Genomic DNA, 144,179 nt, shown 5'->3' with positions numbered 1-144,179 from the left:
TTCTGAGTGACATAGTAACATGAGCCCAGAGGCCAGACCTGGATAGAGATGTCATCCTGTAAGATTGCTTAATCCCAATACTCCTTGGGAAAATATCGAACCTGAACGATGGACATGAACCAGCTGTGATACAATCTTTCTCTCGAAATGTTACAAATTTCCTTGTCAGGGAGTGCAGTTGTGGGTGCAGAGTCTGATTGGGGTGTGAGGAGTTGGTTGCAATGGCAATGATGTTGGTTCCACTCCCCTCCAATTGATTTCTGCCATTTCCCATTAGCACTGTGAAGCTTTTGATGAGAGGACAGCATTTTGTGCCCAAAGCAAAAACTAATCTTCTTATGGATTAGCTGTGAATATAAATCTCAAGTTAGTGAAGGAAACTTGTTTTCTAGGAAATAAGGTAGCTCCTGAAAATTTGCACTGATTCTCTAATTAATCTTACAAAGAAAGTAAAAAATACATATATGTGGGTAGCACACTACACTACACATGCATTGGTCAGAAAGTTTCTGTGCATTGGGCTACAAGGAAAACAGGTAACAATCTACTATTTCTATCAAGGAGTCAAAGGAGACACCAGATTAGCTGTTACATGCAAATGGGACCAGCTTCTAGTTGTCCTGAGCTGTGGCCTGGTTCATTCCTTGAACAGCCTGGCACTTAGACTTCTGTGACTCAGATTTAAGTATCCCAGATGTCCTTGGGAAATGAGATTCAGACTCAGTAACACTAGACTAAGACTTGATGGGTTTTTTTTTGTTCTTGTTTTTTGCATGCCCAATGAGGTTCTGGAAATCACACGATGATGATGCCAAGGACTCAGATTATGAATCAAAATAATAACAATAACATTTTCTGGTATGCACTATCGCCAATGTGATCAGCTCCAGTGGGTGAGTATTAGTCAAATGCAAGGCCTACATACATGTAGAAATATTGTCTACTATTTAATATGGTCCTTGCCACAGTTCCTTCAAGTTAGTTTTATGATATGTATTTGAAGTTTAGAGAGTGGGTCAAAGACAGGTGAGGCAATTTACCCAAAGTTAAACAACTAATGTGGGAAGGTTGGAATTATAACAGAGAGCCATTAAGAAAATAGTGGCACACAGAGAAATAAATTAAATTAGCTGTCATAAGTGTCATTCATCAGTTAGCAACCACTGGGAGCAACACACACACACATCTACTGTATGTATTTACTTCTGACAGGCTTGATGCATTCCAAGTTTTGGGATTATAGTACAGAAGCCATCATGCCAGGTTTATTGTAATACCATGGAGGGAATCCAGGGCCTTGTACTGGGCAAGCATTCTACCAACTGAGCTACATACAGACTTAGCTGTAACAAATGTATTCTTTTAAAGTGCCAAGTAATAACTGCCTTAGGCTGCGTGAGTGTCAGTTACAACTACTCACCTTGGCTGCTCACTGCAACTTCATCCTTAGGTAGAAACAGGTAACTGGAAGCTATATCTGGACCAACCTTTATACAGAGAACAGGTTTATGAGCCCAGACACAGTCTGTGACTCTTCTGCTGTTCAGTGACTGTCACCATTATAGTGTTCATGCCACTTTGTCCTGTATTGGTTTTGTCCATAGAACTATAGAGTGCTGAAATGGATGAGTGTGAAAACATAGGTAGAAAAATATACTCAAAGTGTATCATGCATATTATTATATCATATGAATAATTTCAGCACTAAATACATCAGCATGTTAAATCTATTACATGTACATTTGCAGTTTATCACAGAAGTTTTCCCTCAGCAGGTGTAAAATCTGTGGGAGCATGAGGAATGTTGTAAATCACATATTTTCCACAATTATTTTCTAAACTTTCTATTTATTCACTTTTGTCAATAAATATGTTCATTTATCTCAAAGCTTATAGTATAAATCACCTCTGTAGCCAACACAGTCCTAGGATCTTGTAGTAGGCTTTTTAATCCAAGGCACGAGACTCCAATGCTACCTCTCCTATGAGCCTTTGGAGGTCTCCAGACAAAGGCTAGGGAACTGCCAAGGTCACAAGGTTGAGACTTTTACAAAGGTTTGGCTTCTTTGTCTTCTGTCTGTGGCAATATACATTTAGAGTGGGTGTTTTAAACTACTAGGGAGTTTATATTGGGGCTAGAATGAAAAGGGCGGCAGAAAGAGGGGGCTACAGAGAGATCGGATCACATGAGTGCAGCCTGCACATACACACACATGAGCATTGATGAATACAAGTGGTTTTCCCCGTTTTCCTTCCCTTGGCCTCTAAGGGCCATTCCTTCCACTACTACAAAGTACTGAATGTTTTCCATTTTGTTAACAATTCTTTAAAGACTGTTTAATAATCATGTAATTTTGTCCCTTTAGATCCACAGGTAAGGTGGTACCCCCTTCTCTCTTCTGCATCACCTCACATCCATCAAGTTTCCATCCCAGGAGTCTATCAGAAAGTTCAGACTGTGGCACTTTGCACTGTTCTTTTGAGAATCGAGGGGAATAATCTACACCAAGCACTTAGCTCAAAGAGAAGCTTAATTCAAGCCTTTTGTCCACTTCTTTCTAGACGGGTCTTTATCCTTAGACTGTCTGTTTTTCCACAGCCTCTGAACACATTAGGTGAGATGCAATGTCCGCTGAGATTTGGGCAACCTGCTTGTACTCATTGTAGAGCAGCGTGTTCAGAAGCCACTATACACATAAGTACACTGTACACATAAGTACACTGTGTGGCACTGGGGGCTAAGTCTGTCCCTGGGGAGATGCTTAGAGCACCTAAGTGTTCTCTCATTCAACTGTCAGTGACATCTCTGTTTAGTCATTTGACCTGATCCTTAGAAGAAATGGATCATGAGCACACTGTAGATATTTCAGAGACTGGAGGTAAACTGCATGAATGATTAGTGTACTATGACATGCTATATTGTTAACTTCGTCGGTATAAAAATATTCTACAGGGAGAATTTTTCCTCACTAGAGTTTAGAAAGGTGGACCCTAAATTTTTATGTTTTTACATTTAACGTTTTGTCCCAGCATCCATCGTTTAAATGTTCCCAATCGTCCAAATAGAAATGAGAAAATAAACACATAAAATAGTCGTCAATATTTTTTTTTTGCTTTTCCAACTCATGAGTGATAGTTACTATCTCTGTTGGTGCAAAGAGCAGGTGCTATTTTTCTTTTCAAGTCACTGAAGTTCTTATGTGGGGTTTTCATTCTTTGATTTTATAGAACTCTCCAGTACTGACTTAAAGTGCTTTCCCAGAGCAGATCGTGTTGGTCCCAGCTTTGTCCTGGGTGGCACTTTGCTGCATCCCACATGCAGGATTCTGTTTTGCTGTCATATCAGGAAGGAGAAGATTGCCTCTTATAGCCATTTTTTCCTAGAAAGATCTTAGGATACTAATAATAGGCATCAAAAATTTTAATTTGCCAGACTTTCCAACCTCTGAAAGTTCCTGATGGTCATGAATAAAATTCATTATCTCTGAAATAGTTAAACCCCTTTTTTGACACATAACTCTATCTTGTCTTCCTTATAAACTTAGGTATGGGTAACTTCTGTACAGTTAAAAAAGAACCCAATCTTGCAGTGCGGCTGCCATCCCGTGTTGAACTCATCCCCGATGTTCTCATTCAGCAGGAAACAGTGCCAAGCCAGCCTTCGATGACAATAGAGTCCCTGAGGCTTCACTTGGCTAGAAGAAGCCACATCGTTGCATGGAAAACGCTGTGAGTGTTGTAAGGAGTGATTCAGGCTGTCCCAGGCTCAGGTGGTATCCCCAGCTGAACAGCAGCTGGCTGCCCGTGCTGAGAAGGATGTGGGCTGGAACACCAGCTCGGGGGATGGTTCTTGTGGAGGCTATTCTGGAAGCTCAAATGCCGTGCTTTAGCCGTAGGAACAGTAGTAGAAAGCTTCGTCTTCTTCCTCCAAGGAATATATTGTCAATATCGATGTAGAAGCACTAGAATTTTTACTTGCCTTCATTTTTTTGTACTTCTTATTTAAGAAAGTCTCAGTAGGAGTTGCGAGGACATATAATAGAAACTCTAAACCTTGGTTTGTTTTCTGCCGGTACCAGTGTATGGCTACACTTTGAAAGCTTTCAACAAAAACCTTACAAGATATTTCAGCAGACTCATCTCTGGCTCTGGATATTGATATTTCAGGTTGCTCCAACTTCCCACGTCCAACTGCAAGCAAAAGAGAAACATACCCATGAATTATTAGCAGGGGAAGAAACACCAGTCTGGTCTGACTTCCTTCTCTGCTGCACATGGACCTGACAGGGGCAACTCACAGGTCAAGAGGCATGAAAATATGACTACTTTCAGGAGTGGATTCCCATCTGCCAGGCTGGCTTTCCAGGAAAGATGTAAAGGAAAGAGGTCTTGTGACCCAGGGTTCTTCATGGTCTGCTGTAGTTATGAGCGGTTCTGAGTTTCCTGGCCAACACAAGTTGGTCAGATCAGTGCGTAAGTTGTGGCTGTTCTTCTCGGGTGGGGCAGCATGAGTACAGTCCCCTCATCTTTTCCTCTTCCATTGCTCACTGCAGAGAGGCTGTTCTGAGTATGCTATGAAAACACACTTACTATACTCTTTCCACGTCTAAACTTCCATGATTTGCTGTTCCTTTAGGTCTGAGGAAACAAACAAACAAACAACTGATCTTAATGACAAATTGGTCTTTGAAATGGTTTGCTGACATAAGCACTAGATACTTTGTATATTTTTTTAATCAGTTGGGTATCACTAAGTAAATTGTTCTTGGGGGGATCAACTCATTTATACATCTAGTCTCTTTAAAAATGAATCAGATGACAGTTACTGGGGGATGTCAGATAGACCAGCTGTGGAAGTTAGATTTTTTTTCTCTGAGTAATAGAACTTTCCATGAGCAAACATCAGGGCAGTAGTATGTTTGATGAAATATGTAATGAGAGCCTTAGGGTTAGCTTAGTATATTATATTATTTACGTAAGCTTTTTCTATAGTCTTTCAGGGTAGGTCTTGTGAGCATATCTGTTTGACAAATAATATCATTAAAATAGTTTGATTTTTTGTACTTATTTGTATTCATTAATAGAAATAAGGCTGTTAGGTATCATTTATACTTGTGGATGTATACACATAACTTTAAGTAAGATACACATAATTGACTTTAAATTTTATTCTGATTTTCCAATTGTGTTTATATCTATATGAAATCATTTTTAAGAACCAGTGGCAATCAAATGTCCTCCTATAGATCACAATCTTGTAGAACACAGTCTGAGGTAATTAATCTTTTTCTTGTTTGATTTCTACATGTGTACCTTTCCTCTCTCTATTTTTTGGAAATGTTAGGAGATTTATAATGCTGTGTTAAACAAACGCATTGCATTAAATGCTCAGATATGTCGGCCCTATACATCGTAAGTGTGCAATGGTGTCATTAATTCTTATCAAACAACAGAAGATAATATTACTGACCATTTTTGGCAAAACTACAATATTTCATTTAAGAACAAGTACAATTTTAAAATGTATATAAAAGAAATTAAAATACCTATATCTTTAGAAATAATTACTTTTTAAATAGAGATGGGGGGAAATGGATGAGTCATATGTCCATGTTTATTTCATATGTTTAATCACATGTTATATGTTTCTGAAACGTTCTTCTTGTGTTTGCCTACCTTGCAAATTCTTCAAATAAACCAACAAATGGCTGACCCTTGACACAAGGAAGAACAAGAATGAATATATTGATGCAAATTTGAAGATTAATTAGGATGAAAAGTAGGTACAGAAAACAAAGTCATGTTACTTCTTAAAGACAACTATGAACACTGTTGTTAAAAATAAAAAAGACAAGGATTCTGAGTTGTTTTATATGAAAAATTTTAATTTAGGATTTGTTGGCAATTATTTATTCTATAAAACACATAATTATTCAAATCCTGAGCATTGCTTTGATAGTGATAAATAAAATAAAAGTATCAATAAAATAAAATAAATACAGCATCAATAAATGTTACACTATGGTATGTCTCTTCTATGGAATAGAAGCAATTATTTGATTCCTTTATGCCCCCCCACAGAAATGAAACTGTTTATAATAATAGCCCAAAAGAGCCACACTAGATGAATCTCTACCCTGATCTATCATGGATCCTTGCCTGGACAAATGCCTGGACTGATTAGTAATTCACTCATTTTCTGAGTCTGATACATTTGACTAGAAAAGAAGAATAGATATTTAGGAACTGATGTATACAAAGGATTGAGAACACCCGTAGAGAACCTACACATAGGATTAGCTATCCTCTCACAAGTTCTCTCTTGTCTTTGACAAGCATGCAAGAATGTGCATTCACCAATGGCTGAAGTGGTCTCAGTTATCTTTTGATGATAGCATCCTAAAAGATTCCCCTACTCCATCCAATGCCTTTTAAAGAGTCTTCTTCCATTGTAATATGCTGCAAATATCCTAGCATTCACTTCCAGAATTTTTATGTGTGGCCTTATGGTTTAGTTCAGAAAACAGGGATTTTTATCATTGCTTGTTTGCTTCAATTGTCCAAACTTTAATTTCATCAAACAGATCAAAAGTAGTTATGCTCTTGTCAGATGTCTGACTATATTGATCTATTGAACAAGTTAGATTCTAGGCAAATAGAAAATGCATTGTATAATATGAGAGCTGATGGAAGCTGAAAATCACCTATGTTTCTTCTCAGTGCCTCTACCAAGAGTCAGTGTTGTTGGAAACCCATGGGAACTGAAACACTGGATCTTGCTTTTTTTCACTGAGATCGTCAGACAATACTTAATACATTTAATGTCTAAACAAAGTCAGCAGGAAATTATGCTGACCCAGAAAGTTGGAAGCCCAGTTCCTGGACTCTGTGGGGCACAGTCGATTGCCATCAGACCCCCTTTCTGGTTTCCTTGTTAGAAGTGCTGCAGGTGGGGATTGAGGCTGAGCAGGGCTCAGGGCTGGACTAGGCTGCTCTCGGTCAGGAAGGAAGTGGTTGTAGACACACTGAGGGTGTATGTGCTCATTAGTATAACTCTAATCAAGGAGGCTCCTGGGACCAGCATGTCATCACATCTTGCTATTCCATGAAATTTGTATTAAGGATCAAAGAAGGGGGAGAGGGTTTTACATGCCTCACATTTGTTGCTCTTTACCTGTAAATGACCTTGGATAGTGGATAACCTGCAGAGAAAATACACGCTTCCTTTCTGCAATGTAATATGTTCACTCGGTTTACTTGTATTCAATTTCTACTTCAAACAAAAGAAAAGTGTTATGAGAAATATAAAAATTACAAAAACACCAAACATCATATAAAAGTATCCTTTAACCAATCTTAAGAACAGAGGATCAAACCCACTGACTGGAAAGCAAATGAACACTTGCATGGGCTAGTGTCAAAGGGGAGCATGGGGCTCAGGGTACCTGCAGGAGGAGGTGTCAAGCCAGGATAAAGGAATAGGGTTTAGAGAGAAAATAGATACACCCAGAACATCCAGTCCCAAGTGTGCTAACAGGTCAGTTTTGCATAGTTCTCTGTGACACCAAACATTTGTTAGACAGGTTTGATAAAAGTTGCTACCTTGCCTGGTCTTTGAAAGTTTGAGCATGGGTCCTTCATCAACATTATTATTATATGGATTCCAAAGATTATTAAGACATGTTTGGGAAACATTATTGTTCAGAGTTTCTGAACTTGGTACTGCTAACTTCTTGGTTGTGCTTACTAGTCCTGAGGTATGGGGAAGGAGCTTTGAGCTGTGGCATGTTTAGCTGAGTTATGGCAATTACCCAGTGAATGACAATATGATTTCTCCCTTCTGTGACAACCTAAAATATCTGAAAAACACTGCCAGTGTCTCCTGGAGATGACCTCCAGCTGAGAATCACTGTTTTAGCCATGTGTTTAGGAACAGGTACATGCTAGCATAATTGTCTTTATCCTTAGCTGAGATGGGGACAAAGGGAGACTCCCGATGTACAACCGGCATGCAAAATTTCTCTTATCACTACCATACTTCAATCTTTTCACCACCTCTCTCTTTGAGAAGAGGTTGCACAATAATTCAGTCGCTTTGCGTATAGCACTGATGTTAGTGGACAGGCTGTCTCCTATAACTTTCATATCCTTACCCTACTTTCTGCAGTGTTAAGCTATGTTAGAGATGCTTAGACATTTCTATAGAATCAAGTCGAATTCTTTCCTTCTACTGAGTTCTTGACATTTATGTTGAGTCATGGATAATTCTTTTTACAGATCATATTGGAATAACAAATAAAAATGTTAAAAATCAAAACCACAATTTCTTGTTTGATTATTTAAAAGTTCCCAAACATTTTCTACATGTTGATTCATTTCACCTGAGTGATGAAATCAAGGAGAAAGATAATCCCAGAGGGAATGATGAATCTCAGACCTGTTTTTTTCTAATACCAAGTCACATGCATGAAGTGACTGTGTCCTGCTTCTCAGATATGGCCTGACCTTAAAAACTAAATAAAAACGCCTTCCACCTCTGATTAAAGAAGGGGAATAGCAGGACACACAGCAACTCAGCAGCTCATAGTGTTTCCATCTCATACCTCCTTCCTCTCTCCTGCCGAAGAGCGGCCACTCAGCTATTGTGGGAGGCTGAGGTAGATGTGTGCTCATTCATTCCTTTAGGGACAGAAATCCTTACAAACTATAGTTCTTAGAGACTTGAACATAATAAATCTCTCTATAGATAACTGCTACATAAGCACTGAATTCAAATTCATTTGTATGATCTCAGGTCACTTGGAAGAGCATAGCCCAAGGCGGCGGGGAACGAAACAAATCACATGATGGCTAAAACCATCATCTATTTTACCCCAAAGTGTTTGCAGGAGAGGATGTGGGGGTTAGTTAATTCCGTCACTTCCACACATCACTTTGCAATCAAAACAATGAAGTTCTCAGTTCAAACTGAGCTCAAATACCAGTTACCAAGTGGCATAAGGACTCAAATTGCTAACTCTAAAACATCTAGAAAATTGAAACAATGAGAACAATAATAGGTATCTTTCACATTTATATTTTATCTTTAATAATATTTTGATTAACTTTAAATTTTAGTGTGCTAAAGTTGTGTTCTTTAAGTAGATACAATAGTTGACATATTTACAGGTAAAAATTTCCTTATTTATTATCCAAACAAGCAATATTATGGATGTTGTGAAGGAAAAATCAGTTTATTCAAAAGATAATGCATGAGAGAACACGGAGTCTTCAGGGAGTTTTTTTTTTTTTATTATCTTGAGTATTTCTTATATACATTTCAAGTGTTATTCCCTTTCCCGGTTTCCGGACAGACATCACCCTCCCCCCTCCCCTTCCTTGTGGGTGTTCCCCTCCCAAACCTCCCCCCATTGCCACCCTCCCCGCATAGTCTAGTTCACTGGGGGTTCAGTCTTAGCAGGAACCAGGGCTTCCCCTTCCACTGGTGCTCTTACTAGGATATTCATTGCTACCTATGGGGACAGAGTCCAGGGTCAGTCCATGTATAGTCTTTAGGTAGTGGCTTAGTCCCTGGAAGCTCTGGTTGCTTGACATTGTTGTACTTTTGGGGTCTCGAGCACCTTCAAGCTCTTCCAGTTCTTTCTCTGATTCCTTAAACGGGGGACCTATTCTCAGTTCAGTGGTTTGCTGCTGGCATTCGCCTCTGTATTTGCTGTATTCTGGCTGTGTCTCTCAGGAGCGATCTACATCCGGCTCCTGTCGGTCTGCACTTCTTTGCTTCATCCATCTTGTCTAATTGGGTGGCTGTATATGTATGGGCCACCTGTGGGGCAGGCTCTGAATGGGTGTTCCTTCAGTCTCTGTTTTAATCTTTGCCTCTCCCTTCCCTGCCAAGGGTATTCTTTTTCCTCATTTAAAGAAGGAGTGAAGCATTCACATTTTGATCATCCGTCTTGAGTTTCCTTTGTTCTAGGGATCTAGGGTAATTCAAGCATTTGGGCTAATAGCCACTTATCAATGAGTGCATACCATGTGTGTTTTCCTGTGATTGGGTTACCTCACTCAGGATGATATTTTCCAGTTCCAACCATTTGCCTACGAATTTCATAAACTCGTTTTTGATAGCTGAGTAATATTCCATTGTGTAGATGTACCACATTTTCTGTATCCATTCCTCTGTTGAAGGGCATCTGGGTTCTTTCCAGTTTCTGGCTATTATAAATAAGGCTGCGATGAACATAGTGGAGCACGTGTCTCTTTTATATGTTGAGGCATCTTTTGGGTATATGCCCAAGAGAGGTATGGCTGGATCCTCAGGCAGTTCAATGTCCAATTTTCTGAGGAACCTCCAGACTGATTTCCAGAATGGTTTTACCAGTCTGCAATCCCACCAACAATGGAGGAGTTTTCCTCTTTCTCCACATCCTCGCCAGCATCTGCTGTCACCTGAGTTTTTGATCTTAGCCATTCTCACTGGTGTGAGGTGAAATCTCAGGGTTGTTTTGATTTGCATTTCCCTTATGACTAAAGATGTTGAACATTTCTTTAGGTGTTTCTCAGCCATTCGGCATTCCTCAGCTGTGAATTCTTTGTTCAGCTCTGAACCCCATTTTTTAATAGGGTTATTTGTTTCCCTGCGGTCTAACTTCTTGAGTTCTTTGTATATTTTGGATATCAGGCCTCTATCTGTTATAGGATTGGTAAAGATCTTTTCCCAATCTGTTGGTTGTCGTTTTGTCCTAACCACAGTGTCCTTTGCCTTACAGAAGCTTTGCAGTTTTATGAGATCCCATTTGTCGATTCTTGATCTTAGAGCATAAGCCATTGGTGTTTTGTTCATGAAATTTTTTCCAGTGCCCATGTGTTCCAGATGCTTCCCTAGTTTTTCTTCTATTAGTTTGAGTGTGTCTGGTTTGATGTGGAGGTCCTTGATCCACTTGGACTTAAGCTTTGTACAGGGTGATAAGCATGGATCGATCTGCATTCTTCTACATGTTGCCCTCCAGTTGAACCAGCACCATTTGCTGAAAATGCTATCTTTTTTCCATTGGATGGTTTTGGCTCCTTTGTCAAAAATCAAGTGACCATAGGTGTGTGGGTTCATTTCTGGGTCTTCAATTCTATTCCATTGGTCTATCTCTCTGTCTCTGTACCAATACCATGCAGTTTTTATCACTATTGCTCTGTAATACTGCTTGAGTTCAGGGATAGTGATTCCCCCTGAAGTCCTCTTATTGTTGAGGATAGCTTTAGCTATCCTGGGTTTTTTGTTATTCCAGATGAATTTGCAAATTGTTCTGTCTAACTCTTTGAAGAATTGGATTGGTATTTTGATGGGGATTGCATTGAATCTGTAGATTGCTTTTGGTAAAATGGCCATTTTTACTATATTAATCCTGCCAATCCATGAGCATGGGAGATCTTTCCATCTTCTGAGGTCTTCTTCAATTTCTTTCTTCAGTGTCTTGAAGTTCTTATTGTACAGATCTTTTACTTGCTTGGTTAAAGTCACACCGAGGTACTTTATATTATTTGGGTCTATTATGAAGGGTGTCGTTTCCCTAATTTCTTTCTCGGCTTGTTTCTCTTTTGTATAGAGGAAGGCAACTGATTTATTTGAGTTAATTTTATACCCAGCCACTTTGCTGAAGTTGTTTATCAGCTTTAGTAGTTCTCTGGTGGAACTTTTGGGATCACTTAAATATACTATCATGTCATCTGCAAATAGTGATATTTTGACCTCTTCTTTTCCGATCTGTATCCCTTTGATCTCCTTTTGTTGTCTGATTGCTCTGGCTAGAACTTCAAGAACTATATTGAATAAGTAGGGAGAGAGTGGGCAGCCTTGTCTAGTCCCTGATTTTAGTGGGATTGCTTCAAGTTTCTCTCCATTTAGTTTAATGTTAGCAACTGGTTTGCTGTTTATGGCTTTTACTATGTTTAGGTATGGGCCTTGAATTCCTATTCTTTCCAGGACTTTTATCATGAAGGGGTGTTGAATTTTGTCAAATGCTTTCTCAGCATCTAATGAAATGATCATGTGGTTCTGTTCTTTCAGTTTGTTTATATAATGGATCACGTTGATGGTTTTCCGTATATTAAACCATCCCTGCATGCCTGGGATGAAGCCTACTTGATCATGGTGGATGATTGTTTTGATGTGCTCTTGAATTCGGTTTGCCAGAATTTTATTGACTATTTTTGCGTCGATATTCATAAGGGAAATTGGTCTGAAGTTCTCTTTCTTTGTTGTGTCTTTGTGTGGTTTAGGTATAAGAGTAATTGTGGCTTCGTAGAAGGAATTCGGTAGGGCTCCATCTGTTTCAATTTTGTGGAATAGTTTGGATAATATTGGTATGAGGTCTTCTATGAAGGTTTGATAGAATTCTGCACTAAACCCGTCTGCACCTGGGCTCTTTTTGGTTGGGAGACCTTTAATGACTGCTTCTATTTCCTTAGGAGTTATGGGGTTGTTTAACTGGTTCATCTGTTCCTGATTTAACTTCGATACCTGGTATCTGTCTAGGAAATTGTCCATTTCCTGAAGATTTTCAAGTTTTGTTGAATATAGGTTTTTATAGTAAGATCTGATGATTTTTTGAATTTCCTCTGAATCTGTAGTTATGTCTCCCTTTTCATTTCTGATTTTGTTAATTTGGACGCACTCTCTGTGTCCTCTCGTTAGTCTGGCTAAGGGTTTATCTATCTTGTTGATTTTCTCAAAGAACCAACTTTTGGTTCTGTTGATTCTTTCTATGGTCCTTTTTGTTTCTACTTGGTTGATTTCAGCTCTGAGTTTGATTATTTCCTGCCTTCTACTCCTCCTGGGTGTATTTGCTTCTTTTTGTTCTAGAGCTTTTAGGTGTGCTGTCAAGCTGCTGACATATGCTCTTTCCTGTTTCTTTCTGCAGGCACTCAGCGCTATGAGTTTTCCTCTTAGCACAGCTTTCACTGTGTCCCATAAGTTTGGGTATGTTGTATCTTCATTTTCATTAAATTCTAAAAAGTTTTTAATTTCTTTCTTTATTTCTTCCTTGACCAGGTTATCATTGAGTAGAGCATTGTTCAATTTCCACGTATATGTGGGCATTCTTCCCTTATTGTTATTGAAGACCAGTTTTAGGCCGTGGTGGTCTGATAGCACGCATGGGATTATTTCTTTCTTTCTGTACCTGTTGAGGCCCGTTTTTTGACCAATTATATGGTCAATTTTGGAGAAAGTACCATGAGGAGCTGAGAAGAAGGTATATCCTTTTGCTTTAGGATAGAATGTTCTATAAATATCTGTTAAGTCCATTTGGCTCATGACTTCTCTTAGTCTGTTGACATCACTGTTTAATTTCTGTTTCCATGATCTGTCCATTGATGAGAGTGGGGTGTTGAAATCTCCCACTATTATTGTGTGAGGTGCAATGTGTGTTTTGAGCTTTAGTAAGGTTTCTTTTATGTATGTAGGTGCCCTTGTATTTGGGGCATAGATATTTAGGATTGAGAGTTCATCTTGGTGGATTTTTCCTTTGATGAATATCAAGTGTCCTTCCTTATCTTTTTTGATGACTTTTAGTTGGAAATTGATTTTATTTGATATTTGAATGGCTACTCCAGCTTGCTTCTTCTGACCATTTGCTTGGAAAGTTGTTTTCCAGCCTTTCACTCTGAGGTAGTGTCTGTCTTTGTCTCTGAGGTGTGTTTCCTGTATGCAGCAGAATGCAGGGTCCTCGTTGCGTATCCAGTTTGTTAATCTATGTCTTTTTATTGGGGAGTTGAGGCCATTGATATTGAGAGATATTAAGGAATAGTGATTATTGCTTCCTGTTATATTCATATTTGGATGTGAGGTTATTTTTTTGTGCTTTTCTCTTTGTTTTGTTGTCAAGACGATTAGTTTCTTGCTTCTTCTGGGGTATAGCTTGCCTCCTTTGTAGTGCTGGATTTGTAGAAAGATATTGGGTAAATTTGGTTTTGTCATGGAATATCTTGGTTTCTCAATCTATGTTAATTGAGAGTTTTGCAGGATACAGTAACCTGGCCTGGCATTTGTGTTCTCTTAGGGTCTGTATGACATCTGTCCAGGATCTTCTGGCCTTCATAGTTTCTGGCGAAAAGTCTGGTGTGATTCTGATAGGTCTGCCTTTATATGTTACTTGACCTTTTTTCCTTACTGCTTTTAATATTCTTTCTTTATTTTGTGCATTTGGTGTTTTGACTATTATGTGACGGGAGGTGTTTCTTTTCTGGTCCAATCTATTTGGAGTTCTGTAGGCTTCTTGTATGCCTATGGGTATCTCTTTTTTTAGGTTAGGGAAGTTTTCTTCTATGATTTTGTTGAAGATATTTACTGGTCCTTTGAGCTGGGAATCTTCACTCTCTTCTATACCTATTATCCTTAGGTTTGATCTTCTCATTGAGTCCTGGATTTCCTGTATGTTTTGGACCAGTAGCTTTTTCTGCTTTACATTATCTTTGACAGTTGAGTCAATGATTTCTATGGAATCTTCTGCTCCTGAGATTCTCTCTTCCATCTCTTGTATTCTGTTGGTGAAGCTTGTATCTACAGCTCCTTGTCTCTTCTTTTGATTTTCTATATCCAGGGTTGTTTCCATGTGTTCTTTCTTGATTGCTTCTATTTCCATTTCTAATTCCTTCAACTGTTTGATTGTGTTTTCCTGGAATTCTTTCAGGCATTTTTGCGATTCCTCTCTGTAGGCTTCTACTTGTTTGTTAATGTTTTCCTGTGTTTCCCTAAGTGCGTTCATGTCTTTCTTGAAGTCCTCCAGCATCATGATCAAATATGATTTTGAAACTAGATCTTGCTTTTCTGGTGTGTTTGGATATTCCATGTTTGTTTTGGTGGGAGAATTGGGCTCCGATGATGGCATGTAGTCTTGGTTTCTGTTGCTTGGGTTCCTGCGCTTGCCTCTCGCCATCAGATTATCTCTAGTGTTACTTTGTTCTGCTATTTCTGACAGTGGCTAGACTGTCCTATAAGCCTGTGTGTCAGGAGTGCTGTAGACCTGTTTTCCTCTCTTTCAGTCAGTTATGGGGACAGAGTGTTCTGCTTTCGGGCGTGTAGTTTTTCCTCTCTACAGGTCTTCAGCTGTTCCTGTGGGCCTGTGTCTTGAGTTCACCAGGCAGCTTTCTTGCAGCAGAAAATTTGGTCTTACCTGTGGTCCCGAGGCTCAGGTTCGCTCCTGGGGTGCTGCCCAGGGGCTCTCTGCAGCGGCAGCAACCAGGAAGACCTGTGCCGCCCCTCCTGGGAGCTTCAGTGCACTAGGGTTCCAGATGGTCTTTGGCTTTTTCCTCTGGCGTCCGAGATGTGTGTGCAGGGAGCAGTCTCTTCTGGTTTCCCAGGCTTGTCTGCCTCTCTGAAGGTTTAGCTCTCCCTCCCATGGGATTTGGGTGCAGAGAACTGTTTATCCGGTCTGTTTCTTTCAGTTTCCGCTGGTGTCTCAGGCAGGTGTCCTGCTGCTCCTGGGCCCTCCCCCACGGGAGCCCAGAGGCCTTATACAGTTTCCTCTTGGGCCACGGATGTGGGCAGGGGTGAGCAGTGTTGTTGGTCTCTTCTGCTCTGCAGCCTCAGGAGTGCCCACCTGACCAGGCAGTTGGGTCTCTCTCTCACTGGGTCTGGGAGCCTTAAGATAATGTTTTATTCATTTTTTTCTTATTGGAAATCTCTGAAAATTACTCAAATATAATAGTATTAAAATTGATAATTTCTAGAAAATTACTCAATGTAAAAAAATAGTTACTATTGGAGAAAGTCTTGAAAGAGCTGAAGGGGCTTGCATCCCCATAAGAACAACAATACCAACCAACCAGAACTCACAGGGACTAAACTACCATCCAAAGAATACACATGGACAGACCCATGGCTCCAGCTTCATACGTAGCAGAGGATGACCTTGTTGGGCACAAATGGGAGGAGAAGCCCTTGGTCCTACCAAGGCTGGACCACCCAGGGCAGGGGCATGTCAAGGCAGGGAGACAGGAACAATTGGGTGGGTGGGTGGGAGAACCCCCTCATAGAAGCAGGGTGGGGAATGGGATAGGGGGTTTATAGACTGAGAAACTGAGAAAAGAGACAACATTTGAAATGTAAATTTAAAAAGTCCAATTAAAAAAAAAAGAAGGCAAACCTTGAAGTATGGTATTACTTTCATCAGAAAACAAATTTGTCTGAATATTCTCAACTATGAAAGCTGTCATTTTCAAACTTAAAAAGCAATACAAATTTTTACACAATCACATTAAAACTTGAGTTTTATGATGCTTCATTTACCCCTTATTTGCATATTTATTTATTCAGCCCTTGCTTTGAATTAGGATTTAAGTTGTCTTCACTAGCCATCCCAAGTCCTGGATGAACGATGAATATGTATGTATGGGGGTATGTGTGCATGTGCATATGTGTAATAAAGCAAGGTCAGAAGGAAAGCTACTGAAGCACCAAGTCTAAGATGTTTTTGTGCTTTATTAAAATGTAAATCAGACTGACAAGATGGCTTAGGAATTGAAAGATCTTGTTACCAAGCCTGTTGATCTGAGTTTAGCCCTTCGGATCCACAGACTGATCTGCAAAATTGTCCTCTGAGCTCTACATGAACACACACACACACACACACACACACACACACACACACACACTAAATAAATAAATAAATGTAAAAATATTAAAATGCTCTGTTCCTCAAGTTTCATATCACTGGTTACAAAAATCATTTCTGAGCACTTACTGTATTGGAGTGTCTATTCTAGAAACATTTTATTTAAACCTCACTAAGTCCTGCAATGTGGATCTCATCATCTTGGATGAGGACACTTGATCCTTGAGAACTGAATCCATTCAAGTCCATATCACTGAGAATAGAAGCACTCCATCTGATGCTTCACTTTTGGACTAAATGCTTCTTGGCCATCTATTTCAACATTCTGAGGAAATCATTTAACTTTCTATGTGATGACCTTCAAACACTGCTAAGCCTCTCAGGGTTCACCCCAGCCATTTGCTAATCCTCACTGTTGGCAGCAACTGACTCTGATTCCTTTCTTTCACCTCCAAGTTGTGTCCTCACTACTCAGGAATTTTTACTCTGGGGTAACTATGCCACTTTTTTCCATAGAGCCTCCAGTAACTCCTGCTTGACTTTTTTCTTAGAAACATTCATTTGAAAATACAGTCAATTTTAATATCCCACACTAAATTTCTTAAATACACAATTCATGATGGCTAGGAGGATCTATGGAATTTTTAAACCTAGGGAATGGAATACAATATGCTTCAACATATTCTTTCTTGTATACTCAAAACTGCCATTTTCAATTTAATTTTGAACTTATCTTACGTGGAAGTTAGATTTTTCTAAATATTTCTAGTGGATAGTTGTTGGCTAATAATAGACATATAGCCAGTGATTATAATTCAATTCTGAAATGCTGTATTGCCTTCATGGTATATTAATTGTTCAAAGGGACTTCACTGTCACACTTACAAAGCTGAGGATGGCTTTGAACTCCTGATGCTCCTACCTCTACTTCCTGGCTGATAGGATTATAATTTTGAGCCATTGCCCCTGGCTTCTGTTATTCTTTCTTTCTACCCCTCCCCTAACCTCAATTTCTCTTCTCCATTTTCACTATTCTCATTTTTAGTTTCAGGGTATTTTTTCCTCATCACTTCTACCAATGAGGAAAATGGAACATGCTAGATTAGTCTTTGTGAGAGTGACTTATTTCACTTAAAATGATTATCTCCAATCACTTCTCTTTCTTATCAACCATATAACTTATGGAAGTTTTTGATTGATGTGTACGTACACCAAAAATGTCTTTATCTGTTCATCAAAATTGATCCCATATTTATGATATTGCCTAGTCTTGCAATGCCTCGAATGTGCAGATATCTCCATAATAAGCTGATTTTGAATCTTTGGGAGCACTAAAACAGAAGTAGAATGGTTGGATAATATTGAAATTCTACTTTATTTTTTTGATGAACTCTTTCTTATGCTGACCTTTGAAATGGCTATACTGTTCCATAATGGCTCCTTACAATTACCCCTGCCATCATTTTTTTAAATTTGTTGATTCTATTAATAGAAACCATTCTTACTAGGAAGGGATGCAATTTTCATTTCTGCTTCTCTGTTGACTGAAGATTTTGATCACATTTTCAACTATCTATTGGCCATTTAAACATTATTTAAGAAATATCTGCTCACACCCGCGGATCCCTGCCCGCAGCAGCTCTCTGCTCCCAAACCCCGTGGGAGAGAGACCTCACCACCTGGTCAGGTGGGCACTCCTGAGGCTGCAGAGCGGAGGAGACCACCAACACTGCCCACCCCTGCCCACATCCCTGGCCCAAGAGGAAACTGTATAAGGCCTCTGGGTTCCCATAGGGGAGGGCCAAGGAGCGGCAGGACCCCTGCGCCTGAGACACCGCCAGGAACCTGAAGGAAACAGACTGGATAAACAGTTCTCTGCACCCAAATCCGTGGGAGGGAGAGCTGAACTTTCAGAGAGGCAGACAGGCCTGGGAAACCAGAAGAGACTGCACTCTGCACACACATCTCGGACGCCAGAGGAAAACACCAAACGACATCTGGAACCCTAGTGCATGGAAGCTCCCGGAAAGGGCGGCACATATCTTCCTGGTTGCTGCCGTCGCAGTGAGCTCGTGGGCAGCACCACACAAGCAAACTTGAGCCTCGGGACCACAGGTAAGACCGACTTTTCTGCTGCAAGTGACCTGCCTGGTGAACTCAAGACACAGGCCCACAGGAACAGCTGAAGACCTGTAGAGAGGAAAAACTACACGCCCGAAAGCAGAACACTCTGTCCCCATAACTGGCTGAAAGAAAACAGGAAAACAGGTCTACAGCACTCCTGACACACAGGCTTATAGGACAGTCTAGCCACTGTCAGAAATAGCAGAACAAAGTAACACTAGAGATAATCTGATGGCAAGTGGCAAGCACAGGAACCCAAGCAACAGAAACCAAGACTACATGGCATCATCGGAGCCCAATTCTCCCACCAAAATAAACATGGAATATCCAAACACACCAGAAAAGCAAGATCTAGTTTCAAAAATCATATTTGATCATGATGCTGGAGGACTTCAAGAAAGACGTGAAGAACTCCCTTAGAGAACAAGTAGAAGCCTACAGAGAGGAATCGCAAAAATGCCTGAAAGAATTCCAGGAAAACATAAACAAACAAGTAGAAACCCATAGAGAGGAGACACAAAAATCCCTGAAAGAATTCCAGGAAAACACAATCAAACAGTTGAAGGAATTAAAAATGGAAATAGAAGCAATCAAGAAAGGACACATGGAAACAACCCTGGATATAGAAAATCAAAAGAAGAGACAAGGAGCTGTAGATACAAGCTTCACCAACAGAATACAAGAGATGGAAGAGAGAATCTCGGGAGCAGAAGATTCCATAGAAATCATTGACTCAACTGTCAAAGATAATGTAAAGCAGAAAAAGCTACTGGTCCAAAACATACAGGAAATCCAGGACTCAATGAGAAGATGAAACCTAAGGATAATAGGTATAGAAGAGAGTGAAGACTCCCAGCTCAAAGCACCAGTAAATATCTTCAACAAAATCATAGAAGAAAACTTCCCTAACCTAAAAAAAGAGATACCCATAGGCATACAAGAAGCCTACAGAACTCCAAATAGATTGGACCAGAAAAGAAACACCTCCCGTCACATAATAGTCAAAACACCAAACGCACAAAATAAAGAAAGAATATTAAAAGCAGTAAGGAAAAAAGGTCAAGTAACATATAAAGGCAGACCTATCAGAATCACACCAGACTTTTCGCCAGAAACTATGAAGGCCAGAAGATCCTGGACAGATGTCATACAGACCCTAAGAGAACACAAATGCCAGGCCAGGTTACTGTATCCTGCAAAACTCTCAATTAACATAGATTGAGAAACCAAGATATTCCATGACAAAACCAAATTTACCCAATATCTTTCTACAAATCCAGCACTACAAAGGAGGCAAGCTATACCCCAGAAGAAGCAAGAAACTAATCGTCTTGACAACAAAACAAAGAGAAAAGCACAAAAAAAAACCTCACATCCAAATATGAATATAACAGGAAGCAATAATCACTATTCCTTAATATCTCTCAACATCAATGGCCTCAACTCCCCAATAAAAAGACATAGATTAACAAACTGGATATGCAACGAGGACCCTGCATTCTGCTGCATACAGGAAACACACCTCAGAGACAAAGACAGACACTACCTCAGAGTGAAAGGCTAGAAAACAACTTTCCAAGCAAATGGTCAGAAGAAGCAAGCTGGAGTAGCCATTCTAATATCAAATAAAATCAATTTTCAATTAAAAGTCATCAAAAATATAAGGAAGGACTCTCCATATTCATCAAAGGAAAAATCCACCAAGATGAACTCTCAATCCTAAATATCTATGCCCCAAATACAAGGGCACCGACATACGTAAAAGAAACCCTACTAAAGCTCAAAACACACATTGCACCTCACACAATAATAGTAGGAGATTTCAACACCCCACTCTCATCAATGGACAGATCATGGAAACAGAAATTAAACAGAGACGTAGCCAGACTAAGAGAAGTCATGAGCCAAATGGACTTAACAGATATTTATAGAACATTCTATCCTAAAGCAAAAGGATATACCTTCTTCTCAGCTCCTCATGGTACTTTCTGCAAAATTGACCATATAGTTGGTCAAAAAACGGGCCTCAACAGGTACAGAATGATAGAAATAATCCCATGCGTGCTATCAGACCACCACGGCCTAAAACTAGTCTTCAATAACAATAAGCGAAGAATGCCCACATATACGTGGAAATTGAACAATGCTCTACTCAATGATAACCTGGTCAAGGAAGAAATAAAGAAAGAAATTAAAAACTTTTTAGAATTTAATGAAAATGAAGGTACAACATACCCAAACTTATGGGACACAATGAAAGCTGTGCTAAGAGGAAAACTCATAGCGCTGTGTGCCTGCAGAAAGAAACAGGAAAGAGCATATGTCAGCAGCTTGACAGCACACCTAAAAGCTCTAGAACAAAAAGAAGCAAATACACCCAGGAGGAGTAGAAGGCAGGAAATAATCAAACTCAGAGCTGAAATCAACCAAGTAGAAACAAAAAGGACCATAGAAAGAATCAACAGAACCAAAAGTTGGTTCTTTGAGAAAATCAAGAAGATAGATAAACACTTAGCCAGACTAACGAGAGGACCCTGAGAGTGTGTCCAAATTAACAAAATCAGAAATGAAAAGGGAGACATAACTACAGATTCAGAGGAAATTCAAAAAATCATCAGATCTTAATATAAAAGCCTATATTCAACAAAATTTGAAAAATCTACAGGAAATGGACAATTTCCTAGACAAATACCAGGTACCGAAGTTAAATCAGGAACAGATAAACCAGTTAAACAACCCCATAACTCCTAAGGACATAGAAGCAGTCATTAAAGTTCTCCCAACCAAAAAGAGCCCAGGTGCAGACGGGTTTAGTGCAGAATTCTATCAAACCTTCATAGAAGACCTCATACCAATATTATCCAAACTATTCCACAAAATTGAAACAGATGGAGCACTACCAAATTCCTTCTATGAAGCCACAATTACTCTTATACCTAAACCACACAAAGACCCAACAAAGAAAGAGAACTTCAGACCAATTTCCCTTATGAATATCGAGGCAAAAATACTCAATAAAATTCTGGCAAACCGAATTCCAGAGCACATCAAAACAATCATCCACCATGATCAAGTAGGCTTCATCCCAGGGATGCAGGGATGGTTTAATATACGGAAAACCATCAACGTGATCCATTATATAAACAAACTGAAAGAACAAAACCACATGATCATTTCATTAGATGCTGAGAAAGCATTTGACAAAATTCAACACCCCTTCATGATAAAAGTCCTGGAAAGAATAGGAAGTCAAGGCCCATACATAAACATAGTAAAAGCCATATACAGCAAACCAGTTGCTAACATTAAACTAAATGGAGAGAAACTTGAAGCAATCCCACTAAAATCAGGGACTAGACAAGGCTGCCCACTCTCTCCCTACTTATTCAATATAGTTCTTGAAGTTCTAGCCAGAGCAATCAGACAACAAAAGGAGGTCAAGGAGATACAGATCAGAAAAGAAGAAGTCAAAATATCACTATTTGCAGATGATATGATAGTTTATTTAAGGGATCCCAAAAGTTCCACCAGAGAACTACTAAAGCTGATAAACAACTTCAGCAAAGTGGCTGGGTATAAAATTAACTCAAATAAATCAGTAGCCTTCCTCTACACAAAAGAGAAACAAGCCGAGAAAGAAATTAGGGAAACGACACCCTTCAAATAATATAAAGTACCTCGGTTTGACTTTAACCAAGCAAGTAAAAGATCTGTACAATAAGAACTTCAAGACACTGAAAAAAGAAATTGAAGAAGACCTCAGAAGATGGAAAGATCTCCCATGCTCATGGATTGGCAGGATTAATATAGTAAAAATGGCCATTTTACCAAAAGCGATCCACAGATTCAATGCAATCCCCATCAAAATACCAATCCAATTCTTCAAAGAGTTAGACAGAACAATTTGCAAATTCATCTGGAATAACAAAACACCCAGGATAGCTAAAACTATCCTCAACAATAAAAGGACTTCAGGGGGAATCACTATCCCTGAACTCAAGCAGTATTACAGAGCAATAGTGATAAAAACTGCATGGTATTGGTACAGAGACAGCCAGATAGACCAATGGAATAGAATTGAAGACCCAGAAATGAACCCACACACCTATGGGCACCTGATTTTTGACAAAGGTGCCGAAACCATTCAACGGAAAAGAGATAGCATTTTCAGCAAATGGTGCTGGTTCAACTGGAGTTCAAAATGTAGAAGAATGCCGATTGATCCATGCTTATCACCCTGTACAAAGCTTAAATCCAAGTGGATCAAGGACCTCCACCTCAAACCTGATACACTCAAACTAATAGAAGAAAAACTAGGGAAGCATCTGGAACACATGGGCACTGGAAAAAATTTCCTGAACAAAACACCAATGGCTTATGCTCTAAGATCAAGAATTGACAAATGGGATCTCATAAAACTGCAAAGCTTCTGTAAGGCAAAGGACACTGTGGTTAGGACAAATCGGCAACGAACAGATTGGGAAAAGATCTTTATCAATCCTACAACAGATAGAGGCCTTATATCCAAAATATACAAAGAACTCAAGAAGTTAGACCGCAGGGAGACAAATAACCCTATTAAAAAATGGGATTCAGAGCTCAACAAAGAATTCACAGCTGAGGAATGCCGAATGGCTGAGAAACACCTAAAGAAATGTTCAACATCTTTAGTTATAAGGGAAATGCAAATCAAAACAACCCTGAGATTTCACCTCACACCAGTGAGAATGGCTAAGTTCAAAACTCAGGTGACAGCAGATGCTGGCGAGGATGCGGAGAAAGAGGAACACTCCTCCATTTTCGGTGGGATTGCAAACTGGTACAACCATTCTGGAAATCAGTCTGGATGTTCCTCAGAAAATTGGACATTGAACTGCCTGAGGATCCAGCTATTCCTCTCTTGGGCATATACCCAAAAGATGCTCCAACATATAAAAAAGACACATGCTCCACTATTTTCTTGCAGCCTTATTTATAATAGCCAGAAGCTGGAAAGAACCCAGATGCCCTTCAACAGAGGAATGGATACAGAAAATTTGGTACATCTACACAATGGAATATTACTCAGCTATCAAAAACAATGAATTCATGAAATTTGTAGGCAAATGGTTGGAACTGGAAAATATCATCCTGAGTGAGCTAACCCAATCACAGAAAGACATACATGGTATGCACTCACTGATAAGTGGCTATTAGCCCAAATGTTTGAATTACCCTAGATGTGTAGAACACATGAAACTCAAGACGCATGATCAAAATGTGAATGCTTCACTCCTTCTCTAAAAGGGGAACAAGAATACCCTTGGCAGGGAAGAGAGAGGCAAAGATTAAAACAGAGAGTGAAGGAACAGCCATTCAGAGCCTGCCCCACATGTGGCCCATACATATACAGCCACCCAATTAGACAAGATGGATGAAGCAAAGAAGTGGAGACCGACAGGAGCAGGATGTAGATCGCTCCTGAGAGACACAGCCAGAATACAGCAAATACAGAGGCGAATGCCAGCAGCAAACCACTGAACTGAGAATAGGTCCCCCGTTGAAGGAATCAGAGAAAGAACTGGAAGAGCTTGAAGGGGCTCAAGACCCCAAAAGTACAACAATGCCAAGCAACCAGAGCTTCCAGGGACTAAGCCACTACCTAAAGACTATACATGGACTGACCCTGGACTCTGACCTCATATGTAGCAATGAATATCCTAGTAAGAGCACCAGTGGAAGGGGAAGCCCTGGGTCCTGCTAAGACTGAACACCCAGTGAACTAGACTGTTGGGGGGAGGGCGGCAATGGGGGGAGGGTTGGGAGGGGAACACCCATAAGATCGGGAGGGGGGAGGGTGTTGTTTGCCCGGAAACCAAAGAATTATTATTAAGTATTAAATAAATTTAAAAAAAGAAATATCTGCATTTTATTGACCATTTTTTATTGTGTGTTTCTGATATTCAACTTTTGAATTCTTTATATAATCTAAATACTAATCCTTTGTCAGATGAATATTGACAGAGACTTTATCCAATTTGTAAGGCTGTTTCTTCACTCTGTTGGTTGATCTTTCTCTAATAAGCTTTTTAATTAATTCAATCCAAACATACTTTTGTTCCCTGAGCTATTTAGAATCTTCTAGAGAAAGTTATTTTCTATGTCCAGAGTTGAGGTGTTTGTGACAAACTTTGGTTTTCACTTATACTTGAGACTCAGAGAAGTGAAAAATGAAGCAATTTTATTCACAACACTGAAAAGCTATGTATCAGCTTAGGATGGCAGGCACCCCTTTGAGAAAAGAACATAAAATACCTGAGCACATGACTCTTCCTTCCCTTTCATGATAATCAGAAGATATATTCTTACATGTCATCTAGATCTTAAGTTTTCTCAACAAAACCCATGTGTGGGTACATCTCTATAGTTTATGTTGGTCATTTTTAAACTTAGCCTAGACATGATCTTGTGCTAGTAATTCTATACTCTTTTACTTTTGTGTAGAACAGTAATACCAGCAGATGCTGATTGGGGTTTAGTGTTTTGTGTTTATTTGTAGCTGGACCTAAGCTGTACTTTGAAAATGAATCATTGGGTGTTATTTCTAACAGTCTTTCCCCTGTTTTCTTCTATAGATTTCAAGTTTAGCACCTTCCATTAAGGTCTTATTCAACCCATTGGTTTTTCTTTTTGCATATTTATGGGATATTTTATGTATTTACATTTCAAATGTTATCCCCTTTCCTGGATTCCCCCTTCTCCCCTCCCCAGCTTCTATGAGGATGCTCCCACTCCCACCCACCCACCTCACCACCCTTTCATTCCCCAACACTGGGAAAATGAGCCTTCACAGGACCAAGGGCTTCCCCTCCAACTGATGTCAGACAATGCCATCTTCTGCTACATATGGAGCTGGAGTCATAAGTCCTCCATGTGTACTCTGTGGTTGGTGGTTTAGTCCCCAGGAACTCTAGTGAAGTCTGGTTGGTAGATATTGTTGTTCTTCCTATTGGTTGCAAACCCCTTCAGCTCCTTCAATCCTTTCTCTAACTCCTCCATTGGAGTCCCCGTGGTCAGACTGATGGTTAGCTGCAAGCATCCTCATCTGTATCAGTAAGGCTCTGGCAGAGCCTCTGAGGAGACAGCAATATCAGGCTCCTGTTTGCAAGCACTTGTTGGCATCAGCAATTAGTGATTAGGTTTGGTGGCTGCATATGGGATGGATCCCCAGGTGGAGCAGTCTCTAGATGGCCTTTCCTTCAGTCTCTGCTCCACTCTTTGCCCCTGCATTTCCTCTCATGAGTATTTTGTTCCTCCTCCTAAGGATGACTGAAGCATCCACATTTTGGTCTTCCTTCTTCTTGACCTGCATATGATCTGTGGATTGTATCTTAGGTTTTCCAAGATTTTGGGCTAATATCCACTTATCAGTGAGTACATACCATATGTGTTCTTTTAAGACTGGGTGACCTCAGGGCTGGGGATTTAGCTCAGTGGTAGAGCGCTTACCTAGGAAGCGCAAGGCCCTGGGTTCGGTCCCCAGCTCCGAAAAAAAGAACCAAAAAAAAAAAAAAGACTGGGTGACCTCACTCAGGATGATATTTTCTACTTCTATCTGTTTGCCTAAGAATTTCCTGAAGTCGCTGTTTTTATACCTGAGTAGTACTACATTGTGTAAATGTACCACATTTTCTGTATCCATTCCTCTGTTGAAGGATGTCTGGGTTCTTTCCAGCTTCTGGTTATTATAAATAAGTCTGCTTTGAACATAGTGGAGCATTTGTCTTTGTTATATGTTGGAGCATCTTTTGGGTATATGCCCAGGAGTGGTATAGCTGGGTCCTCAGGTAGAATGTCCAATTTTCTGAGGAACCTTGAGACTGATTTACACTCGGCAATCCCATCAACAATGGAGGAGTGTTTCTCTTCCTCCACATTCTCGCCTGCATCTGCTGTCACCTGAGTCTTTGATCTTAATCATTCTGACTGGTGTGAGGTGGAATCTCAGGGTTGTTTTGATTTGCATTTCCCTGATGAATAAGGATGCTGAGCATTTCTTTAGGTGCTTTGAAGTCATTGGATAATCCTCTGATGAGAATTCTTTATTTAGTTCTGTACCCCATTTTTAATAGGGTTTTTTTGGTTCTTTGGAGTCTAACTTCTTGAGTTCTTTGTATATATCAGGTATTAGCCCTCTTTTAGATGTAGGATTGGTAAAGATCTTTTCCCAATCTTTTGGTTGCCATTTTGTCCTATGGACAGTGTTCTTTGCTTTACAGAAGCTTTGCAATTTTATGAGGTCCCATTTGTCAATTGATGATCTTAGAGTGTAAGCCACTGGTGTTCTGTTCAGGAAATTTCCCCTTCTGCCTATGTGTTCAAGGCTCTTACCCACTTTCTCTTCAATTAGTTCCAGTGTATCTGGTTTTATATGGAGGTCCTTGATCCACTTGGACTTGAGCTTTGTACAGGAGATAAGAATGGATCAATTTGCATTTTTCTACATTCAACCCACTTTAGATGAATTCTTTTGTAGAAGATGAAAAATGAGACTGTAATTTCAGGCTTCTATGTAGAGTACCTACTTTCACCAGGGCTACTTAATAAGTAGATTGTCTATTCGCTTTTATTAAGAACCATAGTTGTGCTGAATGGATTTATTTCTAGATCCTCTATTCTATTTCTTTGTTCTACATGTCTAATCTATGTGCTGGTACCACAGTGGGGATTTTTGTTCCTGTATTTGTCTAGAGTTTGGTTTAATATAAAGTGTTATAATTCTTTCAAAATTGCTCTTATTGCTTAGGCTACTTTGCTGTTTAATGCCTTTTGTGCTTCCATATAAATTTAATGACTTTTTTTTGCTTCTCTGAAGAATGTATCTGGAATTTTTATGGGCATTTGATTAATTTCGTGCATCGTTTTATAAACATTTATTTTGCATTTATTTTAAATGTTATGTGAATAAGTGTTTTGCCTGAATATATTTATGTGCACTTTTTGCATTCCTGGCGCCCATGAGGCCAGAAGATGACATTGGATCTCCTGGAACTGGAGTTCCATTATACCCAGGTCCTCTGAAAAAGCTGTCAGTGATTTTAACTACCTAGCCATTTCTTCAGTTCCTTAGATTACTTTTAACAATGTAGCCATTTAAACAAGATTTATTCTGCTTATCTACAAACAAAGAAAGTCTTTCCACCTTCAACTGTCTTCTCTAATTTCTTTCTTGACTGGTTTTATAGTTTTCACTACACTTTGATCTATAATTAATATTTTGATCATCTACATATTGTTTGACAATTCCTATGAAAATTTTGTTTCACTACTTTATGATTCTTGCATCTACAGTACTTGTAATGAATCCAGAGCCATATGTAAGTGTTGTACCAGGAAGCCAAACTCACAGCCCTCTCTTTATCTTTAATTTTTGAGGCAGGGTCTCAATAGATTGTCCAGACTTACTAAGAACCCACTCTTTCCTATGGTGGATTTAAATTTGTAATACTCCAGCCTGAGCCTCCTAATTAACTAAGATTATGGACAACAGTACTAGCTGAGACTTTTGTTATTTAATGTTCATGAATCCTCACAGACTCTATAATATTATTTATCCAAATTGTAGCACTCTCACTTAAGAATGAAAAAGGTAAACGACTACAGTAGTTCAGATCGAAATTGTAGCTAGCATATACTGGATTCCTGAGAATTGTAGCTTTTCTCTATAATTGTGTTTCTTTGTGAACTCAGATTTTAGCAGACAATTCATAAACTTGATACTGTGTTTTCATATAGTTCTTATTTTTTTCTGTTTTCTTTCTGTTTATTTTTGAGATTGTATTTTAATTACAATTCACTCTGCCCTTTCTTTCCTTCAAACTCTCTTATACTCTTCTCTGCTCTTCTGCAAATTTATGTCTTCTTTTGTCATTAATTGTTATTACATTCATATATGTATTGTATGTACATATATATTTCTAAGTATAACTTTTTCTGTCCATACAATAGTACTTGTATATATCTTTTCAGAGCTGATTGTTTGGAATTGGACAGTCAATTGATGTCCCTAAAGAGGACCACCTCTCTCACTCCCAGCTTAACACACTTTTCTGTAGTTCTTTGTGTAGGGTTGAGACCATGTGGGCTGTTCCCTTACCAGTTTGGTCTGTTCCTTGAGTTGATTCTTGTTCAGCTCACATGTGGGTAGTCATGTTGGTAAGACTTTTTGTGTAGAGCTTCTGGTGTTGTAGACATATTATCACAGCAAATGAACTTACCCTCTGGATCTTAGAATCTTTCTTCCCTCTCTTCTACAATGTTCCTTAAGTTATATGTGTGGGAGTCTTTTATAGATGTAATGTTTGGGATTGTGTCCCACAACTCTGCTTTTTGATTGGTTATAGTTTCTGTAATTTTTTCCAAGTGTTACAAAGAGAACTTTCCTTGATGAGGACTAAAGACTATACTTACCTGTAGGTATAAGGACAAATACTTATAGATTGTTGTTAGGAATTATGCTGGTTTAATACATTAGTAGTTGGAGACTCTGTGCAAACAAACATGACCTCACTAACCCTAAAGTAGTTATGTAGGTTTGTGTGCCGGGCATGGTATACTTCTTGTTGAGGGATCTTAAGTCCAATAAGAGAGCTTCTGGTTACTGCCAAGATACATATGCCAGTATTTTTTATAAGTGCAATGAAACATTTTATATCTCATTAAAATTTACATTTATTTTATGTATTCACATATGTGTGTGTGTGTGTGTGTGTGTGTGTGTGTGTGTGTGTGTGTGCGTGTGGTGGGTGTGTGAATGTGCACATGCCACAGCAAGCATGCAGAGAGAGAAAGACAACTAACAGAGCTGGGTGTCTTCTTCCACCATGTGTGTTTCAGAAATCAAAGTAGAGTCCTCCATTTGTCAGTAAGTTCCTTTACCTACTGAGCTATTTTGCTGTAGTTACTCTTTTGCATTTTAAATTAGTTTATAATTCTATAAATTTAGACAAATCTTAAGACTTCTAATAATTTGACTCCTAGTTTTGGAACAAGGACTAACAGTGAACACCAGAAACTGAGAACATATCCTGCCTGTGTAAAGTACAAAGGGTAAGAAGGTGTCCTAAGTAGTAGAATATTAAAATTATCAGTTAAAATACTATTTTTAATCAGCCAATAAGTTAACCAATCAAACTTTACAACACTTTGCACATATGGTTTTTACATAACTTTCTTTATTCTAATAAGCCATGACATATTACATTTTTCATTGACATGGATAAAATAATGGTTCTTGATATCAACTAATAATTGCAGCTTTTTGAACATATAAAGAAGAAACATTGGTGCTTGTGAGAACAAAAAAAAAACCACATTCCTTTGATGTAAACATTGAACAGTTTCCACACAACCGAACTCCTGGAAATTAAAAACAAAGCAATTCTTAGAATATTTTATCTAATTACTTGGAAAAAAACAGTTTGTAAACCCAATAAACTTAATAGTTTGTTATCCCAACTCACTTCATTTCCAACTGAACTCTCTTTATTTTCTGTTGGTGCTTTTCAATTATTACTACCTCCAAGAAGAACACTGTATGAGCTTATTTGTGACGAAGGTTCCAAAGTATCAGATACCACACAATTTCTATGCAATGGCTTTTTAAGGAACACAGAAGATCAGTTTATCAGGACAAATTTTAGCTTGTTTGTCATGGCACAAATGTCTGGAAAAGCTTCAGATTTTTGTAGAAGCTGTGAACACTGTGATAGCTCGGGCTGGAGCAAAGTATTTGCAGAAGGAACTAAACTCATAGTAATTCCTGCTGGTAAGTAACATTTTTCTGCTTCATTCCAGTGATAAAAAGTACATATATGGTTGTAGAAAAATAGAAATCTACTATTATCTACTGTATCTTACTACACTATTCTTAGTCATTTTTCAGGATATATTTCTAGATATGACAACAAAAACTACTTTGTAAATAGTTTTCCCTCCAGAAAACATTGAAGCTCTGTGTTTAGAATGCAAAGAGGAACTGGGAGTTATTTTGAGGATCATGTGCATTGATTATTGGGGTAAATCTTTGCTTCAAGATACTGCTGTAAAAGTTATTTTAAGTGTGAGTCCTCAAAAATTGAGTTTTGATGATGACACATATGTATTTTGAAATATAACGTAGTGCTACATTCTCCAAAATGAAATCCTTATTATTAGTTTTGATCATAATTCACAGCAAATTACAGTAGAACATGAATAAATCCATGTTTTATTTGTTTAACTTCATATTGGGTAGATTGTGATTAGTCACAATTTGTGTCACTCTGAGTCTTGAAATATTATCTGGAAGTTTTTCAGTTAGAATTTGTAGTTTTTCCAAACTACTTCTGTCCAGTGTCCACAAAAAAAAGACTATTCATGAATTTACATCTTCATTTGACTATTATTACATTTGATTTCTTTAATTTGACTTTTTATAATGACACCTTCATTGTCTAAATATTAGTAACTACTAGATTAGTAATACCTAGATACATGGTTACTGCTTTTATTTCTTTATGAAAAGAAAATTTCAATTAACTCTAAATTATATTCTAGACTTAGGACTGATCTATAAACGACAACTGTTTAAGGGAATAAATATATTAACTTCTGGAGAATCCTGGAGAAAGTAAAATAAGACTTATCAACCAAAATGAACATGACCCAAGTTTCAAGGCAGAGTATGTTCAGTCCTTAGACTCATGATTACACTTAGACTTTGTTTGAGTTTTGTCTCCACTTAATATTGACAGAGTCAATTTTTGTAATCATATAAATAGTAACAAAATATTGTCTGCTTTTTACATGTTCACAAGATAAATTTCAGATACTGTGGATTATATGCTAGTTCATCTAAGCGCTTGACCCTGGCACAAAGTTTATATTTACAGGAACTTTTCTTTGTATTCTGCAGAGTAAAGCAGAGAGAGAGATGGGAGGGCAGGTGCAACAAGCTCCAGTCTCAGAATCTTTGAAATTATTCCTGGTTTAACTGTGATGTCCAGAGAGGTCAGGCTACTGTCTGCAACTAAGGAGTCTGTGCTCTTTCTATTTTGGTATGGGAGACATAAGCAAGGAGTGGAGAGTAACTGAAGAGGCTTCAGCGCTAGAAGCACCAAGTTTTATGTTCAGAAGTTAAACTAAAACGTAGTTCAGCACCTGCATAATGAAGCTCGGCAATTTTCGAATGTGAAAACTTTCCCCTTGTAAAGTTAGAGAAGTACCTGGGGAGGTGACTTCAGGTTTGAATTCTCAGTCATTCTAAAGTCATGCACTGCAGTACCCACAGGTTTTACTAAGGTAGGGCGGAATACTGAGGCAGGGAAAGCTCTAGAGGACACAGGCCTGCAACATTGGAATATGGAATGGTAAATGGCAAAAAGATCCTGTCTGAAACAAAGTGTAATTGAGGACAGGAGTGAGGCTGTCCTCTGACTGCCTCAGGGGCATGTAAGGTGTGTGTTCCTGAATCCCCACACAGGAACTTTGCAGACCCCCTTATACATATACCATATTCACAGAGAGCAAAAGAAAATTGAAGAAAAGATTTCAAAGCATATATTCTTTGGAAGGAAAGTAGGTTTTGAGTGGACGTTATTTCTAACATTTATTTTGAGAAATGCAAAGAAGTGGCCCTAAAGTGAGCCCACCTACACTAGCACTAAATCATAACATTTGACTTCACATGTACATCAGGACTCAGCCTGTGAGGTCAGGCAGACAGCAGTGTCCTGAAATGTCTTTGAGAACCAGCCTTGTGATACTTCTTCACTCAGTTTTCAAGAAAGAGCCAAGCCACCAGGTGAAGAATAGTTCGGTGTGAGCTGACTGAAGCCAAGTACCAGAACTTTCGATAAAAGATGCAATCTCATGTGTTACAGTGCCGATTGGGAGCACAGCCTGTTTTGGACAGCAGAGACGCAGTGTTCATGCACTGCTACGCACTCTAGACAACTGTATCTCCTTTTGCTATCCTGAGAGCGCCAGGCTTCGTGTGATGGTAGATTTGGGAACCCCGGTATATTATTGCAAAGTAGACTGTAGCTTGGTGGGTAAAGAAACACCATTTCTCTCCTTATTTGACCTAGATTTAATTACAATCCACAACCTCCAATTCTATGATTAATAGCAAAGCTTTTACCCATGAATAACAATGTTTTATTCAAGCACAAGTCATAGAAAATAAATTGTTATTATTAGCAGTCATGTTGACAACAGTAATAACCTCTACATTTTTATTCCTCTTAATTAATTTTCTCATCTTGTTTCATTTTCATTTCATTGATGTACTGAGGTTGAATTGGTTTACAATAAAATGTATGTTTTGTAAAAAAAATAAAGCAGCTAAAACTTAGAAGTTTTTCAGCTTACTCGGTGAACTTATGAATCAGTTAGGTCAGGATCAAATTTCTATTCTTGTAAGAATTCCAGACAATCATGTCTCTGGAATGTGAAGAATCAGGGACATTAACTAATATATTAGTTTTGATATAATTTGAATCGCTGTGGTCTTCCTTCATCTTCGGTGTAGGAATGGAATGGGCCATCATGGGTGGTTACTGAACGGATGTATTTTAAAGATAGTTGGGGGAAGGCAAAGTTGGCTATGGTGAGGTGAGGGTGATAATGTTTAGAAAGAAGAGGGCTGTGAGATGGACTTTCTGAAACACTTTCCAGAGATTTCAATCAGAAATGCTGTAAGAGCACTGTGCAAACATCTGCAAAATGTTTGCAGACATCTGGACTTCCTTTAAACATTCATGTCATGTATGGAAGTTCGTATTAAATCATTTGACATTGACATAAGATTTATTGCTATAATCAAGATGTTGATAGACTCAATAGACAGGCACCTTCCCTTTTCTCCTTTTCAAGTGCACTCTGAACAAGTCAGTGCTTTGAACTCAGATATGGAACTCTGACTTCTCCACTCACTCCCATAGGACATGGAAACTTTGTGCTCAGTCCCTAGTAAGACAGATGAGGACATGAGAACAGCACGATCAAAGGTGATGTTGTGAATAAAGCAATGGGCACGTTGTCCAAAGCACAGCAGACACATGGCGGGATAATTCCATTACATAATTGGCTGTATACAGTTACAAAGAAGAAATAAAAACTACTTACTGACATCGATTTCCCTGAGCTATAGAAATGCAGAGCTCATTGTACAGTCAGCTAAATTAACAGTGGGTTGCACTAAATGACATAGCCAGAGAACAAAGTAACAGGGTGACAGGGAAGCATGTTAGAAATGATATGAGAACTTCCTCTGTACATTGACCATAAAAGCAACTTGGTCTCCTTACCCTCCCATCTATCCACCCAGCATGAATCATGATTCGCTATGAGAAAATATAGGTATGTAAAGAAATAAATTGTTCTTAACCATTTGTGTTTATGTAATATTAGTTTTTGCATATATCCATTAAGGAATTTTATTTAGCGATTAAAAGAAAACACATGTGCCACATTTTCTCTATCATAATGTACTTCTTAGTGTGGAGTATTCATGGAGGCTGTTGCACCTGTTCCTGAGCCCCAAAATACCACCAAGGGGCCCATACTTATGTAATCACAGTAGGTTCTTTTTGTTCAAGCTCAAGCATGATGCAGCAGGACACAAACATGAAGCCCCAAGCCTAGTTTCAGACAAGCATTTATGGAGGTGAGCAAACAAGCCAGAAGGTTTCTGGCCTGGCACACGTCTGATTAGGGGGTTATTATGAAATTTTGTTGCCCTTTAAAATAATTGGCTGGTGTTGGGAACCAAACTATAAACTTAACTTTTGCTTTCCTCCTTATTGGTGGTTGTTAGAAAGTGAAGTACCAAGAGCAGGGTTGTAGAGACTAACCTGGAAACTAGTGCTAGGCACGGGCCTGTTGGTTAACTCCAGTTCATTCTTGGCTCAGGTTCTCAAAGATGGAGTCTGTGAACCTCTGGTCCCTCAGAGGCCACAACTAGAAATGAACCATGGGCGGTGGCGCATTAAGGCAGGGAGCTCAGTGCAACATAGATGAAAATACAGAAGTGGGGCACTGGGGCAGATCGTGGATGGGAACAAAACAGAAGAGAAGGTTGAAAACAATGGATAAAAAGAATCCATAGGGAACCACCATCTTACAACCCAGAAATGAAAAATGAAAGTGAGCAAGGGGATAAAGGAGAGAAGAAGGAAAGATGTGGGTTACTTAAAACTAAGATATATGAGAAAGCCATATGGAAATCACAAGTTTGAAGGAAAGATAAATTTAAAACACAGCTTAGAATGAAAAATAATTTTAAACATTGGTACCCTTCATGGGTAGAATGCTGTTTTCAGAAGACGTGTTTTGTTGGACATGTAATATTATTTTGAGTGACTGGATTTAGTGGTGTGTGTCTGATTTAATCTGTAATTTTAGCACTTGGGAGGCTCATGCAGAAGAACGAGTAGCTCAGGCAGTCCACGGGTATATCACAAGTTTAATTCTCACCTGAACTCCATGAGACTCTATCTCAATGACAGTACCTGCTATCATTTTTATCTTTATTAACTTTCTATTTTCCCTTACAGACAAAAGTTTTAATGCAGACATTTCCCCCAATCCCACCATTTTTCTTCCTTCTTCTGCTGAAACAAATCTCCACAAGACTGGGACATACCTTTGCCTCCTTGAAAAGTTTTTCCGCGATGTCATAAGGGTGTATTGGAAAGAAAAGGACAGCAATGCGGTCCTGGACTCCCAGGAAGGGGAGACGCTGAAGACTAACGATACATACATGAAGTTTAGCTGGCTTACTGTGCCTGAAGGGTCAATGGGTAAGGAGCACAGATGTATTGTCAAACACGAGAACAACAAAGGAGGAGCAGACCAAGAGATTTTCTTTCCTTCAATAAAGAAAGGTATGTGCATATATACTCTGAAATGTAGTCTTCTAGAAAATGTTTGAAAATACCCAATCCTTTTCTATAATGTATCAATAAAATTAATGTGACATTTAATGGGGTCATTGCATTTATTTTACTGTGATACTAAGCTGGCAGAGGCTTTGGAGAAAAGTTGAAATTTTTTGCTAAAACTTTCTAGGCCGTAGTGTCATTATCCAAAATATCCACATCTAATGATACACACCCCCATCTCTCTCTCTCTCTGGAATTGTTAATTGAATTAAAAATAAATGATGCATTAAAACAACACGCAACTGAGTGCATGATAAATGCGAACCTTGAGGTTCCACCTTGGATGCCATAATTAGGAATGCTCAGCCACGCAAGCAAAGCCGTTTAATCTCACTGTGTACAAAGTTCAATCTCCAGAACCTGATGCCATAGAAGTGGATGCCTTAGCTAACCAAATATTCAGATGAGAGACTCAAAGCCTGTTACAAAATGCAGTGGACCTAGCAACCTTGACACGTTCAGAATTGTATTGCTATGTATATCACTGTCAGAGAGAACATTTATTAAAGATGGAGTGAGGATACTGGATGGATGCAAGCATGGTGATGTCTTCATGATTAATGCATCTCTTGCCATCTCTGCATTTTGGAAAGCCCTTTCTGTGATAGCACAGGTAGGGCTGTGTGGGGTAGACCAGGATTAGTCAGTGTCCCAACATGGAGGGGGTTGTACAGTGAACAATGCATACTCTGTCAAAATTACTCAGAATAACTCAGATGCAAGATCCCACGGAATTCCCTTAATTCAGTGCGGTACACAGATGCACAACCAGGCAGAGGGCCTGATAGACTTGTAATTCGCTGTATGCCACAACTGCTCGTAATGAACAATAGTCCCGAGGCTCCAGGAGCTTGAACCTGCGAGCAATAAACAGATATGAAATGTGTGAGCTTCTCGCTGTTCACTGTCTGCATTTCTCCTCTGAAATCCCAGTTTCTTCAATGGTCAGTGAACTCTGAATAGTTGCTTTGGGAGGATCCTTGTTTTGGAAAGATGTGGCTGCTCTTCTATGAAGATTGTTTTAGACACTCTATTATATCTTTTAGGGTAAAAATGGAAAAAGAACTCTTTTGAATTTCTACTTCTCTGTATACAGAAATATAGCATGTGAATGACATAACTGAGTTACATATAATGATACTAATTTCTATAACTAAATATCTTATTATTTAACTATGAGGCTCATGTTTTAATACACTTCTGTCTATGTGAAGACACATAAGTATTCATTTATATGTAGGTATATGCATATTCACAAGCACACAGAGAACTGTCAAACAATGTGCATGTTAATGAACAAATTCTTATTGCTATTTCTTGTAGTTGCTGTGAGTACCCAGCCTACAACTTGCTGGCAAGATAAAAACGGTAGGTTTCAGTATATGTTTGCTTTTGTGTCACATTACAGTGCTTTCTCTTTTGAGTATAACAGTACTGAGCTGCCATGAGTTAATGTAAAAGTATCTGAATGTCTGCATGTTACAGAATAGACTGATATTTACAATTAGTGTGTCACTACACGGACATCACAGCAACATAGTGAACTGCCAATTCAAGCATAAGTGAATTAAAGACGGGTATAGCCTAACCTATATTAACAGAGAAATTCATTTACCCATGTGTCTCTTATTTTTAGTCACCAAAGAAAGCATGATAAAAACTAAGCTTAGGTTTTTAAAGTCATCTAGTTACTCACTCGCTTTGGGCACTGATGGGTTTAGACGAACTGCTTTCCAAGTTCAATCTCCGTATACGTGGTTCTTTTGAGGATGAGGAGAGATGCTACTCATTGTAAGTCATCAGAGTTAGTACCTACTGCCTCCTCTTTGCTAACACCCTATGCCACTGAAAGGGCAGATGGAGCTAATTTAAAGAACTCTTTCAGATGTGCTGCAGCTCCAGTTCACGGGCACCTCTGCCTACTATACTTACCTGCTCCTGCTCCTCAAGAGCGTGCTCTACTTGGCCATCATCAGCTTCTTTCTGCTTAGAAGAACAGCTGCCTGTGGCAATAAGAAGAGCTCCTAAGGAAATAAACGGTGGACCAGCAAGTCCGTTGATTTTTATCCTTACTGTCATAAAGGTGACTTATGGGGGTCCAGCTGCCTTCTCTTGCTGGCTTTGACTTCTGTAAAGTCACATGCACATCATTCTGTTATTGTGCAAACATTTTTCTCACATTTGTAAGCAATTTTAGCAATTTCTCTCTAACTGAGCTCACCTTCCTGATTCCATCCTCTCCAGCAGTCCCCTCCCCCAGAAGCCCAAAGTATCAAAGCTCTGGTACACATAGGCTGCAGGATTTACCCACGGCATTTGTTGCTCTTGAACTAGTCAACTCTCTGAAAGCCTCCTCTCTAGACAACCTGAAGAGTCTTCTTTATTGTTGGATTCTGTGCCTTGTATTTCATATTAGAGACAATAAATATTTTTTAAAAATCAGAAGTCTACTTTTGTCAGTCTTTATTTTCATTTAGTAATGTTGAAAGTTGTGGTATGAAACAACATGACAATTGTCATGGCATTTTGGTGACAGTTGGTAACAAGACTCTAAAAACACATTCCTAAGCTTGGTTCAGACTCTGTGGTAATGACATTTTTTAGGACAGTGGGTATAGGAGGAGCTGTAGGCAATTAAAATCACCGTATCTGCTCTTAAAGGCTATCAGATTTTGAATTCATTTGGTTTTGCCATTTTTGAGGCAATGAACAAATGTCTAACTTGACTCATACTCTCTGGGCTCAGCTTTGTGCCTGTATTTCACGGTAGTATGATTTCTGATCCTCAGACTGTCTCCTGAATGCTACCAGAACTCTAGAGAGGAAAAGGCGATGGAGTGAAACCTCAGGTTCCAGACTCCCTGCAGCACAGCACAGCTTCCCTCTGTAAGATGAACAGTCAGTGTTCTGTCTCCTAGAACTGTGTATGCTTAGCAAGTTAGTAACAGCAAGTGCAAACAAGTCCTGGAGAGTCCTGTTATAGGCCCTTGATTATAGCTTAAAAAGAATAGATCACACATACACACACACACACACACACACACACACACACACGTGACTTCCATTCTTCTCCATGGGAAGCATGGGAAAGCACTATAGTACTGTATCCTGTACTACACATCAAGCAACCCCTGATCCTCTAACAGTCCTCTGAGATATATAACATTTATGGGCCACAGTTCACAGATTAGAGAGTTGATCTCACAACCGAGATTGTTTGTTTGAAGAAGCACTCATAATTGAAAGTCAGATTTCTCTGATCTCCACTGGGGAGAGGGGAGACAGAAGGACACAGGGTGTGTGCACATTGATGTACCCAATATTTTATCTTTTAGTGATAGTCAATCAAAAAACACACAAAATACTAAGACATCCATTGCTTCCTTAGGATAGTGATGATTTCCTTAAAGATTTATGAGTTCATCTGTTTATTACTCATGTTTACTCTATGCCACTGGCTTGTCATTCTTATCCCCATCCTTCGACTATCTATTGTAGAAAATAACTGTAATTGTGCCACTTGATGTAAGTGGTAGTCACACTACTTTCCACAGAACATTTTTTTTGGTTTAAAACTGCTCTTCCAGAGAAAGCAATAATAAAGTAGGCTATGAGCCGCAGACACAGTAGAATCCTTCATAGTAGTGTTGGGTAGATGTGAGTAGCATCCTGAGACTCAGGTTCCATCAATAGACTGAATCAGTTGAAGAAGATTATGGGAATCTGGGTAATTTATGATGCAAAAAGGCTGTTATGCAACCTCCTGGGTCCATGACTTTTATGTCAACACAACAGCAATATGCAGGTAACCACCACATAATTCGTTGGGAGAACACTGAACATGAAGCCACATTTCACAGAATTCTGGCTACTTCATTTGGCTTTTCTTAGATATATCAACTTCTCTTTTAGAATGACAAAATTTTTACATGTTACAAAATCCTATGTAATGTCTGAGTACATACATATATTGAGTATTCTTTAAATAGGGGTAAGCATTGTTCCCTAAAACATCCATTCATCATCTCTATGCCATGAGGCCATTCAAAATCTTTTCTACTGATTTTGAATGCACATCATATTATTAGTTAATATTTTAGTATGCATCTTTAGAATAATTCATAAATTAAGTGATTTCAGGTTTACATTCAAAGTTCCAAAGAGAACACTTGATATCTGGATGAAGTAATGGTGGACATTATTGGTGTGGTATTTTCCAGGGTAGTGGGTTATGCATTATCTGAGGTATATATCACAAATGAGCAGTGAGATGCACAGAATTTCTGTGTTGTGTACACGGAACCTTTGGCAAGGGGTACTGTGAAATCTCCTGAAGCCCCATGGGATCTGACCCTCAGCTGGTTTGTGTCAGCATCTCTGCTCTTATCTAGTATAGTGTAGGTTTGTAAAATGGAAACAATCTATTCTTCAAGCAAACCTCCTTTTGCCATTGTGCTAAAAATGGATGAAAAAAGTGACCTCTTTATTAACATTTTTAAACTTAAAATGTGGGGTTTTGCACAATCAATTCCAGTTTCTGTGAAGTGAAACTAAGTTTACTATGGAAAAGCAACAATAATATTCAGGCTTAAGATGATGAAATATCTCCTCATCACCACACAATCAAATGTACATGCTGACTAGGATGTGAAAAAAGGGAGAAGAGACTGCACTCTGCACACATCTCTGACGCCAGAGGAAAACACCAAATGCCATCTGGAACCCTGGTACACGGAAGCTCCCGGAAAGGGCAGCGCAGATCTTCCTGGTTGCTGCCGCCGGAGAGAGCTCGTAGGCAGCACCCCACGAGCAAACTTGAGCCTCGGGAACACAGGTAAGACCAACTTTTCTGCTGCAAGAGAACTGCCTGGTGAACTGAGGACACACAGAGGCAAAATTCCTCTAGGACCAGGCACTTTCGGTGTTTACCGGGAGTCCCAAACCCGCGGATCCCGGCCTGCAGCAGCTCTCTGCTCCCACACCCTGTGGGAGAGAGACCTCACCGCCTGGGCAGGTGGGCACACCTGAGGCTACAGAGCAGAAGAGACCACCAACTGTGCCCACCCCTGCCCACATCCCTGGCCCAAGAGGAAACTGTATAAGGCCTCTGGGTTCCCGTGGGGGAGGGCCCAGGAGCTGCAGGACCCCTGCGCCTGAGACACCACAGGAACCAGAAGGGACCGACTGGATAAAAAGTTCTCTGCACCGAAATCCCATGGGAGGGAGAGCTAAAACCTCCCTTCAGAGAGGCAGACATGCCTGGGAAACCAGAAGAGACTGCACTCTCCACACATCTCTGACGCCAGAGGAAAACACCAAACGCCATCTGGAACCCTGGTGCACAGAGGCTCCCGGAAATGGCGGCACAGATCCTACTGGTTGCTGCCACTGCGGAGAGCTGGTAGGCAGCACCCCACAAGCAAACTTGAGCCTCTGGACCAGAGGTAAGACCAACTTTTCTGCTGCAAGTGACCTGCCTGGTGAACACCAGACACAGGCCCACAGGAACAGCTGAAGACCTGTAGATAGGAAAAACTACATGCCCGAAAGCAGAACACTCTGTCCCCATAACTGGCTGAAAGAAAACAGGAAAACAGGTCTACAGCACTCCTGACACACAGACTTATAGGACAGTCTAGCCACTGTCAGAAATAGCAGAACAAAGTAACACTAGAGATAATCTGATGGCGAGAGGCAAGCGCAGGAACCCAAGCAACAGAAACCAAGACTACATGGCACCATCGGAGCCCAATTCTCCCATCAAAACAAACATGGAATATCCAAACACTCCAGAAAAGCAAAATCTAGTTTCAAAATCATATTTGATCATGATACTGGAGGACTTCAAGAAAGACGTGAAAAACTCCCTTAGAGAACAAGTAGAAGCCTCCAGAGAGGAATCGCAAAAATCCCTGAAAGAATTCCAGGAAATCATAAACAAACAAGTAGAAAGCCATAGAGAGGAGACAAAAAAATACCTGAAAGAATTCCAGGAAAACATAAATAAACAAGTAGAAGCCCATAGAGAGGAGAGACAAAAATCCCTGAAAGAATTCCAGGAAAACACAATCAAACAGTTGAAGGAATTAAAAATGGAAATAGAAGCAATCAAGAAAGAACACATGGAAACAACCCTGGATATAGAAAAGCAAAGGAAGAGACAAGGAGCTGTAGATGCGAGCTTCACCAACAGAATACAAGAAATGGAAGAGAGAATCTCAGGAGAAGAAGATTCCATAGAAATCATTGACTCAACTGTCAAAGATAATGTAAAGCAGAAAAAGCTACTGGTCCAAAACATACAGGAAATCCAGGACTCAATGAGAAGATCAAACGTAAGGATAATAGGTATAGAAGAGAGTGAAGACTCCCAGCTCAAAGGACCAGTAAATATCTTCAACAAAATCATAGAAAAAAACTTCCCTAACCTAAAAAAAGAGAAACCCATAGGCATACAAGAAGCCTACAGAACTCCAAATAGATTGGACCAGAAAAAAAACGCGTCCTGTCACATAATAGTCAAAACACCAAACGCACAAAATAAAGAAAGAATATTAAAAGCAGTAAGGGAAACAGGTCAAGTAACATATAAAGGCAGACCTATCAGAATTACACCAGACTTTTTGCCAGAAACTATGAAAGCCAGAAGATCCTGGACAGATGTCATACAGACCCTAAGAGAACACAAATGCCAGCCTAGGTTACTCTATCCTGCAAAACACTCAATTAACATAGATGGAGAAACCAAGATATTCCATGACAAAACCAAATTTACACAACATCTTTCTACAAATGCAGCACTACAAAGGATAATAAATGGTAAAGCCCAACATAAGGAGGCAAGCTATACCCTAGAAGAAGCAAGAAACTAATCGTCTTGGCAACAAAACAAAGAGAAGAAAAGCACACAAACATAACCTCACATCCAAATATGAATATAACAGGAAGCAATAATCACTATTCCTTAATATCTCTCAACATCAATGGCCTCAACTCTCCAATAAAAAAACATAGATTAACAAACTGGATACGCAACGAGGGGCCTGAATTCTGCTACCTACAGGAAATACACCTCAGAGACAAAGACAGACACTACCTCAGAGTGAAAGACTGGAAAACAACTTTCCAAGCAAATGGTCTGAAGAAGCAAGCTGGAGTAGCCATTCTAATATCAAATAAAATCAATTTTCAACTAAAAGTCATCAAAAAAGATAAGGAAGGACACTTCATATTCATAAAAGGAAAAATCCACCAAGATGAACTCTCAGTCCTAAATATCTCTGCCCCAAATACAGGGGCACCTACATACGTAAAAGAAACCTTACTAAAGCTCAAAACACACATTGCACCTCACACAATAATAGTAGGAGATTTCAACACCCCACTCTCATCAATGGACAGATCATGGAAACAGAAATTAAACAGAGACGTAGACAGACTAAGAGAAATCATGACCCAAATGGACTTAACAGATATTTATAGAACATTCTATCCTAAAGCAAAAGGATCTACCTTCTTCTCAGCTCCTCATGGTACTTTCTCCATAATTGACCATATAATTGGTCAAAAAACGGGCTTCAACAGGTACAGAAAGATAGACATAATCCCATGCGTTCTATCAGACCACCACGGCCTAAAACTGGTCTTCAATAACAATAAGGGAAGAATGCCCACATATACGTGGAAATTGAACAATGCTCTACTCAATGATAACCTGGTCAAGGAAGAAATAAAGAAAGAAATTAAAGACTTTTTAGAATTTAATGACAATGAAGGTACAAGATACCCAAACTTATGCGACACAATGAAAGCTGTACTAAGAGGAAAACTCATAGCGCTGAGTGCCTGCAGAAAGAAACAGGAAGGAGCATATGTCAGCAACTTGACAGCACACCTAAAAGCTCTAGAACAAAAAGAAGCAAATATACCCATGAGGAGTAGAAGGCAGGAAATAATCAAACTCAGAGCTGAAATCAACCAAGTAGAAACAAAAAGGACCATAGAAAGAATCAACAGAACCAAAAGTTGGTTGTTTGAGAAAATCAAACAAGATAGATAAACCCTTAGCCAGACTAATGAGAGGACCCAGAGAGTGTGTCCAAATTAACAAAATCAGAAATGAAAAGGGAGACATAACTACAGATTCAGAGGAAATTAAAAAAATCATCAGATCTTAATATAAAAGCCTATATTCAACAAAACTTGAAAATCTTCAGGAAATGGACAATTTCCTAGACAGATACCGGGTACCGAAGTTAAATCAGGAAGAGATAAACCAGTTAAACAACCTCATAACTCCTAAGGAAATAGAAGCAGTCATTAAAGGTCTCCCGCCAAAAAGAGCCCAGGTCCAGATGGGTTTAGTGCAGAATTCTATCAGACCTTCATAGAAGACCTCATACCAATATTATCCAAACTATTCCACAAAATTGAAACAGATGGAGCACTACCAAATTCCTTCTATGAAGCCACAATTACTCTTATACCTAAACCACACAAAGACCCAACATAGAAAGAGAACTTCAGACCAATTCCCGTTATGAATATCGAGGCAAAAATACTCAATAAATTTCTGGCAAACCGAATCCAAGAGAACATCAAAACAATCATCCACCATGATCAAGTAGGCTTCATCCCAGGCATGCAGGGATGGTTTAATATACGGAAAACCATCAATGTGATCCATAATATAAACAAACTGGAAGAACAGAACCACATGATCATTTCATTAGATGCTGAGAAAGCATTTGACAAAATTCAACACCCTTCATGATAAAAGTCCTGGAAAGAATAGGACTTCAAGGCCCATACCTGAACATAGTAAAAGCCATATACAGCAAAACAGTTGCTAACATTAAACTAAATGGAGAGAAACTTGAAGCAATCCCACTAAAAACAGGGAGTAGACAAGGCTGCCCACTCTCTCCCAACTTATTCAATATAGTTCTTGAAGTGCTAGCCAGAGCAATCAGACAACAAAAGGAGATCCAGGGGATACAGATCGGAAAAGAAGAAGTCAAAATATCACTATTTGCAGATGATATGATAGTATATTTAAGGGATCCCAAAAGTTCCACCAGAGAACTACTAAAGCTGATAAAAAACTTCAGCAAAGTGGCTGGGTATAAAATTAACTCAAATAAATCAGTAGCCTTCCTCTACACAAAAGAGAAACAAGCCGAGAAAGAAATTAGGGAAACGACACCCTTCATAATAGACCCAAATAATATAAAGTACCTTGGTGTGACTTTAACCAAGCAAGTAAAAGATTTGTACAATAAGAACTTCAAGACTCTGAAGAAAGAAATTGAAGAAGACCTCAGAAGATGGAAAGATCTCCCATGCACATGGATTGGCAGGATTAATGTAGTAAAAATGGCCATTTACCAAAAGCGATCTTCAGATTCAATGCAATCCCCATCAAAATACCAATCCAATTCTTCAAAGAGTTAGGCAGAACAATTTGCAAATTCATCTGGAATACCAAAAAACCCAGTATAGGTAAAAATATCCTCAACAATAAAAGGACTTCATGGGGAATCACTATCCCTGAATCAAGCAGTATTACAGAGCAATAGTGATAAAAACTCCATGGTATTGGTACAGCGACAGAGAGATAGACCAATGGAATAGAATTGAAGACCCAGAAATGAACCCACACACCTATGGGCACTTAATTTTTGACAAAGGATCCAAAACCATCAAATGGAAAAAAGATAGCATTTTTAGCAAATGGTGCTGGTTCAAATCGAGGTGAACTTGCAGAAGAATGCAGATCGATTCATGCTTATCACCCTGTACAAAGCTTAAGTCCAAGTGGATCAAAGTCCTTCACATCAAACCAGATACACTCAAACTAATAGAAGAAAAACTAGGGAAGCATCTGGAACACATGGGCACTGGAATAAATTTCCTGAACAAAACACCAATGGCTTATGCTCTAAGATCAAAAATTGACAAATGGGATCTCATAAAACTGCAAAGCTTCTGTAAGGCAAAGGACACTGTGGTTAGGACAAAACGGCAACCAACAGATTGGGAAAAGATCTTTACCAATCCTACAACAGATAGAGGCCTTATATCCAAAATATACAAAGACTCAAGAAGTTAGACCGCAGGGAGACAAATAACCCTATTAAAAATGGGGTTCAGAGCTAAGCAAAGAATTCACAGCTGAGGAATGCCGAATGGCTGAGAAACACCTAAAGAAATGTTCAATGTCTTTAGTCATAAGGGAAATGCAAATCAAAACAACCCTGAGATTTCACCTCACACCAGTGAGAATGGCTAAGATCAAAAACTCAGGTGACAGCAGATGCTGGCGAGGATGTGGAGAAAGAGGAACACTCCTCCATTGTTGGTGGGATTGCAGACTGGTACAACCATTCTGGAAATCAGTCTGGAGGTTCCTCAGAAAATTGGACATTGAACTGCCTGAGGATCCAGCTAAACCTCTCTTGGGCATATACCCAAAAGATGCCCCAACATATAAAAAAGACACGTGCTCTACTATGTTCATCGCAGCCTTATTTATAATAGCCGGAAGCTGGAAAGAACCCAGATGCCCTTCAACAGAGGAATGGATACAGAAAATGTGGTACATCTACACAATGGAATATTACTCAGCTATCAAAAACAATGACTTCATGTAATTCGTAGGCAAATGGTCGGAACTGGAAAATATCATCCTGAGTGAGGTAACCCAATCACAGGAAAACACACATGGTATGCACTCATTGATAAGTGGCTATTAGCCCAAATGCTTGAATTACCCTAGTTGCCTAGAACAAATGAAACTCAAGATGGATGATCAAAATGTGAATGCTTCACTCCTTCTTTAAAAGGGGAACAAGAATACCCTTGGCAGGGAATAGAGAGGCAAAGATTAAAACAGACACAAAAGGAACACCCGTTCAGAGCCTGCCTCAAATGTGGCCCATGCATATACAGTCATCCAATTAGACAAGATGGATGAAGCAAAGAAGCAGGCCGACAGGAGCCGGATGTAGATCTCTCCAGAGAGACACAGCCAGAATACTGCAAACACAGAGGCGTATGCCAGCAGCAAACCACTGAATTGAGAATAGGAGCCCTGGTGAAGGAATCAGAGAAAGAAATGAAAGAGTTTGAAGGGGCTCGATACCCCATATGTACAACAATGCCAAGCAACCAGAGCTTCCAGGGACTAAGCCACTACCTAAAGACTATACATGGACTGACCCTGGACTCTGACTTCATAGGTAGAAATTAATATCCTAGTAAGAGCACCAGTGGAAGGGGAAGTCCTGGGTCCTGCTAAGACCGAACCCCCAGTGAACTAGATTGTTGGGGGGAGGGCGGCAAGGGGGGGAGGATGGGGAGGGGAACACCCATACAGAAGGGGAGGGGGGAGGGGATGTTTGCCTCGAAACCGGGAAAGGGAATAACACTTGAAATGTATATAAGAAATACTTAATTTAATAAAAAAAACAAAAAGAAAAGAAAGAAAAAAGGGGCACACGAACACTCCTCCATTGCTGACGAGACTGCAAACTTGTTCAACTGCTCTGAAAATCAATCTGGCAGTTTGTCAGAAAGTTGGAAATAGTTCTACCTGAAGACCCAACTATTGGGTATATACCCCAAAGATGCTCCTCAATATCACAAGGACATTTTGCTCCACTATGTTTATCTATGCCTTATCTGTAACAGTCAGAAACTGGAAGCAACCCACATGTCCCTCAGTGGAATAATGGATACAGAGAATGTGGTTCGTTTGCACAATGGAATACTATACACCTATTAAAAACAAGGAAATCATTAATTTTGCGGGCATAGCACAACGAGGGAGGGAGAGTGAGAGAGAAGAGAAAGGGAATGCAGAGGTAGAATCAGATATGGGGAGAGACAGGAGAAAGGCCCAGAAGTCCAGGAGAATGAATGGAAATCTCCAGGTGAGGGGCTAGGGGGGCGGGGTTGTCTCTAGAAGTGCCAGAGACCTGGGTGGGCAGGCTCCCAGGAGTCAATGTGAGTGACCTTAGCCAAGATGCCTCGCAGTGAGGACATGGAACCTGAAGAGGCCACTTCTTGTAGGATCCTCAGGGGAGGGTAAAGACATCAATTTATCCACAAGGCTTTCAACCCAAAATTTGTCCTGTCAAAAAGAAATACAGGGACAAAGATGATCAGAGACTGGAGGAATAGCCAATCAAAATCTGGCCTAACTTGGTGGGCCCAACCCATCCCATGGACAAGCACCAATCCCTGACATTATTAATGATACTCCGTTATGTTTTCTGATGGGAATCTAGCATGGCTGTTCTTTGAGAGGCTCTACCTAGTAGCTGACAGATGCAGATACCCACAGGCATACATTGGATGGAGCTTGGGAACCCCTATGGAAGAGTATGGGGAAGGACTGAAGGCACAAAAGGGGATAGGAACACCAAAGGAAGAATAACAAAGTCAACTAACCTTGACACCTGGGACTTCTCAGAGAATGAGCCACCAACCAAAGGGCATACAGGGGCTGGCACATATGTAGCAGATGTGCAGTTAGTCTCCATGTGAGTCTCCCCTAAAGCTATACCCTGTCTGCAGTATCCATTTCCCAACAGGGCTGCCTTGTCTGGACTTTGATGGAGTGGATGTGTCCTCGTCCTGAAGAGACTTGATGCACCGGGGTGGAGGGATACCCAGGGAGGTCCCACTTTTGCAGAGGAGGAAGGAGGGGTGGAGAGGCAGTCTGTGAGGAAGGACTGAGAGGGTATGCAGTATTTAGGTTGTAAATAAATACACAGATACATGCACACATCCTTACATAAAAATATGCACAGAAAAATTCTTAATAATAAAAAAATGAAGTTGAATTTAGATCTACTGCCTGTTGCTCCTGAACTGACCAGACCTCTCCTGCTCCCAGACTCGAAACAGAGCTGTGACTAGGTCTGCACTAGGAGACAGATGCCATGACTGGGAACTGACAATCAGAAGGAGCCTCCTGTGGCTGATATCATTGGTCAGTAGCACCAGGCCTGGTCTTTCATGATATCAAACCTCTTAGCACTCTCCTCCTGGAGTCCACCTGGGCAGCCCAGAGACCCAGTAGTAAATGCTGGGGGCAGAGAGATGGAAAGACTCTACTGTGGCTCAAAGCAGTTTTACTTTCTCAAGCTTCTTTTGGTTATCTGCTCTGTCTGTGTGGTTGCTTCCTAGAAAACGGTTTAAGTCAAACCTCCTCTGTTTGGGGCAGCACAAAATGTGGCTAAGGCATTAGAAGACAACACAGGAGCAGTTAAACCACAGCCAGTTCTTTCTTGCTTTCAAAAGATCATGGCTATTAGAGAGAAAACTTCCTGTTGCGGAAGTGGTCCTGTGCTAATGGAGGCTGGGCTTGCCACGATTGCTGTTTACCATGCCTAGCTCCAGGGACTGGAATCTGATTCTCAGAACTGTGTAGACGCTAGACCCAAGAAAGGAGCAGAGAAGGAGAGATGTATCCCCAATATTATTTTAACATTCCATCAAATGTCTTTTCTCTAGTACTTGTTATAAATATACAAGTAGCTTTTTGCCTCACTTTCGAAGTGGATAAAAAGGAACAAGGCTGCATCCTGAGCAAAATAGCATAGGACAATGCAAGTGTGGGCAAGAACCATGTGCTAGAGGAAGTCACAGAAACAGGTAACCAAGGACAGCTGTGCTATGTGCCATTCACTGAATAGCATCGACACTGGGAGGAAAATGTATCAGATCCTCTGAGAAAGGCTTAGGTGAAGATACTAACAGAAGTATCAGGTATGCAACAGACTAGAATCAGAAAATAAATGTTCAGAAACATGAGCACAGAAAGAACAAATCTCCATCCTTTGTTGCACAAGCTGGGTACAAAGTAGGCAGTGGGCACCTGGCTTCATTTGTCCAGTTCCAGAATAACTATAAGTAAAACACTTGAGTCCAGCTTCAAAGTCTGATGTCATGACACATTTTAATTAGATACAGTGATAATCTTGTCTGTAATTAGGGCTAACTTCCTTTTTCTGCTTTTTATTAGATTTTAATGTATTTACATTTCAAATGTTATCCCCTTACCCTCCTCTGCCATCCAGCCTCTCCCTGCTTCCATAAAGATGCTCCCATTCCCACTTTCTCACTCCCACCTCAAAACTCTGACATTTCCCTACATTGAGGAAATGATCCTTCACAGGACCAAGGGCTTCTTCTACTATTGATGCCAGATAATGCAGTTCTCTGCTACATATGCAGTTGGAGACATGGGTCTCTCCATGTGTAGTCTTTGGTTGGTGGTTTAGTTCCCAGGAGCTCTGGTAGGGTCTGGTTGGTTGATAATGTTGTCCTTCTTATGGGGTTGCAACCGTCTTCGGCTCCTTCAGTCCTTTAACTCCTCCATTGGGGTGCCTGGGTCCAGTCTGAAGTTTAGCTGCAAGCATCCTCATCTGTATAAGTAAGGCTTTGGCAGAGCCTCTCAGGAGAGATCCATATCAGGTTCCATCAGCAAGCACTTGTTGGCATTAGCAACAGTGACTGGGTGGCTGTATATGGGATAGACCCCCAGGTGGGGCTCTGGTTACCACTGATTCTGAACAGTCACTTACTGCCCTTACTTTAGTTAACTTTGAGGGAGGGAGGAGAGATTCTGAGACATTTCAGGGCAGTTCTCTCTGGTGCTCCCTGGGATCATATGCAGCTGTCTGCAGATGACTGCAAGCTTATTTAATACAGGGCCTTAGGTACATGTGCACATAGCAGAGGGTGTCTCCTGCCAAAATCCAAGGCCTATCACTGTGGTCTACTTTGCCCAGTGCAGGGATATGTGTGTCAGCTCATTGTCATCTGCACTACTTCACACCTCAGTTCCTGGACATCCTGCCCTAGGCATTTTTCAGTCTCCTGTCTTTCCCACTCTGGCCATGTCCCCAACCTTGGTCCTCTACCAACTCTTTCTCCAACTGAACAGATCTCACCGGTGTACTTCCAGGCTTAGAACTTTTCTCTTGTTCTGTCAAGGCATAAAGTCAAGTTTCCAGAACCCTGGCACTCTGAAGTGCCTTCCCACCTCCTAACTTCTCCTTCTTCAGCTTCTCCCTACCCCATGTTTTGAATGTAGGATTTGTCTGGCAGCTTTTGCTAGGTGACTTCCTGGCTAACTCCACTTCCTCTGCAGTTTCATTGTCATCACTATCTCTTCCAAGCAGCCTCTCTCCTGGGAAGACAGAGGGAAAAGCCTCCAATCACTGGACAGTAGCGCTGCCTTGTGTCTTCTCTTCTGACAATCTTTCCTGGCTTCTTTTCTATTAGAAGCTGTTTCGGGAGAGGTTAGTTTTCCTTTATTTGTTTTTTGGAGTTGATGACAAAAAAGAAAGAATGAGTGAGCTAGTGTTTACATATTTGTTTAGGTATTTGCATTTATTTTGATTCCCATGAAAGATAAACATTTAAGGTCTGATTTTTGTAAAAACCTAACCAAGTAAAGATCAAGGATAAAGAGCTTCACTTATTAACTTATGGGATTTCATACATGTAAACCCCTCCCCATGTATACCAAACATAGGTCAGTGTTTGGCATCTATTTATGGACATCTCTGAGATTGACTTTACCTGTCTGCAAGGTGGTTGTCCTTTGAACATTTCCTACCTTTTGTTTCCCCATCTATCTGATGAAAATAAAACCAGGAACCCCCTGTCCACCAAATGATGGTGGACAGAAACTGATGGTGATTTTTGACACATTGTACATACAGCTTCCTGTGAATTATGCAGGGCAGCAGCAGAAGCCACCAGCCAAGCTTATCATAGCGTATGCTTCAAGTAAAGACAGGCAACAGGAGGCTCCCTAAGCAAGAGTTGAAGGGAATAAAATAATTTAGGACCATCCACATACAAAGGTGTTTACCAGTTGAGAATTGTTACCATGAAGGAAGGAAACATTAAAATACAGTCTGAAATATGTCTTCTTATAAATTTCAAGTAAAGAATGAGAGAGTAAAAGAATTGGTTTTCTTCAGAGTTATTAACACTTTCCATTGGTTATTTTTTATTTTATTGACTGCAATGAGGTCACAGATAAATGTTGACTCTGCAGTTGAAAAGGCTTTAGCATGTAGCTTCAATATCAAAGAGTCCGTCATTGTACAGTATGTATAGCGTCCACTGCTCTGTGTACATCGTGTATACAAAAAGCTCCAGAGAAGTTTGGCATGTGGTGCAGGGAGGTTGGGAATACACACTGACTTTCTTTCATGTTTAGTTATTTGGTTATTTGTTTAACGTGTATGTTCACGTGTGCATGCATACATCTACACATGTAGCATTGTGGGTCAGACAACAATCTTGACTACGGGTCTTTAGGCACTGCCCACCTTGCTTTTGTGAGATGAGTCTTCTCACCAGCCTAGGACTTACTCATTCATCCAGGCTAGATAGTCAGGGAGCTTCAGGGATTCACCTAACTCCATCTCAACTCAAAGGTTATAAGAACTCTTGAGTGTGGTATAAAAAGAACCCGAAATGGGGAACTGTTGAATGACAGTTCTAGCCATGCTGCAAAGACTTATATTATCCTCAAGGGTTAGAGGAACTGAGGGCAGGGCACAAGGCCATTTTCTCCTACATATGTTGATGGAGCCATAGGTTCATCCCTGTGTGCTCTTGGGATGGTGGCTTAGTCCACAAAATAGAAACAGAAGGAGCACTACCCAATTGGTTGTATGAAGCCACAATTACACTTATACCAGATAAATCATCTAAACAGTCCCATAACTCCTAAAGAAATAGAAGCGGTCATTAAAAGTCTCCCAACCAAAATAAGCCCAGGGCCAGATGAGTTTAGTGCTGAATTCTATCAGACCTTCATAGAAGGCCTCATACCAAAACTCTCCAAACTATTCCACAAAATAGAAACAGAAGGAACACTACCCAATCGTTGTATGAAGCCACAATTAAGCTTATATCTAAACCACACAAAGACCCTACAAAGAAAGAGAACTTCAGACCAATTTCCCTTATCAATATTGATGTCAAAATACTCAATAAGACTCTCAAAAACCGAATCTACAAACACATCAAAACGATCATCCGTCATCACCAAGTAGGCTTTCATCCCAGGGATGCAGGGAACGTTCCATACATGGAAAACCATCAATGTAATCCACTATATAAACGAACTCAAAGGGAAAAAACGATCATTGCATTAGATGCTGAGAAAGCATTTGACAAAATTCGACACCCCTTCATGATAAAAGACTTGTAAAGATCAGGAATTCAAGGTCTATACCTAAACATAGTAAAAGTAATAAACAGAAAACCAGTAGCCAGAAAACCAGTAGCGAACATCAAGCTAAAGGAACTTGAATCAATCCCACTAAAATCAGGGCCTTGATAAGGCTGCCTACTCTCTCTACCTATTCATGTCTTCTTTTTAAAAGATTCATTTTGTTTTTAGTTATGTGTACATACATTTAGTTATATGTACATAATTAAACATAACTGGTGTCTTGCTGTGTGTGCATATGCACTTGCAATTGCAGGAGCCTGCAGAGGCCAAATGAGGGTCAGGATCCCCTAGAGCTCGCGTTCCGCCCAGTTGTAAGCTGCCATGTGTTGGGGACAGCAACCCAACTCCAGTCTTCTGCACGAGCAGCACACACTCTGCGACATTCATGGTACACACTTCAAGAAGAGAAAGCCACTCCCAATGCAATGGCTCCTTCACAGGAGCAGGAGGATAAGGATGTGGGGAACACTCACGCAGGCATTTGTGTGTCCTCCATGTAAGTGTCCTGTAATCTGTAAATCAGCTGGCATTTCTGGAGCACCTGTGCCTGTCACGCACAGGCCAGGTGTTCATCACTGGCTCACTAGATCCAATCCTTGGGAATAATAGAACTTGCAGCACAACTAGAATTCCCATTCAACAGACCATCAGCTTGTTTTTTTCTGCTCCACGCATGAGAGTAATAGTAGCAGTAATAGTAATAGTAGTTATGGTATTAGTGGTAATAGCAATAATAATAATAATAATAATAATAATAATAATAATAATAAGACTATACATGGACTGACCCTGGGCTCCAACCTCATAGGTAGCAATGAATAGCCTAGTAAGAGCACCAGTGTAAGGGGAAGCTCTTGGTCCTGCCAAGACTGAACCCCCAGTGAACGTAAGTGTTGGGGGGGAGGGCGGTAATGGGAGGAGGACAGGGAGGGGAACACACATATAGAAGGGGAGTGGTTAGGGGGATGTTGGCTTGGAAACCGGGAAAGGGAATAACAATTGAAATGCAAATTAAAAATACCCAATTTAATAAAGATGGAGGAAAAAAAATAATAATGCCAGCCACATAGTTGCACAGGTCTATAGTCCATGCATCTTAGAGAACAGAAGCAGGGAGATATTTTGAGAATAAAATGGAAGACTAATCCAGGCATCAGAGAAAGACTCTGTCTCAGAATATAGATAAAGGAAAGTAAAGAAAGTCAAACAAGACCATGACTGCTGAGGTCTGGGAGGGAGTACTCTTAAGGAATATGCAAAGCTTTAATCAGGTCTGTCCAGCACCCAGTAAACAATTCTGAGAGTGAAACAAATCACACTATAGAGATTCTTTGAGGAACAGAAGAAAACATTAAACATGGTTACACTAGGGATTTGAGGTTTGAAAGGAGTGTGAATAATTCCATGAAAAGAAAAGACTAGCATGATCATTATGGAGAGTGGCCAGCTGCCTAGCCTTACCTGCACAGGCCCATTGCCAATCATCAGGCACTTAATATTTATGTCTGCTCTGCACAGGAATGATTCCACATTACCAGAACAGGAGAATAGGTGAGGAGGCCTTTAAACCTTCTGAGGCAATAAGACAATCTGTTTCTGGTGGGTTTTGTTTTGTCCAATGGAAATTACAGTTCTCTTCTCGTCTCTCTCTGTCTCTGTTACTGGCCCATGGTAGACTGTATAAGGTGGCACTCTGGGGAAGAAGAAAGCATGCGCCATTCTGCATTTTAAACATACATTCTAAATGCTTTGCTATCTCTTATTGATGGTAAAAGTAATGCTAGGACTTGTTGACATCATTGAAAACTCCTGATTTGTCTATTATGTGACAATTCTATGTCATATTCTTGTGTCATTCTATGATGTCAGCCTCTTAATATTTCTAAAAATTCAAGGGTAGACAAGGTGCACATGCTGAAATCAAAGCTTAATGTGAGTCAACATTCTCTAGGGTAAAAAATACTGGGGACTTTTCTCTTGGGCTCCATTCATAAAGTTTTCACATGGATTATTCAAAATTCTACTGCTTCTGACAGTGAGCTAATCAATGGAAGAGAATAAGAGGCCATACATGCAAATACCACTAGTGCACACTCTGTGTGACTATGCATGTTTGCACAATAACAAAGGATCTTATTCCTTCTTTTTCCACAAACCCATTTTTCACTAAGTAAACATAAAATTAAGAACTTTCCAGAATTATTAACATGTAAAATATGTGCTTTTTTAAAACCAACACATAGTAGTTGCATACAGTAATGCTTATAGGGTAAAGTAGGACATTTGTTTTGTTCTATTTTACTTTAAGTCAGAGTTTGATGTTATCCCAGCTAGCCTTGAAGCTGATACTTATCTCAGGATGGCATTGAGCTTCTCATCCTTTTCTGTCTATTTCTTAGGCTCTGGAATTACATGCTTGCTACCACACGCTTACGTGGGGCTGGGGATCAAACCCAGAGCTAAGCAAGCATTCTGCCAACTATTGACAGCTCTGGCTGACCCAGCAGGATGGTACTTTAGCTGATTCAGGGAATTGTAGTAGCTGTCCACAGTCATTTTAATCTCCTGAGGAACATTAAACATTATTCTCGCTGCCTAACTGGACCTTGCCCCTTCACCCACTCCAGCCCCATTCCTTTCTCAGTCATTATTTCATTCTCTACATCTCTGACACCAATTGTCTACTTACCCATACATACATGAGATATGAATGCCTCTTATAACAGGAATGAAGATAAGTGACACACACCACTTTCTGTGCCTCACTGATTTCATGCAACACCGTATCTTTCTATATTATCCTTATTGCTACAGATGATAATATTTGCTCCTTTTTGGCAGGTTAATAATATCTAGTTAGATGCATATGTGTGCATACATACCCCAACCCAGACCTCATGTTTTCTTTATTCATTCATCTGTGGTTAGAAAACAGCTGATTCATATCTTGGCTCAGGTGCAGTGGAAACCATGCAGAACCAAACATCTCTTTGACAAGCTGATTTCTTTTCCATACGGGCCCATGCACAGTATGTGTGTGTGAAGTGAGTGAAGTTATATTTCTGTCTATAAATATGTAGAATAAAAGTTGAAGAAAACATAAATGTCTGTTATTTTCATTGACCTTTTCATATATTCGTTAACAGATTTTTTTCCTTATCTGAATCATCATACTTAAGAGTTCTGTGTTACTGAATGTTATTGAATGTCTTTTTCCTCTGTCTCCATTTGTCAAATGGAGAAGAACACAGCACTTCATACAGCTGCAGATAATGTTAAACCAAGGCAGGTAACAAAGTTGTCAAATGTCCAAGAAATCCCCAATGGCTATGAAACACTAATGTCAACCTTAGTCTTGAATGCTAATGCTATCATTAAAGGTTAGCCAGGGCTGTCTTAGGTTGTACACACTTAAGCTGCAACCTGACTCCAAGACCCCACAAGAGGAGACAAAACTTTCCAAAGACTACCATGCTTCGTACCTGTTAACAGTTTCAATTCAGTTATTTCTTTGAAGTTCCTGTATTAGAAATGGAATGCACTTAGCCAAGTCGAAATCTACTTTGCATTTGGTAGAATAAAACACAAAATATCTTTTTGCTTGTGCACAGAGTGTCAACCAAGGATAGCATCTGATGTTTTTCTTCTAGTGCAGAACATCACAGTCAGTCTTTGTATCTGGGTCTTGAATCAATAGCAAATCACACACACAAAAAAAAAACAGACAGTTTAAAGCAAATGTCTCTTCATAGTCTCCAAGTAACATAAATACGGTGGAGTCAAGGACTGACTGGGCCACTCTCTCTACTCTGTACCCAAATGAAGACTTTAAAAGGTGTCTCTCTAGATCTTTAATCCACAGATACATCAGATCTGCAGCTGTGAGGCAGGAAACCCCAGAACTTCTCAGAACTGGAGCAGACCAAGACCAACCCTGGGGGGTCCGAACCTCCAGATCTGCATTTTTCTGAGACAGCATTTTTCTGAGATAGGACAGCCCAATCTCCTGCTGGTAACCTGAAATACCAGCTTGCAGAGCACTTCTTGCCTCTGCGTGAAGCGGCTCACCCACTGGGATGCTGCTCCTGAGATGGTTCACCTTCTCCTGCCTCTGGGTTTGTAAGTAGACATTTCTGTGTGCAGGAGGCAGTGAAAGCATCCTCCTTTCCATTTCTTCAAATACTGTTTGATTTGCTCATGAGGACTTTTCTCTTTCCTTGCAGTTGGGCTTGGGCAGTTGAAGCAAACGAAAATGTCAGTCACCAGAGCAACAGATCAGAGTGCCCAAATACCCTGTATAGTTTCTGTTCCAGACTTCGGCACCACACCTATACATTGGTACCGGCAGAAAACAAACCAACAGATTGAGTATCTAATATTTGTCAGGTCAAGCTACAATCAACGCCCCTTAGACGGGAAGAATAAGAAAATTGAAGCAAGAAAAGATTTTCAAACTTCTACTTCAACCTTGACATTAAATTACTTGAAGAAAGAAGATGAAGCCACCTACTACTGTGCGCTGTGGGCATACACAACATTAGAGCTTCTAGACCAGCCTGTATAAGAACCATTTGCCATCTGTGCCACCCACATCCTTCTTGGCAAGCAAAGCCACTTGATGCTCAGCCAAGGGCCACAAGAGCTTTCCTTACCCACAGCACTTGGAGCTTCTGGGACACATCCTGGGTTCTGTTTACCCAGTGCGGTCCGAAGTCCTGTGGATTACAGACTAAAGACAGGATAGACCCCACACTAACTCAGTTAGGGTATCTGAGAGTTATTCAAATAGAGGACTGAGAACTCCAAGAATGAAGTAGTCTTTTGTTAACTCTGCACAGAAGTTTGCAGTGACTGAATGGCTTAGAATTAAGTCAGAAGAGGGTTAAATGGAGGAGAGACAAAAATCCGACAGTGATATTTCCTGGTACAGTTTCCCAGTACCTTCACGAACACTGGGGATCTTCAGAGATTACGAGATCTGTCTTAAGTTACAACTTATAGTTGATAATGAAGAAACTAGTGACTGTAGCACCTGTAACTAAATAATCAGCTTGATTGGGGGATATTAGAGACCAATGGGCAGTTTTTGAGAGGTGGGTCAATGTAACAAAACTTGGTCTATATCCTTCATATACTTCAGTGATCTGCAAAGAAAATCGTGAGTTCAGAGCAAGAGCATCAGGAGATGCAATGGGCCACAGAACAAATTAAAAAACAAAACGAAAATCATACTGTAGTTGCTAGACTGCCTAGGAAGATGGGGTTGGGGATGAGTTGAATAAGAAAGAGGAGGCTAGTTAGTGTGCCTACAATGTGTTATATGGGTATATGAAACAATAAGTTAACAAAAAGAGGAAGAAATCTCCCTGTACCTCATAAAACACCAATATAAGAAACAATCTTTGACAATTATGATTATTCTAAGTTTAATAGTGGAATGATTGAGTAATTCCAAAAAATAATGTGCCAAAATGCTAAAAATTAAAAAAAATACAGATTCCTGTCCCAAGTCCTTGGAATCTACTTTCGGTGGCATGAAGTTCCCAGGGAGAGCTGTCTTTTAGAACATCCACGATGGTGAAGAAATGAAGTGTTGTAGTCCTGATACCAAATCATCCTGAACTAGCTTTAAGTCCTTAATCATTTTTAATTGTTCTTATTTGTATTTGATGAGCATCTTTATGTCTAACAGGTAAACCTTTTGGAATATGCTAACAGCCCACGAGCTGGCCCTGCGCCACAGGCGAACGTTCTGTGAGATACTGTCTGGTGCCTTTGGTAGGGATTTCCCCACTTTGCTATAATCCATCCACTTGATATTTTCACCAAAGCATTTAAAAAGTGCCGTGATTTATGACTGACTCTTGTTACATCACTACAAAACCTTCATTAAACTGTTTCTAGGTTGGAACATAACATTTGTGATAAACTCAATGCATGATCCTGAAAAACGGTCACTTATTGTCCCCTCTGAAATTCAATTCTCCTTTTGTCCATTAAAATGAGAGCCATGTTTTGCAATGATACTTGTAATTAATGTGGAAAAACTCTGATTTCAGAAAGTATACTTAAATAGATGTTGTGCTAATCTCCTTTGGGAGGATGAAGCAGGGACTGGATGACGTTGAGAGTAGCCTGGGCAACACTACTGCAGAGGAGAAGAGAGACGGAGAGGCAGATAGAGACTGACTGACAGGTGGAGAGAGACAGAGAGACAGACACACAAAGACAAAGACAGGCAAGAAGAAGGCAAATAAGAAAAATGAGTTTTTTTATATTACTAATATTAGTATAATTAATAGAGGTGATGTATAACATGGGATTATCAATAGTTTAGGTAAATTTTATTTCCATGTCTTTGCCCTTGAATTCGCCTCATTCTTCTATCTCTTAATTATAGATTTGCTCTTTCACATGTCCCAAAGGTCTCAAATGTTGCATCCCTGTGCTACTTTTTCTTTTTTTTAGATTTATTTTATTTTTTTATGTATGTGAATACAATGTGGCTCTTTTCACACACCCCATAAGATGGCATCAAATCCCATTACAGATGGTTGTGAGCCACCATGTGGTTGCTGAGAATTAAACTCAGGACCTCTGGAAGAGCAGAGAGTGATCTTAACGCCTGAGCCATCTCTCCAGCACATCCCTGTGGTTTTTTTTTAATCTTTATTAACTTGAATACTTCTTATTTATATTTCGATTGTTATTCCCCTTGCCGGCTTCCAGGCCTACATCCCCCTAGCCCCTCCCCCTCCCCTTCTCTATGGGTGTTCCCCTACCCATCCTCCTCCGATTACCTCCCTCCCCCCAACAATCAACAATTCACTGGGATTCAGTCTTGGCAGGACCAATGGCTTCCCCTTCCACTGGTGCTCTTACTAGGCTATTCATTCCTACCTATGCAGTTGGAGTCTAGGGTCAGTCCATGTATAGTCTTTGGGTAGTGGCTTAGTCCCTGGGAGCTCTGGTTGGTTGGCATTGTTGTTCATATGGGGTCTCAAGCCCCTTCAAGCTCTTTCAGTCCTTTCTAAGATTCCTTCAACAGGGGTCCTATTCTCAGTTCAGTGGTTTAATGAAGGCATTCGCCTCTGTATTTGCTGTATTCTGGCTGTGTCTCTCAGGACAGATCTACATCCGGTTCCTGTCAGCCTGCACTTCATTGCTCCATCCATCTTGTCTAATTGGGTGGCTGTATATGTGTGGGCCACATATCGGGCAGGATCTGAATAGGTGTTCCTTCTGTGTCTGTTTTAATCTTTGCCTCTCTATTCCCTGCCAAGGGTATTCTTGTTCCCCTTTTAAAGAAGGAGTGAAGAATTCACATGTTGATCATCCGTCTTGAGTTTCATTTGTTCTAGGCATCTAGGGTAATTCAAGCATTTGGGCTAATAGCCACTTATCAATGAGTGCATACCATATGTGTTTTTCTGTGATTGGGTTACCTCACTCAGGATGATATTTTCAAGTTCCGACCATTTGCCTACGAATTTCATGAAGTCATTGTTTTTGATAGCTGAGTAATATTCCATTGTGTAGATGTACCACATTTTCTGTATCCATTCCTCTGTTGAAGGGCATCTGGGTTCTTTCCAGCTTCTGGCTATTATAAATAAGGCTGTGATGAACATAGTGGAGCACGTGTCTTTTTTATATGTTGGGGCATCTTGTGGGTATAGAGAGGTATAGCTGGATCCTCAGGCAGTTCAATGTCCAATTTTCTGAGGAACCTCCAGACTGATTTCCAGAATGGTTTTACCAGTCTGCAATCCCACCAACAATGGAGGAGTGTTCCTCTTTATCCCCATCCTCGCCAACATCTGATGTCACCTGAGTTTTAGATCTTAGCCATTCTCACTGGTGTGAGGTGAAATCCCATAGTTGTTTTGATTTGCATTTCCCTTATGTCTAAAGATGTTGAACATTTCTTTAGGTGTTTCTCAGCCATTCGGCATTCCTCAGCTGTGAATTCTTTGTTTAGCTCTGAACCCCATTTTTAATAGGGTTATTTGTCTCCCTGCGGTCTAACTTCTTGAGTTCTTTGTATATTTTGGATATAAGGCCTCTATCTGTTGTAGGATTGGTAAAGATCTTTTCCCAATCTGTTGGTTGCCGTTTTGTCCTAACCACAGTGTCCTTTGCCTTACAGAAGCTTTGCAGTTTTATGAGATTCCATTTGTCGATTTTTGATCTTAGAGCATAAGCCATTGGTGTTTTGTTCAGGAAATTTTTTCCAGTGCCTATGTGTTCCAGATGCTTCCCTAGTTTTTCTTCTATTAGTTTGAGTGTATCTGGTTTGATGTGGAGGTCCTTGATCCACTTGGACTTAAGCTTTGTACAGGGTGATAAGCATGGATTGATCTGCATTCTTCTACATGTTGACCTCCAGTTGAACCAGCACCATTTGCTGAAAATGCTATCTTTTTTTCCATTGGATGGTTTTGGCTCCTTTGTCAAAAATCAAGTGCCCATAGGTGTGTGGGTTCATTTCTGGGTCTTCAATTCTGTTCCATTGGTCTATCTGTCTGTCTCTGTACCAAGTCTTCAATTCTGTTCCATTGGTCTATCTGTTTGTCTCTGTACCAATACCATGCAGTTTTTATCACTATTGCTCTGTAATACTGCTTGAGTTCATGGATAGTGATTCCCCCTGAAGTCCTTTTATTGTTGAGGATAGTTTTAGCTATCCTGAGTTTTTTTGTTATTCCAGATGAATTTGCAAATTGTTCTGTCTAATTCTTTGAAGAATTGGATTGGTATTTTGATGGGGATTGCATTGAATCGGTAGATCGCTTTTGGTAGAATGGCCATTTTTACTATATTAATCCTGCCAATCCATGAGCATTGGAGATCTTTCCATCTTCTGAGGTCTTCTTCAATTTCTTTCTTCAGAGTCTTGAAGTTCTTATTGTACAGATCTTTTACTTGCTTGGTTAAAGTCACTCCGAGGTACTTTATATCATTTGGATCTATTATGAAGGGTGTCATTTCCCTAATTTCTTTCTCAGCTTGTTTCTCTTTTGTGTAGAGGAAGACTACTGATTTATTTGAGTTAACTTTATACCCAGCCACTTTGCTGAAGTTTTTTTATCAGCTTTAGTAGTTCTCTGGTGGAACTTTTGGGATCACTTAAATATACTATCATATCATCTGCAAATAGTGATATTTTGACTTCTTCTTTTCTGATCTGTATCCCCTTGACCTCCTTTTATTGTCTGATTGCTCTGGCTAGAACTTCAAGAACTATATTGAATAAGTAGGGAGAGAGTGGGCAGCCTTGTCTAGTCCCTGATTTTAGTGGAATTGCTTCAAGTTTCTCTCCATTTAATTTAATGTTAGCAACTGGTTTTCTGTATATGGCTTTTACTATGTTTAGGTATGGGCCTTGAATTCCTATTCTTTCCAGGCCTTTATCATGAAGGGGTGTTGAATTTTGTCAAATGCTTTCTCAGCATCTAATGAAATGATCATGTGGTTTTGTTCTTTCAGTTTGTTTATATAATGGATCACGTTGACGATTTTCCGTATATTAAACCATCCCTGCATGCCTGGGATGAAGCCTACTTGATCATGGTGGATGATTGTTTTGATGTGCTCTTGGATTCGGTTTGCCAGAATTTTATTGAGTATTTTTGCCTCGATATTCATAAGGGACATTGGTCTGAAGTTCTCTTTCTTTGTTGGGTCTTTGTGTGGTTTAGGTATAAGAATAATTGTGGCTTCATAGAAGGAATTTGGTAGTGCTCCATCTCTTTCAATTTTGTGGAATAGTTTGGATAATATTGGTATGAGGTCTTCTATGAAGGTCTGATAGAATTCTGCACTAAACCAGTCTGGACCTGGGCTCTTTTTGGTTGGGAGACCTTTAATGACTGCTTCTATTTCCTTAGGAGTTATGGGGTTGTTTAACTGGTTTATCTGTTCCTGATTTAACTTCGGTTCCTGGTATCTGTCTAGGAAATTGTCCATTTCCTGCAGATTTTCAAGTTTTGTTGAATATAGGCGTTTATAGTAAGATCTGATGATTTTTTTGAATTTCCTCTGAATCTGTAGTTATGTCTCCCTTTTCATTTCTGATTTTGTTAATTTGGACACACTCTCTGTGTCCTCTCGTTAGTCTGGCTAAGGGTTTATCTATCTTGTTAATTTTCTCAAAGAACCAACTTTTGGTTCTGTTGATTCTTTCTATGGTCCTTTTTGTTCTATTTGGTTGATTTCAGCTTTGAGTTTGATTATTTCCTGCCTTCTACTCCTCCTGGGTGAATTTGCTTTTTTTTTCTAGAGCTTTTAGGTGTGCTGTCAAGCTGCTGACATAACCTCTTTCCTGTTTCTTTCTGCAGGCACTCAGAGCTATGAGTTTTCTTCTTAGCACAGCTTTCATTGTGTCCCATAAGTTTGGGTATGTTGTACCTTCATTTTCATTAAATTCTAAAAAGTCTTTAATTTCTTTCTTTATTTCTTCCTTGACCAGGTTATCATTGAATAGAGCATTGTTCAATTTCCACGTATATGTGGGCATTCTTCCCTTATTATTATTGAAGACCAGTTTTAGGCCGTGGTGGTCTGATAGCACGCATGGGAGTATTTCTATCTTTCTGTACCTGTTGAGGCCCGTTTTTTGACCAATTATATGGTCAGTTTTGGAGAAAGTACCATGAGTAGCTGAGAAGAAGGTATATCCTTTTGCTTTAGGATAGAATGTTCTATAAATATCTGTTAAATCCATTTGGCTCATGACTTCTCTTAGTCTGTCTACGTCTTTGTTTAATTTCTGTTTCCATGATCTGTCCATTGATGAGAGTGGGGTGTTGAAATCTCCTACTATTATTGTGTGAGGTGCTATGTGTTTTGAGCTTTAGTAGGGTTTCTTTTACGTATGTAGGTGACCTTGTATTTGGGGCATAGATATTTAGGATTGAGAGTTCATCTTGGTGGATTTTTCCTTTGATGAATATGAAGTGTCCTTCCTTATCTTTTTTGATGACTTTTAGTTGAAAATTGATTTTATTTGATATTAGAATGGGTACTCCAGCTTGCTTCTTCAGACCATTTGCTTGGAAAGTTGTTTTCTAGCCTTTCACTCTGAGGTAGTGTCTGTCTTTGTCTCTGAGGTGTGTTTCCTGTAGGCAGCAGAATGTAGGGTCCTTGTTGCATATCCAGTTTGTTAATCTATGTCTTTTTATTGGGGAGTTGAGGCCATTGATGTTGAGCGATATTAAGGAATTGTGATTGTTGCTTCCTGTTATATTCATATTTGTATGTGAGATTATGTTTCTGTGCTTTTCTTCTCTTTGTTTTGTTGCCAAGATGATTATTTTCTTGCTTTTTCTAGGGTGTAGCTTCCCTCCTTATGTTGGGCTTTGCCATTTATTATCCTTTGTAGGGCTGAATTTGTAGAAATATATTGTGTAAATTTGGTTTTGTCAGGGAATATCTTGGTTTTTCCATCCATGTTAATTAACAGTTTTGCTGGATACAGTAACCTGGGATGGCAATTGTGTTCTCTTAGGGTCTGTATGACATCTGTCCAGGATCTTCTGGCTTTCATAATCTCTGGTTAGAAGTCTGGTGTAATTCTGATAGGTCTGCCTTTATATGTTACTTGACCTATTTCCCTTACTGCTTTTAATATTCTTTCTTTGTTTTGTGCATTTGGTGTTTTGACTATTATGTGATGGGAGGTGTTTCTTTTCTGGTCCAATCTATTTGGAGTTCTGTAGGCTTCTTGTATGTTTATGGGCATCTCTTTCTTTAGGTTAGGGAAGTTTTCTTCTATGATTTTGTTGAAGATATTTACTGGTCCTTTGAGCCGGGAGTCTTCACTCTCTTCTATACCCTATCCTCAGGTTTGATCTTCTCATTGAGTCCTGGATTTCCTGTATGTTTTGGACCAGTAGCTTTTTCCATTCTAAATAATCTTCGACAGTTTTGTCGATGTTTTCTATGGAATCTTCTGCTCCTGAGATTCTCTCTTCTATCTCTTGTATTCTGTTTGTGATGCTTGTAACTATGGCTCCTTATCTCTTCCTTTGGTTTTCTATATCCAGGCTTGTCTCCCTTTGTGCTTTCTTTATTGCTTCTCTTTCCATTTTTAATTCCTTCACCTGTTTGATTGGGTTTCCCTTGAATTCTTTCAGGGATTTTTGTGATTCCTCACTATAGGCTTCTACTTGTTTATGTGTGTTATCCTGTGTTTCTCTAAGGGAGTTCTTTGTGTGTTTCTTGAAGTCCTCCATCATTATGATCAAACGTGATTTTAAATCTAGATCTTGCTTTTCTGGTGCGTTTGGATATTCAGTGTTTGCTTTGATGGGAGAATTGGGCTCCCATTATGCCATGTAATCTTGGTTTCTGTTGCTTGGGTTCCTGTGCTTTCCTCTCCCCATCAGGTTGTCCCTGGTGTTACCTTGTTCTGCTTTTCTAGGTGGCTAGACCGTCCTATAGGCTTGTGTGTCAGGAGTGCTGTAAACCTGTTTTCCTGTTTTCTTTCAGCCAGTTATGGGAACAGAGTGTTCTGCTTTTAGGTGTGTAGTCTTTCCTGTCTACTGGTCTTCAGTTGTTCCTGTGGAACTGTGTCCTGAGCACACCAGGCAGGTCGCTTGGAGCAGAAAAGTTGGTCTTACCTGTGGTCCTGCAGCTGAAGTGGCTCCTGGGTGGCTGCTTTTTAGCTCTCTGTGAGGGTGGCAAGCAGGAGGGCCTGCGCCACCTTTTCCCAGGGCCCCCATTTACCAGGGTCCCAGATGGCGTTAGGTGTTTTCCTGTGGAGTCAGAAATGTGGGCAGAATGTAGTCTCTTCTGACTTCCCAGGCATATCTGCCCTCTGAAGGTTTAGCTCTCTCTCCCATGGGATTTGGGTGCAGGGAGCTTTTGATGGGGTCCCTTCAGATCTGGGTGGTGTCTGGACCGCAGGGGACCTGCCACTTGGGTGCCCCTGTCTTCCCGTTCCCATAGGCCCTGTACAGTTTCCTCTTGGGCCAGGGATGTGGGCAGGGGTGGACAGTATTTGTGGTCTCTCCCGCTCTGAAGTCTCAGGAGTGCCCACCTGTCCAGGGGATGAGCTCTCTCTCCCAAGAGGTTTGGGAGCAAGGAACTCCATCCCTGTGCTTCTTAAGATTTATTATGCTCTTTGACTGATTGAGTCGACTACTCTAGCTTATCTTCAGTCACTGGTATCCTATTGTCACCATGACTATTCTACTGATGAAGACTTTCCACCTTGCCTTTTATTTGACTTACTAAGTTTTTACTTCTAGCATTGGTTTAGCCTAACTTCTCTTCCACATCTTTCACTTGGTTCAATTCTATTTTCATATTCTGAATTGTCTTTGATATTTTGTTTGCTCGTTCTCTCTGAGCATTCACCCAGACATTTTATTCTTAGCCTCTTTGCATCCATCTGGGAATGAGTTCATGTTCTCTTAGAAAATATTTATCTTTTCCCAGAAAATATCTATAACTTAATAATTATTTTATGAAGTTTTGTTTAAATTGCTCTCACTGGGGATTACTTGTTTAGTAATTTAGGAGGAAACATAGTGTGGGCTTTTTATGTAGCTCATGTTTTAAAATTGGTCTTGGCACACATGGAGGCAATTTTCTGGTTTGGTGTTTGGCATGAGTTTCTGGCCTACTTTTACTGAATGGATGTTTTGATCTCTTTTTGTTGTTCCCTAGGCTTAGATAGTTTTATATCAGATAGATGACGCTTGAAGTTCTGGCCTAGAGGTATCCATACTCATCTATGAATGAGAAAGCTGGCCTGACACCAGCACAGTTGGGAGCTGTATTACCTTTGACATCACCAGTTGGTGTCTTGCTTGAGCCGCCATAGAGGGAATGGGGAGCTGTACTGTCAGGCAGGGTATAGTGAGGTTGTAAATAGCAGCTGTTGGTGGTATGGTCTCCAACCTGACAACTAGGCAGGTATTCTGGAGTGTCCTGTACATGATATTAGACTTTGTGATGCCAAGAGTTATCTAAGATGTGTGCAACTTAATTTTTTTATCATTCCATATTTCTCAGTACTAACTAAATGAGTCTTTGTTACATATCCATTCCCTGAAATTGTCTGTTTTGCTTTGGTTAAATTACATATCTTTGATTTCATTTTCCTAATTTGCAATGGAGAATATGATATTAACTTTATTAAACTATTGAAAGGTATCACCAAATAATCTAGATAAAGTTTTTGTAATGCCTGTACTCATCCATCATTAAATAACTAATATTATTGAATAACTGTTAAGACTTGGTCTGGGTTTTTAGCGCATATTAGTGGATGAAATCATTTAGACAACTAATTATGCGGGGCTGACTAAAATAAGCAGGCCTGTTTTTAATGCCTGTTAAAATGGTACAAGGGACATAAAGGATCTTTAAGTTGACCATTTAATGGCAACACTCAACAGCCAAAGAAGGTCTAAAGCAGATTTCTTTTTCCAGATTATTAAAAGTCTAAAGTTGGGGTTGATGTAAATTCTCCCTGTCTCTAATAGCCTACCTCCAAGTATTCCAGGTTAAATGTAGCATGAGCAACAATGTTTGTAAGTTTCATTCAAAAGAAATTTCAAATGTAGACCTCAAGGACTATGTATCTTCTATCTATCTATCTATCTATCTATCTATCTATCTATCTATCTATCTCTTAACTATCATTTAGCTGGCTATTCAGTATATATAATCTATATACTTATACATTTATCTGCCATCTATCATCTCCTAGTTACTTGTCATCATTCTCTTATCAGTCATCTATTATCCATAATCTATATACCTATCATCTATTATCTAGCATTTTTCTATGGCTTTTATTATCTAACATCTATTTCAGTACTTTCTTAATCACCTCCATCATCCCCCTTCTTTTTCTTCTTTCTCTCCACCCCGACTTCTTTCCTTTCATCTTTCTCTTTCTTATTCTCTCTGGTGCTATCACTTCTCAAACTATGTGCACAATAACTTCACTTTTTAAACAAGTAAGCAGCTTCTTTATATTAATAAATTCAAGTAGAAAAAGTGGAAAATCACATTTTTACTTAAAATTTGATTAGTAAAACAACTTTTGTAGCACACCTTGATGAATAAGAGATTCCTCTTTTGCTACTCAACATACTTTACTGAAAATGTATAATTATGAAGAGGATAAAAACAGAAGGTGTTCATTTACAATAGTGTGCATAGTGTATAGCTATATGATTATTATAATACTTGGAATCAAGCTTCAGACTCTGGGGAAACTCTGCACCTATGAAGGGTTTTTACTATTCATAAGGCTCTGAAATTTTCTTCTATGACTGTGGAATTCTCATCATATTCTATACTGTGTATAGTAATGAAACTCTTCCTGTGTGATTATTATAATCAAATACTGCTTGAAACCTGTTAGATAGTATAGAAAACATAAAAAAACCATCTCCCACTTGGACACAGATAAGAATGAAGGTACCTTTAGCCTGTTAGTCAACAATGGTATCACATCAGATGAAGCCACATACTTTTGTGCCTCCTGGGATCTTACAGTGTCTCAGCATCTTAAGGTACCTGTTAGAAAACCTTCCTATCCCTGCTCCTTGGCTTCCCTCACAGTCCTAAGATCACCAAGAGCCGTCAGTGCTCTTATTCATGGGTTCACAGCTATCAGGACTGGGCATAACACTGGGACTTAAGTTTCATTTATCTCAGAGTTATCACTGCAAATAAGGAAGCTAAAGCCGAGAATGGGTCTGAAACTGGTGACCTACAAAGGTGACTGCACTTGTCTTTGTGCCTTTTCCTGTCTCTCCTATGATGATTGCCAAGTCAAGCTTCTTTTAGAAAACATTTTGATTAGCTTTAGTTCTCACCGTGGCATAACCTGGAAAGAGAGTGTGAATGGGGAATTGTCATTAGATTGTGATGGCACCTGTGAAATCAAAATGACACTAGTCTGTGTAAGTGTCTGCCTTTCACCTCTCACACAGGTCAATAGATATAGTATATATTTTTAGGAAAATACCATATACATATATATGTACATATATATATATATACATACACATTATATATAGAGATACAGATACATGTAAATAGATAGATTTAGATATAGATATAGATAAAGATATAGATATAGATGATATAGATATAGATAGAGATAGAGATAGAGATAGATAGAGATAGAGATAGAGATAGAGATAGAGATAGAGGTAGAGGTAGAGATAGAGATAGAGATATAGATATAGATATAGATATAGATATAGATATAGATATAGATATAGATATAGATATAGATAGATATAGATATAGGAAGCAAATAGCCTGCTCAACTTTCTTACAGAAATCCCAACTAGTTAGCAACAGAAGTCGGTAAACAACATCAACGTTTCTGGAAAAGAACTGATGTGAACTCAATGTATAAACTATTCTTTTGTCTCAAAATGCCAGTTGGGAGATGGAGAGGTAACTTAGTACAAGTGCTTTCTGTTATTACAGGGGTCACGGGTTTGGTTCCCATTACCCACATGAAGGCTTATAACTGCCCGTAACTCCAGTTCCAGGGGATTCATGCCTTCTCTGGCTTCTGTGGGCACTGTATGTATGTTCTTACATACACATATGCAGGCAAAATATTCACAGAAATAAAACTAAAATTTTAACATTTACATGTAAAACTGTATTTGGGATATAGTTTTCTTCTATGGTTTTGTCCTCTCATCTGGCTCGGTGGCTCTGAGTGGGCCATTGATAGTTGTTCTGATCACCAACAGTCTTTCATCCTCTGGAACAGAGTTCATGTGTGCTCAGGAAATGCATGCCTGGACTCTTGAGTCTTGGACATGGTAGTGAGTCGGGTCTGGTAGGACTTTCAGCTGGGCTCCAGAACATTTCTGGACATTCCTCTCCTCCTATTGGGGTGAGCAACCTGAGTTTACCAAACTGCCTTCAGGGGACACTTTTTCTTTTTTCCAGATTTTCCAAATACCAGATTTTAGTTACTGCTTTCTACTGTAAATAAGGAATGCATGATTCCATGGGAGATAGAATTGTATAATTTTATTTTCTTATATGTGAGAAAAAGGAAGTTGAAGCCATTTCCTAGTAGGCACCACCCTGATAGAGAATCCTGATGTTAAGAGCTCGTTTCTTCACTAGCCATGCAGGGCTTGGGTCACCATCTTTAAATTTTGGTTGGTACATTTCCATTGCCATTGCTAAACAGTATTCTCCCTCAAGAAACCACAAATTATTGAAGAAGTGGCCTTGGCATTTCTGAGAACAGAGGCACCTTGGTGACTTATCATACCAGTTTCATCAGAATTAAACCTCTGAGAATCACACACAAAAAAGGAGAGACTTAATTCTGAGAATACATTTCCTGGTAAGTTAGAAAAGTAGCTGGTTTGTGGCGTGACCCAGCCCTCTTTACCTTTTACCATTCCCACTGTCTGTTTACACTTTCCAGTCATCACTACCTAACAGAAGAGAAGAATTTGTGAAGGAAACTTACAAACTATTGGATGATACAAAACTTCCCTAAGGAATCCATGTTATCTTTCTAAGATAAGAGTTCCTAACTGGCTTATTGCACTGAAGCTCAAGAGAGGCTCACGTATTTGTAGAAGCTCTGAACAATGTGTCAGGCACATCGTGGGTCAAAATATTTGCCAAAGGGACAAAACTCGTAGTAATTCCCTCAGGTAAGGAAGCTGTTGTGTTGTTATCTTAGAGTGAATAATGAGTTTTTTTCTTGTTTCTAGAAAAGCAATAACAATGATGATCAGCCACATCTGACCACAACTTCACATTTATGAGTTACTGGATATAGAAAGAAAGCCACATTGTAAACGATTTCTTCCTTCCTTGTCAGTTAGCAAACTGAAATCCGGCATTTAAAATTCTCAGACAAGATGGCAGTTAGAATTCTGGGAGAACTGTTTATGCTATTTACCAATATTGCATCAGGTTACCCTTTTGTAGAATATCTTTTAAGTGGGGCTCCTCAAAGTGGAATTTTATAATTCTTCTCTGTATATTTGGAGAATTGCATTAGATTCTTTTCTTCAGAGACCTGCAATATCCCTATTCTTGATTATAATACATGCCTAAGTACAGTGAAAACTTCTTACAGAAAATTCTAAGGATGTCAACACATCTATCTCATATACCTGACAGCTTCAGGTAGTGTGGGAACAGACAGAATTGGCTCTGAGACACTAAGATGCTGTCCGAATAAGGCCGGGTTTAGTGGCATGTGCATCTTCCAGATGGCATTTGAGTCCCAGGTCCATGGAAAGACCCTTCATGGCTCTGCATCTGCCTTTGACCATCTATGCTCTCAAGTAGCAAATAGCTTTTCCTCAGACTGGAAGAGGTAAAAAGGGTAGCTGAGACATAAACTTTGCACTGAAGAGCTTCCCGATGCTGTGATTAAGCCTCACAAGGTCTTGGACTGTGGCTTCTAGAAAGTCAAGCGGCCCTGGTTTACTTGATTCCTTAATTTGTGTAATAGCTATAGCTTTTTAAAGCCCAAATCTAGGATGAGCCTTTCACATCTCAAACCATAAAAGATCTGAAACACTTGTGGGTGGAAGCATTTTGAATGAATGATTCTTGAAATGTGGACCAGGAAAAATTAGAGAATGTGGCCACAAGTAATTAAAGAGAAAAATAACACTAGAAAACATTTTGAAGGCTAGATGTTAAGGGAGTGTGTGTATCTGCAGTCATTATGCTACATTATTATACACGTGTATTTCTGTATTGGTATCAAATTTGTTGGAAATACTGAAGAATCTAAAAGAAGGTAAGCTGTACTAAATAGCACTCCTTAGCTTATAATTCACAGCTGCCTCTACTCTCATGAAGATAGAAATAACCACACGTTAGCATGTTCTGGTTCATAGTGCAGAATTAAATTCAATGCTCAGAAAACTGTCAGGGAATCTTCAAGTCAAAAGGAGATTTTCCAAACAAGGAATAGCTTATGAGATCATCATTAAGAATTCATATCCTGACCCGCGGATCCCGGCCCGCAGCAGCTCTCTGCTCCCAGACCCGGTGAGAGAGAGACCCAACCGCCTGGTCAGGTGGGCACTCCTGAGGCTGCAGAGCGGAAGAGACCACCAACACTGCTCACCCCTGCCCACATCCCTGGCCCAAGAGGAAACTGTATAAGGCCTCTGGGTTCCCGTGGGGGAGGGCCCAGGAGCGGCAGGACCCCTGCCACAGACACCGCCGGACCCTGAAGGAAACAGACCGGATAAACAGTTCTCTGCACCCAAATCCCGTGGGAGGGAGAGCTAAACCTTCAGAGAGGCAGACAGGCCTGGGAAACCAGAAGAGACTGCTCCCTGCACACACATCTCGGACGCCAGAGGAAAAAGCCAAAGACCATCTGGAACCCTGGTGCACTGAAGCTCCCGGAAGGGGCGGCACAGGTCTTCCTGGTTGCTGCCGCTGCAGAGAGCCCCTGGACAGCACCCCACGAGCAAACCTGAGCCTCGGGACCACAGGTAAGACCAAATTTTCTGCTGCAAGAAAGCTGCCTGGTGAACTCAAGACACAGGAACAGCTGAAGACCTGTAGAGAGGAAAAACTACACGCCCGAAAGCAGAACACTCTGTCCCCATAACTGACTGAAAGAGAGGAAAACAGGTCTACAGCACTCCTGACACACAGGCTTATAGGACAGTCTAGCCACTGTCAGAAATAGCAGAACAAAGTAACACTAGAGATAATCTGATGGCGAGAGGCAAGCGCAGGAACCCAAGCAACAGAAACCAAGACTACATGCCATCATCGGAGCCCAATTCTCCCACCAAAACAAACATGGAATATCCAAACACACCAGAAAAGCAAGATCTAGTTTCAAAATCATATTTGATCATGATGCTGGAGGACTTCAGGAAAGACCTGAACACACTTAGGGAAGCACAGGAAAACATTAATAAACAAGTAAAAGCCTACAGAGAGGAATCGCAAAAATCCCTGAAAGAATTCCAGGAAAACACAAACAAACAGTTGAAGGAATTAAAAATGGAAATAGAAGCAATCAAGAAAGAACACATGGAAACAACCCTGGATATAGAAAACCAAAAGAAGAGACAAGGAGCTGTAGATACAAGCTTCACCAACAGAATACAAGAGATGGAAGAGAGAATCTCAGGAGCAGAAGATTCCATAGAAATCATTGACTCAACTGTCAAAGATAATGTAAAGCGGAAAAAGCTACTGGTCCAAAACATACAGGAAATCCAGGACTCAATGAGAAGATCAAACGTAAGGATAATAGGTATAGAAGAGAGTGAAGACTCCCAGCTCAAAGGACCAGTAAATATCTTCAACAAAATCATAGAAGAAAACTTCCCTAACCTAAAAAAAGAGATACCCATAGACATACAGGAAGCCTACAGAACTCCAAATAGATTGGACCAGAAAAGAAACACCTCCCGTCACATAATTGTCAAAACACCAAACGCACAAAATAAAGAAAGAATATTAAAAGCAGTAAGGGAAAAAGGTCAAGTAACATATAAAGGGAGACCTATCAGAATCACACCAGACTTCTCGCCAGAAACTATGAAGGCCTGAAGATCCTGGACTGATGTTATACAGACCCTAAGAGAACACAAATGCCAGCCCAGATTACTGTAACCAGCAAAACTCTCAATTAACATTGATGGAGAAACCAAGATATTCCATGACAAAACCAAATTTACACAATATCTTTCTACAAATCCAGCACTACAAAGGATAATAAATGGTAAAGCCCAACATAAGGAGGCAAGCTATACCCTAGAAGAAGCAAGAAACTAATCGTCTTGGCAACAAAACAAAGAGAATGAAAGCACACAAACATAACCTCACATCAAATATGAATATAACGGGAAGCAATAATCACTATTCCTTAATATCTCTCAATATCAATGGCCTCAACTCCCCAATAAAAAGACATAGATTAACAAACTGGATACGCAACGAGGACCCTGCATTCTGCTGCCTACAGGAAACACACCTCAGAGACAAAGACAGACACTACCTCAGAGTGAAAGGCTGGAAAACAACTTTCCAAGCAAATGGTCAGAAGAAGCAAGCTGGAGTAGCCATTCTAATATCAAATAAAATCAATTTCCAACTAAAAGTCATCAAAAAAGATAAGGAAGGACACTTCATATTCATCAAAGGAAAAATCAACCAAGATGAACTCTCAATCCTAAATATCTATGCCCCAAATACAAGGGCACCTACATATGTAAAAGAAACCTTACTAAAGCTCAAAACACACATTGCACCTCACACAATAATAGTGGGAGATTTCAACACCCCACTCTCATCAATGGACAGATCATGGAAACAGAAATTAAACAGTGATGTAGACAGACTAAGAGAAGTCATGAGCCAAATGGACTTAACGGATATTTATAGAACATTCTATCCTAAAGCAAAAGGATATACCTTCTTCTCAGCTCCTCATGGTACTTTCTCCAAAATTGACCATATAATTGGTCAAAAAACGGGCCTCAACAGGTACAGAAAGATAGAAATAATCCCATGCGTGCTATCGGACCACCACGGCCTAAAACTGGTCTTCAATAACAATAAGGGAAGAATGCCCACATATACGTGGAAATTGAACAATGCTCTACTCAATGATAACCTGGTCAAGGAAGAAATAAAGAAAGAAATTAAAAACTTTTTAGAATTTAATGAAAATGAAGATACAACATACTCAAACTTATGGGACACAATGAAAGCTGTGCTAAGAGGAAAACTCATAGCGCTGAGTGCCTGCAGAAAGAAACAGGAAAGAGCATATGTCAGCAGCTTGACAGCACACCTAAAAGCTCTAGAACAAAAAGAAGCAAATATACCCAGGAGGAGTAGAAGGCAGGAAATAATCAAACTCAGAGCTGAAATCAACCAAGTAGAAACAAAAAGGACCATAGAAAGAATCAACAGAACCAAAAGTTGGTTCTTTGAGAATATCAACAAGATAGATAAACCCTTAGCCAGACTAACGAGAGGACACAGAGAGTGTGTCCAAATTAACAAAATCAGAAATGAAAAGGGAGACATAACTACAGATTCGGAGGAAATTCAAAAAATCATCAGATCTTACTATAAAAACCTATATTCAACAAAATTTGAAAATCTTCAGGAAATGGACAATTTCCTAGACAGATACCAGGTATCGAAGTTAAATCAGGAACAGATAAACCAGTTAAACAACCCCATAACTCCTAAGGAAATAGAAGCAGTCATTAAAGGTCTCCCAACCAAAAAGAGCCCAGGTCCAGACGGGTTTAGTGCAGAATTCTATCAAACCTTCATAGAAGACCTCATACCAATATTATCCAAACTATTCCACAAAATTGAAACAGATGGAGCCCTACCGAATTCCTTCTATGAAGCCACAATTACTCTTATACCTAAACCACACAAAGACACAACAAAGAAAGAGAACTTCAGACCAATTTCCCTTATGAATATCGACGCAAAAATACTCAATAAAATTCTGGCAAACCGAATTCAAGAGCACATCAAAACAATCATCCACCATGATCAAGTAGGCTTCATCCCAGGCATGCAGGGATGGTTTAATATACGGAAAACCATCAACGTGATCCATTATATAAACAAACTGAAAGAACAGAACCACATGATCATTTCATTAGATGCTGAGAAAGCATTTGACAAAATTCAACACCCCTTCATGATAAAAGTCCTGGAAAGAATAGGAAGTCAAGGCCCATACATAAACATAGTAAAAGCCATATACAGCAAACCAGTTGCTAACATTAAACTAAATGGAGAGAAACTTGAAGCAATCCCACTAAAATCAGGGACTAGACAAGGCTGCCCACTCTCTCCCTACTTATTCAATATAGTTCTTGAAGTTCTAGCCAGAGCAATCAGACAACAAAAGGAGATCAAAGGGATACAGATCGGAAAAGAAGAGGTCAAAATATCACTATTTGCAGATGACATGATAGTATATTTAAGTGATCCCAAAAGTTCCACCAGAGAACTACTAAAGCTGATAAACAACTTCAGCAAAGTGGCTGGGTATAAAATTAACTCAAATAAATCAGTTGCCTTCCTCTATACAAAAGAAAAACAAGCCGAGAAAGAAATTAGGGAAACGACACCCTTCATAATAGACCCAAATAATATAAAGTACCTCGGTGTGACTTTAACCAAGCAAGTAAAAGATCTGTACAATAAGAACTTCAAGACACTGAGGAAAGAAATTGAAGAAGACCTCAGAAGATGGAAAGATCTCCCATGCTCATGGATTGGCAGGATTAATATGGTAAAAATGGCCATCTTACCAAAAGCAATCTACAGATTCAATGCAATCCCCATCAAAATACCAATCCAATTCTTCAAAGAGTTAGACAGAACAATTTGCAAATTCATCTGGAATAACAAAAAACCCAGGATAGCTAAAGCTATCCTCAACAATAAAAGGACTTCAGGGGGAATCACTATCCCTGAACTCAAGCAGTATTACAGAGCAATAGTGATAAAAACTGCATGGTATTGGTACAGAGACAGACAGATAGACCAATGGAATAGAATTGAAGACCCAGAAATGAACCCACACACCTATGGTCACTTGATTTTTGACAAAGGAGCCAAAACCATCCAATGGAAAAAAGATAGTATTTTCAGCAAATGGTGCTGGTTCAACTGGAGGGCAACATGTAGAAGAATGCAGATCGATCCATCCTTATCACCCTGTACAAAGCTTAAGTCCAAGTGGATCAAGGACCTCCACATCAAACCAGACACACTCAAACTAATAGAAGAAAAACTAGGGAAGCATCTGGAACACATGGGCACTGGAAAAAATTTCCTGAACAAAACACCAATGGCTTATGCTCTAAGATCAAGAATCGACAAATGGGATCTCATAAAACTGCAAAGCTTCTGTAAGGCAAAGGACACTGTGGTTAGGACAAATCGGCAACCAACAGATTGGGAAAAGATCTTTACCAATCCTACAACAGATAGAGGCCTTATATACAAAATATACAAAGAACTCAAGAAGTTAGACCGCAGGGAAACAAATAACCCTATTAAAAAATGGGGTTCAGAGCTAAACAAAGAATTCACAGCTGAGGAATGCCGAATGGCTGAGAAACACCTAAAGAAATGTTCAACATCTTTAGTCATAAGGGAAATGCAAATCAAAACAACCCTGAGATTTCACCTCACACCAGTGTGATTGGCTAAGATCAAAAACTCAGGTGACAGCAGATGCTGGCGAGGATGTGGAGAAAGAGGAACACTCCTCCATTGTTGGTGGGATTGCAGACTGGTAAAACCATTCTGGAAATCAGTCTGGAGGTTCCTCAGAAAATTGGACATTGAACTGCCTGAGGATCCAGCCATACCTCTCTTGGGCATATACCCAAAAGATGCCTCAACATATAAAAGAGACACGTGCTCCACAATGTTTATCGCAGCCTTATTTATAATAGCCAGAAGCTGGAAAGAACCCAGATGCCCTTCAACAGAGGAATGGATACAGAAAATGTGGTACATCTACACAATGGAATATTACTCAGCTATCAAAAACAACGAGTTTATGAAATTCGTAGGCAAATGGTTGGAACTGGAAAATATCATCCTGAGTGAGCTAACCCAATCACAGAAAGACATACATGGTATGCACTCATTGATAAGTGGCTATTAGCCCAAATGCTTGAATTACCCTAGATCCCTAGAACAAACGAAACTCAAGACGGATGATCAAAATGTGAATGCTTCACTCCTTCTTTAAATGAGGAAAAAGAATACCCTTGGCAGGGAAGGGAGAGGCAAAGATTAAAACAGAGACTGAAGGAACACCCATTCAGAGCCTGCCCCACATGTGGCCCATACATATACAGCCACCCAATTAGACAAGATGGATGAAGCAAAGAAGTGCAGACCGACAGGAGCCGGATGTAGATCGCTCCTGAGAGACACAGCCAGAATACAGCAAATATAGAGGCGAATGCCAGCAGCAAACCACTGAACTGAGAATAGGTCCCCTAATGAAGGAATCAGAGAAAGAACTGGAAGAGCTTGAAGGGGCTCGAGACCCCAAAAGTACAACAATGCCAAGCAACCAGAGCTTCCAGGGACTAAGCCACTACCTAAAGACTATACATGGACTGACCCTGGACTCTGACCCCATAGGTAGCAATGAATATCCTAGTAAGAGCACCAGTGGAAGGGGAAGCCCTGGGTCCTGCTAAGACTGAACCCACAGTGAACTAGTCTATGGGGGGAGGGCGGCAATGGGGGGAGGGTTGGGAGGGGAACACCCATAAGGAAGGGGAGGGGGGAGGGGGATGTTTGCCCGGAAACCGGGAAAGGGAATAACACTCGAAATGTATATAAGAAATACTCAAGTTAATAAAAAAAAAAAAAGAATTCATATCCTGGGGTTGGGAATGCTGCTCAGTGGTAGAATTCTTGCCTATCATGCCAGAGGCCCCAAGCCAGAGGAAAACATGAATTTAGTTTGTAAAATAACTCAGTCATTTATTAGTTGCAGTTGGATCCTAGTAAGAATTCATGTTATAATCCACCTAGATACCAATCACTGCATTCATCTGAATCACAAAATGCCTATAATATTATTGAATATGTATTTATTAAATGTTCAAATATATGAATACTGTAATTGGTTCATAAAAAGTGAAGAAATATTTAAAAATGTAATTACATGCTAGGTAAAAAAGCTGCTTTATACTTTGAAGGGAACAGATTTCTTCTTATAGTTTTTAAGGTTCCTATCAATCATAGAAGAATTGTTAAGATATATAAATAAGCACAAACACTTATGGCCATTTTTCTGTAGAATTTCCAATCATTTGTCTGGGTATATTTTAATAGTATTTACACAATCAGGGTAGAGTAGGTACACAATACTGATTCTGGGTGTTTTTTTTCTTGGTACTGTGCTACAAAGATTCTACTCAACTGCTGTTCTTAAAATTAATATTCTCATTCATGGTTGGCCTGTACCTTAAAGATAATGACCTCCACCTTTAATGGGTCACTCTGTAAGATTAATATAAAGACATTAAGTATTTTTAGTAGAAGTTGTGGATTTGTTCTTGTTTTCTCCAAATTCAAAAGACTACAAGTCATTCAAAGAGAAGCTTTAGAACAATGCAGCTCCCAAACCAAGAGTGGATTAGATGTGGAAATGAGATGCTGTACACTAGGGACTATATAATTGGCAGTAGAGATCCATGGGCACGACCAAGGGCTCAACCCAATGGGCAAAATGTACTTGGAAGGAGATAGCAACTAAAATAGACAACCTACTTTGAGATTCAGCATAGTAGAAAGTGGGCTACTTGAATTTCAAATGCATGGGAGAATGACTTACTCCATCAGTCTAAGAGACAAAGACATTTACTAATTGTGTATCTGTAAAGTGGGAGCAAAAGTAAGTCTGTGCAACCTATGGTAGGCAGAGGTCTATAGTGGGTGCTAGTCTTAATTTGTCTTCCAAGCACTATGCACAGTTTGTGTCAAATCCATTCAACATCCAAGACTCCCTAACAATTTTCTTTTTATATTTTATATTTTCTGCAGACAAACTCATTGACTCAGACATTTCTCCCAAGCCTATTATTTTTCTTCCATCTGTTGCTGAAACAAATCTCGTTAAGGGTGGGACATATCTTTGTCTCCTTGAGAAATTCTTTCCTGACATTATAAAGGTATACTGGAAAGAAAAGGATGATGATATAATTCTGGAATCTCAAGAGGGAAACACCATAAGAACTAATGACAGATGCATGATATTCAGCTGGCTGACAGTGACAGAAGATTCAATAGATAAAAAACACAGATGTATTGTCAAACACGAAAACAACAAAGGAGGAGTTGACCAAGAGATTCTGTTTCCTCCGATAGACAAAGGTATGTGTAAGTTAAGGTACATACAACTTTTCATATGTAAGGGGAATAGTCCTGTTGTTATAGTATATATTTATAAAAATAAAGCGTGAATCTTTCTTCAATCTTATAACATCGTAAGCACAGAACCATGCTGTTCTGTCCCAGAGAATGCTACAGGTGGGCAAAACTAGCAGAATATTTGCTTTCAATTTACTTAACCTTAGCGACACTATGCAAAACATGAATATCGTATCATATTTTTTTTTTGGTTCTTTTTTTCGGAGCTGGGGACCGAACCCAGGGCCTTGCGCTTCCTAGGCAAGCGCTCTACCACTGAGCTAAATCCCCAACCCCATCGTATCATATTTTTAATAATTACTGCCTGGTTTAAATGAGTAAACATACCCTACAGCATCTAGTAACTCAGTGCATGCAATGCAGTTTCTGTCTTGCTGCCTTTGCTCGATGCAGACATAAGAACAATGGAGCTCTTTCAGAAATGTTCTTCCTGTGAAACAAACAGAATTACCTACTTGGATTTTGACACACTAAATTTGGGTTACAGAAAGTTTTTAACTGACAAGATAGTGCTCACACAAAATATTTACAGTCAACAACAACAAAAATAGGTCAGTTTGGCCCCTGAAGATGTATGCTAGCCTTGAGATTTTCTAATTTTTGTTTTACATGGCATGTTACACGCAATCATAATTTAAGTTTGGATGAGGCTAACATACATAGCACATCTCTGTTTCCCACGTTCAGCAGATTTCTTGCCATTGGTAAAGGCAGCCACTTGGGTTGGCATTTGCTATGTCTTTTGCATGCCAGACAGAGTGAGTGAGTGAGTGAGTGAGTGAGTGACTGACTGACTGACTGACTGACTGACTGACTAACTGACTGACTGACTGACTGACTGAGATGAGTGGGTGTAAAGAGTTTAGGATGAGTTAGTGTCCCCGTGGCTGCAGAGGAGAGAGCCTGCACTCTGTTCCTCATCATTTAAAATCATGCATTTTTCAGATACCACTTCCTAGGCATTTTCACATAGCTCAGCAGAGAGCCGAATGGGCAAAGACTAGTGGTGGGCCTCTAGGTAGCTCACGGTGTGCGTATGTTATCATCCTATTTTTTTTTATTGACTTGAGTATTTCTTATTTACATTTCAAGTGTTATTCCCTTTCCCGGTTTCCGGGCAATCATCCCCCTAATCCCTCCCCCTCCCCTTCTTTATGGAGTTCCCCTCCCCATCCTCCCCACATTTATGCCCTCTCCCCAACAATCACGTTCACTGGGGGTTCAGTCTTAGCAGGACCAAGGGCTTCCTCTTCCACTGGTGATCTTACTAGAATATTCATTGCTACCTATGAGGTCAGAGTCCAGTGTCCAGGGTCAGCCCATGTATATAGTCTTTAGGTAGTGGCTTAGTCCCTGGAAGCTCTGGATGCTTGGCATTGTTGTACATATGGGGTCTCAAGCCCCTTCAAGCTCTTCCAGTTCTTTCTCTGATTCCTTCAACGGGGGTCCCGTTCTCAGTTCAGTGGTTTGCTGCTGGCATTCGCCTCTGTATTTGCTGTATTCTGGCTGTGTCTCTCAGGACAGATCTACATCCGGATCCTGTCGGCCTGCACTTCTTTGCTTCATCCATCTTGTCTAATTGGATGGCTGTATATGTATGGGCCACATGTGGGGCAGGCTCTGAATGGGTGTTCCTTCTGTCTCTGTTTTAATCTTTGCCTCTCTATTCCCTGCCAAGGGTATTCTTGTTGCCCCTTTTAAATAAGGAGTGAAGCATTCACATTTTGATCATCTGTTTTGAGTTTCATTTGTTCTAGGCATCTAGGGTAATTCAAGCATTTGGGCTAATAGCCATTTATCAATGAGTGCATACCATGTGTGTTTTTCTGTGATTGGGTTGCCTCACTCAGGATGATATTTTCCATTTCCAACCATTTGCCTACAAATTTCATGAAGTCATTGTTTTTGATAGCTGAGTAATATTCCATTGTGTAGATGTACCACATTTTCTGTATCCATTCCTCTGTTGAAGGGCATCTGGGTTCTTTCCAGCTTCTGGCTATTATAAATAAGGCTGCGATAAACATAGTGGAGCACGAGTCTTTTTTATATGTTGGGGCATCTTGTTGGTATATGCCCAAGAGAGGTACAGCTGGATCCTCAGGCAGTTCAATGTCCAATTTTCTGAGGAACCTCCAGACTGATTTCCAGAATGGTTGTACCAGGCTGCAATCCCACCAACAATGGAGGAGTGTTCCTCTTTCTCTGTATCCTCGCCAGCATCTGCTGTCACCTGAGGTTTTTTTTTTTTTTTTTTATTAACTTGAGTATTTCTTATATACATTTCAAGTGTTATTCCCTTTCCCGGTTTCCGGGCAAACATCACCCTCCCCCCTTCCCCTTCCTTATGGGTATTCCCCTCCCAGCCCTCCCCCCATTGCCGCCCTCCCCCCAACAATCTAGTTCACTGGGGGTTCAGTCTTAGCAGGACCCAGGGCTTCCCCTTCCACTGGTGCTCTTACTAGGATATTCATTGCTACCTATGAGGTCAGAGTCCAGGGTCAGTCCATGTATAGTCTTTGTCACCTGAGTTTTTGATCTTAGCCATTCTCACTGGTGTGAGGTGAAATCTCAGGGTTGTTTTGATTTGCATTTGCCTTATGACTAAAGATGTTGAACATTTCTTTAGGTGTTTCTCAGCCATTCGGCATTCCTCAGCTGTGAATTCTTTGTTTAGCTCTGAACCCCATTTTTTAATAGGGTTGTTTGTCTCCCTGCAGTCTAACTTCTTGAGTTCTTTGTATATTTTGTATATAAGGCCTCTATCTGTTGTAGGATTGGTAAAGATCTTTTCCCAATCTGTTGGTTGCCGATTTGTCCTAACCACAGTGTCCTTTGCCTTACAGAAGCTTTGCAGTTTTATGAGATCCCATTTGTTGATTTTTGATCTTAGAGCATAAGCCATTGGTGTTTTATTCAGGAAAAATTTTCCAGTGCCCATGTGTTCCAGATGCTTCCCTAGTTTTTCTTCTATTAGTTTGAGTGTATCTGGTTTGATGTGGAGGTCCTTGATCCACTTGGACTTAAGCTTTGTACAGGGTGATAAGCATGGATCGATCTGCATTCTTCTACATGTTGACCTCCAGTTGAACCAGCACCATTTGCTGAAAATGCTATCTTTTTTCCATTGGATGCTTTTGGCTCCTTTGTCAAAAATCAAGTGCCCATAGGTGTGTGGGTTCATTTCTGGGTCTTCAATTCTGTTCCATTGGTCTATCTGTCTGTCTCTGTACCAACACCATGCAGTTTTTATCCCTATTGCTCTGTAATACTGCTTGAGTTCATGGATAGTGATTCCCCCTGAAGTCCTTTTATTGTTGAGGATAGCTTTAGCTATCCTGGGTTTTTTGTTATTCCAGATGAATTTGCAAATTGTTCTGTCTAACTCTTTGAAGAATTGGATTGGTATTTTGATGGGGATTGCATTGAATCTGTAGATTGCTTTTGGTAGAATGGCCATTTTTACTATATTAATCCTGCCAATCCATGTGCATGGGAGATCTTTCCATCTTCTGAGTTCTTCAATTTCTTTCTTCAGAGTCTTGAAGTTCTTATTGTACAGATCTTTTACTTGCTTGGTTAAAGTCACAACGAGGTAATTTATATTATTTGGATCTAGTGTGAAGGGTGTCGTTTCCCTAATTTCTTTCTCGGCTTGTTTCTCTTTTGTGTAGAAGAAGGCTACTGATTTATTTGAGTTAATTTTATACCCAGCCACTTTGCTGAAGTTGTTTATCAGCTTTAGTATTTCTCTGGTGGAACTTTTGGGATCCCTTAAATATACTATCATATCATCTGCAAATAGTGATATTTTGACTTCTTCCTTTCTGATCTGTATCCCCTTGACCTCCTTTTATTGTCTGATTGCACTGGCTAGAACTTCAAGAACTATATTGAATAAGTAGGGAGAGAGTGGGCAGCCTTGTCTAGTCCCTGATTTTAGTGGGGTTGCTTCAAGTTTCTCTCCATTTAGTTTAATGTTAGCAACTGGTTTGCTGTATATGGCTTTTACTATGTTTAGGTATTGGCCTTGAATTCCTATTTGAAAGCATTTTTAAGGCCTTAGAGTGACAGAGAAAAGTAATTCGTTTATTTTCTCACATGTGGTTAAGAAGCCTCTTCAATCTAATGGAGAAACATACAAATGGCAAAACCTGATGACATCTTTGCCATTTGTGCATCAGATGTCCTCAGTAAGTCCTTGTCCTCTGGGATACTTTGTTTTAACCTATGGTTATCATGGAGAGAAAATGAATTAACAGTAATGAAAGAAGTTGTTTGCTGCAGCCTAGCAAATCATTACAAGATAGCCCCGTATTCTTCTTCTAGCTTAAAGAGATAGTGGCAAGATAAATATACAAAGCAGAAAGCTAACATAACCATTTTATTAGTTTGATTATGTTATAACCTTTCTAGTGGTCAGGAAAAAATGAAAGAACAGTAAAACCCTTGGGGATGAAGCTGTACAGACAAGACATTTCACTTACTAAAATCTGCTTACAGCAAAGTTTAAAGCAAGCATCTGCCATGTGCATCTCCTGGCAGGAAAGAGATCAAGGGCATTTTCTGTAACATGATTCAACGGACTTTCACATGCTGCCTCCAGGGTATGTTTTGTCTTGATAGTTGAAGCTTCAAAGGCATACAGTGAGATAGAACTTAGTGATGTGCTTATAAAAGTACATGAAGCTGGTCTCTAAGACTGCAGTTACCTTTGGGTAAGAGTTTAGAAACATTTAGATTATATTATTAGTAATTCTAGTCTTTGTACCTCAATAGGTACATGGTGATAGTGATTTTTGTTTTTTCAGGTAATAAAGTCACTCAAAGGGAAAAAAAGCAGACTTTTAGAGCCATCAGGGAGACCTTGAAGATAGAAACCAAACATGATCATATTTATATTTTATATTTTCATTAAGACACCCATACGTGTGTGTGTGTGTGTGTGTGTGTGTGTGTGTGTGTGTGTGTACTCAAGTGCATTTCCCTGCACACTGAACCTCTTCAATAAAATCGAATAGTGGAAAGAAATGCATACCTATGAGAACACATGTACCAAAAAGAAAAAAAGAAGCTCAAATAACATATGTATTCTTTTCCAACATCATTTAAAATAATTAAACACCATATTAATTTTACTTTTAAAAACTCATAATTCTATCTCTCTTATCGCAAGTTTTATACAGAAAACTAAAAATATAACTCGGATTATCTGCATATCCCCATAAATAACTGCCCACGGACTTTAATGTTATAATTAGAATTTATATCTAAGCAGGTTTCTTTCTTTTACTTCTTTTTTTAGATAGAATCTTACTTTGTATCCTCTCTGGATAGACCAGGCTTCTCATACTGTGACAGGAAAGCTAAGTGCGTGCAGGCCCATAGATCCACTAATACGCTGTTTACTTCTCCATTGAGCACGCATTAGTACATCTTCTCTTTGGTTGCAGACAGTGTTCTAGGACCTAGTACACAGGAAATAGGGCTGACAGGGAAGTGTTGGGAATTACACTGAGTTATGATAAACGTGTAATCATTGTGACCTTCAACAGGTTCACATGTAGAATTATCATATATGAATGTCACCAACTAAATTACATACAATGCAGCAAATGTTTCTGGGATTGCGAGCCTCACAGTTTAATGGCTGTCCTTCTTTCCACACTAAATTTTTATGCACACGTGTGCAAATATGTATATTCATGTTTCTATATACATATCTACAAATACGGTAAAATAGTAGCCATAGATAGCTGATTAGTGTTTGCTTTTCTTTCCTTTAGCTGCCAACATCATTACTCCCACAAAATCTGCTTTGAAGACTGAGAGCGGTAAGTTTCAGATTGTCTTGTCCTCCTTCTAGTCATTTTACCTTTTGAATTTATCCTGCTCTAGGTAGAAAAAACAAGATGACTGAATTTTGCAGAAGAGACTGAGTGCTGAGTGACATTTAAAGCAATCAATCATTTCCTTGGCATCATATTAACAAATGAGAGTCCTATGAGATGCTCTGAATGATTGTTGCTGAGATGTCTATCTGCTTCTCCTTTCTTCACATATTTCCCTCATGAAATTTCTCCTTTGATGTTCTCTCTGGCTAACATTGTCTTTCTTTCTTCCTTATGGTGTGTAGGATTTTAAGATCCTTCAACAGTGCTGGTTTACTGGCTGGCCACAGAGTGTTTCCTTTTGTGCTTAAAAGATTTTGAGATACTATTTTCTAGATCCCACTGCATACTTTATCAGCAGATTTTTGAGTTTTGAAGAGGGTCTCTGCTGGGAGCTCTGAAAGCCTGATGTGTGCCTCTGTGACTTGGTATTTTTCTTCTGCAGCCTTTCATGGATTCTTTCTATTGTAGTTTTCCTATCTTGGCTTTAACGGATCATGCAGAAGTCCTTTTCTGATTGTATTTGGAATTTTAAATACCTCTTGTGCTTGGATGTTGATATCTTTCCCAGGTTTGAGAATGTTCTATCAGTGTTTCAGTGAATACATGTTGAGACCTATAGCTAGTTTTTTTCTGGTTTAACTTAGCTATTCTTCTTACCCCATAGTTTCTCAGATTTAATCTCTTGATCATTTATCAGAATTCATGAATTTGTGGTCATGCTTATTTTTCATTATTGATGTCTAAGTGTAATATATTCTCAAACAAGTATCCTATTCCAAATATTTTTATTTTGATTGAAAAATATCAATTCACTACATGTTTGATGAAATTTACAAAAGTATTTCCCCTCATATCCTATTTATTAAATTCACTTTCAAATCACACACACACACACACACACACACACACACACACACATTTTCAAATCTTTTAAACATTGACCCTCTCATTCACTGTTATGAGTTACATAAGCTCTTTAAAATTTATTTCTTAATTTGTAGTTAGGATATCTAGAATTCAACTCCCTTTAGTATTACAGGAGAATTAAACATGATGATGCCCAAGATGCATTTATCCAGTCCCGGAGCAGTTGTGGTCACAGGACAGGCAGCAGCTCTTACGAATACTCATGAGCATGTCCACAAGCACCTGGCCTTCAGAAACCAAGCATCTGCATGGGAAATTTGGAGAAATTAGCTGTGGCTGCCTTCCTCTGCTTAGCTAGAAATTGGCCTAAATCAGATTCCCTCAAGGACATATGATTTTTTTGTTGTTGTTGTTGACTCTAAGTTTAGACACATTCTTTGTAGGTAGAACATAAGATATTGGAAATCTGAAATCAGCCGATTTGAAATTCCTTCCATTGACCATATCTTTGTGCAACATTCTGGCAATTTTGTGCATGGAATTTTGGATAGAGAAAAAAAAAAGCAGGCAGTCTTGAATATAATATTTCAGGTGTGATTAAAAAATGTATACTTCAAAATATGTACTTTCGTATCTTTGTGTGTTAAACTATACAATAACCATTACCTACAAAATCTCAAAGTAACGTCAATTATTCTTGGAATTTCTAGCCTCATACTTTTTTAATATGACTTCTCTGGTGTCTGTGACAATACTTAATATATATTAATTCACGCACACACACACACACACACACACACACACACACACAGAGTCAAATAATAAACATGAATAGCTAACTGGTACCTTAATTTCTTTTAGCTTTCACAACTATTAATGTCAATCCCAGAGAGAGTGTTTTCAGACATGAAAATGGTAAGTTTGAATATATGCTTGCCTTTACCTCTTGAAAAAGTGTTTTTCTTCTATAACCTCATCTTCTGAACCTTCTTGGATTAACGCTAAAAAGACAAATGAAAACAATCGCTAACTGCAGTAGAAGAGTGTGAGTTGCATTTTAAATCAATCTTTTCCTCCATGTCACTATAGATCAAAAACAATTTCTATCTGAAACTTTACCAAATAGACTTTTTTCCACTATCAGAAAGATTTCCACTGAAATGCTCAGCCCTGGTAGTTAAAAACCAAAAAGTAATTTCCTAAGAAATATTAAGATGCACCAAGTAAGTGCTGTAACGCTTGTATTCCTAGCTCTTGGGGGTAGAGGAAGAAGAATGAAGAATTCAAGATGAGCCTGTGATAGATGACAGTGTCTTTGTTAAATGTTTTCATGTGTTCATGGGATTGAGGGGGGTCTGAGAGAGAGTATGTGTTCAAATTCATGTGTGTATATATATGCATATATACACACATGCATGCATGATAGAGGAAAACCTTTGGTGTCATCCTCTGAAATACTAAACACCTTCTTTAAGACAGGTCTTTCATTAAGCTAGACTGCCTGGCCATCTAGACTAAGGGAGCCTGTCTTTCTCTGATTATACAGCACAGTGATTACCAGAAGGCACCCAGGCCTAGCATTTTTAAGTGTATTCTGGAGATCAAACTTAGATTCTTATATTTTCAAAACAAGCACTTTTACCAATGGATTTATTTCCCAACCAATGACCTTGACTTTAAAAAAAATCATGTAAGATTTTTTTACTATCTCATTTAAGCCTTTTCTTTTCTCAAACATGGAATTATTCAGAATTTAACTTATTTAAGTGCTAGTGTGGAATTAAATACAATGAATGTGAATTGTTTAATACATTGCCTGGTATAGCAATCATCAGCTTACAAGTATGAACATTCATTATCAATTGTCTGACAATCTCTCCCTCTCCAACTCTCTCTCTCTGTCTCTCTGTCTCTCTGTCTCTCTGCCTCTCTCTCTCTCTCTCTCTCTCTCTCTCTCTCTCTCTCTCTCTCTCTCTGTCACACACACACACAGACACACACAATGCCCATGGTAACTCACTAGAACATATTCTCCTTTCTCCTAGTTAACAAAGCTACTGTTCTGGAAGCTTGCTTGAAAGGAAGGAAGGGTAAGTTGTCCTTTCATCTCTTTACCATTATCTTATCACAGAGAACACAATCTCAATCATGTTAAATTTGAACTCTGCTTGAAAGAAAAGCCATAATGGCTGGAACTGCAATTTAGACTAAGTGATACTGTAATTTAACCCATCATTTCCTACTCATCAACAATTTGTCTTCATACAATACAATTTTGATTAGGGGCTATAGATTTTTTACTTTTTTTTAATCCCATTTCCTAATACCTACAGAGTCCACTTTAGGCAAAAGGCCCTTGAGCTGGGTTCTGTATGTATATCTCGTGTATCTCTCATACGCACACTGCAATAGTTTTCTCCATTGTTCAAATTTGGCTAGTGAGCTAATACTAAGTCCTCTGTACATGAACACATTCAGATCTGGGGTGCAACTCAGATCATCAAATGGCAACTTGATCTCTCACTCAGTTTTGCATTTCCCTCTAAATCACAGAATAAGGTGCTGACTTCTGTGCAATGCTATATGCATGGGGAAGAACATGGGCTTCAAACCATATCAGACTAGTGGTCCAGTCATTCTAATGATCCACCACTCATCTGCATGACTGATTTCCATTCTGTAAGCAAAGGCTGCTTCACCTGGTCATGGAGAATGATTGCCCTAAGTCTGCACTGACAGAGATGAGCACCATGGTGTCAGATGCCCAGCATGTTTACCAGATTTAGTGAGCAGACTGAGTGCTAGTTTCTGGTCCTTTTTCCTAATATATACACTAAAATGATACTCATATATTTATTCTAGGGCTAACTGCTCTTCCATTTCCTCAGGGCCATGAGCTCAGAATATGAGGTGCCACACGAGGAATGGACCTGACCAAGGACAGAGTTAAAACATTTCATTACTTGAGATCTCTTATCTTAAGGCCAGAAAGAACCATGGCCTTGACTCTTTAAGTAGTTACTGTGGCTCCCCAATTCAATCATTGCTTTAATTGACAACAGCATGCATTTCTTATAAAATTCCAATTACCCGTTAGTTATACACTAGTGAGAGCCTTGAGAGAGATGGGTGACAGTCTTGGGAAACCTGGATTGACAGGTCACCTCAGGCTTTTCTGCAGTGCCCTATTCTATAATTGCCTGTGCATCCCACTGTGCTACATTGGGCTTCCTTAGTCAGTGTCTCCTGAAGGAGCACAGCAGGCTTCATCTACAGTGCTTCCGATGTTCTATGCTGTATTTGTGCTCATATATTTATGCCTGGGATGAGAGTTATACCTGGAGGTATATAAAGAATTAGGTAACATTTCTTCCAAGTCACTTCTGTAAACAAAGACTTAGGCTGTAGGTTACTCATTATGTATTAAGCAAACTATTTTTTTTTCTGTGCTCTCTGATTGCAAGTAGAAATGAAAATTCTTCCTCCACCAAAATCTATTACTTTATTAAAAATGTGAAACTTTCACTGCTAAGATATCAGAATATTATTTAAAATTTGCTTTGTACATGATGCATATTATCTGTTATTATTTCGATATGCCAACAGTGAAAATTTCTAAACTTTTCCCCACTTAAGCTTCAAATGGGTCCGTCTATTCCGAGTGTAGTTTCTTTTGTTAGTAGTAGGAAGGTTATAAACGAACTTCTCAAGGATTGTTTTTAATCTGACTTCTAAGATGAGTCTTTTTGCCTGTTCTGCTAAGAGTGGTAGGTGTTGGGTTGTCCCTCAATGCAGGTCACCAGGAAAAACAGTTGATGAAGTGTGCTGTTTTGTCAAAAGAGCCGATGAAACTAACTCCAGGATTCTTTTAGATATGCTGCAGCTTCAAGTCACCACCACCTCTGCCTTCTACGTCTACCTCATCCTGTTCTTCAAGAGTGTGGTCCACTTGGCCTTCGTTGTGTTCTGTCTGTTCAGAAGAGTACCTATGCCTTGTGATGGCCAACATTCCTAGTGGATGATGAAACAGGAAGGTCATGCTATCTTCATCCTTCCTACATCTCAATATCTGCTGAGGGTCTAGCTTGGCTTGCTTGCTGACTTTGATGTCCACAAGGACACATATGTGTGGTTTTGTATCATTACTATAATTCTCAGAGCAGAGAAATCAACTTCACTCTATAACAAATAGTAGCTTCCAAGCACCCAATCGTCCTGACCCATCCTCTCTCAGTCCCTCTAGTAGCCCTAGCAACACAGGCCCAATGTATATAAACTCCAGTTCCTAGTCACCCCACTTCATGCCCTAGAACCAGATAGTGCCCCCAAAGCCTTTACTTCATATGCTCTAAATAACTTTATTAGGATTTAAATTTTGTGTTTTGTTTTATAAAATATAATAAAAAAATCCAGCCTAATTTTAATGTGATGTGTGTTTTTATTTGTGACAGTGATTGAAGGTTCAAAGAAACATAACAAACTGAACTAGGACATGTCTGTTGGTAATCTAATCTTAAATCCTAAATCTCAGATGACAGTTGGGAAAATATTCTGAAACAGTGGGTCCTAGGACCTGCAGCCAAGAGGAAAAGCCAAGGGGACTGCTCTCTCAGGGGAAACTAGGTCATTTGGTTTAAGTCATTCCCATGGAAACAGAAAGTATGCTGTGTGATCAACTCTGTGCCTGTTTCACAGTATCATGCTTCCCAGTCGTCACATAGTTCCCATGAGAGCTATCCAAACCCCAGAGAGGAAAGCAAATGGGAGAGATGAAAACATGAATTGTAGACCTGAGTACCTAGGTTTCAACTCTGGATTCAGAATTTAGAATCTGTGTGTGATCAAATACCGAACCATAGTTTCCTCCTGTAAAAGAAAGTTAGAGTGATGTGTTCTCTGGAGGTGTGCATATTACATGAGTTAATAAAGTTCTGTGCTGGCCAGTCCTTGAGAGCCTGGGGCTATGTTCCAGATTTTACCTTAGAAATACTGGATACCACACGCATACCTCACACAAAGGCACAGGCTTAGCTTCTACCAAGGCACCAGGCAAATTGCGTTTCTCTAAGAGTGCACTGATGTGGGTACAATTCTATCCTATAGAGCATTTAAATTCACTTTCCATTAACAGTAAAGTTTAAAAGGAGTTTGATCTCAATTCAGTGCATTTGTTTTGTAGACATAGATAATTTATGAATTATGTGCCTTCCTCTAAGTTACTCTCATTTGAGAAAAATAAAGCAAATGGCTTGAATCATCCCCAAGAATTTCCTGAAGGGCTTAAATGTCTGTTTTCCTTACACATACACATACACGTACACGTACACGTACACATACGCATTGTTCATCGATTCTCAGTCCTTCTTTGGGAAAGGCTCTGCTTTACTCTGGCATCACAGTAGTCTTCCCCTCTGCCATCAGTAGAAGCTCTGCCTTTACCCGTGAGTACCTACCATGCCCTTGCTCTGTCTGGGAGAGCACTAATGAAGTGGGCTATGGGCTGCAGGTAGCACAGGGACTACTAATGCTCTCAGGATGTGAACAGCATTCTGACACTTACCTCTTCCACACTCAGTGGGCTCTGAAGTTCTTAAACTTGCCACATGAAAGATTCAGGTGAAGCCAAGCACATTTCTGAGGAGGAAGAGAGTTGTGCATCCGTCTTCATCTAAGGCTTGTTCACCAAAATTGATACATATAGGAAAGCCATGTGCTTTGATGGTAGGATTCTAGACCAGAAATCATACCTCAAAAAATTTTAAGAGTCTAAGAGAGTTGTTCTCTTAGTCTTTCCCTCCCACAGTGATCTATCAACATGTATATTTAATTACAAAATCCCATGATTGATAATTCTGTAAAAATTTCTAATCATTGTAAATATCTTTTCCTTAAACATTTTTCAATATTTGAAAGCATTCATTTGACCCGCGGATCCCGGCCCGCAGCAGCTCTCTGCTCTGAAACCCCGTGGGAGAGAGACCTCACCGCCTGGTCAGGTGGGCACTCCTGAGGCTGCAGAGTGGAGGAGACCACCAACATTGCCCACCCCTGCCCACATCCCTGGCCCAAGAGGAAAATGTATAAGGCCTCTGGGTTCCCGTAGGGGAGGGCCTAGGAGCAGCAGGACCCCTGCACCTGAGACACCGCCGGAACCTGAAGGAAACAGACAGGATAAACAGTTCTCTGCACCCAAATCCCGTGGGAGGGAGAGCTAAACCTACAGAGAGGCAGACACACCTGGGAAACCAGAATAGACTGCACTCTGCACACATCCAGACACCAGAGGAAAACACCAAACGCCATCTGGAACCCTGGTGCACAAAGGCTCCCGGAAAGAGCGGCGCAGATCTTCCCGGTTGCTGCTGCCGCAGAGAGGACTTAGGCAGTACCCCACGAGCAAACTTGAGCCTGGAAACCACAGGTAAGACCAACTTTTCCGCTGCAAGAAACCTGCCTGGTGAACTCAGGACACACAGAGGCAAAATTCCTCTAGGACCGGGCACTTCCTGTGTTTACCGGAAGTCCCACACCTGCGGATCCTGGCCCGCAGCAGCTCTCTGCTCCCAAACCCCGTGGGAGAGAGACCTCACCGCCTGGTCAGGTGGGCACACCAGAGGCTGCAGAGCGGAGGAGACCACCAACACTGCCCACCCCTGCCCACATCCCTGGCCCAAGAGGAAACTGTATAAGGCCTCTGGGTTCCTATAGGGGAGGGCCCAGGAGCGGCAGGACCCCTGCGCCTGAGACACTGCCGGAACCTGAAGGAAACAGACCAGATAAACAGTTCTCTGCACCCAAATCCCGTGAGAGGGAGAGCTAAACCTTCAGAGAGGCAGACACGCCTGGGAAACCAGAAGAGACTGCACTCAGCACACACGTCTCGGACACCAGAGGAAAACACCAAACGCCATCTGGAACCCTAGTGCACGGAAGCTCCCAGAAAGGGCGGCGCATATCTTCCTGGTTGCTGCCGCTGCAGAGAGCTTGTGGGCAGCACCCCGCGAGCAAACTTGAGCCTCGGGACCACAGGTAAGACCAACTTTTCTGCTGCAAGTGACCTGCCTGGTGAACTCAAGACACAGGCCCACAGGAATAGCTGAAGACCTGTAGATAGGAAAAACTACATGCCCGAAAGCAGAACACTCTGTCCCCATAACTGGCTGAAAGAAAACAGGAAAACAGGTCTACAGCACTCCTGACACACAGGCTTATAGGACAGTCTAGCCACTGTCAGAAATAGCAGAACAAAGTAACACTAGAGAAAATCTGATGGTGAGAGGCAAGCGCAGGAACCCAAGCAACAGAAACCAAGACTACATAGCATCATCGGAGCCCAATTCTCCCACCAAAATAAACATGGAATATCCAAACACACCAGAAAAGCAAGATCTAGTTTCAAAATCATATTTGATCATGATGCTGGAGGACTTCAAGAAAGACGAGAAGAACTCCCTTAGAGAACAAGTAGAAGCCTACAGAGAGGTATCACAAAAATGCCTGAAAAAATTCCAGGAAAACATAAATAAACAGGTAGAAACCCATAGAGAGGAGACACAAAAATCCCTGAAAGAATTCCAGGAAAACACAATCAAACAGTTGAAGGAATTAAAAATGGAAATAGAAACCACACCGGCGGATCCCGGACCGCAGCAGCTCTCTGCTCCCAAACCCCGTGGGAGAGAGACCTCAACGCCTGATCAGGTGGGCACTCCTGAGGCTGCAGAGCGGAGGAGACCACCAACACTGCCCACCCCTGCCCACATCCCTGGCCCAAGAGGCAACTGTATAAGGCCTCTGGGTTCCCATAGGGGAGGGCCCGGGAGCGGCAGGACCCCTGCGTCTGAGACACTGCCGGAACCTGAAGGAAACAGACCGGATAAACAGTTCTCTGCAACCAAATCCCGGGGGAGGGAGAGCTGAAACTTCAGACAGGCGGACACGCCTGGGAAACCAGAAGAGACTGCACTCTGTGCACATCCAGGCGCCAGAGGAAAACACCAAACGTCATCTGAAACCCTGGTGCACGGAGGCTCCCGGAAGGAGCGGCACAGATTTTCCCGGTTCCTGCCACAGCGGAGAGGACTTAGGCAGTACCCCACGAGCAAACTTGAGCCTTGGAACCACAGGTAGGACCAACTTTTCCCCTGCAAGAAACCTGCCTGGTGAACTCAAGACACAGGCCCACAGGAACAGCTGAAGACCTGTAGAGAGGAAAAACTACACGCCCGAAAGCAGAACACTCTGTCCCCATAACTGGCTGAAAGAAAACAGGAAAACAGGTCTACAGCACTCCTGACACACAGGCTTATAGGACAGTCTAGCCACTGTCAGAAATAGCAGAACAAAGTAACACTAGAGATAATCTGATGGCGAGAGGCAAGCACAGGAACCCAAGCAACAGAAACCAAGACTACATGGCATCATCGGAGCCCAATTCTCCCACCAAAGCAAACACGGAATATCCAAACACACCAGAAAAGCAAGACCTAGTTTCAAAATCATATTTGATCATGATGCTGGAGGACTTCAAGAAAGACATAAAGAACTCCCTTAGAGAACAAGTAGAAGCCTACAGAGAGGAATCGCAAAAATCGCTGAAAGAATACCAGGAAAACACAATCAAACAGTTGAAGGAATTAAAAATGGAAATAGAAGCAATCAAGAAAGAACACATGGAAACAAACCTGGACATAGAAAATCAAAAGAAAAGACAAGGAACTGTAGATACAAGCTTCACCAACAGAATTCAAGAGATGGAAGAGAGAATCTCGGGAGCAGAAGATTCCATAGAAATCATTGACTCAACTGTCAAAGATAATGTAAAGCGGAAAAAGCTACTGGTCCAAAACATACAGGAAATCCAGGACTCAATGAGAAGATCAAACCTAAGGATAATAGGTATAGAAGAGAGTGAAGACTCCCAGCTCAAAGGACCAGTAAATATCTTCAACAAAATCATAGAAGAAAACTTCCCTAACCTAAAAAAAGAGATAGCCATAGGCATACAAGAAGCCTACAGAACTCCAAATAGATTGGACCAGAAAAGAAACACCTCCCGTCACATAATTTTCAAAACACCAAACGCACAAAATAAAGAAAGAATATTAAAAGCAGTAAGGGAAAAAGGTCAAGTAACATATAAAGGCAGACCTATCAGAATCACACCAGACTTTTCGCCAGAAACTATGAAGGCCAGAAGATCCTGGACAGATGTCATACAGACCCTAAGAGAACACAAATGCCAGCCCAGGTTACTGTATCCTGCAAAACTCTCAATTAACATAGATGGAGAAACCAAGATATTCCATGACAAAACCAAATTTACACAATATCTTTCTACAAGTCCAGCACTACAAAGGATAATAAAGGGTAAAGCCCAACATAAGGAGGCAAGCTATACCCTAGAAGCAAGAAACTAATCATCTTGGCAACAAAACAAAGAGAATGAAAGCACACAAACATAACCTCACTTCCAAATATGAATATAACGGGAAGCAATAATCACTATTCCTTAATATCTCTCAATATCAATGGCCTCAACTCCCCAATAAAAAGACATAGATTAACAAACTGGATACGCAACGAGGACCCTGCATTCTGCTGCCTACAGGAAACACACCTCAGAGACAAAGACAGACATTACCTCAGAGTGAAAGGCTGGAAAACAATTTTCCAAGCAAATGGTCAGAAGAAGCAAGCTGGAGTAGCCATTCTAATATCAAATAAAATCAATTTTCAACTAAAAGTCATCAAAAAAGATAAGGAAGGACACTTCATATTCATCAAAGGAAAAATCCACCAAGATGAACTCTCAATCCTAAATATCTATGCCCCAAATACAAGGGCACCTACATATGTAAAAGAAACCTTACTAAAGCTCAAAACACACATTGCACCTCACACAATAATAGTGGGAGATTTCAACACCCCACTCTCATCAATGGACAGATCATGGAAACAGAAATTAAACAGAGATGTAGACAGACTAAGAGAAGTCATGAGCCAAATGGACTTAACGGATATTTATAGAACATTCTATCCTAAAGCAAAAGGATATACCTTCTTCTCAGCTCCTCATGGTACTTTCTCCAAAATTGACCATATAATTGGTCAAAAAACGGGCCTCAACAGGTACAGAAAGTTAGAAATAATCCCATGCGTGCTATCGGACCACCACGGCCTAAAACTGGTCTTCAATAACAAAAGGGAAGAATGCCCACATATATGTGGAAATTGAACAATGCTCTACTCAATGATAACCTGGTCAAGAAAGAAATAAAGAAAGAAATTAAAAACTTTTTAGAATTTAATGAAAATGAAGGTACAACATACCCAAACTTATGGGACACAATGAAAGCTGTGCTAAGAGGAAAACTCATAGCGCTGAGTGCCTGCAGAAAGAAACAGGAAAGAGCATATGTCAGCAGGTTGACAGCACACCTAAAAGCTCTAGAACAAAAAGAAGCAAATACACCCAGGAGGAGTAGAAGGCAGGAAATAATCAAACTCAGAGCTGAAATCAACCAAGTAGAAACAAAAAGGACCATAGAAAGAATCAACAGAACCAAAAGTTGGTTCTTTGAGAAAATCAACAAGATAGATAAACCCTTAGCCAGACTAACGAGAGGACACAGAGAGTGCGTCCAAATTAACAAAATCAGAAATGAAAAGGGAGACATAACTACATATTCAGAGGAAATTCAAAAAATCATCAGATCTTACTATAAAAACCTATATTCAACAAAACTTGAAAATCTTCAGGAAATGGACAATTTCCTAGACAGATACCAGGTATCGAAGTTAAATCAGGAACAGATAAACCAGTTAAACAACCCCATAACTCCTAAGGAAATAGAAGCAGTCATTAAAGGTCTCCCAACCAAAAAGATCCCAGGTCCAGACGGGTTTAGTGCAGAATTCTATCAAACCTTCATAGAAGACCTTATACCAATATTATCCAAACTATTCCACAAAATTGAAACAGATGGAGCCCTACCGAATTCCTTCTATGAAGCCACAATTACTCTTATACCTAAACCACACAAAGACCCAACAAAGAAAGAGAACTTCAGACCAATTTCCCTTATGAATATCGACGCAAAAATACTCAATAAAATTCTGGCAAACCGAATTCAAGAGCACATCAAAACAATCATCCACCATAATCAAGTAGGCTTCATCCCAGGCATGCAGGGATGGTTTAATATAAGGAAAACCATCAACGTGGTCCATCATATAAACAAACTGAAAGAACAGAACCACATGATCATTTCATTAGATGCTGAGAAAGCATTTGACAAAATTCAACACCCCTTCATGATAAAAGTCCTGGAAAGAATAGGTATTCAAGGCCCATACCTAAACATAGTAAAAGCCATATACAGCAAACCAGTTGCTAACATTAAACTAAATGGAGAGAAACTTGAAGCAATCCCACTAAAATCAGGGACTAGACAAGGCTGCCCACTCTCTCCCTACTTATTCAATATAGTTCTTGAAGTTCTAGCCAGAGCAATCAGACAACAAAAGGAGATCAAGGGGATACAGATCGGAAAAGAAGAGGTCAAAATATCACTATTTGCAGACGACATGATAGTATATTTAAGTGATCCCAAAAGTTCCACCAGAGAACTACTAAAGCTGATAAACAACTTCAGCAAAGTGGCTGGGTATAAAATTAACTCAAATAAATCAGTTGCCTTCCTCTATACAAAAGAGAAACAAGCCGAGAAAGAAATTAGGGAAACGACACCCTTCATAATAGACCCAAATAATATAAAGTACCTCGGTGTGACTTTAACCAAGCAAGTAAAAGATCTGTACAATAAGAACTTCAAGACACTGAGGAAAGAAATTGAGAAGACCTCAGAAGATGGAAAGATCTCCCATGCTCATGGATTGGCAGGATTAATATAGTAAAAATGGCCATTTTACCAAAAGCAATCTACAGATTCAATGCAATCCCCATCAAAATACCAATCCAATTCTTCAAAGAGTTAGACAGAACAATTTGCAAATTCATCTGGAATAACAAAAAACCCAGGATAGCTAAAGCTATCCTCAACAATAAGAGGACTTCAGGGGGAATCACTATCCCTGAACTCAAGCAGTATTACAGAGCAATAGTGATAAAAACTGCATGGTATTGGTACAGAGACAGACAGATAGACCAATGGAATAGAATTGAAGACCCAGAAATGAACCCACACACCTATGGTCACTTGATTTTTGACAAAGGAGCCAAAACCATCCAATGGAAAAAAGATAGCATTTTCAGCAAATGGTGCTGGTTCAACTGGAGGTCAACATGTAGAAGAATGCAGATCGATCCATGCTTATCACCCTGTACAAAGCTTAAGTCCAAGTGGATCAAGGACCTCCACATCAAACCAGACACACTCAAACTACTAGAAGAAAAACTAGGGAAGCATCTGGAACACTTGGGCACTGGAAAAAATTTCCTGAACAAAACACCAATGGCTTATGCTCTAAGATCAAGAATCGACAAATGGGATCTCATAAAACTGCAAAGCTTCTGTAAGGCAAAGGACACTGTGGTTAGGACAAAACGGCAACCAACAGATTGGGAAAAGATCTTTACCAATCCTACAACAGATAGAGGCCTTATATCCAAAATATACAAAGAACTCAAGAAGTTAGACCGCAGGGACACAAATAACCCTATTAAAAAATGGGGTTCAGAGCTGAACAAAAATTCACAGCTGAGGAATGCCGAATGGCTGAGAAACACCTAAAGAAATGTTCAACATCTTTAGTCATAAGGGAAATGCAAATCAAAACAACCCTGAGATTTCACCTCACACCAGTGAGAATGGCTAAGATCAAAAACTCAGGTGACAGCAGATGCTGGCGAGGATGCGGAGAAAGAGGAACACTCCTCCATTGTTGGTGGGATTGCAGACTGGTAAAACCATTCTGGAAATCAGTCTGGAGGTTCCTCAGAAAATTGGACATTGAACTGCCTGAGGATCCAGCCATACCTCTCTTGGGCATATACCCAAAAGATGTCTCAACATATAAAAGAGACACGTGCTCCACTATGTTCATCGCAGCCTTATTTATAATAGCCAGAAACTGGAAAGAACCCAGATGCCCTTCAACAGAGGAATGGATACAGAAAATGTGGTACATCTACACAATGGAATATTACTCAGCTATCAAAAACAACGAGTTTATGAAATTCGTAGGCAAATGGTTGGAACTGGAAAATATCATCCTGAGTGAGCTAACCCACTCACAGAAAGACATACATGGTATGCACTCATTGATAAGTGGCTATTAGCCCAAATGCTTGAATTACCCTAGATCCCTAGAACAAAGGAAACTCAAGACGGATGATCAAAATGTGAATGCTTCACTCCTTCTTTAAATGAGGAAAAAGAATACCCTTGGCAGGGAAGGGAGAGGCAAAGATTAAAACAGAGACTGAAGGAACACCCATTCAGAGCCTGCCCCACAGGTGGCCCATACATATACAGCCACCCAATTAGACAAGATGGATGAAGCAAAGAAGTGCAGACCGACAGGAGCCGGATGTAGATCGCTCCTGAGAGACACAGCCAGAATACAGCAAATACAGAGGCGAATGCCAGCAGCAAACCACTGAACTGAGAATAGGTCCCCCGTTGAAGGAATCAGAGAAAGAACTGGAAGAGCTTGAAGGGGCTCGAGACCCCAAAAGTACAACAATGTCAAGCAACCAGAGCTTCCAGGGACTAAGCCACTACCTAAAGACTATACATGGACTGACCCTGGACTCTGTCCCCATAGGTAGCAATGAATATCCTAGTAAGATCACCAATGGAAGGGGAAGCCCTGGGTCCTGCTAAGACTGAACCCCCAGTGAACTAGACTATGCGGGGAGGGTGGCAATGGGGGGAGGTTTGGGAGGGGAACACCCACAAGGAAGGGGAGGGGGGAGGGTTATGTCTGTCCGGAAACCGGGAAAGGGAATAACACTTGAAATGTATATAAGAAATACTCAAGATAATAAAAAAAATAATAAAATAAAAAAAAAAAACTGTCACTTGAGTGTAGGACAAGACAAACCAACAGAAGGAAAAGACTCCAAGAGAAGGCAGAAGAAGCTGACCCATTCATTCATACACTCAGGAATCTTATAAAAACACTAAACAGGAAGCTATAATAAATAAGCAGATGACCTGGTTTAGACCTGGGCAGGCCCTGTGCAGGCTGCCTCAGTCTCTGTGAGTTCATATAAGCTTTGCTCACATTGATCTAATGGCTTGTTTTCTTGGTGTCCTCTACCCATTCTGGTGTTTGACTAATAAACTCTGCCAAGACAGGGTGATCAGTCCTTCAAAATCTGCATTTCAAGAGTCTGTCAGTTGATTTTGGGCCAGAAGGCTGAAGACTTGTGCTCACATGTTGCTAACAGGGGACTGTGCTAGTGGAGATTTGTCTCTACAACCTCTCAGTTCTGGAAGCCATATTAGGCTTCCTATGTGTATAGATATTTGGTCATTCCCAGATTTCTGACGGGGTTGAAGACTGATTATAGTCTCATAACCTATCAGGCTGTATAAATCTGAATATACATATTTTATTGGATAGTTATCAGATAGTATACAAGCTTGCCAAGATATAATATAGATAACATGGTTAATGAACAGAATTGATGGACTGGGTGATCAGCATACTGTTGGTTTTATAAATTGCAGAATGGTAATAATGCTTAGTTCACCTATGTATAGGGAAAAGGTTTTTTAACTGGACAAAAAGGGGGAAATGTTGTGGTTTGCCTTAAAATTTTCTCTGAATTTGTTAAATAAAGGCAAGAGCGTGAGATTTGGACAGAGGGAAAAGTCAGGAGCAAGAGGGGGATTAGATTCAGAGAATAGGGTTAGAGAGGACAGTTGGCGACAGTTGAGCCAGTGGAACCTGAAGGGGGGGGGAGAGGATGGAACAGTTGAGAGTGTGAGGGGAACAGAAGGAAGCTGAGGAGGAGAAGGGAACGGTTGAGAGACAGGATGGGGAACTGAGAAGAGTTAGAAGAGACAGGAGATGGAGAGAGGGGAGAAGCTAGGAGTCGTAAGAGAAAGAGAAACTAAAGCATGAAAGGGTTGATATATTTGGGAGAGTGAGTAAAGACAGTTTAGAAACACGATGGGGAACCGAGAAGAGTTAGAGGAGACAGGAGATGGAGAGAGGGGAGAAGCTAGGAGTCGTTGCAAGAGAAGGAGAAACTAAAACATAAAAGAGTTGATATATTTGGGAGAGTGAGTAAAGAAAAGAGAGAGAGAGAGGAGAAGCAAGGAGTCGTTGTGGGAGAAGGAGAAGCTGGAGACTTGGTAAATAAAAGGTGCAAGGGATAGATGGTACCTGGCTTTGTATGTTTAAGTGGGCAATTATATCTTACCAATTGGATCTAAAAAAAAAAATGGAAATAGAAGCAATCAAGAAAGAACACATGGAAACAACCCTGGATATAGAAAATCAAAAGAAGAGACAAGGAGCTGTAGATACAAGCTTCACCAACAGAATACAAGAGATGGAAGAGAGAATCTCGGGAGCAGAAGATTCCATAGAAATCATTGACTCAACTGTCAAAGATAATGTAAAGCAGAAAAAGCTACTTGTCCAAAACATACAGGAAATCCAGGACTCAATGAGAAGATCAAACCTAAGGATAATAGGTATAGAAGAGAGTGAAGACTCCCAGCTCAAAGGACCACTAAATACCTTCAACAAAATCATAGAAGAAAACTTCCCTAACCTAAAAAAAGAGATACCCATAGGCATACAAGAAGCCTACAGAAATCCAAGTAGATTGGACCAGAAATGAAAGCATTCATTTTTTTCTCCCACTGTGTGACATACACATTATATTATATGTTAAGATTTAGTCTCATGATGAAATTTAACTATGTTGTGGAGAACATATTCCAGTTTCTATGCACATGCCAATTCAATTGCAGAAAGCCTAATGTAGAACATTAATCATAGAATGTGGAGCCTTATTTTATATCTCATTTGTACCCAGTGAGACAAGGCTAAGTGACATTCTATAGGTTGGGAAACCGAGGTTAAGATGAGTAAGAAACCTTCCCATAACCCTGCAGCTAAGAACTCAAGCAAGGATTTGAACCCAGGCTGCCTGGGTTCAGCAGCCTACCTCTTGCATTCTAAATCATTTGACTATGGAGTAGAAAAAGATATTCTTCAGAATATCTTCAGAAAATCTTCCTCACTAGGCTAAGAACTGATTGAGAGAATGACTCATCTCCCTTTCATCTCCTGGTTTTATGCTGCTGTTAGAATTACATCAGTCAACCTGCCATAGATTGTTTATGCAAGACCAACTTCCACACTAACTTCCTGTCCACCAAGGCAGTTATGCTACATATCACATAATGTGATAAAATAAATTTGGGAACAGAAGTCTGTACTTAAAGGCACTCAAAGAAAACGAAGACTTGCACAATCTCACATGAAGGAAGTCCTGTCTGGACAGTAGCCTTTCTTCCAAAACTTCAAAAGGTCTTAACTACAATTACCAGTCTTACCCCCGAGGCAGGCCTTTGAGAAATAGCTGAGTGTGCTCGAACCTTAACAGCTGGGACAATTGGGCTGACAAGCTTTTCGGGTTTTCTTAACCACCCATGGAGCATGGGCAAGCAGAGTCCTTCAAATTCTTCTCCACTATACATACAGCTAGACTAGTTTAGAAATTCCATGTCTCAATTATAAAGGAAAGAGAAAACTTCTAGACAACACACCTTGGAGTTTTCTCCAGTACTTACATACAGCACTTTGTATTTTTTATTTTGCAATTAAAATTTTTTTGCAAAACAAAAATACGTTTTATAATGATGAAGGATCAAATCAATCTCTAAAGCGCCCTCATAAGAGTTCAAGAACAGTGATACACACTTTTAATCTCACCAGGAGGAGGTTATGATATGCATATCCCTGGTGCTCACTGGCCAGTCAGCCTAGCTTACTTGGTGAGTTCAAGGCCACCCTGAGTGGACAGTGTCTGAAAGTCAACACTTGGGCTTGCCTCTGTGTGGACATGCACATTCGCACATATGTACAATAACAGACCTTTTTCATGTTCTCTAGTGATACTGACAAAATATGCCAAATGCCCCTTCAGAAAGCCCAACTTAGCTCTGCAGCCCAGGTGTGTGTGAACCCCTGGAAGGGGCCTGCCAAACTTCATTGCTATCCTAACCTTCCAGTATAAAACAGGGTCTCATGGTATCATCAATTTATTTTTTCTGAATGTAAATGTCTCATCAGTTTGACTTTTTATGTCTATCACATGTGTCTATTCATCTTCCTTCCCCCATTTTCTACTGTGCAGCAATACCAGCAAACAAAGCACCTCTTAGTGCATTTCTGTAAACAGAGATAATCAGATAATCTACCAGATGTTCTACATGTGGTAGCTGGATGAGAGTTCAGTTCGTGAGACACACCTTTTCCAATGGACACTTGCGAAGTTAGAACTACATTTGAATCAATAACGTCTAACTTTAACCCTGGAAAGGTTGGTTACAATCAGCCTTGATAGTCCGGAGCTGATCAGACTTTTTCAGTCCAAGTTCCCGGCCCGGCTTTGCAGACACGGAAATCTTTCTGAGGTGTTAAGTACAGACAGGGAACTGACAACTAACATTAGGAGCTTCGTGAGGTCGAGACTGGCCAGGACACAGGCAGCATCTCCTGAGGTCAGAAGTCTCAGCACCCTTCTTCCAGTCCACCAGGGCTCCAAGTCTCAACAGTACAGAGTGCAGTTGCAGGGGAGGAGAGGACACTGGAGGTTAATGGTGTGCAGGATGGCGCTGCCATGGCTGGTGGCTTTATTTTCTCAGGCATCTTTTGTTTACCTGTGGGGTCAATGTGGTTGCTTCCTGGAAAATGCTCAAAGCCAAACCCACCACTGATTGGGGCAGCACAAAGGGTAGCTAGGGTGTTAGGAGAGAAAATAAGAGCAGTTAAACCACAGCCAGCTCTGCTCTGCTCTGCTCTGCTTCAAATGGCCGTGGCTGGCAGGAGAAAAATTAGCTTCACGCTGGGTGGTGGCTGCCAAACTGAAGAGTCACACTGAGGACAGCGGGACTCAGTGCTCAGCTGCTTCAGCTACGACCAGATGCTGACACTTTTCCCTTTAATTCCAGGTGACAGAGAGGAGGGCCACAGTAATGTGCTTCATGAGCAATGAAACGGAAGGCAACTCAGTGCACCAAAACCCTATCTGGCCTGATCCCAGAGGCACCACAGTAAAGCTAACTATGACACCATCATACAGTATTGAGAGGTCAAAGAGGCTGGGTACAGAGCAGAGGCCCACAGCCTAGGGCTCATTCTTCCTGAGCCAGAGGAAGCATGACTACCACTGAGATCATCTCCCTAAGACTCCATGTCTGATTTCACAGTTGCAGGTATTCCATGGCCACCTGTCAACTTCTTCACATGGCTGCAGTCTTCCCAAGAGAGAACTGGCTGCATCTACTGGCTCAGGCCAGCACTTCCTTCCTCAGCAGCGTTCTTTCTCAGCACTGACATCTGGCTAGGCTTCAAGTACATACTGCTCCATTCCTGACACGGGGAGCTGTCACTGAAATTGTTCCAAGTTCCTGAGGTCCTGTCCCAAGAACAGACCTGGAGAGTTCCCTCTATTCTCTGTTACTATGAGAAGCCCTCCTTGGTTGCACCCCAGCCTCCCTGAAGATTCCTTATGACACTGCTGAAGTAGGCACACTCTTGAAACGGTGCCTACGCAGGACTGGATCTGCACAGGACCTGTTTCTACCCAAGACTGAAGCACTGCTGCTGCATGCAGTTAACCTTGCCTGCATGACACCAATCAAGGATGGAGGCTCACTCTGCCCTTCCAGGAAGCCAAAAGTGGATCTGGAAAAATGACTGGAGAAACAGTTGATGACAAAATTAGTTGACATTAATCCTAACGATGTAAACATCCAGGAAAAGTGGCAGCGAAAGCATTTGCAGGTTGTTTGTCTGCAGAACATCAGACTACCTCAGAACAAGGAGTCCCAAGAAAGTCGTACAACACACAGGGCAATAGTTTCTATGCCCCCCGCCACACCCTCTTCCTTTTGTAACTGCACCACTCCTAACAGACATATATAATATAGACAAAACACAACAGTCATTTTGATATGTTGGATTTATTATTTTAAAATTGTATAAAGAGCACATGTGCATGAGTTTAAAAACAGAAGTGAAATGTAAGGAGTTAGAAAGAAATACAAAAGAAATCTGAGACATGAAACAAAAAAAATACATTCTGAGAATTGAAATAAAAAGGTATCTCACTACAAAATTGTTATTTTAATATATTAAGCAGTCTTTTGATTCAGATGCAGCACGAGACCGAGTTATTCATTATCAGGTCAGACCGAAACTCACAGACTAGAGGAAGGACCACAGCATGACCCAATGGTCACAGGCAGGGATGATGTGTGTGGAGGTTGAGCAATGTCCATGAGGTATCACCATAAATAAACTCACTAGCTCATCAGCATCCAGCAGTGAGCAGATCCACCACTTCAGCTGGCCTCCTTGGATGACTTGCAGTGAGGTTCTTCACACTTAGAGAAAGAATGGAGACAGGTAGTGAGCAGTGGTCAGAGGCCAAGTGCTGTGTTTCCTAACTCAGTACTGCAGGTGGGCTGTGACAGAGATACATCGAGGACACTGGCATGACAACAGACGGCTTTACTTTAAAGGGTTTACCATAAAGCCTGAGTATTTCATGTTGACAGTTCTGCCTCTTGTGTGTGTCTAGCTGCTGTGCTGTGCTTGTGTGCTGACAGTGTCACAGACATGGGGCTCATCTGCCTTCCCCTGCTTTTCGAGCCACAGTCTGATTGCCTCTTCTCCAGTAGTTATGTCGAGAAGCACTGCTCCTCTTTGCTGATGTCCCTGCACGAGGATTGATGACCTTAAGCCATGATTAGGAGGGTGTTTGAAATTAAGCCAACAGCTGGGACTGATAGTTTGGCTAAGTTAATCCTTATTTCCTTAGAAATGCAGGTCTCTGAGGGATCTTTAAAGTTATACATACTTACAGCCCATATACAATATAAAGGCCTCAACCTAAATTGTTGTTACACACACACAAGCAGGACAAATCTGGCTTTGGCTGGCCGCATACTCCATGACAGTTCCTTCAAATCTACTCCAAGGAAATGCCCACACTTCAACACTCTGTTGGTACAATTTCATTTATTAACACTTACTTCACAGAGCAGAACTCATAGTTCTAAAAGCGGTTTCTCACTGTCCTGTTTTTCCTCAGCTTCTTCTTCAGATCCTATGAAGTAGGAAAGAAAAGAAAAGCCAGAGTCTCATTGTGTTAATGTCACAAACTTCTTCACTCAAATGTAGATATAAACTATAATGCAGATATAAAAAAAGATTAATAAACTGCCATTTTAAAGTTTGACGTTAGGTTTTATAGGAGAAACTTCAAGGAGCACTTCTACCTTGGACTAGGTTGGTGAATGGACTGACTTATATACTAGTCAAAGGTATTCACATACCAAGAATTATTATCAGTTCCTGTGCTTCATCTCCTCTTTGTAGAGACTGTTGGCCTGGCTTAACGTTTTTATGTATGTGTAGGTGTTCTGTCTGCATACGACTGTGCAGTACATGAATGCTGGGACATAGATGTCCAGAACTGGAGTTACAGACTATTGTGAGCTCTTATATGGGAGCTGGGAATTGTAGTGGGATTTTCCCCTAATAAAAAAAGTTTAAAAGAAACTGATCTCTGGGCGAGGAGGTGGGACTTCCGGGTCAGGAAGAGGAAGAGAGAACAGAGGAGGAAGAAACTTGTTTTCTACTGCGGGAGTAAGCAGACGCAATGTAGGAAGCCGGAGGCTGTTCTAGTGGCAGATAAACGAAGATCCACCGATGGAAGATTTCCAACAGAGTAATTTATAAATTTAGGATACTAGGTTCTGCGCCCAGCTATTGTGTTATATGTTGACTCTAAACTAAGATTGTGTGGTGTTTTACTTCATGTGGTAACTCAACTGGGTTCCAGAGAAAGGTAACTGCAGCCAGTGGGTTTGCAAGACGTGCATGCACCCCTGCTGGCCTTGGGAATTTAGGAGTGCAAGGCAGATTTGGCAGCAGCCAGCATTGAGGTGGAGAGTGACTACTGAGCTCTGGAGAGGCAGAGCCGGCCTTGATGGAACAGGCTTTGGATAAAAGGAAAACGTGGTCTTGGATCCTGGGCCGGAAACAGACTGAGACTGCTGGCTGGTGCCTGTAGGTTGATGTGGTTATGGAGGTAAAGGCAGACACAAGAAAATACAAGGCTTGTCATTGCATGAGATGGGAGGTGGGAACAGAGGTTTTAGAAGGAGAGGGAGAAGCAGAAGAGAAAGAGAAACAACATGGAGGCAGACATAGTTACAGGTTTTATGAATATTTCTTAAGGGATGGATTTCTATAGGTCAGTTTATCTTATCTTGGTGGGCAGTTTATATATTTATCAATTGGTTGTGAGTGGATTGAGAATTTAACATATAAATGGGATTGTTGAGTTACAGTTTATCGAGTCATGATTTTACCAAGTAATTGGAACCAGAAAGTTCATGGCTAGCAGAGAACTGCTGGGAGAGATAGTAACCAGAGATAAGTTATGGCTAGTTCCGGCACCCGTGGTGGGGTCATAAGGTTCTAGTTTTTTTTTTGTTTGTTTGTTTTGTTTTAGTATTTACTGTAATAGGTACCTCGCCAGCGTTAGTGTGGATCTGATTTTTAATGTGTCACACTGCAGAATCCAGGTACTCTGGAATGCCAGCCAATGTTCTTAGCCACTGAAGCATCTCTCCAGCCCCGCTGTGTATACATTCTTAAGCACAAACTACATTTAATCTAGAAGTTTTTAGAAACCATGGCACAAGTTGAACTGGGCGCAATAATGATTCCTAATGCTAAAGGGAGGTGCTACCAGATGGTAAATTTCCCAGGGATCTTGGACCAGCTTTCTGAATAGATTTTCAGCCTTAGGTTTTTCTACAAACTGTCTACTTCTGAAATTCCTTCCTTTGTATCTTTGTATCCTCTGATTTTTGTGAAATTGTAAGAATTTTGCTGTTTGTTCAGTTCTTCTGTGAAGATATCATTTTTATGTGTCCTGTCCATCATAGAAACTTTATAATTATTAGGTTGAACTGTGTAGGATTTCCATTTTGATAAGTCAATCAGATATTGATAGACTCATGTGTTTTTTTTCCAGTGTCAATTGAATGAAATGAAAAAGAAATGTTGTCTCCTAGCACATGCCTAATAATGTGGCATGTAGGCTTTCTGAGAATTCTTCTTTTGTTGATGGTGACGTTTGGGTTTATTATTAGGTGTGAACAAAATCTTTTACCAGTACGTGTGTGGAGAGCCGCAATAACATTCGCCACCACAAGATGGTGCTGGCTTCCACTGTGCCCCACGTGGAAAGCCGGGATAGCTTTTTGCCATTACAAGATGGCGCTGGCCTCCGCCGCGCCAGCCGACTTCCTTTCAGGAAGTTAACTGTGTGCACATGTGCAAGAGTGCCTTCGTGCCAGGTCTTTGCCCACTCTGGGGCGTGCCTATGAGATCATGGGTAGGCAACCAATCAGGTGTGGATGTGCCATGCTAGGGTGTATATAAGCCGTGCCATGCTGGCGCCCCGGGCCCTCTCTTTAAGATACGGTAAACGTTTTTGCTGCAGAAGGATTCGTGTGTCCCCGAGTGTTCTTGCTGGTGAGATAGCGCGGGATATCTGGTTCTGAAACCCGGGAGAAAACGCCACACCATCGCCAGGTGCCGAGGAGGGGTCCTCCGTCCACAGAGAGAATCCAGAACTGTAGTGTTTAAGGTAAGCTCTGAAAGATATGTTTGGTCTTGATCTGTTCCACTTCTCTCCCCCGCTAGAAGATGCGGCGGAAGTTTTTATTATCATTTTAGCAGCCTTCATGCTTTCTCTTTTGGTTTTTGATTTTGTGGCTGCTGCTAGGCTACATCAGAGGTCGTGCCTAGAAGATGGGAGCCACCCAACTGTAATAGCAGGACAGAGAGTGCTAGGGGAGTTACAAGGCAGCATGTCAGAAACAGGCCGGGATAAAAAAATTAAAGAGCTCAAAGAGAAAAGATAAATATAAGAAAAAAAACCCTTCCAAAGACTTCAGATCTGAGGGAGTGAGAGGTTGGGGAAAGAACGCCCTGGGAGAAAAACAGAGAAAGGAGAAAAAAAGTTTTGAAAAGGAGAAGCCTTTATTCGGTAAAGGAGTTAGAGGCTTTAGAGCTTGATAGCTCAGAAACAGACGAGCTTGGCTCCTCTGAGGAAGAGGATTTAGAAGATGAGGCAGCTCACTATGAAGAAGAAAGATATGGGCCTAGGTGGAGAGTCACTGTGAAGAAACCAAAAGTTATGGATCCTTTGTAGACAAGGCTGGTAATTTTGTTTAAGCTTCACAGAATCATACTGATCAGATTTGATAGAGGCAGACCGCCTGAAAATTTATTCAGGAGAATCAAACTAAAGGACATCTCAATGCCCATGCACAGCTTGATGGAGTTAATGTAATTGGGTTGTGAGTGGAAATATTCAGGCTGTGTTTCACTTCCATACCATTTGTGAATGTCAGTCGTGCTGCTCAGATATCCCGTAATATATCTCAGTATCTTACAGGAATTTGGTTTCAACACGTTGATGGACTAGTCCAGGAATTGAGACAATCCATCGTCCATATCAACTCCACTCGAATGGATGGTCACCGTGGAAGTGGTGGGAAAGGAGAAATCCTACCTCTCTGCTGACTCCTATTGGAACCTGGGTTCCTATGCTGGGACACCATCTAGTTTTTCCCCTTTGTCTATTGTCTGTCCTTGGTGCACCAAGCTGTCCATGTATGTCAGTTTATGTCTGTGGTTTTTGTTTCTTGTTGCTTAAATGTTTTATGTTTCATGTTCAAAAGAGAAAATGGTAAAAACTTTATCTGCTGGTCGTTCACACCTTGATTTGGTTTAAACTCGTTTCAAAAAGAAACAAATGAATAAAAACAGTTTCAATCGGCCTTTAGAGCCCTACACCTGTAGCCAGGAGTCTAGGTCAGCTGGAGAAGCTGCCCAGGGGTGAGTGTCTGCATGAGCTGATTATTAGACTCAACAGGTGACAAGGTGCTTCTCTTAAAATCATAGCTAAAGACCCACAGATCCCGGCCCGCAGCAGCTCTCTGCCCCCAGACCCTGTGAGAGAGAGATACAACCGCCTGGTCAGGTGGGCACTCCTGAGGCTGCAGAGCGGAAGAGACCACCAACACTGCTCACCCCTGCCCACATCCCTGGCCCAAGAGGAAACTGTATAAGGCCTCTGGGCTCCCGTGGGGGAGGGCCCAGGAGTGGCAGGACCCCTGCCTGAGACACCACCAGAACCTGAAGGAAACAGACCGGATAAACAGTTCTCTGCACCCAAATCCCGTGGGAGGGAGAGCTGAACCTTCAGAGAGGCAGACAAGCCTGGGAAACCAGAAGAGACTGCTCTCTGCACACACATCTCGGACGCCAGAGGAAAAAGCCAAAGACCATCTGGAACCCTGGTGCACTGAAGCTCCCGGAAATGGCGGCACAAGTCTTCCTGGTTGCTGCCGCTGCAGAGAGCCCGTGAGCAGCACCCCACGAGCGAACTTGAGCCTCGGGACCACAGGTAAGACCAACTTTTCTGCTGCAAGAAAGCTGCCTGGTGAACTCAAGACACAGCCCCACAGGAACAGCTGAAGACCTGTAGAGAGGAAAAACTACATGCCGGAAAGCAGAACACTCTATCCCCATAACTGACTGAAAGAGAGGAAAACAGGTCTACAGCACTCCTGACACACAGGCTTATAGGACAGTCTAGCCACTGTCAGAAATAGCAGAACAAAGTAACACTAGAGATAATCTGATGGCGAGAGGCAAGCGCAGGAACCCAAGCAACAGAAACCAAGACTACATGGCACCATCGGAGCCCAATTCTCCCATCAAAATAAACATGGAATATCCAAACACACCAGAAAGCAAGATCTAGTTTCAAAATCATTTTTGATCATGATGCTGGAGGATTTCAAGAAAGACGTGAAGAACTCCCTTAGAGAACAAGTAGAAGCCTACAGAGAGGAATCGCAAAAATGCCTGAAAGAATCGCAAAAATCCCTGAAAGAATTCCAGGAAAACATAAATAAACAAGTAGAAGCCCATAGAGAGGAGACGCAAAAATCCCTGAAAGAATTCCAGGAAAACACAATCAAACAGTTGAAGGAATTAAAAATGGAAATAGAAGCAATCAAGAAAGAACACATGGAAACAACCCTGGATATAGAAAACCAAAAGAAGAGACAAGGAGCTATAGATACAAGCTTCACCAACAGATTACAAGAGATGGAAGAGAGAATCTCAGGAGCAGAAGATTCCATAGAAATCATTGACTCAACTGTCAAAGATAATGTAAAGGGGAAAAAGCGACTGGTCCAAAACATACAGGAAATCCAGGACTCAATGAGAAGATCAAACCTAAGGATAATAGGTATAGAAGAGAGTGAAGACTCCCAGCTCAAAGGACCAGTAAATATCTTCAACAAAATCATAGAAGAAAACTTCCCTAACCTAAAAAAAGAGATACCCATAGACATACAAGAAGCCTACAGAACTCCAAACAGATTGGACCAGAAAAGAAACACCTCCCGTCACATAATTGTCAAAACACCAAACGCACAAAATAAAGAAAGAACATTAAAAGCAGTAAGGGAAAAAGGTCAAGTAACATATAAAGTCAGACCTATCAGAATTACACCAGACTTCTCGCCAGAGACTATGAAAGCCAGAAGATCCTGGACAGATGTCATACAGACCCTAAGAGAACACAAATGCCAGCCCAGGTTACTGTATCCTGCAAAACTCTCAATTAACATTGATGGAGAAACCAAGATATTCCATGACAAAACCAAATTTACACAATATCTTTCTACAAATCCAGCACTACAAAGGATAATAAATGGTAAAGCCCAACATAAGGAGGCAAGCTATACCCTAGAAGAAGCAAGAAACTAATCGTCTTGGCAACAAAACAAAGAGAATGAAAGCACACAAACATAACCTCACATCCAAATATGAATATAACAGGAAGCAATAATCACTATTCCTTAATATCTCTCAATATCAATGGCCTCAACTCCCCAATAAAAAGACATAGATTAACAAACTGGATACGCAACGAGGACCCTGCATTCTGCTGCCTACAGGAAACACACCTCAGAGACAAAGACAGACACTACCTCAGAGTGAAAGGCTGGAAAACAACTTTCCAAGCAAATGGTCAGAAGAAGCAAGCTGGAGTAGCCATTCTAATATCAAATAAAATCAATTTCCAACTAAAAGTCATCAAAAAAGATAAGGAAGGACACTTCATATTCATCAAAGGAAAAATCCACCAAGATGAACTCTCAATCCTAAATATCTATGCCCCAAATACAAGGGCACCTACATATGTAAAAGAAACCTTACTAAAGCTCAAAACACACATTGCACCTCACACAATAATAGTGGGAGATTTCAACACCCCACTCTCATCAATGGACAGATCATGGAAACAGAAAATAAACAGTGATGTCGACAGACTAAGAGAAGTCATGAGCCAAATGGACTTAACGGATATTTATAGAACATTTTATCCTAAAGCAAAAGGATATACCTTCTTCTCAGCTCCTCATGGTACTTTCTCCAAAATTGACCATATAATTGGTCAAAAAACGGGCCTCAACAGGTACAGAAAGATAGAAATAATCCCATGCGTGGTATCGGACCACCACGGCCTAAAACTGGTCTTCAATAACAATAAGGGAAGAATGCCCACATATACGTGGAAATTGAAAAATGCTCTACTCAATGATAACCTGGTCAAGGAAGAAATAAAGAAAAAAATTAAAAACTTTTTAGAATTTAAGGAAAATGAAGATACAACATACCCAAACTTATGGGACACAATGAAAGCTGTGCTAAGAGGAAAACTCATAGCGCTGAGTGCCTGCAGAAAGAAACAGGAAAGAGCATATGTCAGCAGCTTGACAGCACACCTAAAAGCTCTAGAACAAAAAGAAGCAAATACACCCAGGAGGAGTAGAAGGCAGGAAATAATCAAACTCAGAGATGAAATCAACCAAGTAGAAACAAAAAGGACCATAGAAAGAATCAACAGAACCAAAAGTTGGTTCTTTGAGAAAATCAACAAGATAGATAAACCCTTAGCCAGACTAACGAGAGGACACAGAGAGTGCGTCCAAATTAACAAAATCAGAAATGAAAAGGGAGACATAACAACAGATTCAGAGGAAATTCAAAAAATCATCAGATCTTACTATAAAAACCTATATTCAACAAAACTTGAAAATCTTCAGGAAATGGACAATTTCCTAGACAGATACCAGGTATCAAAGTTAAATCAGGAACAGATAAACCAGTTAAACAACCCCATAACTCCTAAGGACATAGAAGCAGTCATTAAAGGTCTCCCAACCAAAAAGAGCCCAGGTCCAGATGGGTTTAGTGCAGAATTCTATCAAACCTTCATAGAAGACTTCATACCAATATTATCCAAACTATTCCACAAAATTGAAACAGATGGAGCCCTACCGAATTCCTTCTACGAAGCCACAATTACTCTTATACCTAAACCACACAAAGACACAACAAAGAAAGAGAACTTCAGACCAATTTCCCTTATGAATATCGACGCAAAAATACTCAATAAAATTCTGGCAAACCGAATCAAAGAGCACATCAAAACAATCATCCACCATGATCAAGTAGGCTTCATCCCAGGCATGCAGGGATGGTTTAATATAAGGAAAACCATCAACGTGATCCATTATATAAACAAACTGAAAGAACAGAACCACATGATCATTTCATTAGATGCTGAGAAAGCATTTGACAAAATTCAACACCCCTTCATGATAAAAGTCCTGGAAAGAATAGGAATTCAAGACCCATACCTAAACATAGTAAAAGCCATATGCAGCAAACCAGTTGCTAACATTAAACTAAATGGAGAGAAACTTGAAGCAATCCCATTAAAATCAGGGACTGGACAAGGCTGCCCACTCTCTCCCTACTTATTCAATATAGTTCTTGAAGTTCTAGCCAGAGCAATCAGACAACAAAAGGAGATCAAGGGGATACAGATCGGAAAAGAAGAAGTCAAAATATCACTATTTGCAGATGACATGATAGTATATTTAAGTGATCCCAAAAGTTCCACCAGAGAACTACTAAAGCTGATAAACAACTTCAGCAAAGTGGCTGGGTATAAAATTAACTCAAATAAATAAGTTGCCTTCCTCTATACAAAAGAAAAACAAGCCGAGAAAGAAATTAGAGAAACGACACCCTTCATAATAGACCCAAATAATATAAAGTACCTCGGTGTGACTTTAACCAAGCAAGTAAAAGATCTGTACAATAAGAACTTCAAGACACTGAGGAAAGAAATTGAAGAAGACCTCAGAAGATGGAAAGATCTCCCATGCTCATGGATTGGCAGGATTAATATAGTAAAAATGGCCATTTTACCAAAAGCAAGCTACAGATTCAATGCAATCCCCATCAAAATACCAATCCAATTCTTCAAAGAGTTAGACAGAACAATTTGCAAATTCATCTGGAATAACAAAAAACCCAGGATAGCTAAAGCTATCCTCAACAATAAAAGGATTTCAGGGGTAATCACTATCCCTGAACTCAAGCAGTATTACAGAGCAATAGTGATAAGAACTGCATGGTATTGGTACAGAGACAGACAGATAGACCAATGGAATAGAATTGAAGACCCAGAAATGAACCCACACACCTATGGTCACTTGATTTTTGACAAAGGAGACAAACCATCCAATGGAAAAAAGATAGCATTTTCAGCAAATGGTGCTGGTTCAACTGGAGGTCAACATGTAGAAGAATGCAGATCGATCCATGCTTATCACCCTGTACAAAGCTTAAGTCCAAGTGGATCAAGGACCTCCACATCAAACCAGACACACTCAAACTACTAGAAGAAAAACTAGGGAAGCATCTGGAACACTTGGGCACTGGAAAAAATTTCCTGAACAAAACACCAATGGCTTATGCTCTAAGATCAAGAATCGACAAATGGGATCTCATAAAACTGCAAAGCTTCTGTAAGGCAAAGGACACTGTGGTTAGGACAAAACGGCAACCAACAGATTGGGAAAAGATCTTTACCAATCCTACAACAGATAGAGGCCTTATATCCAAAATATACAAAGAACTCAAGAAGTTAGACCGCAGGGAAACAAACAACCCTATTAAAAATGGGGTTCAGAGCTAAACAAAGAATTCACAGCTGAGGAATGCCGAATGGCTGAGAAACACCTAAAGAAATGTTCAACATCTTTAGTCATAAGGGAAATGCAAATCAAAACAACCCTGAGATTTCACCTCACACCAGTGTGATTGGCTAAGATCAAAAACTCAGGTGACAGCAGATGCTGGCGAGGATGTGGAGAAAGAGGAACAGTCCTCCATTGTTGGTGGGATTGCAGACTGGTAAAACCGTTCTGGAAATCAGTCTGGAGGTTCCTCAGAAAATTGGACATTGAACTGCCTGAGGATCCAGCTATACCTCTCTTGGGCATATACCCAAAAGATGCCTCAAAATATAAAAGAGACACGTGCTCCACTATGTTCATCGCAGCCTTATTTATAATAGCCAGAAAATGGAAAGAACCCAGATGCCCTTCAACAGAGGAATGGATACAGAAAATGTGGTACATCTACACAATGGAATATTACTCAGCTATCAAAAACAACGAGTTTATGAAATTCGTAGGCAAATGGTTGGAACTGGAAAATATCATCCTGAGTGAGCTAACCCAATCACAGAAAGGCAAACATGGTATGCACTCATTGATAAGTGGCTTTTAGCCCAAATGCTTGAATTACCCTAGATCCCTAGAACAAAGGAAACTCAAGACGGATGATCAAAATGTGAATGCTTCACTCCTTCTTTAAATGAGGAAAAAGAATACCCTTGGCAGGGAAGGGAGAGGCAAAGATTAAAACAGAGACTGAAGGAACACCCATTCGGAGCCTGCCCCACATGTGGCCCATACATATACAGCCACCCAATTAGACAAGATGGATGAAGCAAAGAAGTGCAGACCGACAGGAGCCGGATGTAGATCGCTCCTGAGAGACACAGCCAGAATACAGCAAATACAGAGGCGAATGCCAGCAGCAAACCACTGAACTGAGAATAGGTCCCCCGTTGAAGGATTCAGAGAAAGAACTGGAAGAGCTTGAAGGGGCTCGAGACCCCAAAAGTACAACAATGTCAAGCAACCAGAGCTTCCAGGGACTAAGCCACTACCTAAATACTATACATGGACTGACCCTGGCCTCTGACCCCATAGATAGCAATGAATATCCTAGTAAGAGCACCAGTGGAAGGGGAAGCCCTGGGTCCTGCTAAGACTGAACCCCCAGTGAACTAGACTGTTGGGGGGAGGGCGGCAATGGGGGAGGGTTGGGAGGGGAACACCCATAAGGAAGGGGAGGTGGGAGGGGGATGTTTGCCCGGAAACCGGGAAAGGGAATAACACTTGAAATGTATATAAGAAATACTCAAGTTAATAAAAAAAAAGATAACATCAAATTTATCCATCAGAAAACAAAAAAAAATCATAGCTAAAAAGGTAAAAATGGTGCTTGGTCTAAATATTAAAGATATGTGTAGCCAATTCAATTTTGTTTCTGATTGGTTTTAAATGCATAAATATGCTTTATATGCCTTGGTTATGGACTATTGGCTTTTAAGTTATTGGATAGGGTTAAAAAGGTATAATATTGGTAACAGAAAGTTGACATAAAACTGGTAATTTGGATAGAGTCATTCTAGACAACATGTGGCATGAGCCAACCTAGGGAAACAGGTCTAAATTGAGATAATATTTTTATGGAATTCTTATTCTAGAAACCAGGCTTCTAAAAGATTTTAGGGCAATGTCTCTTTGTTGAGGTATTGGAGACCACACAATCGTGCATTCACTTATAGGAATTGACAGTCAAACTTTGTAACGGTGTTTTGGAGACTGGATTTTAGAAGCTAGTTTGTTAGAGGTTGAGTTTTGCTTTCCAAAGTTGTGGTTTGCCCTGGAGTTATCTGTATTTTGATGCTAATTCCACTGCCCCAAGAACAGATGCCTAGTCACATACTCAGAACTCAGGTGACTTTCCAAAGTTGTGGCTGTGCTCTGGTGTTACAAGGAGAACTGAAAGATTGTGATTAAGGATTGCCTGTGTTACATTGACTAACTCAGACTTATTTGTAATTAAGAAAAATCAAACAGGTAGAGATTGTTACAGGATTTATGAAGGATTGATGAGGTTTTGGAACTTGTGAGAGCATTACAGCTTGTTTGCTTACTCCAACTGCCATTTCAAGATAGATTTAGAGGATTGATTTTGAGTTTTCATTTCATGAGCTTGCTTATAATTTTAGAGAGCCCATAAAGTGATATCATTAAAATTTTTACTAAAGAATGGCTAATAGCCTTATATTATGTAATTTTGTTGCTTCTTCAATGTAAGAAGTTAGAACTTTGAATCTTTCAGTGTATATGGAAATTTTTACTACAAACCTTTGCTCTCAAAATGAGCTTTAATATTTGGGGAGTAGCTGTTGCACTACTCCAGAAAAGAATATTTGAAGCTAATTTTAAGCTTCTAAGGATATGTTAATTGGCTAAGTACCTCACCTTACCAGAGGACTTAGGTCTTTGTTTGTTATCCTCATTGGAAACAAAGCTTCAGTTGTGTTAATACAGAATTGTTGGCTAGAGTCATGGAAGTATTTTAAAAAGAAACCTGGTAAAACATCACTTATTCCAAACAACAGTTAAATTGGTTATTACAAAATACTGATATTTGGCCTATTACATATACAAATTTTTCAGGCAAAATTGATAATTTTACTCTTTGCATGCTTTTGTACTTCCTGTACATTTGTGCATGCAACCCATAGGAAATGCGCTTACTGTATTTATAGGTGGTTCATCTAATGAAAAGGCTACATGTATGATTGGATCACTTGTTTATTCTCTTGAGTTTCTGCTGCTTCAGCACAGTTTATTATATTCCGTGCTTTAGCCACTGTTTTTAAATCAAGCTTTCAATTCATATACTGATAGCAAATGTGTGGCTTGTGGTTTACAATTGATTTCAATTACTTAATGCTTTACTAGAGACAAGTTTTCTACATGAAATCAATGAGTGATGATTTCAGTGTGAATTGTCTGACAACTTACTGTCCTTTCAGTGCTCTGGCTCAGACAACTAAACAAAACCATAGACCCAGCTCTTTGAAAATGGTAATGGAGTTGATATGAAAAGAGGAAGACTCCACTTGCTTACTTTCAATTCCCAGCCTCACCCTGTCAGCTCAGAGATTTCTAGTAAGACTGAAGTTGGACAATATTTACAGGTTTTGACATTTCTAATTAATGCTTATGTTTAGGTAAATAAAGTTTGTGAGGTGCTAGAGAAATGGCTTAGTGGTTAAGAACACTGAATACTGTTACTTTATAGGACATTAAGAACTCAAACTGGATTGCCTAGACTCCTTAACAAGGGAGGACAATGATACCAGACAGATTATAGGCCTTACATAAGAACAATTAGTCAAAAAATCTCATTCTTTATATATCCAAAACAATAATGCTGGAGACAATAATTTGGTATACAAGTCAATTTATAAATACAAGTGCTGAATGTCCTCAATTTAATCCTCGAGGACTTACCTTAATAAATAATATCTTTACTATATCTTAATAAATAAAAGGGGGAGTTATCCCTGTATGCTAAATAATGCTCCTTTTATTTCAATTTTAAAATTGGGGTGCCAAGGAACACTCTGAGTGTTTATGACACTCTACAACTAGGCATACTTCTGACTAGGTGAAATAGAAAGATCCATGTATTGACATAATCCTGTCCAGATATTTTATATGGGGAAGAGGGAATGTTTGTGTTTTTTTCTACAGGATGCTACAAGAGTGTGCCAGCTGCCTGAGTGGCTGGTGAGACTTGCTGATCCTGGTTGCATGAAGATTCAGCTCTCCTGGTTCGGGTCCCTGAAGTCATTCCTCTGCCCTGAGAGGAAGATGGAAGATTCCCCCTCAACTTTTGTCATCACAGAGATTTTGGCGTTGCTGCAGTCAGTGTTACCGCTGTGTGTGTCCCGTGCCACTGTGGCCTGCTCTCTGACCCTCTGTGCACTGATGCTTGCTGGAGAAGATTGGACTCCAGCCATTGCTGCTCCCCTCATTTCCCTGGTGACTCTTGCTGCCTTAACTGGTGTTGTCATTTTACAGTCTATAGCTTCGCAGGAATGCCCCCTGCATAAAGCTGCTGTGGACTGGGGAACTCTGCCCTGGTTGTACAGATCTCAGACATGATTCCATTGCCTGCTGGTTGTTCCAGAGAAAAATGGCTGATCCTAAACTGTCCTGGGAAAGACCTTGTTATTTTCAGTGCTACTGTAGCAGCCATTTACTGCTGCAGCCATTGTGTCTACAGTGTCTGTAGTTACCCTCCCCACATTCTATTGTTAGGCAAATTCTGGAGTAGCTGCTAACAATTGAGAATTCTAAATTTTATTATAGGAGCGGCTTGACTACGGCCCTTGGTGGTAGCAGCTGAGGAGAACCAGATGAGGTGCCCACTACTTATCGGGAGTGGCTCTGTTTGGTACAGCCCTATGCTGTGGATTAGTGTTCATGCTATGGTTGGTTTGCAAACTCAGATCTCAACAGAAACGTGACAAGGTCATTATCACTCAAGCACTTGTGGCCATCGAACAAGGGGCCTCCCCTGGAATTTGATTATCTATCCTCAAAAATAGGTCGACATCTGAGTACTCTGCTCTTCACCCCATGGATTTGTGGATCCATTGCACTGGGATGAGAGATACTCAATGATTCTTTGATCAGCCTTTCTACATTGCTGAGGTTTCCTCATTGCACGCGATAGGGTGATCATGATTTCCCCACTAACTCATTTTCTGGCTGGCCTCTTTTGTAGAGTTCACCCTAGGTCATTTAACAGTTACTGTCACACACCACTGCGGTATCCAGAGACGGGCAACTTTCCTCATGCACAGACCAATCTAAGACACGGGGCCCGGTGGCGATAGGGTTACCCTTCGACGGATAAGGCTGTGACATAGAGGAACGACCTAAGACAGGAGCCACAGCAGATGGACATAACTGCAGGGACCTAGACCAGACGCATATTAGTAAAACAATAAGGGGGAGATGTGGAGAGCCGCAATAACATTCGCCACCACAAGATGGCGCTGGCTTCCACTGTGCCCCACGTGGAAAGCCGGGATAGCTATTTGCCATTACAAGATGGAGCTGGCCTCGACCGCGCCAGCCGACTTCCTTTCAGGAAGTTAACTGTGTGCGCATGTGCAAGAGTGCCTTCGTGCCAGGTCCTTGCCCACTCCGGGGCGTGCCTATGAGATCATGAGTAAGTGACCAATCAGGTGTGGATGCGCCACGCTAGGGTGTATATAAGCCGCGCCATGCTGGTGCCCCGGGCCCTCTCTTTAAGATACAGTAAACGTTTTTGCTGCAGAAGGATTCGTGTGTCCCCGCGTGTTCTTGCTGGCGAGATAGCGTGGGACATACGTGTGCATATGTCTGTGTGTTTGTTTGCCTAGAATATTCTTTCTGTGAGTCTAGGAGTCTTTTCTGCAGAAGAATAGCTTATCTGGTTGTGACTATGTTTGGGGACACTAAGAATACTCGATTTGTGGAACACTTTATGATTTCTTGAAGGCCCTGATGTTGCCTACTTCAAACATTTATCTCCTTCCGGGATGTACTGTTCGCCAAAAAGCATATATTGAAAACATAATTCTCAGTCAGCAGAATTGTGAGGAGGGGTCTAATGGGAGGAGCTTAGGTCATGAGAAACACAGCCTCAGGGATGGATGGATGCCAATTAACTAGGACTTGCAGCTGCCTGTGGTGTCCTCCCCACCCTCAGCCTTCTGCTACTCCGATAATAGGGGAAGAAATGAAGACTCTGGCCAGTTCATTATAAGTTATAAACTTTCAGGCATTCTTTTACAGAATCACAAGCCAGGCCATCTTCTACTAAGGCAATCTCATCCCCTCTGGTTGAATTCAAAATTGTGAAAATGAAAAATAATAGTTAATATGACATTCCTATTGGAGTGAGGGTTCCTCCCATTTTGTTTCCACAAAGTCATGTGTTCATGCATCTTTCTTCTCCAGCATGAGTAGATTTGAGAATTAAGACCACAAGAAATCATGTTTAAACAGTAGTGGTTGTGACCATTATGTTTTGTAACATGACTTACTTATTTGGGGCAACTATGAATATATATATATATACATACACACACACACACACACACACACACACACACACACACACACATATATATATATATATATATATATATATATATATATATATGCATGCAAAGTACATACCTAATTTGGTTATATGTATACACACACACACACACACACACACACACGCACAGATACATGTCATTAAGTTTTACATAAAAGAATACTTTGAAGTACATTGAAAAGGAGAGACTAGGTATGAGAACATATTTTTTAAAGTTTTTTTGTTGTTTTGTTTTTTGTTTTTTAAACACTTACTTATTATATATATAAGTACACTGTAGCTGTCAGATGGTTGTGAGCCACCATGTGGTTGCTGGGATTTGAACTCAGGACCTCTGGAAGAGCAGTCAGTGCTCTTAACTGCTGAGCCATCTCTCCAGCCCCGAGAACATATTTTTTAAATTAAGTATTTTTAACACTCATTAAAGAATTTTCTATGTAGTCATTCAAATGACATTAGAATTTTCTAGACTTTTATAATAGAGATTATCTGAGTAGAACTCCTAACAAAGTTAGTGTGCTGAAAGATATCTGTATAGGGAATGACAATATAAATCTTCCTATGTCATAAGTATAGGTTTCTTAACATTCTTAATAATGGTGAACATTGCAAGATGAAAATGCTGTCCTCAGAGTGTTCAATAATACTTATGAAAGATTATAATGCTATACATATAAACATATACATATATATGGTATCATGCAGAATTAAAGTGTTAATCATTGCAACTACTGAGAATACACTAGCAGACTGCCTTTCAACATGAAAATGCTAAGACTGCATTCTTATTGATTCAGAATTTAAATTTAAGTATTCTCCTTACTTCCTGCACACAGTAAAGGCTCTGATTTGGAAAGCTGCATGAAGCCAGAGTCTTTCTTCCCTAAGCACCTAGCGGCCGTGATTACCTTGACACTACGTAGGACAGATGTACAAAAATCAGAAACCCAACATTTCAGTCATGTCTATGCTATTCTGATGGAGTTAGTTGAAAGCATAATTTATGAGTGGAGAAACTTGAATATAGGATAATGGCACATATTAGTAAACACTTATGTTTTTTCTATCTTAAAGTGTCTTTTTTTTAAAGATTTATTTATTATTGCCTACATGCATACCTGCAGGCCAGAAGAGGACACCAGATCTCATTACAGATGGTTGTGAGCCACCCTGTGGTGGCTGGGAATTGAACTCAGGACCTCTGGAAGAGCTGTTGGCTCTCTTAACCCATGAGCCATCTCTCCAGCCCCTCTTAAAGTGTTTTTAAGTTAATGAAATGCTCATGGCACTTGAATAAATGCACCCCGTCATGGCATCTGACCCCTGTCCAGTACAGGATGCTAGGTTGGTACAATCAGTGCTTATCCTCTTGCCCAGGAAACATGGCCAATGTTTTTACTTCACTTGGGGATTTGTTAAGAATCTAATGTGTGAAAGGCACTTGCCAGATACAGACCTATCTTGAATAATAATATAATAATAACAATAAAGTTAACAATAATAAATTTAGTTTATATTTATTAATATAAATGTTATTTATAATTATTATTAATAATATTTATAAATTAAATGTTTATGGTAACTGCATAAAGCAAGTTTTATCAGGCCATTTATTTTTTGAGATGTCAGATGATTTTGTATTTTAAAGAATAGAGACTTTTTAAGTTTTGATATAGATATGAATTTTGGACATAATAATACTGCATTATTGAACGTAATTTTCTCTTACTGCGACATTCATTTGGTTATGGGGTTGATCTGGATATGGACTTTCTATAGGTTATGCTTATGCATGAAAGAAAGCTGTCAACTAAATTGTCCTCTGCATACACACAGAACAGCAGGAGTTGAAGGAACCTGCAACTTTATACATATAAGAAACTGTATGAGAAGCCATGAAAACAATTTTCCACAAGGGAAAATATAGTTTGCTATGCAGGGAACTAACCTAGAAGCAGAGGCTTGGAAACCCTTCTAAGAAGAAGGTTGATATTAAGCTAAGACCTTTAGGATACACTGAAGGCTTTATGCCTGTAGAGTATGGGTAGGAATGAGAGAAGTGTAAAACTCAGGAAATACTCCATGCGTCTTGCTCTTTGTCTGTATTCATTGAGCATAAATAAGAACTGTAATATAGAATATAGAATCAGCTGTAAATATTGGCCTTGTAATGACAGCTTCCACCATTTAGATACTTAACTATGCAAAAGAGACCCAATTAACACGTTCCAAACTTAGTAACAGTTGGTCTTAATGCAATCAGATTTCAGCAAATATGGGCTCTTTAGGGGCATACTTGCCCCTTTAGCGCACAGTCAAGACACTGGGTCAGAGATGACTCATCCTTTGAATTAGTAGTAGTGCAAAACTCCTTTGTACCAAGCAGTAAGCTCCAACTCAACCAGCTTTGATTAAACTACCAGACATTCAAAATAAAAGCAAATCATAAAATTTTCAAGTGTTACACATATAGAAAGACTATTTTGTCTCTAAAAGGTTTGATCACATTTGAAATCCTCACAGTTATTTAGCTGTTTATGCATGTGTGCATATGCAATTATTTTGGCACATTCATGTAGAAGAGAAAAAGGAGTGTGTTGGGAGATGAACATAGTCAAGGATGGTACCACTTTGTTTCTGGTGGACATTGCCTTGCTTGTTGGTAGGCAGTGGTCCTGGATCTATGAATAGTCAACATGAACTGATTTACAGGTTGGGAGGAGAGTCTAGTTGAAGTAATCTTCTCAACCATACTGTATAATTGTAGAGGGCCACTATAACATTCACCACCACAAGATGGTGCTGGCTTCCACTGCGCCCCACGTGGAAGGCCAGGATAGCTTCCGGCATTACAAGATGTCGCTGGCCTCCGCCGCGCCAGCCGACTTCCTTTCAGGAAGTTAACTGTGTGCGCATGTGCAAGAGTGCCTTCATGCCAGGTCTTTGCCCACTCAGGGGCGTGCCTAATGAGATCATGGGTAAGCGACCAATCAGGTGTGGATGCGCTGCGCCAGGGTGTATATAAGCCGCGCCATGTGGGCGCGCAGGGCTTCTCCTTAAGATTGAATAAAAGTGGGGCTGGGGATTTAGCTCAGTGGTAGAGCGCTTACCTAGGAAGCGCAAGGCCCTGGGTTTGGTCCCCAGCTCCAAAAAAAAAAAAAGAACAACAAAAAAAAAAAGATTGAATAAAAGTTTTGGAAGCAGCAAGGATTCGTATGTCCCTGCGTGTTTTCTTGCTGGCGAGACAGAGCGGGACATTTGGTGCTGAAACCCGGAAAAAACGCTTCACCATCGCTGGCACCGAGGGGAGCCTCCGTTCACGGAAAGGGTCCAGAAGCTGTGGGACGCGGGTGAGACTCTGAGAGACAATGTTTAGCCTTGATCTGTTCCACCTCACTCCCTTGCTAGATGCGGCGGATGTTTTTATTATCGTTTTGACAGCCCTCGGGCTTTCTCTATTGGCCTTTGAGTTTCTAGTTACTGCCAGATGGCGTCATAGGTTGCATGGGAGCCGCCCAGCTGTAACAGCAAAGCAAAGAGCTCGGGAGGAGGGGGGACAAGGTGGCATGTCAGAAACAGGGTGGAATGAAAGATTAAAGAGGTCAAAGAGAAAAGGTGCACCTAAGAAAAAAGGCCCTTCCAAGGACCTTGGATCCGAGGAAGCAAGAGAGTGGGGAAAAATGCCCCGGGAGAGAATAAGGGAGGAGATAAAAGGAACACAGTATTTTGGGAGAAAAATTTTGTGTTTGTGCTTGTAAAAGGTGTGATTAGGCTCTGGAAGCTTTGCAGAGTCATACTGATTGGACTTGATAGAGGCAGACCGCCTGAAAATTTATTCAGGAGAATCAAACTAAAGGACATCTCAATGCCCATGCACAGTTTGATGGAGTTAATGTAATTGGGTTGTGAGTGGAAATATTCAGGACTGTGTTTCACTTCCACACCATTTGTGAATGTCAGTCGTGCTGCTCAGATATCCCGTAATATATCTCAGTATCTTACAGGAATTTGGTTTCAACACGTTGATGGACTAGTCCAGGAATTGAGACAATCCATCACCCATATCGACTCCACTCGAGTGGATAGTCACCATGGACACCATCTGTTTTTTTCCCACTTTGTCTATTGTCTGTCCTTGGTGCACCAAGTTATCCCCATGTCTGTCAGTTTATGTCTGTGCTTCTTGCTTCTCGTTGTTTAAATGTTTTATGTTTCATGTTCAAAAGAAAAAAATGGTAAAAACTTTATATGCCCGTCGGTCGTTCACACCTTGACTTGGTTTTAACTCGCTTCAAGAAGGGAACAATAAATAAAAAGCAGTTTCAATTGGGTTTTAGAGCCTACATCTGTAGCTAGAAGCCTAAGACCTCTGGGCAAGCTCCCCAGGGGGTGGCTAAATGTTTATACTAACCGATCCTAAAGGCACCAGGAGCTTCACAGCTTCTATGGTAATGAAACTGAAAAATCTTTGACTGTGATCATTAGACTCAACAGGTGACAAGGTGCTTCTCTTAAAATCATAGCTAAAAAGGTAAAAATGGTGTTTGGTCTAAATATTAAAGATATGTGTAGCCACTGCAATTTTTTTCTGATTGGTTTTAAATGTATAAATATGCTCTACTTGCCTTGGCCATAGATTGTTGGCTTTTAAGTTATTGGATATGGTTAAAAAGGTATAATATTGATAACAGAAAGTTGACATAAACCTGGTAATTCGGATGGAGTCATTCTAGACAACATGTGGCATGAGCCAACCTAGGGAAACAGATCTAAATTGAGATAATTTTTTTTGGAATTCTTATTCTAGAAACCAGGCTTCTAAAAGAATTTAGGACAATGTCTCTTTGTTGAGGTACTGCAGACTACACCATCGTGCGTTCATATATAGAAATTGGCAGTCAAACTTTGTACTAGATTGTCGGAGGTTGAGTTTTGCTTTCCAAAGTTGTGGTTTGCCCTGAAACTATCTGTATTTTGATGCTAATTCCACTGCCCCAAGAACAGCTGCCTAGCGAGTTTTGCTTTCCAAAGTTGTGGTTTGCCCTGAAGCTATCTGTATTTTAATGCTAATTCCACTGCCCCAAGAACAGTTGCCTAGTCAGGTACTCAGAACTCAGGTGACCTTGTGGTTGTGCTCTGGTGTTACAAGGAGAACTTAAAGATTGTGATTAAGGATTGCCAATGTTACATTGACTAACTCAAACTTATTTTTAATTAAGAAAAAATCAAACAGGTAGAGATTGTTACAAGATTTATGAAAGATTGATGAGGTTTTAGAACTTGTGAGAACATTACAGCCAGTCTGTTTACTCCAGCTGCCATTTCAAGATAGATTTAGAGGATTGATTTTGAGTTTTCATTCTGTGAGCTTGCTTATACTTTTAGAGAGCCCATAAAGTGATATCATTAAGAATGGCTAATAGCCTTATATTATGTAATTTTGTTGCTTCTTCAATATAAGAAGTTAGAACTTTAAATCTTTCAGTGTGTATGAAAATTTTTACTACAAACCTTTGCTCTCAAAATGAGCTTTAATATTTGGGGAGTAGCTGTTAGACTACTCCAGAAAAGAATGTTTGAAGCTAATTTTAAGCTTCTAAGGATATGTTAATTGGCTAAGTACCTCACCCTACCAGAGGACTTAGGTCTTTGTTATGCACATTGGAGATAAAGCTTCAGCTGTGTTAATACAGAATTGTAGACTGTCATGGAAGTATTTTAAGAAGAAACCTGGTGAAACTTATCTTATTCCAAACAACAGTTAATTGGTTATTACAAAATACTGATATTTGGCCTATTACATATACAAATTTTTCAGGCAAAATTGATAATTTTACTTTTTACATGCTTTTGTACTTCCTGTATATTTGTGCATACTACCCATAGGAAATGTGCTTACTGTTTTTATAGGTGGTTCATCTAATGAAAAGGCTACATATATGATTGGATCACTTGTTTATTCTCTTGAGTTTCTGTTGCTTCAACACAGATTATTAATTACTGTGGTTTAGCCACTGTTTTTAAATCAAACTTTCAATTCACATACTGATAGCCAATGTGTGGCTTGTGGTTTACAATTGATTTCAATTATGTAATGCTTTATTAGAGACAGGTTTTCTACTTAAAATCAATGAGTGATTTCAGAGTGAATGTCTGACAACTCACTGTCCTTTCAGTGCTCTGGCTCAGACAACTAAACAAAACCATAGACCCAGCTCTTTGAAAATGGTAATGGAGTTGATATGAAAAGAGGAAGACTCCATTTGCTTGCTTTCAATTTCCATCCTCACCCTGCCAGTTCAGGGATTTCTAGTATGACTGAATCTGGACAATATTTACAGGATTTGGCATTTCTAATTAATGCTTATGTTTAGGTAAATAAAGTTTGTGAGGTGCTAGAGAAATGGCTTAGTGGTTAAGAGCACTAAGTACTGTTCATTAATAGACCATTTAAGAACTCAAACTAGATTGCCTGGGCTCCATAACAAGGGAGGACAACGATACCAGACAGATTGTAGGCCTTACATAGGAACAATTAGTCAAAAAATCTCATTCTTTATATATCCAAAACAATAATGCTGGAGACAATAATTTGGTATACAAGTCAATTTATAAATACAAGTGCTCAGTGTCCTCAATTTAATCCTCGAGGAGTTACCTTAATAAATAATATCTTTACTATATCTTAATAAATAAAAAGGGGGAGTTATCCCTGTATGCTAAATAATGCTCCTTTTATTTCAATTTTAAAATTTGGAAGCCAAAGTTTATGGCACCCTACAACTAGGCATACTTCTGCCTAGGTGAAATAGAAAGATCCACATATTGACATGATTCTATCCAGGTATTTTATATGGGGAAGAGGGAATGTTTGTGTTTTTTCTACAGGATGCTACAAGAGTGTGCCAGCTGCCTGAGTGGCTGGTGAGACTTGCTGATCCTGGTTGCATAAAGATTCAGCTCTCCTGGTTCGGGTCCCTGAAGTCATTCCTCTGCCCCAAGAGGAAGATGAAAGATTCCCCCTCAACTTTTGTCATCACAGAGGTTTTGGCGTTGCTGCAGTCAGTGTTACCGCTCCGTGTGTCCCGTCCCACTATGGCCTGCTCTCTGACCCTCTGTGCGCTGCTGCTTTCTGGAGAAGACTGGACTCCAGCTGTTGCTGCCCCCCTCATTTCCCTGGTGACTCTTGCTGCCTTAACTGGTCATTTTACAGACTGTAGCTTCACAGGAATGCCCCCTGCATAAAGCTGCTGTGGACTGGGGAACTCTGCCCTGGTTGTACAGATCTCAGAAATGGTTCCATTGTCTGCTGGTTGTTCCAGAGAAAAATGACTGATCCTGAACTGTCCTGGAAAAGACCTTGACACTTTCACTACTATTGTAGCAGCCATTACTGCTGCAGACATTGTGTCTGCAGTGTCTGGAGTTATCCTCCCCCAATCTATTGTTAGACAAGCACAGTGGGTGAACTTTCTGGAGTAGTTGCTAACAATTGGGAATTCTAAAATTTTATTATAGGAGCGGCTTGACTACGGCCCTTGGTGGTAGCAGCTGAAGAGAACCAAATGAGGTGCCCACTACTTATCGGGAGTGGCTCTGTTTGGTGCAGCCCTATGCTGTGGATTAGTGTTCATGCTATGGTTGGTTTGCAAACTCAGATCTCAACAGAAACGTGACAAGGCCGTTATCACTCAAGCACTTGTGGCCATTGTACAAGGGGCCTCCCCTGTAATTTGGTTATCTATCTTCAAAAATTAGTCGGTATCTGAGTACTCTGCTCTTCACCCCATGGATCTGTGGATCCATTGCACTGGGATGAGAGAGACTCAATGATTCCTTTGATCAGCCCTTCCACATCGCTGAGGTTTCCTCATTGCACGCGATAAGATGATCATGATTGTTATAAAAAATAAATAATAAGGGGGAGATGTAGAGGGCCGCTATAACATTCGCCACCACAAGATGGCGCTGGCTTCCACTGTGCCCCACATGGAAGGCCAGGATAGCTTCCGCCATTACAAGATGGCGCTGGCGTCCACCGCGCCAGCCGACTTCCTTTCAGGAAGTTAACTGTGTGCGCATGTGCAAGAGTGCCTTCATGCCAGGTCTTTGCCCACCCTGGGGCGTGCCTAATGAGATGACGGATAAGCAACCAATCAGGTGTGGATGCGCCGCTCCAGGGTGTATATAAGCCACGCCATGCGGGCACGCGGGGCTTCTCCTTAAGATTGAATAAAAGTTTTGGCTGCAGCAAGGATTCGTATGTCCCGCGTGTTTTCTTGCTGGCGAGACAGCACGGGGCATATAATGGGTGCAAACTCTTAACTGCACAGATGGACCAAGCCTTGCAGACTCTCTTCATTCTGGATAGTAAGGCTTGGAATGTTGAAGATCAAAGTGATGCCTTTGATCGAAAATTTCTCAGAATTTGACACATTGCTATGGAATGTGCCGATTCTCTAACCTACAGATTCTATAGTACAAGGTCTACTTTCCCAGTCTCTCTGGTCAATGAGGGAAGAGATTCCAGATTTACCTTTTATCCTTCACAAATATGCTTGTGTCCACTGGAATAAATAGTGTTCTTGAACTGTGAGTGAAAACATATGGCATCCATCTCAGAGCCCTCCTGGGAATGCACATTGGTTCATAATTACTCCTTAAACATAAAGGAAGAACCTGAAAACCAACTACTTCATGTAGTGTGGCTAGGGTTGCTCAGATTCCCAGACCCAGATTCCAGTTTCCCAAATTAGAATCTATTAAATAAGACTCAAGCATACATAATTTAAGGAAGTTCCTTTGGTGGTTTTCTTGCACAGCACAGTGCTTTTGGGTTGGGTGTTTGGTTTCAGCTTCTTATTTATGAGCTTGTAGTGTTCTAATATGGATGCTAGGTAAGCTTGCCTCCAATGTAGGAGAGAGAACTGGGGTAAACAGTGCCCCCGCTATAGGATGCTTTAGAGTATCCATATTCTTCAAAAAGTCTACCTAAATGTCAAAGACACCATTCAGTTTTCTGGAAGCCAAATTGGCTTCCAGTTACTTTTGGAAGTATGTCAAAGACCAAATGGCTTCCTTACTGGGTATAAGGTACATGTGTGGATGCTTGCATAGCATTATGTAGTCTGTGTAATCTGACTCTACACAGAATGGTTTTTATTTATAGCTGTGCTCATTGATGCAGCAATTTTAGCAGACATAGGAAGATGAAATTCTGGCTAATAAACCATTGCTTTTTCTTTTTTAAGTTAGCAATAGATGAGTGAGTTTGAGAAATATTTACAATTACTCTTTTTTTTTTTTGGTTCTTTTTTTCGGAGCTGGGGACCGAACCCAGGGCCTTGCGCTTCCTAGGCAAGCGCTCTACCACTGAGCTAAATCCCTAACCCCTTACAATTACTCTTATCATGTCCGTTTTGTTATGGTCTGAAAAAAATAATTAAATTGCTCGAAGTGAAGACAGGAAGTGATCAAAACTCAGAGGAAGATTTGGATCTACTAGGAGATTCTCTGTTTTCCAGGAAACATTGTTTTCTTGAAGGCTTGTGTCCACTCTTCACAGCAGACATTGATTCGCAGTTTCTCATCATGCTTTTGTTGACTTTGATCTAGGAAGTGAAGGCTTGAGAGAATAGGAATGTGTTCTCTTCTTTTTTGTGTTTTTATAAGAGTTCAAAAGATTAGTGTTAATTTTATTTTCCAAATGGGAGAATTCACCAGTGAGGCAATCTAGGTTCAGGTTGTTTTTATTTCTGGGAAACTTCAATTATTATTAAAATTTTTTTGTACGGATAAAGTCTATTGAGACTGATGGTATCTACTTTACTTTGCCTCTGTGAATTTTGCCTAGTTACTTTAAATACATGAAATAATACAGTACTATTTATCTGACTAATAACTGACATGTCTCAATGTAAGAATTGTGCAAAGCTAGGCCTGGTAGTGCCTGCCACTGATGCCAGAATGGGATGCAGGCAAAAGAGCAAGAATTCACGCTCACTCTCATCTACAGAGCTTGTCAGAGGCCAGCCTTGGCTTCTAACATCCAAAATTATTTATACATTTCCCATAGAATTCCTTTAGAAAGTACTTGTCTTACAAATCTTGCCTTTTTATTTACTTAGTGTCATTTGAAGGACCAAGTTTTATATGTTAATACGGTGACTTTATAATTTTATTTGTAACTTGTGTCATTAGTGTCTTGTCTAAAAAGTCTTTGCTTAGTCCCAGGTCACAAAGCTGTTCTTCAATTTAATTTGTAGTTGTGGCCTTAAACCAGGTATAGAGTGCCCTATGGATTAAGTTTGGACCTAAGTGTGAGGGGTCTGATTATTTTCATGTTTTATTTTGTGTTTTTGAGGTACATATATGTCTAATTTCCTCAGAATCATTTGCCATAAAAATTATCAGTTCCCCAAACATATTGTATAAGCACCTTTATTACCAGCAGCTGACTGAGGATACATGAGGATAAATGGCTTAACATTGGTCAAGTCCTGGTGTCCATCCTTTTCCTAAAACTGTATCATGCTGCCTTATGATGTTACATTAAACATTGAAACTGCACAATTAGCTTCACCCACACTGTTCTTTTTCAACTGTATCAGCTCCCTTAGGTGCTTTGCAAGGCTAACAGTGTTGGGAACAAGTTGACAATTTCTTCAAAAGTCAGATGGAATTTTTGAATAAAGACTACTTTGAATGAATATAAGAAGTGAAGAAAGATTATTATATTTGGACCTTCATTCCACAAACATAGAATGTTTCTTTATTTATTTACTTCATTTTTTTGTGGCAATAAACAATAGCCTTTGGTATACAAATCTTGTACTTATTAAATTTATTTCTAATTATTTTATTCTTTCATTCCAATTATAAACCTACTGTCTTGGGAACTAACTAGATTTCTATAAGAACTCTAATTTTTTCCAAAAGTGGTACTTCAGCGTGTGGGTTAGGTTTTTATCAAGTTGCCACAAGCCATGGTTATCCAGGAAAAGGGAATATAACTACCTCTATCAGATTGTACCGTGGGCACACCTGTGGAGCATTTTCTTGAATAATGATTGATGTGTGCGGACCCAGCTTGCTGTGGGTGTTTTACCCCAGGGCAGTTTTTGGGACTCTACGAAAAAGCAAGGTGAGCAAACCATGAAGAGAAATCCCATTAGCAGTACTCTTCCATAGACTCCACTTCTGTTTCTGTGTCAGGTCCTTCTTATGATGGACTGTGAGCTGTGAGAAGAAATAAACTTTCTTCTCCAAGTTGCTTTTCATTATTTTGTTTTGTCACAATAGAAAGTGCACAAGGACCCCCAGTGACGTATTTATATTACCTTTAATAGGAGAGCTATCTTTTAGAGGTGCCACCACTTCCCCATCAGTCCACTGGGAACCACTCTCTAACCAAAGAGTTTTAGGAGGCATCTTAGATAGAATGTCATTGCTGTGAAGAGACACCATGACCAGGGCAACTCTTACAAGAAACATTTTATTGAAGTTCAGAGGTTCAGTCCGTTATCATCTTTTCTAGAAGCAAGGCAGACATGTTGCTGGGGAAGCCAAGAGTTCTACATCTTGATTGATCTACAAGCAGCAAGAAGAAACTGGATTCCACACTGGGTAGAGCTTGAGCATAGGAGACATCAAAGCCTGCGCTCAGTGACACACTTCCTCCAACAAGGCCACACCTCCTAACACTGCCACTCGCTGTAGGCCAAGTCTTCAAACACATGAGTCTGTGGGGGCCATATCTATTCAAAGCACCTCAGGAGGACACAGTCAGTCACAGCAGTATGTTTTGAATACATCTTTAGGGTAGACACAGTTTAGCTTCTGGAGGTATTGCCCAAAGTGGTATATCAAATTTACACTCTGATAAAATTGTGAAGTCTGTATTTTAGTTATAAGTTAGATATTTTGAACTAAGTCTTCTGCTATCCTTTACCCAAAGTTCTCATTAACCTGTCAGATATGTCATTTTCTCTATATTTTATGTATGTGTATCCATAGGGACATGTCTCCCCACAGACTTGTATTTTAATTAGGTGGTAGGGGAGTGGTCACTTTTTAATTCCTGCTGCATCACCCTTATGTAGAGGAGTTGTATAGGTGTTGTCCAGATGGGTGAGGATCAGGAAGATTGTGCTACAAACAGTCCATAAAGGTAAGGATCATTTATTCTGCTATATTTTTGTTCCCTGTTCACTGGGCATCCCGGGGTGGTGGCTTTTTCTTCCTTTGAACATGGCATTCTAACTCATTATCTGCATTTCTGGACTTAGCCAAGGCCCAATGTCATGACATTATAGCCTCACACTGGGTCACTGAGAGTCACCTGGCTGAACAAATGGAATCCGATGCAAAAGCCCATGTGGCTACTGCTATGGCAACTGGAGCCATCTTCTAATGTGTCAGGTTTCACAGCTTGGCCTTCAAGTCCTCGTGTCTTCACCACATGAGTATAATGAGTTATTTATGTCTTTCTTAAAGACTTCTAACATCATCATGAGTTCTGGTTTTAAATCAAAATCTTGTTTTGCCTTTTTGTTGGTGTATCTACGGCTTGCTGTGGTGGGGAAACTGGATTCTGATGATGCCCAGTGGCCTTGCTTTCTGTTGCTTAGGTTCCTGTTATTTTTGCCCTTGCCTCTCGCCATCTGCTTATCTCTGGTGTTAGCTCATCTTGTTGTTTCTGACAGTGGCTTGACCCTCATGTAAGCCTGTGTGTCAGAACTCCTGGAGACCAGCTTTTTCACAGTGGGAGATGGGTACACAGAGCTGTGGCACAGGGTCAGCTCTAGGCACAGGGGAAATTGGTAGAATCCTGTCCCAGACTGCTCCTGGCTTCCCTTGTCCTGAGGGCTCCAGGTAATTAAATATTTTCTTTTAAGCATTTAGTTCAGAGGACCTCATTTTGCATTTCTCAGCCTCCCATAGACATTTAAGATTATAATGTAGTGCTTTCTCATTTGCAAGCTTTCATTAGTTAACTGTCAAAATCTCCCCAAATCCCCTGTCAGTTGATTTTAGCACACAGTGTTATTTAAATATCAGAATGTCTCTTCTTACTCAGACTTAAACGCCACTGACAATTCAGGAAATTTGGGCTGCCAGTCTCTGAAGCACTTCTAGTTAGATGTCAAGAATGGCCTATGTTGACATTAAATAGTCCCAATGGCTCAACCTCCTGTCTTACCTGCCTTAGGAAACACTGGCTTTCAAAGTTTCCTGTATCTGTAGTACAGGGCGTAGAGTTGTACAAACAGACTGGCATGACTTTAGCTATGTGATCTCTGTATAAAACAAGATTTAAACCAGATACCACACATCCACTGATCAGAATAATTATTCTCTCTCTCTCTCTCTCTCTCTCTCTCTCTCTCTCTCTCTCTGTGTGTGTGTGTGTGTGTGTGTGTGTGTGTGTGTGTGTGTGTGTGTGTGTGTGTGTGTGTAGTGTGTCTGTGTGTTTATTTAGTCTGCATTACGTGGGACTAAAGCTTGTCAAGAGGAGAATTTGTACCTTTAGGTCTCGACGACTAGGCTTTACCCTAGGTTTGGCTAAAAAAAACCTCTCTAAGTCTCCCTTTCTTTACTTTCTTTTATTTAAGAATAAAAAAAATGACTATATTGATGCATATTAAAGAGAAGATGTGTGAAATGCTTAGTACAGAATCTATGACAGTGGGTGATCAGAAAATAGTTATAATTAAACACAGAAGGAGGACCTGTCACCTGTCTAGTCTTTGGTGCAGTAGAATGTGGACTGGTGTCTCTTTCTGGTCCTGGCTAGTGCCTTCTGCTTTTATTTATGTACCTCTTTTGTTTCAGACATCTCCTCTCACCCCCATCTTGTATTTTTACAAAAATCTGGTACATGGAAGAGTAAAGATGAGTTCATGCTGCTTAGGGCTGACTCACTCGTGATTAGCATGTCCATCCCCTAGTTTGCAGCAGGGAAGACTATCTAGAGTAGTTTTGAAATGGGAACAGATGCTCACGATTTGAGATTCTCTGTGATGGAAGCATCTGAAAAGAAATCATTGCCATTTTATATTCTGCTCTTAAAATACAAAATTTCAGACACCAATGAAATCGTAATGTGACTCAGCTTGGAGCATATCCTTCAAAGTCTGACAAGGCCAAGTGCGGGGTTGCTTTCCTGCCTTCTAGAAGCAGAGACATGTAGTTGGCAAGATCAGCCTAGCCTACCTTGTCTCAAAAGGACTATAAATAGAAAATAATAACGTTGATGAGAGTATGATGAATGTGTGATGAAAGGATGATGAAACATTGGGAATCCTGAAGTTGAGAGTGAGCATGTGTGGATTTCTCCTGCTGTTTCTATTTATGTGAATGCTGGAAAATTTGACATTTACACAATTAGGGGATGCTAACAACCTTTTAAAATATTTACAAATATTAAGCATATTTTAGCTCCTGCTTAACTTCTTAAAGCCTTCGTTTGCATGTTATTTAACACATTATGTCATTATTATAGGTGGCATAATATTTTCTGTAGTCTACAATTTATATTAGAGATTATATAAAATAGCAAAAGGGCTGAAAGTTACATTCATTAGAGATGAAAGGAAAGTGTCTCATTGCAAGGAGATGATGCTTGGGAAAAGTATCTCGGTAGTGCTGCACCTCACTGTCCCCTTGGTTAAGGATTATGTAAATTGAATCACCTTGTCACCAAAGCTATGCATACATTTATATTTAATGTTCCTACCAGGAGAGGTAATCAGGGCTGAAACATTACTGAGGGTTAAAAACCTCACAATATACCACACTTCAGTGCTGAAAGATGTTTCAAAAATAGGCCTTGCTAAATTTAAATAGCCCATTAGGCAAGAAGAGTCCACTGGCAGAGTAGACTGCCAGCCTATCTAATAGACCCATGCATTAAAAGCTTAGGCTAACTTTGGGTTTGTGATGGGTAAAGCAAATTGCAGAGCCTGGCAGAAAGATCATTTGCTGTACTATTTTCCCAAAGACCCATGTATACGATAACTTGAAGCTAGAAGCATGTTATTAGGATCTTATTTAGAGGTAACCTTGGCATTTGTTATCACCGTACCTGAATCCTCTCCCTTTGCAAGAGGTCCTGTGAGGGTTTTGCCAAAGTTAATAAATTGATGGTAATGTATCCCACTGACAATGAAAGTTAGTGGCCATGTTGGCTGTCCTATCCTGTGTGTGCTTGCTGTTTCCTTGAAGTAAATGTTTCTTACCTTGGATTCAGGTAGTACTAGGTACAAATTGCCTATTAACTGTATATGGAGCACAGCTTCACAAACTCTCAGAATTCTCATCATGATTAAGGATGAGATTGCTGTCTGCCCACGGAGTTGCTGACACCAATATAATAATTACTGTAGACTCTTATTCTTGGGGTTATGTATCATTGACCTTGAAGCTTAAGGATTTAGATGTAGCTTGCTATCTCTTCAAGTTTGAAATTGCTATTCTTCTTGGTTGCTGTGGAGAATTCAGAAAAGGGCTTTGTAGTTCGCACTTGTAAGAGTCCAGAAAACTTAGTCTAAAACTTGAAGGACTTGGAGAAGGTAGGTATTTGGCCAAAATGTACAGGTGCCCTTGGTCATTGGAGTCAAGCCCATATTTTTACATAATGGTAGTTTTATTTAGGTAGGAGTCATGAGAGTACAGCTCCATTTGCTCAGGTTTTTGCTGAAGTGGTGATGGAATCAGGATGTATGCCCAAGAGACCCACACAGGGAAAGTTTCCACAACAGCTGCGTGTTGTGTTCCCATTTTCCTCCTCAGGAACCAGCCTTCTAGGTTATAGCAGGCCCATTTTCTTTTCTCCCACATTCCCTGACTCAAGGTTACATGCAAGAATTATCCACCAGAGAATGAAGAGTGTGTACTTTGGGAACTGTAAGTTTTTCCGAGTAACCAATTTGGGAGACATTTTCTTAGGGCTGGTATTATTAAATGGAAGATTCCAGGGAAGATGCTAAGTAGAAGTCAATCACTAAGAAACTTCATGACTACTACATATAGAATGATTCCAGTCTATTAGAGAGCTTAGAGGCAATGATAACTGTACAGCTCTTCTTTCTCCATGAAAAGGAACAAATTCCTGCTAAAAATGTCTTGATGTCAGAGCTCCTTGGAGAAATAACTTATCTCATATGTACAAGAAAATGTGTAAGATAAAATTGAGTATCATGATATTCTCTAAGCAAGCTATCAAAGACCACCTAGGGTCATCTAAAAAATGACACAGTTGTTAACTTGAAGAATCTATAGTCTTCTTAGATACCACGATACCAGTATCAGACAGATAGTGACTAAAGTGGATTCAAACATACCAAATATGCCCAATATTCTCTCAGTCACCATATATATGAAAAATACAATGTACATAGAATAAACTGGTTGCAGTCAAGTGTTTTTCACGGGTTAAGGTAGATGGGGATGAAATGCTAAATCCCAAACACATTAGCATTTTTGTCTCTTTTTGTTATTACAGAGCAGGGCTCAGCTTGAGGACATGAGAGCAAGGATGGTGGGATGAAATTCTTTAAGGGTTACTCTCCTGGGTTGTTTCTCATCTGCTGCCATGGAGTGGCACTCAGTAATGACCCCTGGTGCTTTAATCCCTCTGCACTGCAGCTTAGTTTAGTGTTCTAATCATTCTAGGACAGAAGGGTGCTCTGTTTGCCGAGTATTCCTGTTGTCTGTAAATGCACCTCAGTAGATGAGAACTGGAGAAGCACCTGATGTCGTAAGAAAGCTTCCTGTGAAATGAGAGCTGGAAATCACTATCTACATAGTATCCCATAAATACTTTGCTATGCCTCCTGCGTATTGTGAGTGACTTCTTTGCTATTGTCTTTAGACAGTTTATTCTGGTAGCCCTAGTCCAGACTGACCTTGAACTTGCAGCATTTCTCCTGTTTCAGTCTCACACACATTAGAATTAACAGTTCTATACTGCTTTGTCCAACTGTGAGTATCTTAATATTAGTGTTTCCTTTCAACTATTTAAAATGTGTGGCTTATACTCAATTACTAAAATTATAAAAAAGCTAAAGTTTACCATTTATGGAACATATATCATATTTTCTAAGCTTTGTGTTACTTTATTTATTTATTCTTTTATTAACTTGAGTATTTCTTATATACATTTCGAGTGTTATTCCCTTTCCTGGTTTCCGGGCAAACATCCCCCCTCCCCTTCTTTATTGGCATTCCCCTCCCCATCCTACCCCCCTTGCCACCGTCCCCCCAACAATCTAGTTCACTGGGGGTTCAGTCTTAGCAGGACCAAGGGCTTCCCCTTCCACTGGTGCTCTTACTAGGATATTTATTGCTACCTATGAGGTCAGAGTCCAGGGTCAGTCCATGTATAGTCTTTAGGTGGTGGCTTAGTCCCTGGAAGCTCTGGTTGCTTGGCATTGTTGTACCTATGGGATCTCGAGCCTTTTCAAGCTCTTCCAGTTCTTTCTCTGATTCCTTCAACGGGGATCCTATTCTCAATTCAGTGGTTTGCTTCTGGCATACGCCTCTGTGTTTGCTGTATTCTGGCTGTGTCTCTCGGGAGAGATCTACATCTGGCTCCTGTCGGCCTGCACTTCTTTGCTTCATCCATCTTGTCTAATTGGATGACTGCATATGCATGGGCCACATGTGGGGCAGGCTCTGAATGGGTGTTCCTTCTGTGTCTGTTTTAATCTTTGCCTCCCTATTCCCTGCCAAGTGTATTCTTGTTCCCCTTTTAAAGAAAGAGTGAAGCATTCACATTTTGATCATCCGTCTTGAGTTTCATTTGTTCTAGGCATCTAGGGTAATTCAAGCATTTGGGCTAATAGCCATTTATCAATGAGTGCATACCATGTGTGTTTTTCTGTGATTGGGTTACCACACTCAGGATGATATTTTCCAGTTCCAACCATTTGCCTACGAATTTCATAAAGTCGTTGTTTTTGATAACTGAGTAATATTCAATTGTGTAGATGTACCACATTTTCTGTATCTATTCCTCTGTTGAAGGGCATCCGGATTCTTCTCAGCTTCTGGCTATTATAAATAAGGCTGCTATGAACATAGTGGAGCAGGTGTCTTTTTTATATGTTGGGGCACCTTTCGGGTACATGCCCAAGAGAGGTATAGCTGGATCCTCGGGCAGTTCAATGTCCAATTTTCTGAGGAACTTCCAGACTGATTTCCAGAATGGTTGTACCAGTCTGCAATCCCACCAACAATGGAGGAGTGTTCCTCTTTCTCCACATCCTCGCCAGGATTTCCTGTCACCTGAGTTTTTGATCTTAGCCATTCTCACTGGTGTGAGGTGAAATCTCAGGGTTGTTTTGATTTGCATTTCCCTTATGATTAAAGATGTTGAACATTTCTTTAGGTGTTTCTCAGCCATTCGGCATTCCTCAGCTGTGAATTCTTTGTTTAGCTCTGAACCCCATTTTTTAATAGGGTTATTTGTCTCCCTGCAGTCTAACTTCTTGAGTTCTTTGTATATTTTGGATATAAGGCCTCTATCTGTTGTAGGATTGGTAAAGATCTTTTCCCAATCTGTTGGTTGCCGTTTTGTCCTAACCACAGTGTCCTTTGCCTTACAGAAGCTTTGCAGTTTTATGAGATCCCATTTGTCGATTTTTGATCTTAGAGCATAAGCCATTGGTGTTTTGTTCAGGAAATTTTTTTCCAGTGCCCATGTGTTCGAGATGCTGCCCTAGTTTTTCTTCTATTAGTTTGAGTGTATCTGGTTTGATGTGGAGGTCTTTGATCCACTTGGACTTAAGCTTTGTACAGGGTGATAAGCATGGATTGATCTGCATTCTTCTACATGTTGACCTCCAGTTGAAGCAGCACCATTTGCTGAAAATGCTATCTTTTTTTCCATTGGATGGTTTTGGCTCCTTTGTCAAAAATCAAGTGCCCATAGGTGTGTGGGTTCATTTCTGGGTCTTCAATTTTGTTCCATTGGCTATCTGTCTGTCTCTGTACCAATACCATGCAGTTTTTATCACTATTGCTCGTACTACTGCTTGAGTTCATGGATAGTGATTCCCCCTGAAGTCCTTTTATTGTTGAGGATAGTTTTAGCTATCCTGGGTTTTTTGTTATTCCAGATGAATTTGCAAATTGTTCTGTCTAACTCTTTGAAGAATTGGATTGGTATTTTGATGGGGATTGCATTGAATCTGTAGATCACTTTTGGTAGAATGGCCATTTTTACTATATTAATCCTGCCAATCCATGAGCATTGGAGATCTTTCCATCTTCTGAGTTCTTCTTCAATTTCTTTCTTCAGAGTCTTGAAGTTCTATAGTACAAATATTTACTTGCTTGGTTAAAGTCACACCGAGGTACTTTATATTATTTGGGTCTATTATGAAGGGTGTCGTTTCCCTAATTTCTTTCTCGGCTTGTTTCTCTTTTGTGTAGAGGAAGGCTACTGATTTATTTGAGTTAATTTTATACCCAGTTACTTTGCTGAAGTTGTTTATCAGCTTTAGTAGTTCTCTGGTGGAACTTTTGGGATCACTTAAATATACTATCATATCATCTGCAAATAGTGATATTTTGACTTCTTCTTTTCCGATCTGTATCCGCTTGACCTCCTTTTGTTGTCTGATTGCTCTGGCTAGAACTTCAAGAACTATATTGAATAAGTAGGGAGAGAGTGGGCAGCCTTGTCTAGTCCCTGATTTTAGTGGGATTGCTTCAAGTTTCTCTCCATTTAGTTTAATGTTAGCAACTGGTTTTCTGTATATGGCTTTTACTATGTTTAGGTATGGGCCTTGAATTCCTATTCTTTCCAGGCCTTTATCATGAAGGGGTGTTGAATTTTGTCAAATGATTTCTCAGCATCTAATGAAATGATCATGTGGTTTTGTTCTTTCAGTTTGTTCATATAATGGATCACGTTGATGGTTTTCCGTATAGTCAACCATCCCTGCATGCCTGGGATGAAGCCTACTTGTTCATGGTGGATGAATGTTTTGATGTGCTCTTGGATTCGGTTTGCCAGAATTTTATTGAGTATTTTTGCCTCGATATTCATAAGGGAAATTGTCTGAAGTTCTCTTTCCTTGTTGGGTCTTTGTGTGGTTTAGGTATAAGAGTAATTGTGGCTTCATAGAAGGAATTCGGTAGGGCTCCATCTGTTTCAATTTTGTGGAATAGTTTGGATAATATTGGTACGAGGTCTTCTATGAAGGTCTGATAGAATTCTGCACTAAACCCGTCTGGACCTGGGCCCTTTTTTGGTTGGGAGACCTTTAATGACTGCTTCTATTTCCTTAGGACTGATGGGGTTGTTTCACTGGTTTATCTGTTCCTGATTTAACTTTGGTTCCTGGTATCTGTCTAGGAAATTGTCCATTTCCTGCAGATTTTCAAGTTTTGTTGAATATAGGCTTTTGTAGTAAGATCTGATGATTTTTTGAATTTCCTCTGAATCTGTAGTTATGTCTCCCTTTTCATTTCTGATTTTGTTAATTTGGATACACTCTCTGTGTCCTCTCATTAGTCTGGCTAAGGGTTTATCTATCTTGTTGATTTTCTCAAAGAACCAACTTTTGGTTCTGTTGATTCTTTCTATGGTCCTTTTTGTTTCTACTTGGTTGATTTCAGCTCTGAGTTTGATTATTTCCTGCCTTCTACTCTTCCTGGGTGTGTTTTCTTCTTTTTCTTCTAGAGATTTTAGGTGTGCTTTCAAGCTGCTGACATATGCTCTTTCCTGTTTCTTTCTGCAGGCACTCAGTGCTATGAATTTTCCTCTTAGCACAGCTCGCATTGTGTCCCATAAGTTTGGGTATGTTGTACCTTCATTGTCATTACATTCAAAAAGTCTTTAATTTCTTTCTTTATTTCTTCCTTTACCAGGTTATCATTGATTAGAGCATTGTTCAATTTCCACGTATATGTGGGCATTCTTCCCTTATTCTTATTGAAGATGAGTTCTAGGCCCTGGTGGTCCGTTAGCACGCATGGGATTATTTTTATCTTTCTGTACCTGTTGAGGCCTGTTTTTTGACCAATTATATGGTCAGTTTTGGAGAAAGTACCATGAGGAGCTGAGAAGAAGATATATCCTTTTGCTTTTGGGTAGAATGTTCTGTAAATATCTGTTAAGTCCATTTGGCTCATGACTTCTCTTAGTCTGTCTATGTCTCTGTTTAATTTCTGTTTCCATGATCTGTCCACTGATGAGAGTGGGGTGTTGAAGTCTCCTACTATTATTGTGTGAAGTGCAATGTGTGTTTTGAGCTTTAGTAAGGTTTCTTTTACGTATGTAGGTGCCCTTGTATTTGGGGCATAGATATTTAGGATTGAGAGTCCATCTTGGTGGATTTTTCCTTTGATGAATATGAAGTGTCCTTGTTATCTTTTTTGATGACTTTTAGTTGAAAATTGATTTTATTAGATATTAGAATGGCTACTCCAGCTGGCTTCTTCAGACCATTTGCTTGGAAAGTTGTTTTCCAGCCTTTCATTCTGAGGTAGTGTCTGTCTTTGTCTCTGAGGTGTGTTTCCTGTAGGCAGCAGAATGCAGGGTCCTCATTGCGTATCCAGTTTGTTAATCTCTGTCTTTTTACTGGGGAGTTGAGGCCATTGATGTTGAGAGATATTAAGGAATAGTGATTATTGCTTCCTTTTATATTCATATTTGAATCGGAGCTTATGTTTGTGTGCTTTTCTTCTCTTTGTTTTGTTGTCAAGACGATTAGTATCTTGCTTCTTCTAGGGTATAGCTTGCCTCCTTATGTTGGGCTTTACCATTTATTATCCTTTGTAGTGCTGGATTTGTAGAAAGATATTGTGTAAATTTGGTTTTGTCATGGAATATCTTGGTTTCTCCATCTATGTTAATTGAGAGTTTTGCAGGATACAGTAACCTGGGCTGGCATTTGTGTTCTCTTAGGGTCCGTATGACATCTGTTCAGGATCTTCTGGCTTTCATAGTTTCTGGCGCAAAGTCTGGTGTAATTCT

At 40.2% G+C, this 144,179-nt stretch overlaps 2 gene segments (V, D, J or C); both read left to right on the top strand.

Annotated features, from left to right (window-relative positions):
• The first annotated feature begins 30,033 nt into the window (after positions 1–30,033).
• Positions 30,034–38,131, top strand: LOC148000170 (T-cell receptor gamma chain C region C7.5-like). The segment is given in 4 exon segments: positions 30,034–30,534; positions 35,306–35,635; positions 37,016–37,060; positions 37,578–38,131. Coding segments are annotated over 4 exon segments (633 nt in total).
• Positions 38,132–56,739: 18,608 nt separating this feature from the next.
• On the top strand, positions 56,740–91,105 carry LOC148000169 (T-cell receptor gamma chain C region 5/10-13-like). The segment is given in 9 exon segments: positions 56,740–57,083; positions 57,188–57,485; positions 69,391–69,398; positions 70,580–70,636; positions 79,542–79,871; positions 85,715–85,762; positions 87,551–87,604; positions 88,735–88,779; positions 90,562–91,105. Coding segments are annotated over 9 exon segments (1,026 nt in total).
• Positions 91,106–144,179: the final 53,074 nt, after the last annotated feature.

Source organism: Rattus norvegicus, chromosome 17, assembly GCF_021556685.1.
Source record: "Rattus norvegicus strain SHRSP/BbbUtx chromosome 17, alternate assembly SHRSP_T2T, whole genome shotgun sequence".
NCBI classification, from domain to species: Eukaryota; Metazoa; Chordata; class Mammalia; order Rodentia; family Muridae; genus Rattus; species Rattus norvegicus.
The sequence above is the reverse complement of the archived record's forward strand: the minus strand, read 5'-3'. Positions and strand labels throughout refer to the sequence as shown.